The sequence below is a fragment of the Orbicella franksi genome, chromosome 5 (genome assembly GCF_964199315.1).
Source record: "Orbicella franksi chromosome 5, jaOrbFran1.1, whole genome shotgun sequence".
NCBI classification, from domain to species: domain Eukaryota; kingdom Metazoa; phylum Cnidaria; class Anthozoa; order Scleractinia; family Merulinidae; genus Orbicella; species Orbicella franksi.
The window spans coordinates 12,053,201-12,154,620 of record NC_138149.1 but is presented as its reverse complement, the minus strand read 5'-3'; the positions used below and the strand labels follow the sequence as shown (position 1 = coordinate 12,154,620).

Sequence of the window (101,420 nt, the reverse complement as noted above, 5' to 3'; positions counted from 1 at the left end):
TAATCTTATGTGACAGAGGTAACGCAGTTCAAATCGAATATATCTAATTGAGTCTATGAAATAAAAATTCCATCATGGCGTAAGTACTTTAGTAAACTGCGAGTCGATTTTTCAGTTTTAGTCTGTTCATTTTAAGTCTCTTTACTTCCTGGAAACCGCGAAGCGGAAGATGAATTATCTACCAATGTTTGCAATGGGAAGAAAAACACCTGTCTCATCTTCTGTGTCTGAGGTAATACAGTTCAAATCGAATATATCTAATAGAGTCTTTGAAATAAAAATTCTATCATGGCGTAAGTACTTTAGTAACTGCGAGTCGATTTTTCAGTTTTAGTCTGTTTACTTTAAGTCTCCCTAATTTTTGTAAAGTGCAAAGCGGAAGCTGAATTATCTACCAATGTTTGCAACGGGAAGAAAAACACCTGTCTCATCTTCTGTGTCAGATGTAACACAGTTCGAATGAAATATATCTAATTGAGTCTATAAAATAAAATTCCATCATGGCGTAATAAGCCCTTTAGTAATTGCCAGTCGATTTTTCAGTTTTAGTCTGTTCATTTTAAGCCTCCTTAACTTTTAAACCGCAATGCGGAAGCTGAATTATCTACCAATGTTTGCAATAGGAAGAAAAACACTTGTCGAATCTTCTGTGTCAGAGGTAATTCAGTTCAAACGGAATATGTCTAATTGAGTCTATAAAATAAAAATTCCATCATCGGAGTAAGTACTTTAGTAACTGCCAGTCGATTGTCTCCATATTTTTTGGAAACCGCAAAGCGGAAGCTGAATTATCTACCAATGTTTGCAATGGGAAGATAAACACCTGTTTAATCATCTGTGTCAGAGGGAACACAGTTCAAATTGAATACATCTAATTGAGTCTATAAAATAAAAATCAATTCCCATCGTGGCGTTAATAGTTTAGTAATTGCTAGTTGGTTTTTATGTAATAATCACGTGGCATATGATTTCTCAGATGGTCCTTCGTAGCATTTAGTCAATACTGAGTCAAGTGTGTTTAGACTCAACAAAATGTAATGTAATGCAGTGTAACGCAACGCAACGCAACGTAACGCAACGTAACGTAACGTAATGTAATCATTATTGTATTGTAATGTAATGATCATGAATTCATCAGAAAGTGATTTAAGTAAAGCGGATTAGGTCTCAATATTACGCTGCCATCACCAATTGAAAGGATGGAAGCAGGATGCCCGAGCGGTTAGGGTGCTGGATTTCAAGACGGTCACCCCGGCTCGCTCTAGCCACTAGCCGGTGTTGTTCTTAGGTAGTCCCCGGTTCAGCTTTTCGGTCATTCTTGCAAATAGCCAATTGCCTTACCTCTGGCCAGTTGGGATTCTTATCATATTATGCTTATTTGAATTATTTGTTTCTGTACTTGCTCGGCCCCACTAGCCGCTGTTGGGGTCTCAAATGTAACAAATCAGTGTCCCTAAATGTAATAAAGGACGTCCTAAATGTAATTAAATTTGGCCTTAAATGCAATACAATTTGGCCCCAAATGTAATAAGGTCACCGACTACCATATTGGCGCTTAGGCGGTCTAAAAGTTGTACGTGACATCTTATTTGCTGCAATTACGTACAGCGACTACCAGAGCAGAGGCACAAGCTCAGTGGCTGCGGAACGAAATAAGAAATAAGGAGCCGGAGGGGAATAGAACACAGGATTTAAAAACATATGCTCGAGACGTTACAGCCAAACCGACTTTATAAACATCTCGCTCGTCAAAACACTGCCGTACCGAGTAGGTGACGCTTTCTCCACTATATGTATATTTTAAACTAAAAGCATTAGTTATAGTGACCAAAATTTCCACGAAGTGCTAGTAATTCACGTTTCCTTGAGTGTGAGCTAAATAGATTTTTTTGTTATTTGAGTAAACAAAGAAGCGGGCGCTAATTTGTCGGCGGCGTTGATTTTGCCACAACGCACATAAAGTTAAGTGAACCCAGGACTGAAACATCAAAATACTCTGCCACTGAAGGCAGAGTTTCACCCATTCTAGGTGTTACTTTACCATTAAATTCAAAATTTTGGCTTCTCATTTTAGCGAGGAAAATTCCCCGTGTTTTCCACTTAGACCCCGCGTTTTCCACTCAGACACCGTGTTTTGTACTCAGACTCCGTGTTTTCCACCAGATCCCGTGTTTTCCACCAGACCGCGTGCTTCCCACCAGACCTCGTGTTTTCCATCAGACCCCGTGTTTTCCAACAGACCCCGTGTTCCCCACATCCCGTGTTTTCCTCACTCCGGGACCCCGCACCCCAAGACCCCGCACCCCGGGAGCCCGGTCCCGCGTTTTCTACCTACCCTGTCTTGTTTGACTGTCAACATCATTCTATTTAAATACCAGTAAGCACATGTCCTCATAGAGGCCTTTTATTATCTTAGCTATGCGTAGCCAAAAACATTTCAAAATTGATTTCATTTGTGAGCTAAAATAGCCGTTTTGAAGAAAATTTGGCTGTTATTTTTCGTTTACCATGGGAAATCAGGTCTAATTTTGATTCCAGAGGTTTACTCAGGCTAGCAATCCATAACACTGCTCTTTTCAAAGCTAATGATGCTGCAATTATTAGGGGTGACGAATGTCGCCGAGACGCCGAGACCAAGACCAAAACATGCAAGCTTTCGACACCGAAATAAATGCACTGTGAATGAGATCGCAAAGGCTGTCGAGATTTCGAGATCCGATGAAGTTTGATGCCACAAATACTCAAAATTGCTCGAGAGTATTTGTTTAACAAATTTTCCCGAACTTGAAACTTGGAACCTTGAACTCGGAACGCGGAACGCGAATGTGGATCGTGGGGAACTATTTACAATAAAATTACAACTTACAATTACTATATTCGCTGAGATAAAATCAGAATTAAAATATAGAATATTCCTGAGAGCTGCTAGTCTTAATATTAAAAATTTGAGCAAATACCTTACCAACGCTGAATGTTCTGACTTGAGTTACATGGCTACATCACGGGCATGGCGGGCCTCGCATGATTTTCCTGCCCAAACTCCGCCATACTAACGCGTATTCTTTGTAGTCTCAGTAAACAGTATTCTGTCCATTGCGCTATAGTACATCTATTCATTCTTACAGGAACATTTTGATTACGGGTTATTTTGGTCTCGAAAATCGGACGTAAAATTTAGCCCTGTCTATACCAGATATAAAGACAATCATTAAACATTAATTTCTATTGTATTTCCTTTATGAATTACCAATGAGTTTTTGAAGTAATTTTAAAAAATGTCTAACGACTCGCAAACATCGGTGACAGATCAAATAATAATGAACCTCCTTTCTTAACAGAAAATAATAATTAACAAAAACTATACTCCACAAACCACTTGAAATTCTATCAAAATGAAGGAAAAGAGTTATAAAGCGCGCATGCTCGTTGCCAGGTCAAGATCGAGCCCAACTTAATTCCCAGTCATCTGTGTTGACATCTCATTTACAATCTTAGAATTCATCAGTTCCATTTGACTTAAGTACTGATCACTGTTCCTGCCAGTAAAGCATTGTTAAGATAGATCGAGGCTATTCGTCACCATGCATTTTGAGGTTTGTGTATGAAGTATATGAAAATAATTGGTTTGTGTACACTCTAACGACGAGGAACAAGCCAGTAAGATTCAGGGCCCGCAAAAGTTCAGAGCAATTTTGCTGCAGCTATGCACAGGCTATCCAATACATCTTCATTTCTTTGGAACAGGCTACGCAATGCAACTTGGCGCCATTTACTTGGAAGACAGTCCTGTGTCGGTCTAAAATTAATTCAGTATCTATTTCAATGCAATTTTGTCGTACTTTTGTGGAGAATTCTCACGGCTCAATTTTCTCCCACGGTTTGCTACAGGTTTAAAATATCTTTACACCAGCGAAGAAACTGAGTTTTTGAAGGAGTTATAGCTGGTTACTTGGATGCTGTTAGAGAGTAGAGGTTCTTCTGGATTGGTGGCTGAGTAGTAGAGATCAGAAAAAGAATCGGCACTGTGATTTCTTTCCCACGGATGCTCTGTTTCGTCAGGAGCCACGGAAATCTCTGACGCACTGAAAAAAGAAAACAAAATACAAGAACCATCGCATTGTTTATCCATGAATGACTACAAGCCTCCTTTAGAGCGAGTTCCAAATGAATTTCGTAAAACCAAAGCAGCTCACTTTGGAAAAGACTGGGATCGAGAGTACCGTGTGGGGGACTGTGGGACTGTTTCTTTGCAATAGCGTCCCCCCAAACAATCCCACAATCGCTTGCGTGGCCCACTCGGTCCCAGTCTTTTCCAAAGTGAGCAAATATTCTGACTAATCATGATGGATGCAAACAAGTAACGCTATAAACGAATCATAAGTTGGAGAAATTACACGTAATGGGCGCCGAGGGCGGCAAAGTGCGTAGCAGCAAGTGGTTTTGGTTTGGTTTTTCGTACTCACTGGTTGAAAAAGAGGCCAATCACATAGCGAAATAATGCAAAACAAACTAAGATGACAATTACATTCGACGCTCAGTCGAAACCAGCATAAACAACAACAACAACAATAACAGTCTCCTATGAAATCTCAGCAGTGATAATGTGCAATCGTTGTGAAAACCAAAAGGCATATTTACATATGTCAGTATTGCGCGTTCTCTGGTGCTACTTGCTATAACTGCACTTTAGTCGCGCTCAATTCGCGGTTTTCCGCCGCGTGTGTAATCTAGGGGCGATATATTATCGCGATATCGCAGAGGTGTCGAATGTGTTTGAAACTTAATGCGAATTTCAATGCCGGACTTCTTGACTCTCTTAGCCAAATCGCGCTGAAATTGTAGCTGGATTTCATTAATTCTATAATAAAGTAAGTGAATAGTAACTCCTTGATGTTCGAGATTCTATGAACTATTGTAATCGATGAATACTTGGGACAACAAAACAGAAGGTGAATTTCGTGTACGAAGAAATTGCACTGAGGTCAGACAAACGAACCATCAAAATTAGATCGTATGTTATCCGCAAAACTGCCACCTCATTTAACCGCTGAAACAAACGGTTTTTCAATATACGGATACCGTTTCTTTTCTCAGTAACCACGGAAATTTGTTTGGTTTTAACCTCCATACTTTCTTTTCTCAGAAACCACCGAAATCTGTTTAGTTTTAAGCACCATCACGAAATGAAAAGTAGTCCGGAATCTTACGCATTGCGCGAGTCTGCTAGTCCCACAGTTTCACTTTCCATTTCATCGCCCGCTTCAGACTTTACGTTCAAACATCACGTGCTTTCATACGAACTCAAACATACGGATTTGTACTGTTTGGCAATCTAATCTTTTCCATGACGACCTCCTGCTTTTAACAAACGTACGAAATGAGCTAAATTAGATTATGCACACAGAGAGGTCACGCATTACATTTTGACACGGTGAGGTTCTTTTTAAAATCACAGCGGGTGGACAACACTTACCCTGTGTTGTAAATATAAATGGCGGGAACCATGATGGCCAGCCCACCGATGCTGAACCAAGTGCCAATGTGACCTTCCGGCTGCCACTTGAACGGTACTTCCTTGAACAAAGTCCAGAAAAGGAATCCAAGCGGCGTTTCGAGTGACTGCCAAAAAAAAAGTAATTTACTGATCGATGTTACTGTGTTGCGCGCGAGGCACCATTACCAAGTCACAATTTTTTAGTTTGCATCTGTTTTAACTTTTTTTTCGTTGTGGATGGTTTGGTAAGGGGGGGGGGAATAGGGGGGGTCAAAACCTCCCACTTCCTGTATCCTGTTCTCCCGCCTTCTGAACCTTTCTCTCCCAAATTCCTCATTTTTCCGAGTTGCTTCCGCTCCCGATAAATCATTTCTTTCCAGCCTCCACCCCCTTTCAGAACCCCCGCTTCTCGCCCTCCCGTCTCCCCTCTCCCGCTTCCCTCAGTTATTCGGGCACAATCCAATTTTACGATGACAGTATTCAATCTCAGAAATTTGATTTTCCAAACGCCTGAACGTGTTGAAAACGTTTACAAGATTAAGAAATACATCGGGAGAGTTCGCAGTAAACTGCTGCAGATCAGTAGAATATGAAAAGCTCTCCTCGGAAAAGACTGGGATCGACAGTGCCGCCTTAGGGATTGTGGGACTGTTTGGGAGGACGCCGGTATTGTGAAGAAACAATCGTGTCCCCCCAAACAATTCCACAATCGCTTGCGCGGCCACTCGGACCTAGTCTTTTCCAAAATGAGCTGCTTAAAACCTGTCGGCCCTACTGGGTAACCACGCTCACCATTACAATAGCCAGCAATGTTGCTCCTTCTGAGTGCCTCAAGAGATTTGCAGCACCGACGTGCGACATAACATGTGTGACAATATAAATGCCTCCCGCGATACCTGGGGTAGCACTACAGCCTGCCCCACCGAAGAAACATTGAAACCCTGTCCTCCATCTGCAAACAAAAGAGAAAATTGTAGGTTTTTTCCCTTATAGGTCGACCTGTTATTCGTGGTTACTCCTGTGGCTCTCTTGATGAAACCAAATTCGTTTTCATACACTCCCACCAACGCAGCGCTCAACCCATTTTCTTCAGAAACTAACCCTTGGGCATCAGGTCACGTGTTTTGTAGCCGGCGAGCAGGCGGTCTCGCTTGTTCAGGTGAGCTTGCAAGCAAAGTTCGTAGCTTTCGACTTCGCCGCTCGCAAAAGAGTCAGCCAACAAGACCACCTGCTCTGAGGGTACATGTTATGGTATGTAGTTTTTTAGAATTGAAATACACATACTTTGTTCCAAAATTGTTTATCTTAGTGTCTCCGTACCACGGAAGGAGATCCACCCAGAAGAACAGAGCGACAGAGAGAAGCTCGTAGGTTGATGTCCAAAATAAAAAGTACACCAGATTGATTTGCTCATTTGATGTGTCATCTTCGATCTTTACACCACGCTCCTCATACACTCTCATGGTAGCTTCTGGAACCTAAATTTACAGAAACAAAAAACGAAATTAGAATTTTGTGACGAGACACATTACTATAAAACATGGCTAGTGAGGGTACCATGTCAAAAATCTTTCCCAGAGCCGGCGATCTGAACGGTACCAGTTGCGGACCAAAAGGATGAGGGGCTCAAGTTCAATCAAACAAAAATGTGGAGTTTCAGGGAGAGGGAATCTTCATTGCATGATGATTTTTGAAGTTTTTGAAAAAAAAAAAAAAAAAAACACCGCTTTTACCCTCGTGAAAAGCCTAAGCAGGAATGGGCGTCTACTCGTGCCCAATTGTAATTGGCTATTCGTGTTTGGCAGAAGACAGTAGGGAGTTTACGAAACCACGACGGCAACGGGAACGTCACTGAATTAAAGGTTTAATGAGCAGTACAATGGCTGTACACGTACGTTATAAGGGATCTTAAGCAAACCACGACGACGACGACGCAACGAGAACGTCACCAGACAAAAGGTTTAATGAGCAGAACAATACATGTGCACGCGCGTTATAAATCTTTGTACATTTCTACGCCGTATTCTGCAAAACAGCAACGTGAAATGACCAAGTTTTGGGTATTTTGAAAAACGTGAGCCACGACGGCTAATTTTTCGTATTTTCTTCTAGAATTGTTCGCTGGCGTTACATCTTTAGTTTGAGTAGGGTCTTAGACTGCTCGGCTTGCAGAACAGTTCTAGATAATTGCAAAATTCAAAGGTAAAATTTAAGTCCATTTTTTTCCAGCCGTCGTCCTTTGCGTTGCCGTCGTCATTGCTTAAGCCCCCTAACAACGTGAAATGACCAAATTTTGCGTTGTCTGGAGAACGTGAACCGCGACGGCTAATTTTTTAAATTTTTATTTCAAATTTATCGCTGTGTTCCGGAGTTAGTTTTGCGATAGTTTTGACAGTGGTAAACAAAGTAAATGGCTTTAGAGTATCGCGAGATTCGTAGGTAAAATGTAAATTCATATTTCTAATCGACGTTGCCCTCGGCGTCGCCGTCGTGGTTTCGTAAACTCCCTAGTGTCATATAAGTGCCTTCCTAAGAGTCATACTTTGAAGAATCTTGGACTAGAGGTGGTTGTATGGGCTCCAGCCGTCTTTTTGACTTATTCCACTCATCCGCCTCCTAACTCTTACCTATGTCAGCTATTAACATAACCCAGTGACAGATATCAGGTAACTCGCGACCTGATTGGTTAGTGGTTACACAAGGAGCTTTAAGTGATAGTGGCCCCTGGAAATGTTAATATGCTAGCTTAAGGGTCAACTACCCCTTTGATAGTTCCGACACACGCAGGAACACTCTATCTTTTTACTGCTTAGCGCACTTAGAAAATTACAATGTGTTAATGAATAGCCCTTTTCACGGTTAACTTTGTTCATTTGCATTACAATAAAATCTAGCCTGTGTGTGAGACAATTTCGGGCTATCTTGATTGTAGTTTTAACCCGAAATTGCCTCGCATCCGCGTTGGATGACATTGTAATGCAAATGAGAAAAATTAATCGTGAAAAGGGCTAATAGAAAAACAAGGGATGAAAACTATCCATCTGGGTATTTTCGGAGGATAGTCTCTCCGCGTATGACGTCACGCGATCAAATTAAACCAATTATGCTCAGAGAAAATTTAGGGGGGAAGTGACAGACTTCGTCTCGGGGAATATGCACCAACATTTACTTCGCCTTGGGCGAGTAACTGTTGAATAGTGTCTCTCCGCAGATGACGTCACGTGATCAATTTGAACCAATCAGACTTGGAGAACATTAACTGGTGAACTATAACAGACGATAGAAACCTTTGACGTGCAGACTAGTTGGTTTAAAGGGGAGCAACCAAAGAACACTACGTACGCTTCCAAGCATGAATATGATCGGCCACACCACCCTGGAGAAAGAGTCAATCTCAATAGTGGTTTCGTCGCTGATTTTGGAATCAATTTCGGGAAACACTGTTGGAATGATGCAGATGAAAAGACCGATGATCACAGCGAAACTACATAGTAGCTTGAGAAGGGTGGGCTTCCTGCGCAAAATGATCAGTCTGTGATGCAATAAAGAACATTCAGAGATTGGTCAGTATGTCATTAATTGATCCCCCTTGTTTGCAATTGAGAATTAGCTACATAAATCCCTTCATTCATAACCACTTCTCGTAAGCGGAGGGACAGTGGTTCACAGTCCCAGTGGTGCCCGGTTACGGGTGGTTTGTTAACGGCCCCAAAATGTACCGTGTTCATTCAGTTGTCACAATATTAGGGCACCTTTTGTTGTAAGAGCGAGTCTTTACCAAGATAGGGCCCAGTGCGTGTAAGACTTGTACTTCTTCGTGTATTTTTCGTGCGATCATGTCACGCGACTGGTAGCGCGTTCCAACTGTTCAGATTGTGGGGAGCGCCGAAAATCGTCGTGAGAATAAAACATATTGTGAGCGAGCGGCATAAAAACGAGAAGCTAGGGAGAGATTGCACTCGCAAGATCTTTCATCAGTCGCGACGATTTTCGCCGCTCCCCACAATCTAAACGCCTGGAACAGGCGACGTGATCGGTGGAATTCTGTCAATTCTCTCAGGGAGACTTGACGGGGTCACCACTATCGGCTTTCGTCTTACGGGTGAAGTTATGACAGACGCGTAAGAAAAGCCGCATGACCCTTTGTACCAGTCTCGTGAGTTATCTATTTTCGCAGCACATTTAGCCGGAATTACGGCCAATTATTTTTCCTCTGCGACTTGTCAGGTTTAAACTCTCATATATCAAGATTCCTGCTGTTGGTGCCTCGGCACAGCTACCCGAATTTCAAGGGAACAAGATCTCTCCACACACTACCGATACAGATTTGATTTTGTCTGGGCTCGCAAGAGTCACGCTAAAGAAGGAAGACACTCCGTCGCGCACGTGAAAAAATTACCACGACACTTGATGATGGTCCGCCAAAAATCTCGTTTTAAAATTGCCATCAGCAAAGTGCTGAGCCATCTTTTGATTTCCTTGCTCGAAAGCCACTCTGGGTTCAATTCAACTTTCCTTTCCATTAAAATCGAGCTTCGCTGAAAAGGGGAGCACCCTTCACCAGAATGTGCGCTCCCCAGACTTCGAAACGTAACACCAAAAGCTACATCGCTTTGGTTTCAATCAGTTTCGTGACTTTAACCAGACATTAAATTGTAGCGCTCTTTAAGCTGCATCCTACAAGATCAGTCAAGATCAAGTTTTCTTTCCCCCAGTTTTTCAGCAAGCGAATTTGCCGTATAAAATTCGAGCAAATTTTCTCATGTACGCGAGCAAATAAAAATTGTCGCAGAAAAGTTGTCTCAGAAAATATTGCGAACAATTTGTTCTTGTGGATCCGGCTTACTTACAAACTAGAGCCTGTATGTCTTTAGCCTGTCGACAGACTCCTCTTTGGAGTATGGGGTTCAAAACGAACGCGGGAAGAGAATAAATGAGGGTGAGTTTTCCCCTTTTATAGAGGGTCTCTACGGGCCCCGCTCGGCTCGCCAAAGTATTTCGTCTTGACGCTCTCTTCGCTTGTCCAGTACCTTACAAAGTAGCCTGCTTACAGGCTGACGTAGTCTGCAAGTAGGCCCCACGGCTGTCCGCGGAGAGCTTGCTAGCACGCTGTAGCACGAGTGTAAGGCACTGTACAGGGGGTGGAAGGGGGGGGGGTGGGGTGGGGGAGGAGAAGATAGGGAAACGGATGCGCGAGACTCCTGCCATGCAGGCTGGCAAATTCACCTACCTGAATAAGACTGTCAGGGGAATTAGAAAATTCCCAAGAATTGCTTGTAGATATGGAGGAGTTCTGGTCCCTTTTGCGGCGAAAACTACCAGTACTCCATTAATGGCATCACTGAGTCCAACAAGGAAAAACAGCCGATGAGGAAAGTTTCTTTCCGTCTCGCCAATATCTTTGGGCGAAAAGACTCGAATGAACAGTGTTCCCAACCCAAATATGAAGACAAAGACTAGAGACGAAAACGACAAAACGAAGTAATTGTCGAGCGAGGATTCTGTGCAGTCAGTTGCATTTGCGTGGTCCAACCACATTGGCAAAGTCACTTTGTGCCCAACTTCGCCGACTAACACGATAACTGCAAAGCACAAATTTGCCACAAAAAAGGGAACTTCGCACAATCCTACATTCAGTCGTTTCGGTTTTCCTTGTAGTGACATCGTTTTCTGCGACGAAACATCAGCAGACAGGTTACGTACCGTTTCGTCCGGTAAAGGTGACTCGATGGAAGCAGTTTTAGTCATTTCTGACGGCTGAAAACCGACCCGTAACAATTCAAGTCTTTTGTTTCAGTTGGGACACGAGATTTTTCTTGTTCCGATCTTTAAAAAATCATAAAAGCTGCCCGAGGGGATTGCCTTTAACATCAAATGTTTATCACATGTTGCATCGGAGCGTTCTTGCCCGCGTCCTTTGGGCACCCTGCACACACGTGCTAACCATGTCTAAAATGGAAACAACAACAAAGTAATGCATCAGTCAATTGAAACCCCGGCACCCGAACCCCGGGACATAGCGGGGGTTTAACGCGGCCAAAGCCGCGATTACTTTTAACGACGCGTTGGCCCCGGGGGCCGGTAGATCTAACAAAAAAAAAATGTCTGTAAGGGAAGTGGTCGAAACTATTATACCTATGCCGGAGGCGTGGGGCGGCGATTTAACAGCACGTGCGATCACCGGAAGCGGGGACAACAGCCGGGATTTAACAGCTGGGACTAAACCGAATTCTCGTCTTCAAAGATGATGTCGGTGAAGAGAGAGGTTCGAACGTTTTTAATTCATTGATATCGGTTTCTTTTTTAGCCATACTCGAGTGAAATCCAGCTGTGTATAGTGCACCCGAGGAAAAGGACGCTTTTTGAAGCAATTTAATACGTTTGTACGGATTGAATCAAAGTTAAATCGTTAATTTTGATCAAACTTGAATCGTTAAAGTATTCCAGAATACTGTAGTTAAGGTTAGAATATTTAAAGTTAGAATATTTTTGACGGAGATACCTATTTTAACGGCAAGTTGCCTGCCCAATTGCTGTAGGTAACTAATATGGTTGAGTTGATACGGATTGAATTATTGTTGACAGAGTATTTTGAATAAATGAACAATAGCCTCCATTTGGCGCGAAAATATGCTCGGATATTTGTCCGACATTATCTGTTCCGAGAAGCGAACAGTTTTCCGAGAGCGTAGCTCGAGGAAAACTGCGATCTTTGAGGAACAGACAATGTTCAAGGACAAATATCCGAACATATTTTCAAAGTCAAATGGAGGCTATTGTGTTTATTATCCTTCAAATATTTCTCGCAACACGCGCAGTTTTGAAAATTGGGGACTATTCGGTCACGTGACGCGTTTGGACTAATCGCGCGCGAGCGAAAATATTTGATGGATTATAAGAACAGGTTCTGGCATTTTCGTCCTGTTAATTTGAGATTTATTTCAAATTAATGCACTTTCAATCGACCTTTAATATTCACGAGCCCTTTGAGATATCGACTATCCACCGTCCTATCAGATATAATGGGTCGACGTTAGCAACGATTTGGTGTCAAGGAGAATGGATGCACAGAACATGTCCAAGGCGAGAGTTACACTCGAGTCACTGAGGGCACTGAAGCATCACATTACTGTAATATGTTATGTGCTGATCCAACTGCATTTTATAGTTTAAAAATACACCCATGCATTTATGTAATACCAAAATCCATGGAACTCTTACCTAGTTTTAGCGATTTTCAATTTGCTAACGCCCAACACAACGTCTATTAAAAGGCCACTTTTCGCAGCAAATGACGATTGCAGAAGAAAGCAATATAGTGCGGTCGAACCTGGAGTTTTTAGTGATAGAAACGAGAACCTTTGACTTGCCAATTTGAGTTGTTTCTTTATTTGGTTCCGGTGTTCGGATGCCCCTGCTGTACGGAACTTTTAACAGACTTCTTGGCCCTGGGGTAAATGTTAAATTCCCCGCTATGTCCCGGGGCTCGGGGGATCGGGGTTTCAATTGTCAGTTATTTTAAAAATAAAGTATTTTTAGCAACTGCACAGACATTTTATTTGATTTTTATCTTACTACCACTATCAGTGATTTTTAACTTACAAGGAATTTGGCCGGGGTTTCTGTTTCAACGGCTTCTCTCTATATTTTGGAACAGAAACCTCACGAAACCGCCTCAAATTGACCTAGAAACCACACAAGACACAAAAGGAACTAGAAAAGAATTTAGGTGAGAAATTTTTATGGACAAATCATTCCTAATTTTGCCTTCAAATTCAATACTTTTTCCTCCATGCAAACCCTTATAATTTTCTCTAATAAATTACGTGCGCGCGCCAGTGTTTACGTTACAGACTGTCAACACACATATGTATGTTTGACTAGCATATGACACGTCAAGTTCGTAAAATGCATGTTTTTGAAATGTTTATCACCGCGACCGAAGGCCAGGAATTTATACATATCCTAGAGCTTGAGTTACCTGTGAAGCGATCGTGATTTGTATTGTTCACTGAAAAAACCATTGGGAGTGTGCAATAAAGTTTCATTCATTCAAAACAACAACAAAAGGGCGGTCACTCAAAATGTCATGCATATAGATGGTCGATTACGGGAGGTGAGTCAGACAACAGGTGTCTACACTTTGAGTAAAATTAGCTACCAGAAATTTACTCGAGTCATCGATAACTTCGCGGAAATCGAAGATCAATAGCTTTGGATATGCTGACGCTACTAATCGAACCAAATCGAACTCAATCGAACCAAGAGAGGATAAAAGGACCTTTTATTCTCTCTTGATCGAACTTATTTGAACCCCAATCACGCGATTAGGTTCGACTGAGTTCGGTAATCGAACTCAATCGAACTCTGACAACAAATTTTGAGCCATCGAAAGCAATCGAACATTCAATTAAGTTCAATTAATTGGATTGAGTGCGATTAGGTTCGATCGCGTTCGATTTGAGGCTGGATGTCACGCAAAACAATGGTCGACGTCGGATTCATGGTGGTATTAAGGTTACTCGATTGGGTTCGATTATTTGATGTAGAGATTTCCCGTTTTAGAGATTCCCAATTTTAAAGATTCTCCGTTTCGGAGATTCCCTATGTTAGAGATTCTCCAGTACCCAATCCCCGTCCCTTCCTTCATTCTCCGTTGTTATTTTACAGATAGCCATTCGTGGTTCATATGTGGCTTCGATGTTCGTCACCGAGGAATCTCAACCACGACGGACAAAAATCATCCCAGTACGTTCAATTTCATCAACGTTGGGTTGTTTATAGAATAACATTGTATGACAAAAAATAGTTCCGTTTGGTACGCAGCAACATTCGCCCTAAAGTTCTTACGATTGGAGACACATGATAATAAACACATCAAATCACGTGCTCAAGAAGACCGCGTTACTTTCTCTTCTGTCGATGCAATCAGGGCGTGCCCAATCGCTGAAAAATCGATAATCCATATTAATCGATAGCAATATTAATTGCTATTTTTAATCGATTAAAATCGATTTATTAAAATATTCGGAAATCGAGAAGATTAAGGTGAGTGTGACTATAAACTTTCATCGATTATTATCGATTTCTATCGATTTTTGTCGTTTTCAAGATTTTCATCGCTTTATAGGACCAATCGGTAATAATCGATTAATTATTATGGATTGAGAATGCCGGGATCCAATGGAAGAGAATCCACTGATATCACAACTCGGTCAGGTTTTTTGGTCATTAATAAACAACTTCCCGTACTGTCAACTTGTCCGTGTGTATAGATTACTAACTTGTGGAACTGCAAACCGAGGAACCGCGGAACCGCGGAACATGCGGAAACTGAGGAACCAAGAGAAATCACTGTTTTTATTACAACTACTCGATTCAACTACTACTATTAAATTTGAATAATCACCAGTACGTCGAGGTCAAAACTAAACGCAAGCTAGCGTAACAAATAGAAATGTTTAGTACATTCTATTAGGCGCAACCATTCGAAGCATGATTTATGCCGGGTTAACGTCGGCGCCAGCCGATCCGAATGGAAGAGAAGCCACAAATGCATATAAAATACATAGTTACGTGCTTTAATTGATATCGCCGGTTAAAAAGTGAGGCAGCCAGCGGTAAATCATGATTAAATACAAATTTCTAGTATATGAAAATTTTACAATACGTACAGTTAAAATAAAATCACAAACGATTAATATACTACAAATATCACTACTCGGTCAGGGTTTTCAAGGGGTATCAAAGGACAAATGAAAAAGCGAAATCAAGGACAAAAAATTCATAGGGAAACAACTTACCGTACTGCTTCTAAAGCATAAAGCAAAGTTCCAATTCAATGAATCTAGTCTGGAAGCGTTGTCAACATTCAATTCGACGATTTAAAACGCGGACTAAGCACGACCCGGCTCATGTAACTAAGCGTGTGTGACTAGGCGCATGCAAAAGACTGACGTCATGCATGTCCGCACCAACAACGGAAATTGCCACTACTGCGAAGTCGCTAATGCATGCTAAGGGTAACTGTAACTCTGAAGAATTTATGTCTCTGTTAGTGGACTGGTATTTTGAGTTAGCATCCGAGAGCATCCGGTTTTTTCGGCTGGAGTTACCGGATGTTCTCGCAAGCTTGTGTAGTGAGCAATTGCAAGTGTGATCTGTCACGCAATCCAACAGCCAAAGAACGTCCGAAGAAGCAAGAGGCGCAGGCGAGTGTTTCTCACTACTTGGGCACAGGGAGCAGAGGAGTCCTATTTGACCGTATTACCAGTTAAATTCATCGTGCAATTGCAGCGCGAATCGATCTTGTTGATGCGAATTCCCCGGGACGTGATCACACTACATACATGCGATAGGGTTACACTGCTGTTGACATCCTATTCGCCGCTCGCGGATAGGATTTGAATGGCAGCGTGACAACAGAGTAACGCGATCGCACGTATGTAAGTTTTATCACGTCGGGGATCATGTACCTTCCCACGTAGTCGTTTGACAGCGTGGGAGACTAGGGATCACCCATGGTGATTCGAATCAACAAGATCAACTTGAGCGCGCCGAAGTCTTCATATTTTCAAATTGCAGAGACCCTGTTGTAGTTTACATAAAAAACTAAATGATTACATATATTCTAAGCATTCCCTCAAGATTGCCCAGAAAATTTACAGTCATTTTCTGAAATTTAGTCCCGAGATTTCCGAAGTTTATCGAAGAGATACAAAGATGTTTACACGCTTTACCAACAATTGTTCAGTACATTCATCGCTGGAAACAACGGTTGCTATTGTTGACAATTTCTTGTAGCAGTAGTAGAAGTATGTATTAAACCCTGTAATTTGTATATCAATAAAAATAGTATTACAATGCAGCAGCACTAACAGATAGATACTCAAGCAACAACTCCTTTAAAATAAACTTCCACTTTGATACATTTGCATTTGCTTGCTAGATCACTCGTTTGCAATAAGAAGCAGATCATTTAGTGTACAAAAATTATCTCAAGGCAGAATGTACAAAAACAGTCGTCTTTCTACATCCTATTCTCTTCTTACAAAAATACTTAGCAGAGACCTAAGGAAGAAAACACAATACTTGCAATAAATTACTGCAAGTTAAATAACCAATCCTTGGTGCAGAAGGCGACAAACGTATAAAACCACCAGAGATTCTTTAATCTTTATTGTAGTTTATTAGTAGATTCTGAAGAGTGGATCTCTGTGGCTTGGAAGAACCAATACGATGAGGCTTGAATACAATTGAATGTTCGCAATACTGACGCTGATCGCAACTGAAATCAAAGCCTAAAATTCTAGTCCTAAACGAGCTATTCATGAGCTGTAATAAAGGAAAACACGCTGTTCATGAGCTGTCATATACAGGTAACCGCAATCGCTAAACCACAGAGAAACATGCATAGAAAAATAATCACGCATATTTCGATAATCACGCATTGTTCAAAGTCACGCATTCTTCGTAAATCGCGGGCTGTTCCTGTTCATGTTCATAGATCACGCAGCGAAACTAAAACTGTTCATAACAATCCGTCTTCAATTTTGTAGTTAGCACAATGTTTTTAAAGTGCCAATATAACTTTGTACCTTCTCTTCTGTCATTTCTAAGAACTTCAGTTTCCTTTCGGAAGTCCAACCAAGAGTTCTCCATTAGCTGCAGCTGCCAGGAAAAAAAGCAAGAAATTAAATTACGTAAAACGATCAATAACAAAAATGCTTCTGAAATTAAAAGGAGTGATCATGCCCATTATGCAAAACAGAAAATTATCTGTGCACACATCATTTTTGTATAGGAGTCCCTGGCAAGAATGTTTCAACAAAATACTACAACAATAAAATAACATTAAATAATATTTTCTGCTTTTCCAGACTGGTTTTTGGCCTTTTCGAAGGCATAGTTGTATTAGTTGAGACAGTTTCTTTGATTGTTACTGCCTGCAAATTAAAATTAAGTCACTCAAAGTTTAAGGACTTATTTCTACAAATGTCCAACCTGCCATTTAAGTGGTTTGTAGTTGCAAAATTGGGGCATGACTGTCACTTACTTTTAAAGAGGGTAAATATAGATGTCGGTGGTGATATGCAAAAGGCAGGTGGGCAGTCTATCTGCTGGTATAGTCAATCTGCTGTTACTCTATGTAACTCAAAGTATTTGTTCAGCTGTGGTTCAATTTTATCCCCTTTTTTTTCCCTCCCTTTTTTGGAGGTAGGGCAGTGTATGATAATGTATCATAATTAGCTTAAAACAAAGGGAGGAAAAAATTAGACCAAGGGTAAAATTAAACTACAACATATTCACTGAAAATCCTTGAATCCTATTGGCCTTATAATGATGACCCAGTTGTGGCTAATTAACTACGCCCTCAGAAGGACTGGAGTCTGTTGCTCAAGATAATTAGCCCACATGAAAAATGGGCTGTTGTGGCTGTACATTCAACAGCAATGAAAAAGACTATGACTGAGCTAGGCAATAATAAATGGGCTTAGTCAAAGAGGGCTAGTATACTCTGCCATCAATTAATTTAAATTGAATGTAGTTTTCTCTTTTTAAAATTAATACTAGAGTACCGGTATGTTATAAAGAGAACTCACAATGGTCACTGTAATCATCCACTGGTCAATATTATTTCTTTTGTTAAGCTTGGAGGACTTGTATTTCAAATGCTGAAAAGAAGAACATGGGAAATTTACAAAGAAAAGAAATAATAAAAAAAAAAGCTAATGCTGAAAATCAATAAGGAAAACATGCATCATGTGTATATTAACTCACACCATATTTACAGTACATGTTACCCTACAAGTCTTAACCAAGGTAAGATACCCAGACAGTTTGGCTACAGGCTTGCCACTAGACCAGACTGCATGAGCTTGATTACTTTTAATGCAACCTTATTTTAGTCTAAACACCTCCACTATCTTTGTTACTTTTTATAAATACCCACACTTCAATTCATCACTAATAAACCATAGTATATCCCAGAATCCCAATTGCCTTATTCTAAGTCTAAACTCTAAAAACCTACACTAAATCATCAACTTTATCATGTTAATGTAAAACTTTCTCTATAATATTTTACATTGTCTTGTTTCCTTTTGTTCTTATATGCAATTAACATTTTGCACACACTATATACTATTCAACTCTGTTCTTTGTAATTTAAACTGAAGATGACAGAAGATTCTGTTGAAACATGTACATGTATTTAAAACACGTTGTGTTGTTTCTTAAAATTACATCTAAACTCTCTAATTATCTTCATATCCTAGATCTGTTTACTTTTTTTTTTTTTTTTTTACCAGCCTGTCCCTACATTAAGTGAATCAAGACAAAGCACAGTTGTTATGTGGATGGGTGGCTAGTCACAAGATTCTTGAGCATACAAATAATCAATCATGTAAAATTTTCATGAGTGACAGTTTCTCATATCTCTAAATATGAAAATGTGAAGAGTATTCAGACAAAAGAGAAATCTTTATTAAGCTACCTTGAAATAGTTCTAAGAAGTGTTGATCTGCCTTCATCATGAAATGTTATAATTACAGATTAGGGTATTCATGGTGTCTGCACCTGGCATCACAAAAAAATAAAGATTGAGACAAATAAACAAGGACATGCACAAGTATATTGTCAGTATTAATCTGTTCTCTTAGACAAGAAAAGGACTTGCAATCCACTTTCAAGAAACAAAGCTTGGATAAGTACATTTATTTTATAGTAGATCTATCCCTCAGATCTATCCTTCAGTGTACTCAAATAGGATCAACTGGTCTAGAGGGGACAGCCTGAAGAAAGGTCAGGTTTTGCAGGTTAATTAATAAGATGATTTCTGCGGGACATGCGGCGAGTAATTATGGCAGAAATTAAGTTACTCAAAAAACCTCATGGTAATATTTTGAATACAGTTAAGAAGATTTTATTGAGACTTAAGCTCTCAAGCTGATCCCATGAGAGAAAATTGAACTTTACGTTATCCGTATTTCAATTAAAACAGACGTGTCGTGTTAGTTAAAAACACAAAAACACACGCTTTAAGCATTCTTACAAGGTTTGACATTAGGTAAACTTTCTGGAGAATGCTTGAGAATTCAATCGCAGGGTCACTTACAGAAACGAACTAAAGTGAGTTGTTTTAAATAGTATTCCCAAAATTAGCGTGCTATGAGTAGATATTTAGTAAATCATTTTTGCACTTATTGCTCGAACTTTGGGCAGAATCTGTCTTAATATCCCCTGTCCACCAAGACTATGAACCATGTTTAAAAGTGAGTGTTGACATATAAAATGGTTTAAGATAATAACATTTATTTAACATTCAGACTCTTCATAGACATTGCTTTCAATTACAATAAATTATGTTCACTTGAGCACATGAGTGACTAAAGGCCAACATAGAACTTACAATGTGTGTGCATCCTGTGCACATATTAAAGGATTCACAATTTTTCTGTCACTGACTTTCATTTTGCTTAAAACTTTCTTTACTAAACTCATTTAGTTGAAAGGGGCTCCCTAGAAGAGATGTATTAAACTATGTGGCTATCCAGAGATATTGCGAGCAAATGCAATGATAGAAGTCACTCAGGAAGGTGAAATGTACGTACCATCTTCCTTCAGAAAAGAGCAGTTATTACAAATGAAACACATAAAACACCTTGAAATTGAATTTACAAGCTAAGATCTACAGGGAGAAAAACATCATTTACATTGTCTAGTGCCCAATTCTAGACTTGAATATTTCAATTGACATCCTCTTAAGGTGGCCGAACACAGTTTTTAAGAGCCTCTGCCTAATTCACCATTACTTTAAAGCTATTTATGCTTTGGCGCCCGTTTTTTGCAAGAGTCAAGGTTAACCACAGAAGGGTTTATTCTCACATTTTGGCTAAGGTGAGTGCTGTTGCCATGGCAACGGGGCTGGTTAAAAACAAGGCTTAAAAAATGGTTTTTGTTTATTAAAAAAAAAATTCAGTCGTTAGATTTTTTTCATCATTTGCCCACTATGAATTGACATTAAATCCCTTCTGTGAACACTGTTCTAATAAAATTTTGACATAGGCGACTTTCGTAATTCGCCATAAATCGTTTTCACTGCATGTTCTGTATTATTAAAAATTCCCTATGTCAAAATTCAGATTTTTTGCAATAGATCATTCGCGTGGTTTCTGAATTATTTTTTTGCCAAATTTCTTGAAATTCTATCGACTGGATCGTTAGAAATCGGCAAGTTTCTGCAAAAGCAATTGGTCTCAATTTTTCGAGCAACTGCGCATGTGCTGCATTTAACTGGGTTCTTTCGGTAACAAAGAAAAAGCTGAGAATTGCTGGGTTCTTTGCGTCGTTACCTTTTCTAACATAGCTTTGTAATATAAGACTAAAGGCATCAATACACTGCGTTCAATAATGGAGAAAAATAGCGCATATAGTGTGGGTGGTGAGTAAATAAAATGATCGCTCTATTGAAGGCATGTTTGTTTTTCAATCCTTGTGTGCACGCTGAATTGCATCAGCAAAAGCGCGCACGAAAACTGTGTTCGGCCACCTTAAGTGGTCACTGACTGTCAGAACACAACACAAATGGATTTAAACTCTTTGAGTAAATAAGCCAGCAAGAAAATCCAGCAATCTGGATTACACGTTCAAGAAACTCTGAGACTGCTCAAATTAGACACACTTAAAAGGACCAAAAATAAACAAAATATATACATCACGTATATTCTTCCACTTATGTTGGTATTGCAAACGTGTTGTAAACAGTTTGCATTGTGGTATCTTATTGTAACTATTGTTAATGTACGTTGTGTATGTAATGCAATGTAATAAAAAAAAAACTCTGAGACCACTTGACAAATAAAGAAATACAAATTTTCAACAAGATTTCAAATTAAACTTACTGTGAGTTTCTTGTGTCTGGAATACTTCTGTCTCCACCAAGAGCATCACTGGAAGCCTGATTAAATTGATTTCTGTTATACCTGTCCTCTCCTCCTTCCAATGCCACACCTTTCAGCTCGTATCAGCTTCTTCATTAAAATTATAGTGGGCTCCTCACTTCTTCTTCTTCATGGATATACTAATAAGACATTAATGAATTAATTGAATACCATTGTACTAGCCCTTGGCAATTGGAGTCATGTGAGCAGACCTTTAAAAATACCTTTCGATTATCAGGTACTGGTATAAATAACTAAAACAATTTAGAATCTGAACAGTTCAAGAAAATATCCATGTGAGATCCACGTACAGGGAGAGAGATTCTCAAATGCCACAATTTTGAGGAGAAAAGTAACTGCAATTTACATTGGATTTCCACAGGTATGGAGCAGATACATTATATTCATTGAATACTCCACCTTTCGGGAAAAAAAAAAAAAAAAACTGCAACAGAAGCAGAAGGAGCATGATCTAGTTTGAAGTGCCTGATGCTAAAGAGAGAGTCTTGATGAGGTTATTGTGAAAAATAAGGTCACGGAAAAGTTAACTGTAAAGGCAGGCAGCCCTGTTGGTAGTAATACAGAAGGGCTCAGGTGTCATGGGAGGTGTATAAAAGGATTGCTAACATGAAATTTTCAGAGGTGAAACAACACATTGTAAAATTCATGAGACTAAAAAATAATCATATCATACTCAAGTATTTAATTCTCCTTAATTGCAGTACATGTATAAAGTATGTATCAGGACTGGGTGGGAGAATATATATGTTGTAGGTCAAAATGAAATTCAGGTTAAGATGATTTTGACCTGGTTTGACTCTCAATTATCTTTGTCTTCAGACAGTATAATTAGGGTTAAGAGACAAAGGAATTTCATGTTAACCTGGATTTCATTTTGACCTACAACATGTGGATGCTACATTCAGCCCTTTAAAAAGGGTTATTTTAATATTGTGAGGGTATGGCCCTACTATACTGTAAAAGCAGTCGTGTTCTGGCCAAAAAGCCTCCTCGTACATTTTCTCTAAGCACAACATGCAAACACAATTTGCCTTTTGGAAATCAAATGACTTCAAAATTTGGTCGACCTCTTCTTTAAATTAAATTGCACATAATTTAGAACCTTAAGATAAATATTAGTGTAATGGTATTGAGAAGTACAAAATTCCTACTTGGCCACAAGGCTGTGTGGTACTTCGTAAAACAATACAGGGCATGTTATAATTAAAAATGGAAGAATTCATAATTGAAGTAACAAACAAACATGTTACTGAAAATTTTTACTGGTACCCAAAATAAACTTGTCAGAACCCCACCTAGCTGGACTGAGGATGAAGCCAAATATAAAGTTCTAGAATAAAGCTAGTTTATATAAACAAACTAACCTACTATTTAGAATCAATTATTTTCAGTTTTTGTTACTGTAAGTAGAAGATGAACACATTCTAGTGAAAGGTACACGTAAACTGAATAAACAAGACGAAGGACTTTTCAGAAAGTCTAAGTGAAAGGCAAATTTCACCAAACATTAACTCATAACAGATTTAAAGTTATTTACTTTTTTGTCAACAGAGATGTAATATTTCAGAGCTGCATGGTATTCAATCACTGATAATATCATGTGTAAAGATCTTAGGAAATTAAGTTTAGTTATATCTGAGCCTATACACCTCAAATTTCCTTCTGAATGATTAATAATGTTTGTGTACTAACATCAATCTGCTGTAGGTAAAAAGATGGCGACTGGTACATTTACCCATAATTCTTAGCACACCGTAACTTAGACAATGCTCATAAAAATGCAAAGAAACATTTTATAACCTTCAAACCTAGAATACACAATGTGGCTAGCAAGAGGAAAAATACCGCAAAAATGTAGCTTTTTTTGTACTTTACGGGCTGTATTAGGCTCGCATGGTATTGTGGTAAAATGTACAGCCACCATCTTTTTACCTATGGAGGATTGTTTCACCATTTCTTTTCAAAAATGTTATATTGAATTAAGACTTAATTTACCAGCAAGTAGCCTTTTCAGATGCGTAATAAGAGCTTTGCCAGATTGAACTGGTGAAAACTTCTAATTCCTTATTAATAAATTTTAGCACACTAGCCGCATGTCAACAAAATGCTGCCAAAATTGATATTTTATGATAACTGCAGAAATTCTCACGCGTTCATTGACTAATTTTCATTGCCAATAAGCAGACAGACATGATTTTATAATGTGATCCGTCAATGAGCAAGAGCGAACAATTTGACAATTTGGTATTGTAAAAACAATTTGACGTCAGTTTTTCATGTGTCTGTCTTGTTATTGACAATGAATTTTGTCATATCATAGTCAAAGTAGTCGGCAGATCCGTTCAGCTCTCACTTTGTAGATCCACAGCTACTTTGACAATGTTATGACGAAATTCATGATTAATGACAGAACAGACGCATGAAAACTGAAGTAAATTTGTTAATTACACGTCGTAAATTTTTTTACTGATATTAAACTAATCTTAAGTTTTAAAAGCAATGTAAATTTTAAGCTTATGTTTCCGCACGAGGATATCTATGGAAAATCTCCTTTGGTCAAATTTATCTGCGTGCATACATTCACCCTTTGGTTTGAGAAGTTGTAAAAAGAGATGAAAGTTGAAAAGCATAACAAACATTCAAAAATTCATAAGGATCCTTACATGCATCCAAAAAGAACTCGACAAACACAAAGTATGGAAACCTTTGACGCAGATAACAGCACTTTTTAAAGTCTCAGTGGTATTCCATCGTTAAGTTCAATCAACTGTACATTCATTTCTTTACCAGATTTGTTTTATTATCGCGAGACCGGTCGATCTAGACAAATTCGAAATTTAGTCAAATTATTTAAATCTTCAGCTTATGTAATAATTATATCCTAACTCCGTGCAGACGAATTAAAATAAGCCACTGACATACCTTAGGTGGATCGCCTCTTAGAAATCCGAAATCTGATGTGAAGTACACTATTCCTAAGATCCATGTCACTTTCACTGAAATTACAAAAACTCTCTTTTTTCTGAAAATCGTGATGCTGGATACAAATGAAGATTGCTTTGCAGCATCTCGAGCTTGCTTGGTAACCATACATTAGAACCGCATAGAGTCCAGCGGAAGAGCCCGAAGGAAACACACGCGGCGCGGGGCGTGCCGACATGTTCCCCGATTTCAACTCTTCCCCAGAGGCGCGACTCATTGCTATTTCTGGCGAATGGGCTTGCAAAGAGGACATATTTTATCGGCGCGAGATACAACGCGGCCTGGGTTTAAAGCCGGTACATCAAAATTTCATACCACTAGAGGCTGTATCTATGTTTCTTCAAAGATTGGTAAATTGGGCAATAGTAGTTCCCAGGGATGTATATTTTGACATACTGTATTTGACAATTGTCCCGGGAAATCGCGCCGAATATCGCCTGATACTACGCTGAGGCCGCTGGTTTGTTGGTTATCCTGGGCCAATATCGGCAAATATAGCTCACGTTGGGTTGTTATTGCCCAATATGGGTCACAATGGGCCAATACTGGCCCAGCTTAAGCCCTAATCGACCAATATGCGTGATAAATCATATGGGCCAAACTGATTGAGGAACCAATGGCATCATGGTTAGATCGCGATAGGGACTGACCACTAGCGCACCAGCCGAATGTTAAATTCGTGTTGACCGGAGCTGAATGTTGCGGTTTTGTAAATGTTTGTCAAAGCGTTTGGAAGTATCTACGAAAGTCTGTAATGACCCGTTGAAACTGCAATAAGCGTAAAAAACTCTCTTGGCCTTTAATAAACAACTCCACAAATCAAAACGGCGTGGTACAAAGAGTGTGCATACGAGCGGCGTAGATGCAAATAGCGTGGATACAAACAGCGTGGATACAAACAGCGTGGATACAAACAGCGTGGGTTGAAACTAAAACAGTAAAAGAGCAAAAGTTACAAGTTGCGACTAAGCTAAATTCGAATAAAGAAATAACAAAACTGCAAAACGAGGACTGTGAATTACACTTACATTGTTTCGGCCAGAGAAAACTGTTGTGAAACGGACTGCGAATGACGCGAAGAGACTAGCACGAAAGCTAAATAGAACTGCGCTAAGCGCGGACCAAAATGAACTGCCCCAAAACTGTACTGCAAAGCTATGATATGGAAAATACGCTAGAACATGCGGAAAATAAAACTATAGAAAGTTAGAAAGGCGCTAATGAAGATGAAACAGCAAAGAAACGCTAACGAGGGCGCGAAAACTGACAAAAAGGAATAAACACCTAAATTGACGCAAAAAAAAGACCAAACAAAAGGACGAAAAGAAGTATAAACTAATTTGCGTACGCAAAGGAAAAACAAATTACGCAAGAACGAATAATAGAAAAAATGTTACACTTGGATCTTACACCCGTTTTAAAGACAGAGCTCAAAAGGAGATAAGATAATATTTCACACCATAGTCGAAAGTGATGGCAAATGAAATTGACACAGATCTTTTTGGCCTTCTTTGTCAATTGGCAACTTTCTCGGAATGGCATAGTCCAAACTTCGGAACGCTGGACTTTCGAGTTACAGAGGATGCCCTTCGCAAGATATTTCCCTGGGAATCGAGTTTTACCAATATACAAAGCGGAAGTTTGGCGGAGAAATTGTATTTACCAAGTTTAAAAGCGGCTGACGAAACCGGAAGTAGTTGGCTGAACTACGAAGCCGATCTTGATGTCATGTTTATACCGCAGAAAGTCGTGATTTGGGATTCAAAAGTTGAAGAAACCGAAGAATCCGGCAAAGATGTTATCTCAAGTGAAATTATCGCCTACATTGAGGATACGGAAACCCCAGGCTACATAAAACTTCGGGTGAATAACTCTTGCAAATCAAAACTACCTGACGAGATACTGGAAAGCGGCGAGGGAAGAGATGTTGTTTACATTTCAAGCTCCAAGTTTAGTGGGTTATTTGGAAAGCACTTAAGCAAGACACAAGAGGCCGGACCGTCGCAGTTCATAGCCTCAGAACACATTCAACATAAGAGTTCATTTGGCATCATGAAATCTGTTGATCTAGTCTTCGCCTTTCGCTGCCCGCAATGGCCGTCCGCTGCAAGGGAATGGGTGAATCGAAAGCGACACTGGCCAACTCCAGAAACCATTCACGGAATAATTCAACAGGGTTGCGCTGCAGTTGCGAAGGGATTTGCAGGTAACATTCAACATTTAAATTGTAATTTTCTTTTAATTATAAGCAGCCTACGCTGTTATTGTTTCGTCTTCTGGTGAATGGTATGCCTCCATTCCAGAGATGGGGAATGGCGTAAGGAAAACGGGACATCGAGTGAAATGCGCGCCTAGGAGAGGTTGAGGAGTACCTCTAGAAACGGGCAATCCCCTTATCCATGTCAAACTAAAGCTGTAAGTACACGATGATTTAAAGAGGGAGGGAGGTAATAATTAACCCAAGGACTCTCGCCCTTTGGGCCCGTTGGTAGAAAAGGCATTCTAACAGTCATACACCTCACCTTATGAAAGCCAGCGGAACAATTGTTTTTTTTAATTCTCATTGATTTCTTTGTTCATGGGTGCAAAACCTTGTTGTTATTACAGAAAGTGCAAGCTCACACCTCGAATGGAGGCTGTCGTTTTCCTTATCTGAAATATTGCTAGCTCGCAGTCTCACCCCAGTGCAAAGACAGTGCTACCTGCTAGTCAAAAGCCTCATCAAAGACCTCAAATGCAATGTCATACCTTCCTACTACATCAAATGCAGCTTCTTTTGGTTATTGGAGGACGCAGAAACTAGTGTCTGGAGAAGCTCAAATCTTGGAAACTGCGTCCTTATGGCATTGAACAAGCTTGCTAAATGCTTGCGTGGCCACTTGCTCCCCAACTACTTCTTGAGACAAGGGAATCTCCTGCAAACGGTTCCCAAGGATTCTTGCGAGGCTATGTCTAACGAACTGATGAAGGTTATTTCAAGTCCTGTCCTAAGCTTTACCAATTCATCAAAAATCATGGAACGCCCGGAGTTAGTGATGAGTGTAGGACCCAGAGAGAAGGGGTGCAACAAGCTGATCGCACTCCTCAGAGAACACGATGGCTCTCCAGAAAAGGAAGGCGAATTGAAAGACTTGCTGAAATTTCACTTTTATAACCTGGGCTTGTCGTTGTTGAATGGTGAGCCAGAAACGGCGCAGAAAGGTTTGGACTACATCCAGTGCGTTGTGGCCATTTTGAAAACTGTTGGAAAGTGTACAAACGCGCTAGAATTACTCTGCAATTATCTTGTCAGTTGTTCTGCACGCGGCGATGACAGACATGCCGCAGCTCGCTTGGTTTCTATGAGAATTCTTGGCTTTTTAGATGACGAAATTCTCTCAGCTCTGCACGATGCCACAGGCAGCAACGAACTGGGTGCTCACCTTTGTCACAATGCTGGGTGCCGGTACCACGTTCAAGCATACGGGGATTCAGATGACGGGTTGACTGTAAATAAAGAGCACCTATCGCATGCAGAGACAATTCTGAAGAAGTCTGTAGATCTTCACCCAGACAAAGCTAGCCATCATGTCGAGTTAAGCATGTTTTTGTACAGAAACGACCGTTTCGACGAGGCCATTTCGTTCGCTAAACGAGGGGTACAAGAGAGCGCGTCTTCAGAGATGCTCGAGTGTTTGGAATATGACACGAGCGAAGAGATCACCTTGGACGGAAACCTTGGTCATCATGTGCAACAGAATGGGTTTGTACGAGCGCCAGCTTTGGTGTTTGCATATTATGTGCAAGTGGCTTGTTTAGAGGAGTTAAACAGGAAAGAAGAAGCTCTGCAGTTAATGGCCTCTTACAAATCAACCTGTTCTGATTCTCGCAAACCCGTTTGCGAAGATGACTCGATGGTGCTGTTTCATTTTTCTTGCTTGCTTCTCAAGATGCCAGAAACATAACAACAAGGATATACTGAATAGGCCATTTGCAACAGTTCGTCACGTGACCTCCTTTTCGTAAACAATGATTCAGCCGGTTTTAACAAATAATTTTCCCAGAAATGAAAATAGCGGCTTAAAATAATATGTTGCCATGCAGATTTTCAGACTCGTATCGTTTACGCAGAATTAGTTACGGAGGCCAGTAATTAGAAGGATTTGTATGGAAGGACGACGCTTTGCCACCCGGTCACGCTCCAGTGATCTTTCATCCAAATCCTTATAGTTTTCCAAGTTTTCAAACTGCCGTAAAATTCTTTCCTTGCACTTTGCAAGTCCGAAACTTACCATCCTTGTTAATTTATCCTCACATATTCTACTTCCAATAAGTATAAGAATCCGACTTCTTTTTGTTATTACTGAATTGCGCTTAATTATGGAATATTTCACTGGAGGGCAAACACTTCTCGCTTGTAAACGAAAGTACTGAATTCTCGAGTTTTCAAATGGTCATAACATCTAGATCTCGACCTCTAGTGGTATTCGTCAGATCAATCAATTTATTACAGTGTAATAAAGCAATCAGCAAGCCAGTCAGCCCAGTCCAACAATCAATCAATCAATAAATCAATCAATCAATCAACCATCACTAAATTTGCAAATAATCAATATAAATCAGTCAATCAATTTATCAGCTAGCCAATAAATATGTTCAGTTCATTTCTTTAAGACATTTATTATTTTATAAGAATCAGCAATAAAAACAAACAATATTTTGACTGGTCCATGGTCATTTCCAAGTTCAAGTTCGCAGATAAAAAAGACAATAACACAATATTTAATAGATGTACTTTTGCATTGCCACTTTTCTTGACAGACCAGGTTTTGCAACTGCATGGAAAAGAGTAATAAAAAATTCCTCAGTCAAACTGCATTAATACCACTCCTTGAAAACTTACAAGCATATAAATTATATTTGCAAATCAGACAGAGTCTCTCAAGAATTATCAAACTATCACTGTTTATTTAATTAACAAATTTAAATGCTTGCTTTCTTTCTGGAGTCTTTTATTGTTTGCTGACAAACTAACAATATTTCTGTTGAATTTAGAATGTTGCAATTTCAAATTACATTCATCTGATGTTACAGCAGTAAAAACACAAATAATGTAACGTTGGTCCACACGAGGAATGCTTAAAAAATTTCGGCATGTCAATTATTGCGAAGACGGAGCTAAAAGAGCTCAACATGCTCTAGCTGGCTTTTCAAATTTCCGGTGAATATCGTTCAGTTTCTTTCATCAAGTTCGGAAATGCTTATTTCACTGTCTTTTGTCATAATGTTGTTCTGAAGTTAGGTTTCGAGCCGATAGCTTATTCTCTCTCTCCTCCTTTTTAAAGAATACTCCAGTTTTCCAGGGCTTAAAAATGTATGAATTTGGAATGTCACCCAGCAGTGCTCCATAATACGACATGGCGACGACTTTGGGGTGAACAGATTCTGTTGTGTGAAGGTCAACTTTAGTGAAATTGTTGTGGTAATTTAACGCATCTCCTTCATTTCTCTCTTTTCCTTTATCATTTATGCTGCCACTATCTCTGCTCATTTCATCGCCATCTCCTGAGACATTTTCTCCACTTTCTATACTTTGGTGCTCTGATTCAGAGTCTTCGCTGTAAACTTCCTCAGGGTTCAACCCAAGCTTTATCAGCAGATACGCTTTGATGGCGTAAACACCTTCAGCAATCACAGATTGTGGAGGCTCTTCCAGCAGATTATCAGATAAGTTCAGTCCTGTCAAGGTTTTCAACAATCCTATTTCCGCAGGTAAAAATGTGAGCTGATTTCTCCCTAGCAACAGTGTCTTTAAATTCTTGTGCTCTCCAATGTTTTTAGGGATTTCACAAAGTCTGTTGTTCCTGAGATCGAACCATTCTAAACTGGCTACACAAACAAAGAAATCTTCAGGTAGAGATGAAATCCTGTTGCCTTCAAGATAGAGGTATTTCAGACTGGAGAGTTTGAGTTGATGCAATCCACTTGGAATCTGTTCAATGCTTTTCCTGTTTAAATCCAAAACATCTAATGTTTTCTTTGCTGCAGTCTCAAAGGCTTTTCTGGTTATGTTGCAGTCGTTTGAAAAGTCGCCCATAGTGTCTGATCGTGGAGATTTGTTTCATCTAACTATAGGAAAGCATATAATTTCATAGCAACAGTTTCTAACAACAAACAATGAGCTTCATTGAACTTAAGTTAAACCTTTGCTGTATCAATTATTTATTACTGTTTGAGATGAATATTTTATTTGGCAATGCTGCAGTATGGTTGCACACTAATTTATAATTCTAAAATAAAAGACTAAAAGATACAGTGTATAATAAAATGGAAAAAAAATTCTTCTATGTTGGAAATATCAATTCTGTCAAATAAATATTTCTAAACACCAAAAAATATAATTTATCTATAGCTAAGGCTTGAAATCAATACTTAGACAATATTACCTGTAATTACTGCCTTCCCAACATACAAAAATCTACATTTCTCAATGACAGTAAATGAAACACTTAAATGGATCAAGGATGGACAAGTAATACTGAAGAAACCTTTCAAGAATCTACCCATATCACGTACTGCAATTGCAAAAATACAACAAGGTCATTTAATTGATAATGAAAAAATTTGTTATTATTGTGGGGCAAAAATTGGCTGATTATTTTTAACAGTGTTTGTAATAATTTATTCTGAAAATAACACAAATCACTCAAGCATTCACACATGATTGACATCCTTCACAATGACATCTAATTTGAGATGTAATCGATATTTTACAGAATACTGATCTGTGGACTCTACATTCAAAACCATACAAATGTATGAAATTATAAACAGCGGATTAGAGCAAACAAGCCAGTCGAACTGTATGCTGTATTCAATAGACTACCACATAAGAAATAAAGTAATGATTATGAAACAAGCTATTCTTTTTAAAATGATGGTATTATGCCATGTAATAAGTAATGGTAATAGGACTGAGTGGAGTACAATTCAGGGAGTAATCAGGCAATCAAGTGATTTCAAATTGGCTGAGTGCGTAGCGTGAGGCTGATTTGAAATTACGAGCACGATTACCCCTGAATTACCAATTAATAGTGTCAATAACAAAATGCAAGAAACTCAGGAATTAAAGATTTAAATGCAAGAGCACATACGATTCTTCTATCTGAATAAAAGTCATTGGACCAGTTAATTTCATCCATGTTTGATTTGCATCTGGACCTTTCAGCCTGTTCACTTGTGAAATGTTCCTTGGTTTTGATTGGCTAACATAGGCTAGGTAATTATTATTAGCTAACTGGCATGAAGTGCTTAATTTTTATTGGCTGCTTAACGCGTTTTTTTAAGGATAGCAGTGCTTTTTTCCAAACTTCAGTTGTAAAACACAGATAATTCGTTGCATCGTATAAATGTCCCAACGACTTTTTGTTCACGATTGCGTGTAGTTGTCCATGTCAAAACCGCCTGGTTTTAGATTCTTTCATTCGATCAGGTTGAGGCCAAAACTATCCTAAAACAATTCATATTTAGATTGATTTTAAATTTGTCTTTGCCAGGTGGACCTGCTGGGGGCAACATTTTAGTGGAAACGACCAACGCACGAGGGGAAAGCCAGGATTATAGGTATGGCGTAAATGAGTCGCCTCTTATGTTTTCGGTTATGTTTAGCGTGTGTTGCGCATAAGGTTTATTTAAACATTTCAAATGCTCAACTTAACGACCCATGCTTTGTGTCTACATATTTTTTTTTAAAATCTGGAAGACTGAGAGCCAATGACACATTTTGGGAATTCTATTAATGCAGTCATTACATTGTATTCGGTATTGAATCAGTGAGATATATACAATAAGTGTTGCAAATTTTACTGATTTCTTATTCTTGTAACACATCTAGTTTATCATGCCATTGTAATAAATGGTTATTCTCTGGAACAGCCCCTTTGGCTTTTCCTCTTTTTCACCCATTTTCTACCGAAGCGTTTTAAGTTTCCCGTTTCTGCAGTGCTAGTTCACTCCACGCATTTGTTAATTTTTCATTCTTTTTCTCAGCCCATTTGTTCCTCAACATCCGCATGAAAAAATTCTACAAAAGAATTCTACAAAACCACATGGCCTACAGGCCCTGTTTCTGTTGGTCGCTCGGACCATCCAAAACGAGCCAGGCTGTAATCACTATAATTTTTTTTCCCCAAACAATTGACAATGTACACGGAAAACAAAAGGATGTAGGCGTGAAATAAATGTTCCTTGCGCGTTGAGGCAAAATGTCGGACCTCTGAGTCGAAATGTTCTTCCAACTCTATATTAATATCAACACTCTTCACATTGCTTACACTTCTCCTCCACTGACCTCACTCTCTTCGTACATTACTTTGACGGCTTTTTCATCGCCAACACCCACTGCTACACTAAAACCTCTAGTTCTATGCCTACACGCTGTGGCTTTCAAGGCGAATGACAATTCTAATTGTATTCGCATAGGTGATTACGTGATCAGTTGAGGTATCGTTATCTAACTGTGGGAAATGAAAAAATTAGCATTGGGCATTTCCTATTTCATAGTAAATTTCGTCTTCTTGATTATTATTTCCACGTTTAATTCCCGCATTGTAATATGCAGAGGACGTTACTGCGTCCTGTAGTGACTGATAATTTTGAGTTGCGTGTGGCAGCTCTTCCAAAGGTATAGGTTTGAGTTCCATATATGAAAGTTCTTCTGGTACATACTGGTCACGTGTTGAGTCATGCTGCTTGACTTCATCAGAGGTGTCCCTCCGTGGCGTCTTTTCTCTGTTGTTATTCACAGCTCGTCTAAGGCGCCATGTCAGCAGGCTAACTGCAATAAGCAGCACCAAAACAAGGCAGGACAAAGCGATGACAATAATACGGTAGATATTGGAAAAACCTGTTAGACGTTTAGAAAAAGGAGAGAGAAAAACATAAAGAGTTTTGTCATGAGTTTCGCAGGTTGGCCACAGATCACGAATGTTCTGGGGAAAAGCTTTTTCCTCTTGAAGAAAAGAGAGGGAAAATTGAAATTATTTAACACGGCTGATTAAACCCCATTGAAGGGTGGAAAAAAAAATTGGGGTCACTTGATAAAAGGAAAATGTATTGAAAACTTATCAGCCTTATGACGGCTGTCATGGGAGGTTATTAGAAGCCGCTACTTTGTCTGGCATTGTGTGTCACGTGCTGCATCCACCATACATCAACAACCAGTGGCCAGCCAAGGATATCCAGGTATTTGTACCATGGCATTACAATGCAAACAAACAAATAAACAAACAGACAATCAAGCAAAATGCACTCACTGTCCTCTCCCTTGGTAGTTGCTTTAGTTGCTGACTTTCGGTATTCAGTTAAGGTTATTTCGTAGGTTGTACTACCAAAGCTGTTTGAAGCGTTGCACACGTACACCCCATAATCCTGCACACTGTCAGGAGTGACGAAAATCATGTTGTTGTTTACGACCTTGATGTCGTCATTAATTGGATCCTGTCCATTCTTTGTCCACGAGTAGGTAACTGGAGAATCACTGGTTGCGTAGCAACAAAGACAACACAGCGTGTATTTTTCACATATTACGGAAGTTGGTGAAACGTGGTTCAGTATTCTAGGTGGCACTATATGTAGATTACAAAAAAGGAAATCATACTTGGTTCAATTACCTTATACCCACAACTACGACACCATATCTGGGCTTCGCTAAATTTATATATTGCAAAGTGAAAAAAACAATGATTAAATGAATAGATTGGCTCGTATTTAGTAGTCATGCAGCTGCTACATAATCCTGCGCTACAGACGCATTCTTTGCACTTCTCAGTTTTACACTTCTATCACACAGGACATATTTTACACGTCGGGCTCAGATTCTTAGTGATTTGAGGTTACTCACGCCACACTCTTTTCCGCAGCTCAATCAAAGATTGTCAGTTCTAAGCACTTAATTGATATTTACTAATAAGAAAAATATTGTAAAAAAAGACTTTTCTATAGGCCACTCTATTCAAGTTAATAAATAGATACTGAGACAAAATAATTCACTCACCAGATGTGACTGATGGTATCACTGTAGTCACGTTAATCCTAGGAGGTCCTAACAAAAAAACGATACAAAGTGCATCGTAGAAAGAAGAAAAAAATGAGCACTTTATCACATTTATCAGTTCCTTAGTATTGCATTGTGCATCCCTACTGAGCACGATTTTCGCGTCATTAGCGCGCGCACATAGGCGCGTGCGCGTACAAAACATAAGACGTTTCCCTCAAACTAAGCTCGATAGCAAAATAAATACTCGTTTTCTCTTAAACGAGCACGGTGACCCCCACTTTTCATTTCATAACTTCAATGAGAACAATATCCTCAATAACTGAGAAAAAATGAGTACAAATCTATGGCCACTTTTTTGGCAAATGAAATAAATACTACAGAGGGAGACATAACGGGCCCAACAGCGCATGCCCAAAATATGTTTGCCTTAAAGGATAGAAATGCAGGGTATTTAAAGACATTTTTTCTGGGACGTAGGTGAATAAACAATCAAAGAAAGTCAAACTTTGTGTGATATAACACGCTGCATTGCAAAATAATCGAGCTTATTTGTTGCGTACGGAGATTACCAAAAGTCACCTAAATAACCGTATTTGTCAGCATTGTGGCGTGAAAGCAAGCACGGTGACCCCCTCTTTTTACTACGTTTTTAATATCTCCTTGTCCTGTGACAACAACAGTTTCATGGGAAATTTATAGCGGGTTCTTTTACTAGGGAATCACCTTAAGCAAAACGCTCAGTATAGGTTGTCATAGTCGAGTGACTGTACTCTCCTTCAAAGCAAATGCTCTGGATCCCCATGTGATTGCTTCAAACCGACATACGTTCCTTTGAAGATATGATTGATCATCGCAGTTGTACAAAAAAAAAAAATCAGGCCTGAACAGGATTCGAACCCATGACCTCTGCGATACCGGTGCAGTGCTCTGCCAACTGAGCTATCAAGCCAACTGGGAATTGGTCACATTGTGAGTTCGTAATACTCCCGTCGATGGCGAGGAGAAGAAGGACAGGAAAGATTTACCATTACTCCAAGCAAATTGGCTTTCCTTTCTTGAAATAAACCAACCAGAGTCCTGCTTTCGTTCCCTGTAAACTTACCTTGAAATCATTCTGACCTAAAATACATTTTACTTTCGAGCATCTACGAGGTACCACTGTGCTAAAGTTCAAGATGCTGCACTGTGAATGATATATAGTTTCAAAATACCTTTGGGTTTTTCGCAGATATAGCCAGACTTCTTTTTGCAGTATTCGTCATTCCAATGTGTCCTTTTCAACTCAACGCAGTCCTCGCCACCCTGATCATTTGGTTCCATTGGATGCCAGTTACTATACACTGAGGCATTGTAGGGTGTACCATCACTCCAAACAAATTGGCTTTCATTGCGTCGATCATTGAGCCCAATCCAGTAATGCTGACTCCAAACTTTTGAAGATTTGTTAGAAACGAAGCTCATTTCTGATTGGTTTGCTATACTAACAAGGTCTCCACCAGAATCAAGGCAATTTCTGCGAGCATTTTCCCAGTTGAGGCCTCGCATTGACGAGGACTGGATAACAAACATGTAACAAGAGTTACCATATCCATCCCAGCCACTTGGACAATCTAAGGCTTGAGATACAAATTTCAAAACACAACTCAGTTTACTTTAAGTCAAAAGAGATGGATATCAGTACATGTATGGAGGAAAGCACTTCCCAGCGTTCCTGTATCAACATTCAAAGTTATCACCAAAGGAAGAGCTAGGGAACCATTGCCTTACATGTTATTGGTTTACACTGGTGCAGAGAAAAGTAATTTTCAGGCTTGGCCTAGTCTTCACAGAACGATAACTGGCCGAAATCGCGTTAGGCTGGCCTGAGGAGCTGGCAAACAACAGAGAATACAACACAGCAATAGGGTAAGTAGATTTTACTCACAAAATATAAGAATAATTGACTTTTCAAGCAAAGCCGTTCCATTCTCATACAAACCTTTATAAATTCAAACCGCTGTAACACAACACCTCCATATACTGCAAGGCCAGAGTCACGTTTCGGTCGTTATGTATTAGTATATACAATATGTCACGTTAGGCTGAACGTTCGCATAAAAGTGAAAAAAAAAAAAAGGATAACATTGAGAGCTTGGGTTGCCTGTGGCCAAGTCAAAAATGACAGACAATTGACAAATCAAATTTAAAATTTCCGCGGAAGATGAATAAACAGCTACTGGAAGTTTCAGCCCCTTAGAGTATATCGTCTTTTCAAAAATTTGAAAAAAACCTCATACGGGGGGGGGGGGGGTAGCATCCAACCCCCACCCCCTTGTGCGTCCGAGGGTTAAAGTAGCCAATGAAATTGTACGTTTGAGTTGAATTGCACTATTTTTTGCTCAAGATTGCATATTTTTTCTGTTTTGCGTATGAGATGTAAAAGCATTTCAGGGTCTGCTTCTTTTACAAACTGTAGATAGAGCAATAGCCTACGAGTAGTCCCTCTTCCGCTTACTCCGTCGCTCGTGCGTGACGCGAAAGAAAACCGCGAGAAAAAAAAAATGACCGTGCGGAATCCTGGAGGCGAGGAGCACGCGAAAGGAGGGACTACCGCCTAAGCCCAAGAGTTTGAATTATGCGTTGCTCTCACAACGCAAAAATATGATTGGTTTATGTTAGGAGCGTTGACAACGCGTTGTCAACATTCGATCTACGTGTGACGTCTTGCAGGAATGTTTTTGAACCAGAGCAAATCGAAGCGGTACCAGAGCAAATCGAGGCGTTGGAATCGCGCTTCGCAAGCCGTGATGTTCTTGTGAATCTGCCAACAGGCTTTGGAAAGATTTAAATTTTACAGTGTTTTGTTTGGCAAAGGTTTCCGCCTCCAACCCAACTGTGAGGGTGTTAGTGATTTCGCCGCTCAACAGCATCGTCCAAGTCAGCGAATACAAATCAGGTATAAATTCACAGAGCTTGGTCTTTCTGCCGTCCATTTGAAAGATTGAACCGGACTTTCACTTGAAACCGGACATTCACCTGAAATTTTCCGCTGCTATCGACAAACATTTCACTGCAGTTGCATGATCCGTTATGTCGAATACGTAATGTAAATTCTCGTTTGAAACTCTGCATTTGAAATTTTACCAATAACTTTTAGATTTACACTTTCAGACGCAGCGAAAATCGTTACAAGATGCCTCATTCGCTGTCTTCTTTTTAAAACTTCTTTGGCAGTTTCGCTGAACGAACACTGAACGAAGATATACTTCTCACGGCATATGTTTTTGCCTGGCCACTTGAAGAGTAGAGTCGATATCTCCCGCGGTTATTGACAACAGGCGATAAGAAGAGGACGTCAAGATGAGAAATCCTACACTGAAAAATCACTCGGCCGTGAAAGGGCAAACTCTTGGGCTTGGGTGATAGTCCCTCCTTTCGCGCGCTCCTCGTCCCCAGGATTTCGCACGGCCATTTTTTTCTCGCAGTTTTCTTTCGCGTCACGCGTGACGGACTAAGCGAAAGAGGGACTACTCGTAGTCAAGTAGAGCAACAAAATTTGCTACTGACCAAAGTCCATTAATTACAATAGGCAAATAAAAGTGTGATTCAAAATGGACATAATAATGTAGCATTATGAAATCACGCTGTCCTACAAGAAACGCCGATTTTCAAAAAGACTTGGAATTTGGCATTTAACAATAATTATGAGTTAGGGGGAACAGAAAAACCTTGTTTCCTTACTTTTCCAAAAAAGGAAGGCCCTCTCAAAAGTATCATCAATTCTTAAAATAAGCCTTTGACTAATTTCTAGATTTGTTAAAAATAATTTTTTTTCATACATAATAATTATTTGAGATTTGTATTAAGCATCCTCTTTGGCTAAACAAACAGCAAAGAGATTGATATTGTGTCTGTTTCAGTTGCAATTATACATTGTTATTATAATCTACACTACACTAATTCACATCTTAAGGATGTTATAAAGTTCATGTAGCAATGGAAATGTTATCAATGATCTATGCGCATTGGTACAAAAATTACAATGAAAAAGAGTAATGAAGTGAAAACAACAATAATTAAATGAATAGATTGGCTTGTATTTAGTTGTCGTGCAGATACCCACTTTATCTTCTTGCATCAGATAGGTTAAATAGTTCTGCGCTACAGACGCATTCGTTAAAACGTTTTGAAGTTTTCCACTTCTATCTCACAGCACATTTTCAACAATCGGGCTCAGATTTTTAGTGACTCGCAATTAATCATGCCATACCCTTGATCGCAGCTCAGTCAAAGATTAACAGTTCTAAGCACTTAATTAATATTTACCAATAAGAAAAATATTGAATATCTGTAGGCCACTCTATTCAAGTTAATAAATATATAATGAAGAAAAGTACACAAAATAATAGGCTCACCAGATGTGACTGATGGGGTCACTGGGGTCACGTGTCTAGGAGGTCCTAACAAAAAAAGTAAAATGTACATTTCTCAGCACTTAATTGATATTTACCAATAAGAAAAATGTTGTATATCTATAGGCCACTCTATTTAAGTTAATAAATAGATACTGAAGAAAAGTACAAAAAATAATTGACTCACCAGATGTGACTGCTGGGGTCACAGGAGTCAAGTGTATTGGAGGTTCTAACAAAAAATAGTAAAATGCACATTGTGAAAAGAAGAAAAAATTTAGCACTGTTACATTTCTAAGTTGTCATGTAGCTCTTCCACCAGTTCCCCCCCCCCCCCCTCCTCCTATAGTAACTCCCACATTATTTAGCTACAGAGTCTTAAGCAAAACCTTCAGTATAGGTTTTCATACTCAAGTGATTGTACTCTCCTTAAAGCGAATGCTTTGGCCGTTAAGTCACGCAAGACTTCCGGTCCCCATGTGGTGGCTTCAGAGCGACATATGTTCCTTTCTTGAAATAAACCAGCCACAGTCCTGCTTTCATTTCCTTGTAAACTAACTTTGAAATCATTCTAACCTAAAATACATTTTAACCTACAGCATCTACAGGGAACCACTGTACTCAAGTCCACGATGCCGCACTGTGAATGATAGAATTACCTTTGAGTTTTTCGCAAATATAGCCAAACTCCGCTTTGCAGCCATTATCATTCCAACGTGCTCTATACAACTCAACGCAGTCTTCACCAGAGCGATCATTTGGTTCTCCTTGATGCCAGTTACTATACACTGAGGCATTGTAGGGTGTGCCATCACTCCAAACAAATTGGCTTTCATTGCGTCGATCATTGAGCCCAATCCAGTAATGCTGATTCCGAACATTTAAAGATTTGTTAGAAACGAAGCTCATTTCTGATTGGTCTTTTATGCTAACAAGGTCTCCACCAGAACTAAGGCAATCTCTACGAGCACTTTCCCAGTTGAGGCCTCGCATTGACGAGAACTGGTGAACAAACTTGTAACAAGAGTTGCCATATCCATCCCAGCCACCGGGACAATTATCTAAGGCTTGGGATACAAATTTCAAAACACAACTCAGTTTACTTTATGTCAAAAGAGATGGATATAAGTACATGTATGGAGAACAGCAGCTTACATCGTTCCTCTAAAACTTTCAAATTTGTCACCAAAAGAAGAGCAAGGGAACTAATGCCTTAAATGTTATTGGTTGCACTGGTGCAAAGAAAAGTAATTTTCAGGCTTGGCCTAGTCTTCAGGCAACCTATAATGTACGTGTACTCACAATGTGTTAAGGTTATTTTTTTTCGAAATTAGCTGTTGTGATGAAATATTGGATCTTTTGTGAAATTTTAATGCAAGTGATTAGTGAAGTACTTGAAAAGGTTGATTGAACACCGATCCATTCTAAGACTACTGTGGTAACGTCTGCCAATCGGGCAAAATAAAGCATTTTATCTCTTCCCGAAATAAATAAAAATGACAGTACCATACGCATACTAAACAACGATTGAGCGTGGAATTGGTCGTACTGAATGCTGAATGACTACGTGATACTCCGTGTAACTAACCAGAATGACTGGATCCAGGGCTACTTTTCCTCCCCTCTTTGAACCATGGCTCGATTTTTGCTTCCGTTCAAAAACTTGCGTAAGTAACATGGTTGAAAGCATACACAACTACCCACTTTGCCCCTTTTTTGTCGTTTTAAGACAAAGGCAGGAAAAAGTGCTTTTTTCCTGTGACACAAATAAATTTGCAGTCGTTGTTGTTGTCGGCATCAGCTTTGTTAACTTTATTCAAGCCATGAATTGTTTCTTGATTCGAACAGCAATAGAAGCAATCAATATGTGGCCAACCATGTCAGCTCGTCAATGATACAATATCCTTTGGTATAAATAAGTGACACCTATTTATTATTAGAAAGCTCAAATAATGTGCAATATCAAATATGGGTAACCTCAAAGTCTATATCGAATCTGCGTAACCTCAAAGTCTATATCCAGAATAAATGTTTCACTAGTGTGTTTTTGTGGCTACTTTTTACCTGTTTGGCTATTCGTTACCTGTAAATATCTAAATTAGAAAGTAGAAGTCATGTTACATTTGTAAACTGGTGTTACTGCCTCTAGAAAAAGCAATTAGGTAGGCTATTCTCTGATATATTAATGCAGCTATCAAAATTCAACCACTCAATCACTCAACTACTCTATAGGAAGTAAAATTCGTTACTGTCTTCTCATTGAGATAGAAGTTGGCAAGTAACGTAAGATCTATCTGACGTTATCATAACCAAAGTGATGAAAACACACTATAACAAATATGTTTCGAGCATGATTGGGCTATATACCTCAAATCAAATCAGAAAAGTATTTATATACGCCACTACATTGTGATGCTTTAACCAACTTGAAAAAGTATGTACTTCAGCTGGCTTTGGCAAGAAAATCAAACTCACCTAACACCAAATGAAGAAATACAGCGAAGACAGCGACCCGTCTACAAAGCACGAGATCGAATTTTATCGCCATGAAAGTGTGTTTCTGTTACCATCACAAAACGCCTGACGGATTAAACCGCAGAACAGTGCTTAATACTGTAACAATGACGTGGGCAAAATAAAGGCCCATCCGAAACAAAATGCCGATATCCGAAAAGGCTTGGAATCCGGTATTTAACAATACTTATGAGTTAGGAGAAAAAGGAAACCTTTTTTCTCTACTTCTCCAAAAAAGGAAGGTCTGTCAAATTTTCATTTTCAAGCCAACATGGAAACAATTCTTAACCGTTGCCGAATTTATGAGCTGTACAAAGGTGTCAAAGGACGCGAGGATTGCCAATGTCCCAAAAGAAACCCTTGACCAATTTCTGGGTTGGATGAAAATAATTCATTTTCCAGAAATGTTAATAATTTGAGGTTTGCTAAACATCGCACGTGGCTAAACAAATAGCAATGATTTATATTGTGTCTGTTTCATTTGCAATTATAGTATGTTGTTATAGTCTACACTACACTGATTCCCATCTTGAGGATGGTATAAAGTTCATGTAGTAATGAAAAAGTTTGCAGTTACTGCTTCTTATCGTTGTAAGCCAAAGGCAGGGAAAAAGTTTTCGTTGCTGCTGTTGTTGTTATCAGCTTGTTTTCTACTTTAGAATAATCCATTTCCTGTTAAGTTCATTCAAGCCATTAATTGTTTCTTCAATCAGGTAATCTTGAATCGGCAGATGTTATGCTGGACCAGTTGGGTCGGTTTTTTTTATCTAGGAAGGCTTGATTTGATCTGTATCATATAAAAGTAATCTTTTGCATTTTAAAAACTTTATTGAAACCAGTGTAACTGTGTAGTAAGCAAAATTATGAGAGAGATGCTTATAAGGGCTTTCACCCACAACAAGGTGTTTCTTGTCTCACATGACGTCAAAGTCCCTGATTTTAAAGAGCAAATGAAGTGTCGATGACGTCATTGATTGAGAGTCTTAGTTACAGATGGCAATAACAAGCTAATATTATGACAAATGTGTTCGTCAGGGACAATAAATGTTGTTTGGATCTTGCTAAAATATGTTTCTGTAGGACCTAGAAAGTCCCTTGATCAAGAGATTCCGGTTATAGTGGCTTGTACAGAAAAAAAAAAAAAAAAACTAATAGTGTATATTACTTTCCTCGTGAAGACACTTGCTGTCGATTAAATGATTTTTGCCTTGATTCACTCACAGTCGACAGTTTTTGTTTTGCCATGCATATGGGAAAATATTCCTCGAGAACGAGTAGTGATCATCCATCAAATTTGTTAGCCTTTTGGAGATCAATTCCGCACACAGACTACAGAGATTTTCGGAAGAATATTGAGCATAAAGGAATATGAAGTTTTTGCTCTGCTTACCGCTAACAGAATGCATTTCTCTAGGTGTGATTGCTGTTTAAAGAACAGATTTGCTATGGCACCGCCATGTGGGGAAGAGCATGTTCTGTACATCACGAAGTACAATACCAAATCGAGCTTCTGGGAAGATATAGCACCCCTTCCTTTAGAAATAATCCATGTTAGATGGAATTTGTATTGTAGCTCACGACAATTTTATGTATTTTCTTGGTGTTGTAGCCAGGCCCGGAGCTGACATTGCACTAAGAGATGCTGACAGATACAACTTCCCCCAAACCAAGTGAGACAAAATAGCTGAGCTACAAGGAGAAGCGAGAAAGTGAGCTTGAGGAGCCGCTGCACACCGACAAATTACCATCGCTGATGGAGTCAATCTACAGAGCCACCTTTACTCTATTATATGTAAACCATGCGAAGTGTACAAGTAAACGACTGATGAATGGCATTTTATAGCAAGCTTGAGGATACCACGGCACGGTCCTCCTATAATGATGCGTCGTAATGGCAAGAGTTCTCTGAAGCAGTGAACACCGTCAAGCAGCATAAAAACCTGCAGAATGTTATGATCTTGTCACTAGTAAATGGATCGGACAAACTCAAATGCCCGTGAATTTACGCTGAACGCTGCCAAGGCGTTCTACTCTACTAAATTATTGTACACTGCGAATTTTTAAGCCAAGCAAGTTGCTAAAAGATGCCTTGTGCCGTGACGAAGATGACAAACGATAATGTCTCATATGTAGACAACGTACACACCTTAGACCCAGACAGTTAGTGATTCTAACAGTGCAAATTATATTTACTGTTTATTATAAACGTTTCTATAAAATAGCAACAAGATAACATGGTTTGTGTTGCGTTCAATTGTTCCTGTTTTTCTACGTTTGTTTCCCGTTGTTGTTGTTTTTTTCTTTTTGGTATTTTTGTTTTGTCTCTACGGCGGTTGCAGGAAGTCCCTGTTTACCACAAGAATTTTCTGTTCATTTGTTTCTACTTGTTCTATTTTCTTGTTTATTCTCAGTGTAATCTTTTAATTCTAAATTTATCATGGGGACATCCAAAATAGGCTATAATCCTACATGCCCTGTACAAGAGTTACCCCCACTAAATATAGGTCTTATTAGCCTAAAATACTCCTCTGAAGGTTTTCAACAGATCACTCTCGCTATATATCGGAACTCTCAAGGGAATCTAGAGAAGACCAATCTTGTGACACGTCCAGTTTTCCTTGAGTGAACATTGTTTAATATTAGGTTAAATATTTCGAAGGAAAACTGTCTCCTCGCTTTGATAAAATGATTCATTTAACTCAAAAGTGAACAACGCGCGACAAAGTTTCTAAACTTTTCATATCATCACTTTGCTTAAATCTAACTAGAATGTCTACACTATCTCGTGGATCGAATAATTTAATAAAACAATTCTTCTGCCCTTCGTTGTTGGATACGGGACGATTATAAAACCTCTTATCCAACGTGAGCTCATGGAATAATTGTTAAGTAAAGTTCGCCTTCTCCACCATTGTCAGTTCCACTGTTAGATACCAAATTGTCATATTTGGCAGACGTACCATTGCTGTGTATTGATTGGTAATGTGAAATAGCCGGTGGCATCACTTCCAAAGGTTCCAAATATTCATCTCCTTGTGACACACGCTGGTCACGTGGTGTGTCATGGTGCTCAACTTCATACGAAGTGCCCCCCTCTTGTGTCTTTTCTCTCTTGTTTATCAAAGCTCGTGTAAGGCGCCATGTCAGCAGGCCAACTGCAATAAGTAGCACCAAAACAATGCAGGAGAGAGCGATGACAATAATACGGTAGATACTGGATAGACCTGTTACATTAAGAAAGGCAAAGTAAGACATATCAAACTTTATGTTTAATCTTTGATAGACAGAGTATTATCGCTTTCAATCGAAAATGAATGATTCGGAAAAGTAAGTCCAGTATTGGCTTTAATAGGCCCTATGGTCGTCTTGATCAAAAGGATGATGATACCAGGCCAAAAAACAAGATACACTGTCAGCAAGGTAAAGAAAAATATGAGCAACTATGAGTATAAATGTCTTTATAGAGCGGTTTTTATCGTAAAACCAAAACCGAACCAATTACTTTCCAATTAAGCTACTCAAAACCAAAACCAAAGTAATTGCCTGATTACTTTCGACACTCAATTGAAAACCGCACCAGAGCGTGGAATTTGATTTGGTTTTGCATTACTACGCCAGAAGACTGTGCTTGTGCTGTACTTTTGCCAATTTGTAATCCAGTTAGGAGTGAAAATCAAAACCGATCGTTATTAGTTTGCACACGATTTCCCGCACTATGCGTCAGTTTCCTTTATTTACTTCGAGCTTTGATTGGTTCTGTGGGTAATTGTCTTCGTTTTTAAGACTGGATCGAATGATTACTTCAGTTTGGCTTTACGACATCCAGTTGTAAACCGCTTCATTTTATTGGTGATCTGATACCTCTTTTCAAGGATTAACTAGTCGTTAATATTTGCAGACATTACTAACCAGTAGTTATTAATGGGATTTGCCGGTCCACCCTGAGCATGGGAGTTACTGGACAATAATCTGCCCGCTAACAACCACGTTTATATTCACCATGCATACACCAACAACAATTGGGCAAGGTTACCCATGCCGGTATACGGATGGCATTAAAATACAAACAAGCAAACAACCATATATACGAAATCGACCGACCAGCCAATTAACAACAACAACAAAAAACATGATTAAAAATAAAGAAATGAATAAATGCACTCACCGTCATCTTCTTGTGACATGTCGTCTTCAGTCAAGGTAGTTTCGTAAGATGTACTACCGTAGCTGTTTAAAGCTTTGCACACGTACACCCCATAATCCTTTGCACTGCGAGGAGTGATGACAATGTTGTCGTTTATGATCTTGATTTCCCCATTCTTTGGCTTCTTGCCATTCTTTGTCCAGGAGTATTTAACTGGAGAATCACTGGTTGCGTAGCAACAAAGAGAACACACCGTGTACCTTTTACAAGTCACTGAGGTCGGACAAACATCTTTCATTATTCTGGGTGGCACTGGGTGGCAAAGAAAAAAATTACTTGTAGTATATGGTTGTACTTTTTTAGGGGTGTGTGTAGGAGGGGGGGTCTTTGGATTGGGTCTAAAGTTTATTTTTCAGTACTACAATACTACAATATAGAATGCTACAATACAGAACTTTGTAAACGTTCTACATGAATAGAAACGCAGCCATTTTGGATAACAAATTAAACGTATTGCAAAAATTAAAACCTTTTAACAAGTGGTAAACCAATGTAATCACTTACTACCCACAACTACAACACCACAGAAGAGAGAAATTCCTTGAAGAGGGCATATAATGAAGTTATCAACTTTCCTCTTGATATGTATTAACCATCTAACGTACACGCAAACCCGCACCCCAACGGTAATAAATGGGAGACCAGAGGAAGGTTGGCCTGCTTCCCAAACCCTTTTCCCTGTAGGGTGAACTACAGCTGCCTAAAGATTTAGCAATTTAAAATAGGAAAACGACTGAAAGCGAGAAAAAAAATTATCGACAAATATACACTTGTTATCTTTATCTAATCCGGTGCTTACTAGAACGAATTAGTTAATACTTTTACAATGCCTCGTTTAACTGTTTATTTCTATTAAGATCTAGATGGCCACAACTATTTTAACAAAAAAATACAAGAACAGGAAGTAGGATATAGAACATTAATCTTTACCATTATCCATTGTTCTCATAACCTTTACAGAACTCTTTGGACCATCACCAGCAAAAGAGAAAGCCAACAGTTGAAGTTCATATTCTGTATTCTTATCAAGTCCAGCGGCATAATAAGTGCGAATGTCTGACCTGTTAATAGTTAACGTCGTTGGCAAACCAACAACGTCTTTCTTTTTGCAGAACGGTTTAAATCCTTTGATAATTCCACGTTCGGAGTCAACTGGAGATAAAACGCCACGATGCTTTAATAGTGGTGGAGTTGGTTGCAATAACTGTAAACACGATGGGCGCTTGTGAAGGAACTGATATGTTTAAAATTATGTAACATCTTAGACAAACCTATGTAATTTCAAGTACTTATCGACTATAATGCCCTTCAGATATCAGTTTTTCAGTTTTCGTTTTTCCTGCATTCAGTTTTCATTTTTGCATAATTCAAAATCGTAAATATCTCTAAAACGAAAAAAGATATTCCAAAAAGGAAAACGCCATTCTTCTTTACTTTGAAAAGCCTTTCAAATAAATATATGTTATCTGCCGGCTGGGAGGTCCGTATAGGGAAAAACTGTGACCGAGGTCTTGAAAATGCTGCCCTCTGCCTGCGGCCTCGGGCAGCATTTTCAAGCCCGAGATCACAGTTTTTCACTATACGGACCGACCCCAAGCCGGACAATAACATGTTTATCTTTTTTTCTAATATTGCGGTAAATTGGCTTACAAGTGGGTTTGTTTACGCAGCTTTGTCACTGAATCGGCCTACGCGCCGTCTACAGACTCTACAAATCATTCGTAAAAAACTCTAACGAGCGAACGAGCGAGTAACTCAGATACTAGACAAAGAAAGATGTATTAAAGAACAGATTTATACCGAACTTCTTTATGTTAGTTGCATTTAGTTGACCATTTAAGTTCTCTAAAAGTGTTTTTCCGGTGTGAAATCTCGTGCAAAGTTTGAAGTTGTGCTACAAAAACAATTTCTGTCAGTCCTTGCGAATCAGTCGAAATCCGACTTTTCTACCGTAAATTGAGTGGTAGATACCGAGGAAATTCGTGAAGTGTATTCCACAGAAATTCTCTCAAATACGGCAACGATCGGAGAGGTAAACTCGACTGAAATTGACTCATTTTTTACTTAAAATTGTACAGCGAGAGACACAGGATTACGCGCCATTACAGCGCCGAGCTACAAACAGCCAAACTCTCACAACTTCAAAAAAACTCAATTGAATTTACTTACAGTGACTTTCCTTAGCATTTAAGAGCTTCTGCCTGAGAGAGCGGGGCAGACTTGAAAATGAAGGTTGACCGATTTCGCTTAAAATTGGTACACAAAGTCGTTATGTGGACTTATGTAATATGCCAAAGGTTCAGCTTCAACGACCATTTTTTAGCCGAGTTTTGGATATCAGCCCCTCAGGGCTCCCCAGAGGATGATTTTCAGTGTAACTTTGGCCACTTTTCAATCTCTCTTTTAGCAACGTACAATTAATTTCAGACAAACCCAAAACCATATTTGTAATGCGCTATCCTTAGGCACTTATGGGTGAAAACATTAGGTCACGGGATTTTTTTGATAGCCTGTGGCTGTTATCACAACTTGGTCCTATTTGAAGCATATGGGTAGCAACCGGAAATGGCCTGTTTTTCAGATCGCATAATTTCCATGACCATGTTTTACACGGTAAAGTCTTAGTATCCCTGCAAAGTTCAGCTCTTAGTTAAGTAATATCAAGAAAAAAATAGTAAGGTTGAGGCTTTTTTACTAGGAAACACTTTAAGAGAAATTACCTACTACGCACTTCCTGTCAAGGTCTAATTTCCTTATTAGGAGAGATTTTTAGACACCAGCCGTACAATTAACAACCAATCAATTATCCCAAAGTAATTATTTAAAGGAAATATATATTTCCAAACCATAAACTAGAAATCAATTTTCCTACTGACGGATTTGAAACTAAATTTGTACCCTGTACCCAGGTGACTGGAAGGTGAGGGGGAAACTTTATACGTTGATAACAAGAAAAGCAATCAAAATACAATGAAACAAGCTGTTTACTGAGTGTATTAGTTAGGTGGGAAAAGCTGAGCAAAAAACACACACACCAAAAGCGCTATTTATGGGACTCTGCCTTGTTTCCATGGCAACCTTGCTTTGTCAGGCATAATTACCCTAAGTTTGAGTTTTCTAATCTAATTCTCTGTTTTTTATTGCCGTTTTCAAGTTTCTTGGGACAAACATAGGTTTTTGCACGTTTTCATTCCTTTAGTACCCTTTCTCTTCTCTTTTAAGTTTGTTATGATTGGCAAAAATGATATTAGAGATTAGCAGATTCAATACGACAGATGTTTTGGAATTTATGACATTCTGACGTCACGTGCCTTCATAGCTGACTATTCACTATTATTAGAATTTTAAGCCGTGAGTTTTCTTCTCCTTCCCCCTGCCAGAAGATCATAAATACCTTGTGTGGCTAGTGGTACTGAAATTTCCGACTTAATTGCAACACACCCAGAGGTGCTCTCCTTCAAGCTTCAATCTTTGCTCCTCTTTGGTATCGATTCTAAATACGAATACCATCGTACGATAGAGACTGTCGGTAAGTAAGCCTCATAATACAATAGAGGGCCCGGAGATTACATTTTTTTTGCATGACATGCGAAGCGTCTCCTCTGTTATTTAATATTAAGCATATGAAACTACTTAATTCATCTCCAAGACCTTTCGACTCTTCAAGTGAAACAACATCCAACGTTAGCAAAATGTAGAAAATGTTAGCAATTGAATTGTGTGTGGGTAGACAATTTAAGTTAGAGACATTTTGTTCAAATGTGTATGCAGATGATGATGGAACAACCATCCTTGAACCAGTGGAACGAATTAAAGACATTAAAGCGTGTAAAAAAAAACTCTTTGAACGTGCAAAATAAATTTATGTCTGATGTACATGCATGCAGTCCCTCTACCCTAGGATACTTATGGGATGCAATAGGTATTACAATGCCGAACTCCTCAAATATGCTATCCGAAATGTTAGCAATAACTTTTTTCAGTTTCTTCAATTTCTGCTTTCTCCTGGATGGAAAAAAGGGTGTTGACATGGCGCACTTTGGTCACGCAAACAGGTGAATTTTCCACGGTGACGTGGGCAAATCACAATCTTCTTTAATTCATACTTTAACCTCCATTCAGGGAAGTTGTCAACTCTGTGAGACACGGCCAGTTTATTACCACCAGTGCCCATTTTAATTTGACCAGTAGGTGGGTAACATCTCGATCTAACGTCGCTAAAGGGAGAGTCACAGCAGGCTCTGATGTCTTGTTATCTCATGCCCCGCAAATGTCATCTTCTTTCCAAAAGGACACCGTATACACGCTTTTAGTTTTGCACAGGAATAAAAAGGGTAATAGCCAGACTTTTACTCTCCTGCCTTTCAAGCACACTCAAATGAAACAAATTCACTTACAGACTGAATAGATTTAATAAGTTTAATTAATTGATCGCAGATAGTTTCTTTACTTGTAAATAAACAATCCAGCCAGCAAGATATCCACGTGCTGGCCATATATTCATTTCCCGGTTGCATTTTATCAATTTAGGACAGACTAAGTAAACATGTAATGTAATAACGCATTCGGATCCTATACAAAAGCAACTGCCTAGCGCACAGCATGGTCGCGGCCTAATGGTTAAGGGGCTGGACTCCAGGTCGACCGTTCCTGGTTACTAGGGTGTTGCCATGTCGTCTTGGAAAAGGCAATTTTCTTTCACAGTGCTTCTCTCCACCTAGATGTATAAATGAGAGCCAGTGATTGTCATCCTGTCCAGGGAAGAAGAGCAATAACCAATTTAAGCTCCAGCAGGTATGAGGCACTGGGCCTTGTCACGACTTACCATATCACCCACAGCAAGCATACTGGTCGTCCTGGGGATTATCACTTCTTATTATGGAAATTGGATTTAAGGGCCAGCAATTCTACAGCTAAGGGTGCCATAAGCAGTAGTCTTTGAAGGAAAATCCACTCCTCCCCTGTCCTATCTTTGGATGTATGCAGTACACTGATTTAGTCTGGATCTGTGCTAACTGAAAATGCAACAAATGGAACATCCCGATAGAGAAATGGAAAGTGTGCCAATGAGTAATTTTCTGGCAATTTGGTCAGACATTCAGCAACTTGGCGAGGAAAACTGACATTATCCGTAATTTTCAAGACTTCTTCCACAAAATTTATAACCGTTGCTGGACCAAAATCTGATCGGTCCAAAGACAAAATCACATGAAAATTTCTGATTAACGGTAACTCTTTTTGGTTACAATTAACTTCAGAGTCTCTAATTCATGACTTAGAATAAAAAAAGGTATTAATCGAAATTAAATGGCTGATTTTTACAGACACGCTTTGTTGAAATTTTAACCGGAAGTGGCCTGGTTAGTCATCTTCTCGTAAGTTTTTTCTTAGTAAAAAGGCCTCAACCTTAGTATTTTTTTCTTGATATTACTAAACTAAGGGCTGAACTTTGCAAGGATACTAAGATTTCAGGATGTAAAACACGGGCACGGAAAATATGCGGTCTTAAAAACAGGCCATTTCCGATTGCTACCCATATGCTTCAAATAGGACCAAGTTGTGATAACAGCCACAGGCTAACGAAAAATTCCCGCGAGCTAATGTTTTTACCCATAGAAGCCTAAGAATAGGGCATTGCAAACATGGTTTTGTTTTTGTCTGAAATTAATTTTACATTGCTAATTTGGCACTTGAAACGCTCAGTATAGGTTGTCATACTCGAGTGACTGCACTCTCCTTAAAGCAAATGCTCTTGATCCCCATGTGGTTGCTTCAAACCAACATACGTTCCTTTGAAGATATGATTGATCATCACAGTTATACACACAACTTAAGCAGTTTTGAAATTAAAGCCTGAAAAAAATTCAGGCCTGAACGGGATTCGAACCCATGATCTCTGCGATACCGGTGCAGTGCTCTACCAACTGAGCTATCAAGCCAACTGGGAGCTGGTCACACTGTGAGTCCGTAACATACTGGCCAGTAGATGGCGAGGAGAAGAAGGACAGGAAGGGTGTACTATCACTCCAAACAAATTGGCTTTCTTTTCTTCAAATAATCTTGTAATAATCCTTTTAATCTTGTAAATAATTTAATAACTATGTAAATTCTTACTTTGTAATCATTATTGATCCTAAAAAGCCCCACTGGGGAGGTTTAATAAAGTATTCATTTGTTCATTTATTCTTTTATTCAAATAAACCAACCACACTCCTGCTTTCATTTCCTTGTAAACTTACCTTGAAATCATTCTGACCTAAACTACATTTTAACCTACATCATCTACAAGGTACCACTGTACTCAAGTCCACGATGCCACACTGTGAATGATATATAGTTTCAAAATACCTGGGTTTTTCGCAGATATAGCCATACTCCCTTTTGCAGTTTTCGTCATTCCAATGTGTCCTATACAACTCAACGCAGTCCTCGCCATCCTGATCATTTGGTTCCATTGGATACCAGTTACTATACACTGAGGCATTATAGGGTGTACCATCACTCCAAACAAATTGGCTTTCATTGCGTCGATCATTTAGAGCCCAATCCAGTAATGCTGACTCGAGAATTTTGAAGATTTAGTATATAATAAACGAAGCTCATTTCTGATTGGTTTGCTATACTAACAAGGTCTCCACCGTAACCAAGGCAATCTCTGCGAGCATTTTCCCAGTTGAGACCTTGCATTGACGAAGGCTGGATAACAAACTTGTAACAAGAACTGCCATATCCATCCCAGCCACTTGGGCAATCTGAGGCTTGGGATACAAATTTGAAAACAAAACTCAATTTAATTTTTGGGATATCAGTACATGTATGGAGGACAGCACCTTCCAACGTTCCTGTATCAACATTCAAATTTATCAGCAAAGGAAGAGCTGGACATAACAATGTAGCAATTGAACTTCGTGTGACTGTCATGCAATTTTAGTCTGAAATCATACCCGTGATTTCAAATCGAGCCGTCTCGTTCGAATATGAAATCACACCGTCCTACGAGAAACGCCGATTTCCAAAAAGACTTGGAATCCGGAATTTAACAATAATTATGGGTTAGGGGGAACAGGAAAACCTTGTTTCCTTACTTTTCCAAAAAAGGAAGATCCTGTCAAAGTATCATTTTCAAGTCGTTATGAAAACAATTCTTAAAATAAGCCTTTGACTAATTTCTAGATTTATTAAGAATATATATTTTTTTTCATACACAATAATTATTTGAGATTTGATATTTGATTTGATTGATATTACGTCTGTTTCAGTTGCAATTATAGAATGTTATTATAATCTACACCACACTAATTCACATCTTGAAAATGTTATAAAGTTCACGTAGCTATGGGAATTTTATCAATGAGCTATACACATTGGTACAAAAACTGCAATGAAAAAGAGTAATGAAGTGAAAACAACAATAATTAAATGAATAGATTGGCTTGTATTTAGTTGTCAGGCAGATACACCACTTTTTCTTCTAGCATCAGAAAGGTTAAATAATTCTGCGCTACAGACGCATTCTTCGAAAAGTTTTGAAGTTTTACACTTTTATCACACAGCAAATTTTCAACAATCGGGCTCAGATTTTTAGTGACTCCCAGTTAATCATGCCATACCCTTGATCGCAACTCAGTCAAAGATTAACAGTTCTAAGCACTTAATTGATATTTACTAATAAGAAAAATATTGTATATCTATGGGCCACTCTATTCAAGTCAATAAATATATACTGAAGAAAAGTACACAAAATAATTGACTCACCAGTTGTGACCGGTGGGGTCACAGGAATCACGTGTTTAGGAGGTCCTAACAAAAAAGTAAAATGTACATTGTGGAAAGAAAAGAAAATTTAGCACTATTACATTTCTAAGTTGTCATGTAGGTCTTCCATCAGTTCCCCCCCCCCCTTCCTCCGACAGTAACTCCCACATTATCCAGCTACAGACTGTTAACCAAACCTTCAGTATAGGTTTTCATACTCATGTGATGGTACTCTCCTTAAAGCAAATGCTTTGGCTGTTAAGTCACGCAAAACTCCCGATCCCCATGTGGTGGCTTCAAAGCGACATATGTTCCTTTCTTGAAATATACCAACCACAGTCCTGCTTTCATTTCCATGTAAACTAACTTTGAAATCATTCTGACCTAAAATACATTTTAACCTACAGCATCTACAAGGAACCACTGTACTCAAGTCCACGATGCCACACTGTGATTGATACATAGAATTACCCTTGGGTTTTTCGCAGATATAGCAGCCATTGTCTTTGCAACCATTGTCATTCCAACGTGTTCTATACAACTCAACGATCATTTGGTTCTCCTGGATGCCAGTTACTATACACTGAGGCATTATAGGGTGTACCATCACTCCAAACAAATTGGCTTTCATTGGGTCGATCATTGAGCCCAATCCAGTAATGCTGATTCCAAACCTTTGAAAAATTGTTATAAACAAAGCTCATTTCTAATTGGTCTGCTATAGTAACAAGGTCTCCACAAGAACCAAGGCAATCTCTGCGAGCACTTTCCCAGTTGAGGCCTCGCATTGACGAGGACTGGATGATAAACTTGTAACAGGAACTGCCCTATCCATCCCAGCCACTGGGACAGTTATCTAAGGCCTGGGATACAAATTTAAAAACACAACTCAGTTTACTTTAAGTCAAAAGAGATGGATATAAGTACATGTATGGAGAACAGCACCTCACATCGTTCTCCTAGCAATTTTCAAATTTTTCACCAAAAGAGGAGCTAGGAAACTGAGGTCTTGGATGTTATTGGTTGCACTGGTGCAAAGAAAAGTAATTTTGGCCTAGTCTTCAGGCAACCTATAATGTACATGTACTTACAATGTGTCAAGGTGGCTTACTACAGTTTTGATGGATTATAACAGCCCAACTTCTAACTCTATTGAAAAATGTTCCAAGATGTTTTTCCTTTGTCAACTTACTGTTTACTTAAGTTTTTTACCACTCTATGTGAAACTTGAACAATTGAACGTCAACAAATGACCAAAATGAACGACCGAGTACCTAAGGGGAGACTGGGCGCTAGTAGGTTAAATCACGTTTTTCTCAAAATCTACCCGTATGACCCCACCTCAAAATTTTAGGAATAAGAAATTGGCTTTGATTTAACATTCATGCAAAGTAAAATAAGACAGATTTTTCGCAAACTAAGAAAATGTGAAATCAAAACTAGCTCAAAATCTGTAAGACAGATTTTTAAGACTACTGTGGTAACGTCTGGCAATTGGGCAAAATAAAGCATTTTATCTCTTCCCGAAATGAATAAACATGACAGTATCAGAGGTTCGATAAGAACTTTGGTTATACTAAACAACGATTGAGCGTGGAATTGGTCGCACTGAATGCTGAATGACTCCGTGATACCCCCGTGTAACTAGCCAGAATGACTGATTCCAGGGCTACTTTTACTCCCCTCGTTGAACCATGGCTCGATTTTTGCTTCCGTTCAAAAACTCGAGTAAGTAACATGCTTGAAAGCATACACAATTACCCACACTGCACTTTGCCCGTTTTATGTCGTTTTGAGACTAGAGAAAGGCAGGAAAAAAGTACTCTTTTTCCTTTGACACAGATAAGTATGAAGTTGTTGTTATTATTGTTGTTGTTGCCATCAGCTTGTTTTGTTTAGTTCATTCAAGCCATGAACTGTTTCTTGATTAGCTTTGATTCGAGGAGCAATAGAAGCAATCAATATGTGGCCAACCAGGTCAGCTCATCAATGATGCAATATCCATTTGTGCAAAAACAAGGCTATGGAGCGTTTTCACGTGACGTCATCAAATTCTTAAATCCAAAACTAAAGAGCCGCCAAAGTTTTATCCTCATCAGGCATAAGAGGTACTAAAGTTATATCTGTTTACAACTTTCCAGCTCAATAGCTCCCTTCGTTTGGAAACCAGCGCATTTTGAATTTCGAAGTTATAGCGGTGCGTGACACAAAGCTGCGATCGCGTTTGTCGAAAAATATGTATTTATCTCGTGAGACGTTGTCGTATTTGCAAAAGTGCTCATTTAAATGTTTACTCTTTCAGTGCAGATAATCATTGTCCTAGATAACCAAAGTAATCCAGATGTTAACACTATTTTCCGGCCGCCATATTGGTGTACCACAGAGGAACACCAACATGGCGGCTCCATTCTAGGCTCTGTAATTTTGCGCGGAACATTTCGACGAATATCTCAACTTTGGGACAACGCACACACCTTAAACTTGGAGAACTGTCTTCTTTATTTATCTTCTGTAATATCACAATTTCTTGACCTTATCCACCGAATGGTTTTTGATTTTATTTTTTTATTGCGTGACAATGAAAACGCTCTATAAATAAGCGACGCCTATTTATTATTCGAAAGTTTAAATAATGTGCAATATCATACATGGGTAACCTCAAAGTCTATATCCAGAATAAATGCTTCACTAGCGTGTTTTTGTGGCTACTTTTTACCTGTTTGGCTATTATTTACCTGTAAATATCTGAATCAGAAAGTAGAAGTCATCTTACATTTGTAAACTGGTGTTACTGCCTGAGTCGTGCGTCTAGATAAAGCCATTAGATAGGCTATTCTCTGATATATCAATACAACTATCAAAATTGAATCATCCAATCACTCAACCACTCTATAGGAAGCAAAACTTTGTTACTGTCTTCTCTTTGAGATAGAAGTAACGTAAGATCGATCTGACGTTTTCATAACTAATGTGGTGAAAACACACTATTACTGACAGATATGTTTCAAGCATGATTGGGCTATACATATACCTCAAATTAAATCAGAAGAGTAGTTATATATGCCGCTGCATTGTGATGCTTCAACCAAAAAATATGTACTTCAGCTGGCATTGCCAAGGAAATCAAACTCACCTAACACCAAATGAAGAAATACAGCGAAGACCGCGACCCGTCTACAAAACGCGATATCGAATTTTAACGCCATGAACGTGTGTTTTTGTTACCATCAGAAAACGCCTCACGGATTAAACCGCAGAACAGTGCTAAATACTGCAACAATGACGTGGGCAGAATAGAGGCCCGCCGAACCAAAATGCCGATATCCGAAAATGTTTGGAATCCGACATTTAGCAACACTTATGAGTTAGGAGAAAAAGGAAACCTTTTTTCTCTACTCTTCCAAAAAAAGAAGGTCTGCCAAAATTATCATTTTTAAGATTTTTAACATTTATTTTGCTGACAGTTACATTTTTGCCAAAGATCTGTTGAAACAAAAACATCCGGCTCTTCAACTCCCATTAGGACAGCTTTGCAAGACAAACCGATCCTCTTCGTCCTCGCACCTTTTCAACGAAGACTTCAAAGCCCACGAAGCACTGGAAGATGCTGTAGCACTGCAAAACATTATCTTTAAATCCCCCTCTTCAGTTAAGCAAAGAAAACATAATAAATTGTTCAGCAGCGATTAGTGACATACTTATATCGGCCCCACGAACTGCTTCAGATATTCAACCCCACGGAAAACATTGGAATAACACAGTCGATGGCCCAGAACATTGCGGGAAGTGGACTATCCTGTTCCAATCTCAGGGTCTTGTACTTAAAGTCGGGCTCACAGGGATTGTTGGCAATCCTGAGTATGCCTTCTAGTCAGTGGAATTCTTGCTTCCATCTTAAATCATTTCCACGAAACAATGCCTCGCGAAGAATGACCACCTCGGCTGTATAAATAGGTACGTTGTAGCTTTGTTTTAGCCAACGATGTAAGTTTAACCAGGATAACTATCTAATGTACCTGTAAGGAAATTCACGCTGATGTCATCGTTTACAATTTACCTTATCAGCATACAACTCTATACGGTTCTGTCGCAGAAAAACTGCGTGGTGAAGTAATGTTTGTCATAGTAATGTTGTCAACACTGAAATACTTATTAATAAGAAGAACTCGAGAGAGATGTTGAAATATTTATGGGTTTCCTTCCCCCCCCCCCCCCCCCAACCCCCTCCTCCTCCCTTACCCCTAAATATCAAACCTGTACGGAACAGGGATAGATGAAACAAATTTAAACACCACTGAGTCTTAGAAAACTCATAACGGCTGTGAAAATGTTTACTTTTTTTGCAACGGACGCTCTTTGGAAACAGGAAATGTGATTCTTTTCTTTTTCGAGATATTTGTAACTGAATATTTTGGTTTTTTTAACTATTATTATTTTGAAAGAATGAGAGAACCCGGAAACTAGCGTGTGCTGCGTGAATGCACGCTTTTGCTCTGAAACCGCAGCCAAAACAAAAGGCTTACGGGCTGCCACATCCTGTCTCACAGACTAGTTGTCCATAACAAAAACGCCTGGTTTTAGATTCTTTCATTCAATAACGTCGAAGCCAAAACTATCGTACAACAATTGATATTTAGATTAATTTTAAATTTTTCTCTACCTGGTGGACCTGCTGGCGGCGATATTTTAGCGGGAACGACGAGCGCACGGGATCAAGTGGAGCATGGGGGAAAGCCGGGAGTACATGAAGTCGCCTCTTATGTCTCCAATTACGCTTAGCGCGTGTTGCCTAGAAGGTTTATTTATACATTTCAAATGCTCAACAGTTACTTAACGACACGTGCTTTGTGTGCACATATTTTTTTAATATGCTTGACACATTTTAGGAATTATTTAATGCAGTAAATACATCGTATTCAGTATTGAATCAGTGAGATATATACAATACGTGTTGGCAATTTTACAGATTTCTCATTCTTCTTACACATTTAGTTTATCATGCCATTGTAATAAATGCTTATAAATTGCTTATTCTCTGGAACTGAACGGTCCGTTTGGCTTTTCTTTTTCTTCACCCATTTTCTACCGAAGCGTTTTAAGTTTCCCTTTTCTGTGGTGCTAGTTTATTCCACTCATTTGTTAATTTTTCATTCTTTTTCCCAGCCCATTTCTTTCTATCCGCATAAAAAAAAAAAAAATTCAAAAATTCTACAGGCCTTATTTTCGTTGGTCGCTCGGACCATTAAAAACGAGCTAGGGTGAAATCACTATTAATTTTTTTTTTTCCAAAAAGTGACGATGTACAAAGAAAAAAAAAGAAAAAGGGTTGGAAGGCGAGATATAAATGTTCCTCGCGCGTTGAGACAAAATGTTCCATCTCTGAGTCGAAATGTTCTTCCAGCTCCATATTAATATGAAATGATGTTTGCTGTTTGAATTATCTCCGAAAAATCTTCAACACTCTTTACATTGCTTACACTTCTCTTCCACTCACCTCAATCTCTCCGCACTTTACTTGGACGGCTTCCCCCTCGCCAGCACCCACTTTTACACTAAAACCTGCAGTTTTATACCGCTAGGGTCTAAAAGTACTCACGAGTGAGCACGAGTGAGCACGAGTGAGAACGAGTGACCACGAGTGAGAACGAGTGACCACGAGTGAGAACGAGTGACCACGAGTGAGAACGAGTGACCACGAGTGAGAACGAGTGACCACGAGTGAGAACGAGTGACCACGAGTGATCATGGCCGCGAGTGACTACCAGTGACCACGAATGACCACGAGTGACCACGACTGAGATTACATCAAAAAATGTCAGTGGTGTTATTATGGCATCATTAAGAAGTCTTTGCGAGGTCATTTCTTCAAATAATGACCTTACCACCAAACGGAGGCTATTAAACTGGTGTAGAAATCAAAGATTAGAGCATTGGCCGTGCCTCACAATTTTTTTTTTCCTTTTCAAATATTGGCTGCTTTTTTATTTGTGAAAGTGAAGAAAAATTCGTCCGATTTTACTAAATCAAGCGACACTCAAAACTGAGCGTGGGCCTTGCATGCTTTGTTTGATCGAATTACAGGTAAACCATTCTGGCCAGAAAATACGGCCTTTTGGCAACCTACAAAACTAGGTGGAAAATCTCATACAGACTGGACTAGATTGCGTTACACCACGTGAACACAACTAGGGTAACTAGAACACGTCCGATAATTTTTAGCGACGACTCAGTGTAAAGGAGGTGTCTCCTCTATGTCTTCCCCTATGTCTCCTTTAGGTCCTCCCCTGTGTCCTCCCCCGGAGATGTTTAAAATCGTGGTATTTGGACTATAGATTTCAGATTGACCATGATTTGTTTTTACCAATAGGCCGCGATAAGTGGTCAGAATGGTTTATTCGTTCCAAGATTAGCATTCTTGGAATTGTGAAAGCAAGACGTAAATTCGCGCAATTTAAACAAATACAAACGCGAGGTAAAAATTTTTGGCGACGCGCTGTGAGGCAGGTCGGCTGGCCGAAACTTTATTTTCTCAAGAAATATTTATTACAAGTTTTGGCGTCCTGAAATTGAGCGTTCAGTTTCGGAATCAAATCTTAAAGAAATGCTTTTCCTAGATACAAAGTTTATAGTTTGTCAAGTTTAATTCATTTATTAGTAGTTCAGCCTCACGTGCAGATCGTTATGTGTTATTCGATCAAACAAAACAGGCAAAGTCCAGGCGTGAAGTTTTGAGCCCCACTTCGTTTAATAAAATCGCTCTGATTTTCTTACCTTTCACAATTGAAAAAAGATCACATATGAAGCATGAAAGAACAGAGGATCAACAGCCAATATTTGTAGAGGAAAAAAACAATCGAAGTGTGAACGCACAGCAGTGGCGGATCTAGGGGAGGGGGACGGGTGTAAAAAAGAATCGCAGAAGGACGAAAAGCCGGCAGGGCAAGCAAAAAAAAAAAAAAAAAAGGAAAAAGAAAAAAGAAAACCAGGGCCCCCCATAGCTCAAGGTCTGGATACCGCTCCCCCCTTAGCTCAAGGTCTGGATCCGCCACTGCACAGGCAGTGCTTCCAACTTTGATTACCACTCTAGTAAATAGCCTCCGTTTGATGGTAACTGGTAAGGTCATTATTTGATGAAATGACCTCACAATGACTTCTTAATGACGTCATGATAACATCACTGACATTCTTTGAAGTAATCTCACCCGTGGTCACTCGTGGTCATTCGTGGTCACTCGTGATCACTCGTGGTCACTCGTGGTTACTCGTGGTCACTCATAGTCACTCGTGGTCACTCGTAGGTACAGTAACTTTTAGACGCCATCGTTTTATGCCTACACGCTGTGGCCTTCTCGGAGTACGACAATTTTTAATTGTATTTGCATAGATGATTACGTGATCAGTTGCGTTATCGTGATCTATAAGTGGGAAAAATTAACATTGGGCATTTCCTATTTCATAGTAAATTTCGTCTTCTTGATTACTATTTCCACGGTTAAATCCTGCATTGTAATATGCAGAGGATGTGGCTGTGCCCTTTACTGACTGATAATTTTGAGTTGCGCGTGGCAGCTCTTCCAAAGGTCCAGGTTTGAATTCCATACATGTATATGACAGTTCTTCTGGTACATGCTGGTCACGTGTTGAGTCATGCCACTCAACCTCATCAGAGGTGTGCCTCTGTGGCGTCTTTTCTCTCTTGTTATTCACAGCTCGTCGAAGGCGCCATCTCAACAGGCTAACTGCAATAAGCAGCACCAAAACAAGGCAGGACAGAGCGATAACAATGACACGGTAGATACTGGAAAAGCCTGCAAGACGTTCAAAAAAAAGCAAAGAAAAAAGACATTGTCACGAGTTTAACAGGGTTGCTACAGGTCAGAAAATGTTCTGGAAAGAAAAAGTCAGGGAATATTGAAATAATTTAACACGGCTTCAGGATTCAATACATTTGATGGCTTGAAGAAACATGTAGGGTCACTATGATTTCAGCCTATGCAGTAAGCGTTCCCTTACGAACGGAACGAAATTGGCCGCACGAGAAAAGCTCTTTCGCGCGGCCCGTTGTTATTTTGTTAAATTACTTCTCCGAGGATCGTTAAATCAACGTACAAGTTACTAAGCGATATTCCACCCGCTAGCAATCACGTTTTGCTTCCAACACACAGCAAAAGCAAGTGTCCAAGGTTACTCAGGTATTTGTGCGATGGCAAAAATGCAAAATGCGAAATGCAAACAACCAAATAATCAAATAAACAAACAAGAAGAATACACCCACTGTCATCTCCCTCTGTAATTGCTTTTTTCGATGACTTTTGGTCTTCAATTAAGGTTATTTCATAAGATGCACTACCAAAGCTGTTTGAGGCGTTGCACACGTACACCCCATAATCCTGTGCGCTGCGAGGAGTGACAACAATGTTGTTGTAAATAGCCTTGATGTCGTCATTAATTAGATCCTGTCCATTCTTTGTCCAAGAGTAACTAAGTGGAGAATCACTGGTTGCGTAGCAACAAAGACAACACAGCGTGTGCTTTTCACATACCACGGAAGTTGGTGAAACGTCTTTCATTATTCTGGGTGGCACTATGCATAGATTACAAAAAAAACGAAATTACATATGGCTCAATTACGTTATGCCCATTACTACCACATCATCTCCATAGGGTTGTCGTTGTGATAAGCCATATTGAAACTATTTTCTGTTTTAGAGATAGCCTACAGCTTACTCTACACGATGTGACTTTTTTGAAAATCGTAAAGTTAAGTATTTAACTTGATAATGGACGTAATCAAAGGCTCCTGTGAGCCAGTTCATGGATGAATTGGATGAATGTAGGAAAGTTAGTTGAATAAAGAGAGGAGAGGAATTGATCATTGTGGAGTTCTTCTTGGTACAGCAGTGAAAAACAGGATAATAAACACCCTTTGATGCATGGGTTCTGATGTCCAGTGGTTGCTTATTGACACCCTTTAGGTAAAGGTCAAGTCTGCATACAGGCCAAGTGGCCCACCAGGCCGGAGCTTATCCCGGTTTCTGTAACATGAAGCGACTAGGAGTATTTCTACTCCTCCCTGGATGGGATGCTAGTCCATTGCAGGGTTACCCCTAGCATTAAGTTCCTCGGTACCCTTTATACACGGGGATAGAGAGAGGCACTGTGAGAGTAGTGTCTTGCCCAAGAACACAACACAATGTCCACGGCCAGGGCTCGAACCTGGACCGCTTGATCTGGAGACGAGCGTACTAATCATGAGGCTATCACGCCTCCTACCCTTTAGGTGGCTGAATTTACTCTCTGGTAAAATTATTTTATAAACCATAATTAATTATTTATTACATAATTCAAAATAGATTTCAACAGAGTGCAACAACAAAAATCAAGATGAACACTGCTTTTATTAGAAACATTTTCTTTTCTATTAAGTCCACTAAAATACTGACTACCATAATGTAGCATATAAAAGCTAAGAGAAGACATTCTAGCAAGCAGTGTCCTATAGACACAGATTATACAATTTTTGCTGAGTTATGAATAACAATCTTTACAGCAGCAGGACACACATGTAGCAAACGTACAGCATGATAACAACCATTTTAAAAACTGAATGGAAATTCAACAGGTTTAAGCTGGAACAGTTAGGACAGCTTACACTTCAAATAAACAATGCAAGATTTGTATTTTATTAATAGAGACAGATTAACACTTTCAACTTTTGCGTTCCTTTATGATGGGGTCTATAGCTAGCAGGGAAATATTCATACAGGGAAATATTCAAACAGCTTTCATAGAAATATAAATAGGCAAGTATGATCACTGTAGTCAGACTCCAGGGTACCTGCTGATTGTACACATTGGGGTTCGGTGGTATAAACATGATCTATCTGTGTACGGCAGTCAGTAATAAACTGGTTAACTGAGTGTATCCTTTGTCTGTTGTAAGATATTTTTTAGAGCCTTTTGTTCTGAATTTGCCTGCATTGGATCAATATTGAAATCCCCAAGCGGTACAGTCGGAATTGTAGATTCTATTAATACTGAGTCGTGAAGACGAGTAAGAGCATCAATTAACTGTGAAATTGTAACTTAGTTTTCAAGAGATAGATACCAATTAATGACATGAATATTTGGAATTGGTTGGCTCAACACCATAACAGTGATTTCCAAATTATTAATAGGATTTATATCTGTATGGAATTTTAGTACAATTCAAATCATTCTTAATGTACAAAGCAGTTCCATAGCAAGTTCCTATGTTAGACTGATTAAAGTCATTTCTGTAAAGAGTAAATTCACTAAGCTGATATGCATCATCTCTATCTAACAAAAAAAGTTTTTATTTAACAAAAATGTTGACATCAGCTTCTTGAATGATGTAATCACTTCGCACATCATCTATGTGGAGGTGGAGAGATCTAACATTCTGAAACAAGATTGTTTTTGTTTGGGGTAAATTGCCAGTCCGCGACTGCTAAAGGCACAAGGCTTACAAGTGTTCTTAGTCTGCTCATCTCACTTTTAACTTTTTCACTAACCTTTATTTTGTTTTCATTCAAATTAAGGATATGCAGTGCAGAGCCGTTTCGTACACGGCCTAAGCCAACATAATGCATGTGCTCTCTTGTGGATGCTGGGAAATCAACAACTGCCTCGTTTAATGTGTCGCCTTGACAGCGGTGAATAGTCTTGGCAGCAACGGGTCTAAGTGGAAATTAGCACTGGAGAATTTGGACTTTACTTTTTTTATTGACTCGTAATTGTCATGTTACTTCCAATACTGGTGTCCAATTTGGATGCGTCGAAAACGAAGACCCAAAACGAAGACCGAAGACCTAAGACCTTGTGGTCTAAGACGAAGACCCACCGGTCTAAAACGAAGATCCACTGGTCTAGAACGAAGACCCACTGGTCTAAAACGAAGACCCACCGGTCTAAAACGAAGCCCCATCGGTCTAAAACGAAGACCCACCGGTCCAAAACCTTTTTTTCTTCAGGGAAAGACTATACACTAGGCTAAATTGCTCTCATTTTGTAGCGCATCAATTAAAATGTCACCTGAGCGCGCCACAAACTTGATAGGTACTTTATCTCAATCGGTACCACGTGTCAAATTGTGTAACGCAATTAAATTCCAACAGTATAAAAATATACGTTTTAGTGACGATTTTATTTCGTCACCAATATTTGTAATTAATTATATATTAGCCTAGTGTAAAAACGAACAACAGTTACAGAACTGTTGCGGTTTAGATATATGTCAAAAGTGTCATACACCAAATTTGAAAATTTCATGTTAGTCTCATCATACAAACAAAAAAGCTTATTACTTTGACTTTTTACGAAACAGGCTCTTCATTTTGTATCAGATTACGTTTACACTCCAAGCAGTTTCAAAATGTTGGGGTGCAGAAGTCTATTGAGAAGAGCTACTTCTTTGAAGAAAAGTTTCTTCTCGTCTTGGTCAAGGACATGCAACATTTTTTTGACAACCACTGTTTTGACATTTTCCTCAGCTCCATATTCTGTGGTGTACACATCGCCAAAAGCACCTTGACCGAGCCGCTTTTTAACTTGCAGAGCGTTGCAATCAAAGACTTTTACGTCCGCGATACTTTCCGCAGAAGATTGTTGCTTTTTTAAGAATTGGGGAAGCTTGGAATGCCGAAAAAACGACATTCTCAACGCAGGGATGCATGTGAAAGTGATCACGTAATTTTCCCGGGAAAATCAAATTCTTGTAGCACGTGATGAATAAATTTGCGAGTCACGCACAGTGGACCTTTGCGCCTTTATATGATAAGGACAGTAAAGCAAAGTAATGAAGTCACCTCATCATAATTTGCTCATACGCATTTGAAAAATAGAATATTGGTGACGACAAATTATACTAAAATCGTCACTAAAGCGTATATCTCTATACTGTTGGAATTTCATTGCGTTACACAATTTGACACGTTGTACCGACTGACTAGTGTATAGTCTTTCTTGAAGACAAAAAGGTTTTAGACCAGTGAGTCTTCGTTTTAGACCGGTGGGTCTTCGTTTTAGATTGGTGGGTCTTCGTTTTAAACCACAGGATCTTCGTTTCAGACCACAGGATCTTCGTTTCAGACCACAGGGTCTTCGTTTTAGACCACAGGGTCTTAGGTCTTCGGTCTTCGTTTTTGGGTCTTCGTTTTCGACACATCCGTCAAATTTCTATTTATAGTTGCCTTGTGCAAATGTGCATTTTCTCTACGCTGGTTTCTGCCTATGTCAGGATGTGGAAATGAGACCCAAATAATACTTGGTCTAGTGGAATTTTCAACTCAGTAGTCTATGTGTTCTACGACACACTCTGCACCATTGGTGGGTCTGTCAGTCACATCAATATTAGTTGTCAGTCATATTTTGCTGCAGTTGCACTGCGCGAAAAGCCAAATATTCGGGCCCGAATTCGCTCGAATACGGATCGGCGCACGCCACGTATGCCGTAATGTTCTGACGTATTCGATTACGGCTGACTCGAAATACACCTGGAATATTCTATAGGAATCCGGCCTGTTTTTCCGTATTCAAATTTAATACTCGTGAATGACTCGAAGTGTTCGATAAATCATACGGGCCACGTTTTGGTAGATTAATGTTGCATTAGATGTTCTTCGAAGATATAGCGATCATTTATGACTCGAACATTTTCGAATACTCTCAGTTGTTCGAGAGTTTGCGACTGGAACACGCGATGCACGACGCCACTTCTGACGTGAACGTCTTCGAATACTAATGAATACGTCGAGTATGCTCTAATTTTCGAGAATCGCACGCTATGAATACGAGTTATGTCACATTTTTCACAGCCAAGGATGTATTGCGTCGTCAAGAACGGGTTTTATACAGGTTATATACGCTACCGCGTAGTTCAGTCAGACAACACGCTAGTGTTCCGAAGCGTGCGACTGGAACACGAGACTCACGCGAAGTATGAAACGTGTTCATGTTTGAATACTGAGGCCTACGTGAGGTTTTAAGGTGTTCTGAACGACACACTTCAAGTGTTCTGTGGTGTTCGATTGGAACACGAGACTCACGCGAAGTATGAAACGTGTTCATTTTTGAATACTGAAGCATACGTGGAGTATTAAGGTATTCTAAACGACACACTTTAAGTGTTCTGTGGTGTTCGACTGGGACACGAGACTCACGCGAAGTATGAGACGTGTTCATGTTTGAATACTGAGGCATACGTGAGGTTTTAAGATATTCTAAACGACACACTTCAAGTGTTCTGTGGTGTTCGACTGGGACACGAGACTCATGCAAAGTATGAAACGTGTTCATGTTTGAATACTGAGGCGTACGTGAGGTTTTAAGGTATTCTCAAAGACACACTTCAAGTGTTCTGTGGTGTTCGACTGGAACACGACACTCATGTAAAGTATGAAACGTATTCGTGATTGAATACTCACGCCAACGTGAAGTACTGAGGACCCATACCAAAGCTTGTATGTCCCCCAAACTGTGTTCAAACTGCCGAGTGTAACACACTTTTAAATTCCTTTGGATTCCTAACAAAACCCACCAAAAAGAAAGAAAATTACCAGGACGATATGCATGTTATCCCAACAAAAAGTAAACAGCTGCCGCTATGACATCTTCATTTCATTTCAAATAATACTTTATTTATACTGAAATAATAAAACTTATATTGTTACTTGTTCGTGTATGTTTATTTTCATCAAACTATGGAAGAATTTACATTGCCAAGACCCTATGTTATGAAAAAGTATAAGGAACTATCTGAGAAGCAAAACCTAAAAAAAACACTATAACATTTTGTATGCATTTACTTTATATCTAGATGCTGCTTTGTTATGAAAAGGCATAACCATATGAGAAGCAAAGTCTTTAAAAAACACTATAATATTTTTTTTTGCAAACTTTATAACTAGATACTGCTGTGTTATGAAAAGGCATAATGAAGCATTTGAGAAACAAAGTCTAAAAAACCACTTCTATAACATTTTGCATGCAACTTTCTCACTAGATGCTGCTATATTATGAAAAAGCAGAAGGAACCATCTGAGAAGCAGTCTAAAAAAACACTTACATTTTGTATGCAAACTTTAGAACTAGATGCTGCTATGTTACGAAAGAGAATTAAGGATGAATTAATGAATTGCTGCTTTGCATATTTAGAGCGCTTTTCAGTTGAGTGTCGAAAGTAATTAGACAATTACTTTGGTTTTGGTTTTGGTTTTGGTTTTACTACAGTTCAAGATTAACTGGTCTAATTGGTAAGTAATTGGTTTTGGTTTTGGTTTTACGACACTCAATTGAAAACCACTCTAACATCATTATTATTTGGTTCAACAATAATTGGAACCCTCTTAACATTACCATATACCTTTAGAGGTGTCTCACACAAAAGGGATGTAGTGCATCCGATTTAATCTGTAGACACTGTATGTAAACCCCATATCAAATTTAATACTTATAGAGCTGGCTATCGAACTATACCAAGGACTTTCAAATAAAATGAATTGCCAAATTTTTCTAGACATTTTAGTGCTGGTGTCCAAATCATTATTATCATTATTATTATTATCATTACTATTATTATTATTATTATTATTATTATTATTATTATTATCACATTTTGAAAGCTACATGTACAAGTCAAAGAGAACTTTGTTTCTTGTTAATTTAATTTGTTTCTCAGTTTCTGGAAACTCAACACTAAAAAAATTGCCTGCGTGTTGCCATATTCAATCACAGTAAAAAGTTACAGAACATCTCCAAAACAGGATTTTAAAGAATGGTGGAGTGATCATTCAAAAATCACTCTCAGAGAAAAAACATTTCAAAATAAAAATTAACAGACATGGATGATAAACTAGCTACTGTCCAAAATTTGAGGCAGACTCACTTTGACTTAGCTTTCAAAAAGTGATTTGGATGCTTGCATAGAGAAACCCTGAAAAATTCGACAATTCATTTTATTTCAAAATTCTTGGTATACATGTACGTGTAGATTGATAACTAGCTTTATTGGCTTTAATTAGACATGCTAAATGGCATTGGTGCAAGACACTCTGAAAGATATATATAGGGTAACCTCAAGACAAAGAGCTGAAAATTCAAACCAAGACCTGAGATGAACACTAAGTGTTGACAGGATTGATGACCAAAAGGTTTTACAGTCACATTTGGAAAGCTACACTGTAAGCACCTGGGTTTCTAGTGCATGCAAAAACATACTTAAGATGCCATTGAGAGAAGAGAGAGTTGTGTTGCACATTAATCAAGTTTACAGTGCAAACAAAGTATGAAAGCCGGATGTGAGGGCCAGAGTTTGTGGGCTTAAAAACATTAAAAATGATTCAAGCAACAATGTTCAACGTTACAGATATGTTTCCTTTTGCACTGACAAAGGTAGGCAAGCTGTAGAAGCCTTTCATTTTTTGCTAGATATGGTGCAAACTTTTTATGCATTAATTAATCCAATCAAAATTTAAGTATCAAATTCAATATTGTTCTGAATTTTCAGCTCTTAACCTGAAATGAGTGGCTAATAGTCACTCTGAACAAACAGAATGAACTGATTAGATAACTTCATGTAGACATGCAAACAAATTCCCCCTTAGGCTAATAACCTAAATGAGTAATAAAACTCAATTTTCAATAGTTATTTTTGGAAGGAATATGGTTAGTACAGTGGAACCTCGATTTAACGAGCCTCTATATAACGAGGTCCTCAGTATAATGAATGATTTTCATGGCCCCAGTAATAGTAGACTATACGGAAAAGAACCTTGATACAAAACCCTGTTATAGTGAACATACTTTGCCAATTCCTTGGCACTTCATCATATCAACGTTTCAATGTAGTTTGACATTACTATAGCAAATTGTCTTAAAATTTGTAGTGGTCATCAATGAAACAGGGTTTACATGTACCTTAATATAATGTATATATAAAATAACAGATGACGAACTGATCAAATGTAGATTTGACTTGACAACTTGTTACCATTTAGTTTCGTACTACACAACCTGTGTGCAGTACTCATCAGATAAAATTGCCAAATGGGAATTTAGATCATTACACTGATTTGAAATACACAAGCGACCATTGGAAATGTGATAGCTACAGTAAGTGAATGCTTTTTCAAAACAAAGGAAAGTTGGAAATTAGGAATAAACTCTGTTATTACTGAAATACAAGACAAAATTTAAAATTTAAAATTTAACATTTAACATTTTTCAAGAGGAATTTGTTTGCATGTCTACATGAAGTTATCTAATCAGTTCATTCTGTTTGTTCAAAGAGGCTAACTCAGGTTTACAAATAATAAAGTACTTCTCCCAGAGGCGTAGGTTACATCGATTTGAAGCAGGGTTATATGGGGCAGCCTCCAAGTGACTTTGACAATAAATCAAAGTTCAAAGTCACTTGAAAGAATTTAAAGCAAGCTGCCCCATATAACCCCACTTCAAATCGATGCAACCTATGCCTCTGGGAGAAGTACCTTTGTAAACCTGAGTTAGCCTCTCTGAATAAATGGAATGAACTGATAACTTCATGTAGACATGCAAACAAATTCATCCTGAAAAATGCTCAATTTTAACTTTTAAAGCTTCTGTTGTTACACAATAGTAACAGTGTTTATCTATAATTTCCAATTTTCCTTTTTTTTTCGTAAAAGCGTTCACTTATTGTAGCTATCATAGTTCCAATGGTTGCATGTGTATTTCAAATCAGTGTAATGATGTAAATTCGCATTTGGCAATTTTATCTCATGAGTGCAGCACACCAGTTGTGTACTACGAAACTAAATAGTAATAAGATGTCAAGTCAGATCTACAGTTGCTCAGTTCGTCATCTGTTATAATAACGCTCTAGTTTACTACTGAGCACTCTGAAAACAGATCTGCATATCACCTTGTTTGTATAGAAAATATATAGAGACTGACTAGTGAAATGCCAAAATTTACTTGCCAATATAATTTTTCAAAAGCTCTTACAAAAATAAACCTTGAAAAGTCTCCATGGCCCCCCAAATAGTCATAAATACATACATGTATCTTGTAAGCCAGGGTTCTTCCTCACAGGTTTTCCTTTTTTTTCTTCAAATAAGGAGGCCAGGGATTATACATACATGTAAGGCATTACCAATTTTACTTCATCCTATGATTAAAATACAATACGCATAAAAGGTTAGTTAAGTTTATGTGTAAATCCACACTGGGAAACCTCACATCAAGCTTGCAGTATTAAGGAAAATATCATAATAATCAGTAAATTTTACACAGTAGTTTGATTTAATGGTTTAATTCACCATCATTCCCATTGCTGTCCCTCTTGAAATCAAGGTTACATTAACTTCCAATGTATAACTTCTGCTTGATAAAGAAACATTTACAACCAGAGGCAATTCCACACATCTTAAGCAAACATTACAACTGAACTTTACCCTGGAAACTTAAGGTTAACTTACTCGTACGTACAAGACAACCCGGGAAGACAACAATGGCTTACGTTTTACCTGTTGTTGTTGACTCGTACCTCCGTATGTATCGATGTTTTCACCAGCTGTATGCCACCAAAAACTGCTTGAAATCGTGCACAGAGAAGAAACGAAGGTAAACTGAATTTTTTCCGCCAAAGTAGAGTTTTTAAACAGTGAAAAAGGACCAAGAAGATCGATGCAAGCTTCAACATTTCACACCTTTCAAAAATGACGCCAAAAAATGGCGCGAGAACCGAGAGAACCTGGTATCTAATGAGGAAAACCGCTGATCCGTGCTTGTTGAAAGTCAGAGACGCAGAATGCAGATGTGGGTGATGTAGGTCGTTTCTCTCATTTCGTTACAAGCCGTTTCGAAACACACTTAAAGTCAATTTCGTTTCAAAAGTAACCTCGAGGAAAAATCTGATTAAAGTGTTTTCGTCTTCGTAATACGTTTAGTGATTTCTTGTTCAAGCGTAATGCAATGTTGATATGATGGCAGGGAGTCGACTGAGGAAGCTATTGGGCCGTTATTTTGGAGTTTCGTTGCCCTGCGGGCTTCGGAGTTAAACTCATCCCACAGAGAAAAGATATTTGTCTGAAGGTCTCGGGACTTTCTCCACTAAATACACCAAAACTTCTCCGAAACGAACTTGATTCCTCTTACTAAACAAACTTTGCGCAGCTTTACGTGTCTCTAGTCAGTTTAACTTTGCGGAACTTTACGTATCCCGTAGTGTCCTATTTGTGGTTTCGTGCTGTGTTAACCACTTCAGACGAGACGGGTCACACAAAGAGAAATCGCTTTGTAGTGATTTATATCCCGAAAACGTCGGTCAAAACCGAATGAGGGGAATTCGAAGTTACAACAAAGTGTGTAAATTTCTTGACTCAAGCAAAACACATGCGCTGCGCCGACAACATGAACCAAAAAAGTACAGTTGTTCTGGTCAACGAACGAATACACGATCGTGCTCCTGCCGTATGCCCATATTCGATAAGAATTTTCCAGGTCCACGTCACGGTTGTACGCGCCATGAATACTCTAGAATTCTATAGCTTTGGCGTCAAGATCACGTATTCGACGATAAACGTATACACGCGCAGATCGCACATACTTTGAATTCATAGTCTAAATTTTCCTTCCAGGCCGGAATGCTATGCAACCGAACTGTTACCTTCTTTTATAAAGTTCTTTTTACGAAGGGTTCGCCATCATACTCTAGGAGTACGACAGATGTGTGGTATACTTTAACGAAAATCCTCGAACGATTATGAACGGAGCGCATTCCACCATATTCGACACGAATATTCCAGGTGTACGTCACGTGTTGTGTGCGGCTTGAATACTCTAGGATTCTATTGCGTCACAATCACATATTCGAGTCTAGAATACTCTACAATATTTTGGCTTTCACGCAGTGTTGCTACTGACACTAGCGAGTATAAACCCATTGTCTTTGATGGATCATCTGGGATTTTGTTTTTCATTTGCTTCTTGAGATCATCAGAAATGTCCCTGACTATTATGTCCACAGCCTTAATCCTGGCTTTATCAGCTTTAGAGAGGGTATACAGAGCATTGTTGTGAGCATCTACGGGATGCATTTGTAGTAAATAAATGTGCCATGTTCATAGGGTAATTATCTTGTTCAGGCCTTGCATTCAGAAGTCTTTCTTTCAAAATGGTTATATCATCTTAAGAGTGCTTTCCCTCTCTCAAAGGATTGAGTAGCTGAGCAAATTCTTTGTAATCTTTTTGTCTCATTATTTATGTCAATTCAAAGAGGGTGAAGTACTCTGTCCAAACGTTAGTTGTAAATTCATTATAGCCAGATTGAGAATTTTCAAAGATCCACTTACCAAAAACTGGCTTAAGCTGGAAAAGATCTCCAACAGTTACCAAGCTTATTCCACCAAATGGTTCATTAGTTCCCATAATTTGTTGTAACCTTAAGTTCAAAAAGTTGAACATGACAATTTCAACCATAGAAATCTCATCACTGAAATTCACCCAAGGTCTGTTTAGTTTTGCTCTAATGGTATTCAGTCTGTCACTGTCCAGTGCATAATACTCAAACCTCTATTGGCAGGTATCTCAAAAGCAGCATGTAGTGTATTGCCTTTAATATTGAATGCTGCTTTACCAGTAGAGGCAGTCTTGACACCTTTCACATCATCTGGATTTTCCCCAGCAATACTATTTAGAAATCTGATCAGAGCTTCAAACAATGCCTTTGTAACAGTACTTTTGCCAACTCCAGCACGGCAGGTATATTTTACAGGTTGCAGGTTGCAGGTTGCGGGTTGCAGGTTGAAATTTAATTATAACTGGAAAACCGCTGGCACTTAAAAGAAACTTACAGGTGGTAGACTTCCTGTGACTGTTACATGACACCGTTTACAATCGCTCCGTGAGGCGGCTTCCACTGAGTCCCAAACCGGCCGAAGCGATGGGAGGAGAGTATACTCCTATTAGTTTAAGCCTGCAATGAATTATTGTTTTTGAAGAAACATCTGAAATATCATCTGAAATATCTGCTGAATTTGGTTTCTTCCCCGTGAGTACCAAAATGAAAGCACACTGAGCTTGTGCTAGTATATTCCGTCGGTTAAAATCTTAAGACTTACATTATTTCATTTCTTTATTTGCTTGCTTCATTTGTGATGGCAATCTTCTGTTATTGAGGGAAGGCCCGAGCCAAATCTGGAATCGATGAAAACATCTGTGGAGTGGCCATCCAGATGGCTTTGAAGAGATTTCACTGGTCTCATGTGATCATCGTGTCGATCAATAAGTACTTATAGCGGATCGATCGTGTTTTTACTATGTGAAAGACGCGAACTACTTTATGTAAGAACCTCTGACGAGTATATAGGTTATTAATTATTTTTAGTGCCAGCGGTTTTCCAGTTATAATTAAATTTCAACCTGCAACCTGCAACCTGCAACATATACCTGCCATCTCCAGCACTTCCACTAAGAACAATCTTAGAGGGTCATCTTTTGTTTTAATTGAATGTAAGACATGATGAAAAAACTGTCTTTGTTTTTCATTCAAAGAGCGGTCAACCCTGTACCAGTGCTACTTTCCGAACGAAATAATCCCCCCAGTATAAGAGACATAGTAAAAAATACGACACAACAAGGAGGCTTACCTTAGCTTCCAGATGATACACGATTCATTCCCCTCCGGTTACATTTTAAAAGACTTCACAACGATTCGTCTTCGGTCGCGACATCGTCGTTTTTTAGCATCGTAGCTTGTAAGATTTCGCAGGAAGCATCGTAGCTTTCAGGATTTCAATGTCCATTGCCGAAGCTGGTGTTCCTTAGCTTGATGATTTTCCATTTTACCACTCCACGAAGGTCTCCTCGTTAAAATTGAACGAAAAACCATCCTCGCGCCGCGATATGCTATGCTGCCGCACAAGAATGGTATAGTACTTCCTTCGAGTCTTTCCATGTCCATTTGTCGCAGCTACTGTTGCTTAGCTTAACAACTTTTCATTTTACAACTCCACAGATCGAACCAAAAACCATCTTCATGCCGCGTTAACCGCCATGTATAAACTCCATGTTATCGGACAAAATTTCGCCTTTCTAGTCGCCCCTAAAACCTGCTAGACCTACAGGGCGAAGTGTCTAGGACAAAAACCATACTTAGCAGGGGAGGGATAGGAGAAAACTATTCAAAACTATTGTCATCAAGATTATCAGTCAACCGCTCATCAAACTGCTCATTTTCTTGCAAAATTATATCAGTCAGGGAAGTGCCTTGGGAAGGAGGTAAAAAAAATGACTCTATACCAACGACCTGAACGTTGCTATAGCTAACTAAAGTAAAAAATAAATAACTCTGGAGCTAGGCATGTGTATGTACTTCCGGGACATAAAAGATAAATAAAATGTAAAATAAGAAGGAACTGATCGAAAACAACAAAAAATGATCACAATAATACACCTTATTATACATTGAATTTACTATCTATTTTCTGTTGAATTTTCGAAATCCACGCCTGTGATGTCATCTAGCTGCAGATTATGTAATAATCATGTCAAGGACACCCAAGGTCACGGGTAATCATGTCGTGTATGACAGCGGTCCATGTTTTTCTAAGGATGATCATGCCAAGTTCGTGCGCTTTGTGTTGCTTGCCATCAGTGAGGAAGCAAGAACTTGACTTCCTTTTTTCTTTTCGTTCAATGTATAATAAAACAATTATTAGATTCAGTTTTTGTTATATCTAGAATAACCAGGGTCTTGGTAAGGGTAATCAGCCTCAACCTTCAGCTTCGGCTGATAACCTCCTACCTCGACCTTGATCATTCTGGATATCACAAAAACCTCATCCAGTAATTGTTTATAATACTGTGTTCACTAAATTGATCAAGCATTTTTACACTGCTTTGTCTCGTAACGAACATGAATGCTAGACATCTATAAGATAAAATAAAAGAAAGTAGACCACCATTTGTTTTACTAAATTAAATACAGCTGAACAGTAGGATGCGAAACATGTATTTTTACCATATGTTGTAGTTCTCTGAACTTTATAAGCACTCTTTGGTCCGTCACCAGCAGAAGAGAAAGCCAACACTTGAAATTCATATTCTGTGTTCTCGTCAAGTCCAGTGGCATAATGGAAGCGAATTTCTGACCCTTTCATTGTGACTTCGGTTGGCAGTCCAACAATGTCTTTCTTTTTGTAAAACAGTTTAAATCCTTTGATTATTCCACGTCTGGAGTCGGCTGGAGATAATTGCCACAATGCTTTAATAGTGGTAGAGTTTGTTGCAATCACAGTTAACGCCGTGGGTGCTTGTGAAGGAACTGAAATGATTTAGTTAAATAATTAATGTGTTAAGAACCTAAAGCACATTTCTTTTGCCATTTCTTAATTGGGTATACCAGCAAATGCTCCACGAATATATGTTTTCGCAGTTCTAATGGGCCTGTTGTAAAACCGGGTACAAAATTTAAACCCCTCAATGCAAGACTTGCACTTAGACGTCCACTACAGAGAGAAGTCAAGCTTGACTTGCTCAGTTCTAGATCTCTTTGGAAGATTTTCTAACACATGACCGGGACTTTGTTGAAAATATAAATATATCGCAGTCTTGGGCATGAATAAATATAGGATAAAGCTGGATTTTAATTTAGATCTTCTGTTAAATTGGCTCTGGCGCATACTACGGAGAAACTCTTCTTCAACTGTTTCCAGATCGAGTTACGAGACTTTTTTTAAGGACGGTAAAAGCAAAAGAAAACAAACAAACAAAACAAAATGCATTTTTACGTGTGTTTTATACAACACCAGCACAGCACAGGAAAGCACAATCAATCCAAGAAAGGAAAGCAATGGAACAAGCGAAAACAAAGAACAACACAAATAAAGAAAAATAATGCAAAGCAATAAAAAACATATTTAGATAGAAAAAAAAAAGAACAAAATCGCAAACAAATTAAATACAAATAAAAACAAAACAAAACAAAACGAAATGAAATGAAAAAAAATAGGACCAAAACAAAAGTATACGAGCTACTGCAGATAACGCCTGGTTTTAAACAGTTTGATATCAGCCCCTGTTTGCAGTTTATCTTAGAACAATAGTGAGAGCTTCTGGTAAAATACCTGCAGGACCTGCAGGTTTAAGTACTCCAAAAACCTCCACTCTTAGAGCCTTGCGAGTCGAGAAAAGCGTTGGCTGGAACCTGATAAATCTCGCGCTCTTGATTTCCTTAAGGTTGTGTTTCACTATGTCGTTTCTCCCAGAATTACCATTGAAGACCTAGAAACCAAAGCAGTGACAGCATCATCACTTCCTAATGCTGAATTACCTACATCGTAACCAGTTAGTCTTTAATGTCATAGATTCTTTATTGTTCTCGTTCAATAGGAAGACGTTCTTAATATAAAATACTGTTAGAAAAGTCTTGGGCTCTACATGTACACCATGCTGGAAAACAATTCTGACAAACGTTTCTGCTCTTGTTTCTATAGCCTGGGTTTGTAACCCAGTTCTCATGTAACTTGTACTTTGGGATGCCTAAGGTCCCTAGATGTTTCGAAATAATCAGAACACATCAAGTTCTGACACTTCAATCAAACAAACCTCATCCATGTTGTTTTCTTGGTAGGTAACCCAGTTCTGATTGCCCAGTGATCAGCAGTTGACTTTCCTTGAGTAGCTACAGCACAGATAAGGAACTCGTATTGCAGGTCAACTTCTAAATAATCGTTATCATTGTTGTCGTTGCTGGGTGACCAAGCACCTGGTCCATTAAATCGACCGTTCGCAGGTGTATCACTACCTCTTGTTGACGAGGCTGAAAAACTGCTGTCCGGTATAGTGTAACTGCTTGCCACTCCGATGGACTGGATTTGACATGCTGAAACGTAATCAAGTGGCATGCACCACTAATTCCTATTGGCTCTTGAACATTTATCGTTATGTTTACTGTATGTTTTCTGTGCTCAGTAGCATTTGTATCAAATGCATCGTCGTACATTGGGTAATTTTAAGGGGAAAAAGTTGCTCTTTCCTTAGGTTACATTTTCTTGGCACCACGCAAACTACATGTAACCACACTGCGCCGGAGAATTTTGAAAACGGCGTTTTACATTCTGAAAACGCATGATGTTTTCCGTCCAAGTCACATCGGGGAAATTTGAAAAGGCAACAATCACTCGGCCAGGGGAATGACGTGATTGTCGTGACTTCAATGTTTTCGAGAAGCTCCCTTTTCAAAATGTTTTTGCTCACTACAAAAATGCGGCCTATGTGAATTTCCGCCGGTTTGAAGAGCGTTTTCGAAAAGTACCGTTTTCGTGACGGATTAGTGTGGATGGTAGGCCAAACCGCAAAAATGAAACATCGTTTGAACATTTCTCTGGGATAGTGTTGGTGGCAGGGCCTAAGAAAATGGTTTCTTCTCTCTCAGTTTATTCCCAGTCTAAAATGTTTGATGCAAGAACTTTCAAAAATTTTAGACATATGTCTTCCTTTCAATAACATTAATGACCAATTCCGTCCATGATACGTGCCTGCAGGGAATCATGGTAGCTACATTCATGAAAACAAATATCCAGTCCAAAATGATGAATACAACTACCATGATTCCCTGCAGGCTCTTCTCAAAGAGAGAATCTTCCTGCTCCATATATATATATATATATATATATATATATATATATATATATATATATACTTCTTGAACTTGAACAGAATAAATTTATAGAGCGCTCGACTCTGAGAGGAGCAGTGTAGATAATAAACAATGGTAGCAAGACTTCAATTCATCGTTTTATTGCGACAACGCTGTTTCGTATGGTCAAAGGATGACCACACTCATCAGGCAATATCAACGATTCGTTGATATATATATATTGGTGATTTCAAAGTCGTATGCTGTATGTACCTCCTCAAAAACTCTTGTCAGACCGCCTAAAATTCTCAAAACGCATTAATGATCCAGCAAGTATAAAACCAAGAAACCATGACCGTGATGAGGGTTGGATACCTGATCGTAATTTGCATATATGTTTGCGATTTTATTTCTCAGTTTTTCTTTTTGTTTTAGTTTCCATTTACAAGATATATCCGAACACTCAAGACAGTTTCTGGTCCCATTTAAGTTTTAGCTTCTATAAAGAAGGTAGACTTCATTATTAAGTATCACGCCTTTTATACCTCGTCTTGCTGAATACACCTCGACTTCACAGAGTGTGAGCATTTCATTGCTTCTTAGACTTCTGATGGTCACGTATCGTCCGTACAAAAAGGGACGATAGTAAAAGGATTTACCCTCGCCTTGAGGAACAGCATGGGTCCCACCACACCTTGGATTAGCCACGCCTCCATCACTAGACATTGAACCTTTTTAGAGAAAAAAAGACAGAAATCCACATACGTTAATAATAACTGAAGATAAGAATGACATCTTTTGACCTTTAAATGCAAAAAAATAAATAAAACTGCACGCGATGCATTTTAAAAATTTCAGTTGTTTTTATGCTGTTTTTATAGCCGTATTACCAACAGCATTACGTATCCAAGGGTTTTCGCGCGAATTTGAAACAGTTCAAGCTTAACGTGGCTTTGAAATTCATTTTTGGCTCAAAATGTGGCGTTTCCCATCCTAAGTGACTGGTAACTTGAGTACATAATATATCACGCACCTGAGACTACGAGAAGATGATTGTTTACGAATCTTCTATAATGTGGTCGGAAATTCTTGGCTTGTTCTAGTTAATTCCTTAAGCTTTAGATTTTACTCTAAGGTGGTGTGACAATGAAAACCAGCAATGCACTGTAGATGGTTTGAGTTTACACGCCTCTGTATTTCTGAATGGTTACCTAACCGCTCATGTCAAGCAACCATCGAATCTAGTGTACTCTGACCTACCCACTCTAATCTAGAAATTCTCCAGTTGATCTCCACAACAGTCACCTCTGTTAACTATGTACAATTCAGACACTGGCTCTTCTCGTCCCAGGTCTACTCTCCACCAAGGCTGATAAGCTCTTTCTGTGCTTGCACATGAAGATTCAACATTAAGATTTGTGTTACTGTTACCATGGACTGCTCTGCTACTGACGAAACCAAGGTTAGTACTTATCTGGTCCGTTTGCTTGCCAAATGCAAGATTTTCTGGAAAATAAAAGCAGTGATGGCCATTTAAGTCACAAAGTAGTTCTTCAGTTGTATTGTGGATTGCCGCAGCTGGTACAAAATATGCTTTAAAAATCAGTCATGGCGAATTTTGATGACTTTGGTGTTATTGTATTTCCCGTTTGGTTCAGACCAAAAAAAAGGAGACTTAAGTGCTGTATCAGTTCTTCACTCGATAGAAACTGCGATGACTACTTTGAGCATTCTTGAAAAGAAAATTTTCATGCCTGTGAAATACCTGATGTCTTATGTTACTCTGTACTGCGGATTAGTTTTAAGACTTGGTTACATTAAACGCAATGCATGTAATGCAGTGTATAGGATATAATGCAATTTATTGTGTTAAAAAACAGTCCTTAGAAAATACGCGCGCTGATTGGTTTAAAATCGTGTTTCTGTTAAACAATTAGATTATGAGCTCGAGATTTCTATCCCTTGACAGTTGACGAGGGCGCACCACGAGTCAACTATCACGCATAGAAATCGAGAGCGAATAATCTAATTATTTTAGCATAAATCTACTAGACGTTCAAAGTTTTGTCTAAATCTTCGTCACAAACACTTCGAAAACGCCAAGAAGCGGCCGTAATTTCGTTAACAAGGGCACACTGCTATGCTACTCACTATCTACCACAGAATAGATAGTGAGTAGCGCAGCCAATCAGAGAATGGCATTCGTGATAGAACGCTAGTAGATTTATACTAAAACTCGATAGAAACACGGAGAACATGTTTTCTATTTCGTTTAGAAAACACCGCGAGGAAAAAAAGGAAAATAACTTGTTGACTTTGATTATCAAAATGTAAATTCTCTTTGTTCGCGCCACCATTACGTCAACAGCTCGTGCTGGTTCTGTGTTTCTATTGAGTTTTAGTATAAATCTACTAGCGTTCTATCACGAATGCTGTTCGCTGATTGGCTAGGCTACTCACCATGCATTCTGTGATAGATAGTGAGTAGCGTAGCAGCGTGCCCTTGTTCACAAAATGACGTCCGCTTCTGGGCGTTTTCGAAGAGTCTGTGAAGAGGATTTAGATAAAGTTTTGAACGACCAGTAGATTTATACTAAAACAATTAGATTATTCGCTCTCGATTTCTATGCGTGATAGTTGACTCGGGAGGCGTCCTCGTAAACTATCACGTGATAGAAATCCCGAGCTCATAATCTAATTGCTCAATAGAAACACTCGTGAAAGTTTGGCAGAACTCGAAAGAGCTGTGGAAGGCTCGTGTTCCCACAGCATTTCTCGTTCCGACAAACTTCCACAGGCCTCGATAGAAACACGTACATGTTTTATATTTCTTAATTGTAGTGCAGTCGAAGGCAATGCAAGTTGACGCAAGGCAATGCAAGGTGTTTTGTAGGGTAAGGTAGGGTATACTGGGGTAAATTTCAGTACTTTACACTCAACTTGTAAGAAAGAAAACTGCACTACCAACATTTCTACGGTTCCAGCTATGGAGAGTTTATTCTAAATCAGCCAATGTCAAGCGACGTGTTGTTTTATCTTTGCATAATGGTTGTTGCATAAGGTTGATATTGGACCCGCTGGTGATTCGAAATGATCAGGATGTAGATTGAGGTGTGTCAGTTTATTTCGGAAACAAGAAGAACTTCTAAATATAAATAGGTGAAGTTGTCTAAAAGTTCTGTCTTGCCATTTCAATTAGATGTTGGTATCAAATCATCTGAAAGTTATGTTCAATTACCTCTTGAGTAGATCTCCACTTCACAAAGGGTTAGCCACTCTTGCTTCGCGACCGTGGTCATGATGCCAACATATCTGCCAGTCGTCAGTGGATTCGTGAAACAGAGAGCTGACGCTTTGAATTGAACAAAACTGTAGAGCCCCATACATTGAGGATTACGTGTCACATCTGCGTTGTCACCCGCCATTTTCAAACCAAATTACATTGCAATAGCTCCTAAACCGTTTCACGAGAACTAAACATATTATGCAGTCACTGGATTAACCAATTAAGCCATCACTAAGTCAGTTTAAGATCTCATGGCGTAAAAAGAGATGTTCCTATTATGGTAGACTGTTCCTGAGTATTAAGAACGATCGATATATCAGCATTTATAAATGTCAGTTTCCTTGCTGAAGGACTGATCCTTCTACTGTCAGTTACATTGAAGGGGGCGCACACTTTAGTGGTCTTACAAAAGTAAACTGTTTACTTTAGCTGAAAATAATACGTACCCAATGTTATCTTATAGTCCTTGCTCCTAAGCGTTACATTAGGGTCCGACGAAAACCTGTTGACGATGGATACCTCGGACACGGCCGAGCCATTTGGGCCCAGGTCTACTCGCCACCAACTTGGGTTACTTGCTTGGGTGTGCGAACAGTGTCCATGATCAAAATTAGCATCGGGATTCCCGTCCACTGCTTTCTCTCCTACACCCGATGAGTGAACATTACCATATGTGGAGGACTGAGCCGAGGGCTTGTCAAGAGCAAGGTTTTCTGTTTAAGTGCAAATGAAACCTAGTGAGCTTGAAGAAGAAAAGAATGAAAGAAACGGTGGACCTTTGAATGTGCTTCGGAATACGATGATGGTATTTTTGTAGTCATGACTAGTTTCTCAGCAATCAAACGAAACGGTCAACGAGGGGTACGGGGGGTGAGGGGCTCATTCAGGAAACGGCAGTGAATTAATCTTAGAGCTCAAAGATTGTTCACCAGTTACTGGCCATTTGTGTCATATCACCATTCTAACATCGCTCGCTAAATTGTGCAGTGGTGGTATAGATCTGTCAAAGTGTAATAGCTGGAAAGTGCTAGAAACTGTTGCCAGCCACCTTAAGCAAGTTTAGACTGACTCAGTTGAAATTTTCCATTCTGAATAGCGTGTGCAGCATTTTTAAGAGCACAGTCTTTACCTGGCTCTTGTTTCACTCCAAAGACTTCTGTTCTCATACATATACTGTTACGGTGCGTTTTGGCAAGAATCGCAAATACTTTGCTACGCCTCCATCAACGACAACGTGCTTGACCTCAGAGTTTCTGTCATAATTTCCCTGGAATACCTGCAACATAACAAACAAAAGCTTACTATTTTGTCAATATTTACTTTTTCATGGGCAACAACAAAATAAAACCTGGCTAGCAAACCCCCGCAATCAAACTCTGAAGACGTAAGCGGGCATCATAATCCATGGATGCAAACTAATACGTTTAGTTTCCCATCACAAGAAAAAAATGTTTCCATTGACAATTATAAAACAAGTGACTCATGCTTTTAGCTGTGCATTATGGAGTTATGATCTTCTTGGGAAGATTGAACAACAGACACGCAGTTACATTCGGCTACGCCTCGAGCGACATCTTACTCTTCTTTCCAAACTTCCCGCACACATCATAACTCGATTATTTTTTTAAATTTATTTGGCACAAAAATGGGACTCCATTGTTGAGAACAGGGCTACTGTATGGCCTAGAAAGCTGGAAAACAGTTCAACAACTATTGAAAGCGGCGAGACACGTAGGGGCCAAACCACCCCCCTAGCTAATGTTTCATGAAGGCTATATTTGCTTGGTTTATATATTTCTGAACCAAGTTTGGCAGATGAGCTTTCTTTGTTCTCCAGTTTATTTTAATTTGGAAGTTGTGACAAAATGTCAGATTATGACGTCATAATTGATGACGTCACCAAAACGTGCTATAATTTTTTTGTGAAATCTTATGTTAAGATTATGTCATTGGAAAGGCCCTGACTTGAGGAGTAAAATGCCGGAAACCGTTTTTTGCTATGACCATTATTTTTTGAGATATGGTAAGTTAAATATTTTTTTGTTGTAGCCCCCGGAATTTGCTTAACCATACTGTCCTTCTTAGGTCAATCTCTCTGGTTTATTTTTTTCAGTTTTATTCTAGGAATGCTAATAATCTAGAAAAATAGAAAGCTTGATGTTGTCAAAAATCGTATTGTTTTAGAAATTTGATTCTCGGCTTTGTTACGATGGTATTAACAGTAAAAAAACGGGTGACGTCACAGGTTATGACGTAACAAAACTAGTTTTAACGCAATAACACCAGAGGGATAATTTTTTTAGTCCGATTTTCTTCTTTATTTTTGCTTTAGTCATCTGGCACATCACATGTGCAACATAGCTGCATTTGCTGGAACAAAAATACAGCTCCAATTTGGGGATTTTTCTCAAGGGGGGAAACCCATATTTTGCAGAGTTATTTTTCATATTTAAAAATGCCGTATTTCATTTAATTTTTGTGATATGGACAAAATTTTTTCAGGTTTCAACTCCCTTTGATGTGCTCTTTCGAACACATTGTAAGAAATATGCATATTAAAAACTTCAAAAGTGGCAAAAAAAACATGACGTCATCACTGTGACGTCACAACTTAGAATTTTATCGACATTTTTCACCTAAATATAATTGGCAATAGGTCTCCTGCTCATCTGCCAAGTTTGGTGTAGAAAGAGTCAATACTTTTTAAGTAATGCGAAATAATGTGAAATACCCAAGAACCGAAGAAACATTTGGGGGGGGGGGTGGTTTGGCCCCTACGTGAGTTTTGCACCTCCTAACTTGGGAGTAAAAACAAAACAACAACAACAACAACAACAACAACAACCAAAACTTGTAGGCAAGAGAACGTCTTGGTGGATTAAGCCCGAAAAAAAAAAGTGGACGTAAATTGGACATGCGTCAAGAAAGTACTGTGATCTACCAAAGAGGTTATTATTTTTTTTCTGTACTCTGTGGGACTAAAAGAGAGCGGGGAAGGCCCAGAGTAACTAGGAGAAAAATCATGTCTTTTTAGAAAAGTCCTATACCTTATGTCTATTTATCAGATTGTCAGAGAGAATATGATTTGATCACCTAGATCGTCAATGTATTGCACTGTATCTCTAAAACCTCGTCTCATTGCAATGTTTACGGCAACCACGTTTACCCAGATACAAACATTCTCCACTGAGTTTACCTGCACTTCACAAGCTCCAGCATTGTAATCTGTCCAAACTAATCCATCTTTAGATGATTGTAATGTGTATGTTTCCACCCAGTCATCTTCTTGTGAATATCCCTGGGTTGATACAGCACAGATGATATGAAGTGTCTGCAAGTCAATCTGTAGATATGGTCTAGGATCGCTTGCTCCTGCACACCAGGAGGATCCTCCTGTGTAGTTCACTCGAGCATTTTTAGCTGGCGTGCGAGCGCTTTGAACGGACGAAGCAGTTATCTTGTTGTCTGGAATTGATCCACCTCCAATTCCAAGATCCAATTCGGTACAGCTTCCTGACGTGAGGGAAAAGGGCAGTGATTATAGAATCAACTTCAACACGGATTCATTAAATGTGCTCTTGGTCTTAAACTGTAAACGGCTGAATGATTATTAGAAAAAGTTTTTTTTTTATTTTTTTTATTTTTATAACAATGTTGTTTTCTCCGGTCGAGGCTGAATACACTTATTTTTCTGCGATTTCAAGCTAAAAATATTCCTGGGAATATTCTTAGATTATAGCATATGACATATCTTTTTTGGAATGTATTTGGTGCCTTGATAGTGTTGAAGTAATTTTGGAGCCAGCCTGCAGGCATTATAGCCTGATACTGTTACATAACTTCTTTCGGAAATGTTATTAGTATCGAACATACGGCTAGTGCTGTTTGGGCAGTTTTGCCGTTTAGAGAGAAAAAAGAATTTTATGCGGTGTAGGCAAAAACATATCATGTATTGCATTTACAAATTTTTTAACACAGAAAAGTTATCTTCTTTTCAAAATCTTAGCGTCGAGTTTATTCTTAAAATATTGTTAAAATCTTGCAAATTTCAGCATCGATACTCTTACAAAACATACCCTCATAAAAAAAAAAAGAGTGTATGAATGCTCTTACTGGCATCGAATTATTCCTTCATGTCTACAGAAAAAGCGTTTAAGTTGCAGATTGATTGTCATCTATTCTCTCATTATCGCTTTTAGGTTTACTGAGTTTCCTGCTCTGCAAAAATACTAAAGTTGCATAAATCGTCGGCATTGATAATTCTGGTCTCAAACTTAAGATGATCATGGAACAATAGTAACAATACTACAATTAAGGTGTGACCAACTATGTCAGCACTGTAATCATACAATACCTTTTCACTGTTAAGGGAAGGCTATAAATAAGCGACACCTATTTATTATTCAAAAGCTCAGATAATCCGCAATATCATATGTGGGCAGCCTTAAAGTCAATATCCAGAATAAATATTCAGCTTGCATGTCAGCACATCTACTCAGATGCATGGTGACGTAACTGTATCTATCTTTTTTTTTTTTTAGTTCTAAATATCTGAATTTAAATAAGAATGAAAGTAGTAGTCAAACGGAGAAACAACAACAACATGATATTAGGTGTAAATTCTGGGAAAAACGTATACTCGGAAAAAATCCGAGTCCCGCGTAGGATTTGAACCCACAACCCTAGTTGTCTTAATGTGACAGCACGATACTGTTAGTATAGTGTGGGAGTCATTACGTGGCTGTGTAGCCGCGCGATGCGGTTCCAGTCGATACCCACAATTTGACCTTTACTCACCATATAGTCTACAGTAGCTCAGTGGTTAGAGCATCCGACTAGATCACGGAGGGTCGTGGGTTCAAATCCCACCCGGGACCCGGATATTTTCCGAGTATACGTTTCTCCCAGAATTTACACTTAATATAAAGTACATGTAGTAGTCATGCTATATTTGAAAACAGGTGTTGACAGCTCTAGAAAGAGTATTTCGATTGGCGGCTTTTCGCTTATATTTCTCATTCTCAACTAATCAAATTTGAATTGCGGAATCAATCGACTATACTATAGGAAGTAAAAACTCATTTCGCCTTATTGAGATAGAAGGTGTCAAGCAATTCGAGACCGATCTTACTATAAAATGTTTTATCAACAGGTGCTGCCATTACTCCGGAGAAAACGACGTATAGCAGACGTGTGTTACACCGCAAATCAAATAAGAAAAATATTTATATACTTACACAGCTCCCCTGTATGTATTGGGATGTGTTAACGAAAACGTATGTACTGCATCTTGCATTGCAAAGGGAATCGGAGGAAATCATATTCCCCTAAGACGTTATAGCTGGGATACAGTTGGCAGTGAGCTGTAGTGAGCGCTAGTTTTCTCGTTACTGTGCTCTAAAACGGACTGGAACATTGGCGCAGGAAAACAAGGTTAAACTCAAGCTTATGTGTTTATTTAAACTGATGATGTTTTCATGTTTAATTCCTGGAATCAAACTGTGCCAACAATCAAATTGTGCGTCTGTCCGCTACTAGATCATAGGCGAGAACCAATCAATACGCGAGAATAGCTTGGTTTATTATAAAAAATAAAATGAACAATGATATGATAGGGCAGATTGCCATTGCTATAGCTTTGCCTGGATTTAAAGATCTTGGACGTTTGGTGACCACTATTTTCCTTTTGATGAATCATTTTTTCTACCGATTTTCTACGTTTAACGATAAAATGAAGAAAATTTATCGACTGGAAGTTTGAAATTTTCCAAAATGCATCATCGAATTCCGTTCTTTTTATCTCTTCGTTTATATCTAGGACGGTTTCAAATGCCTCTTGAAGGGTTAAGTTTTGTGAAAACGTTGGTAACATTCGGAATTATTTACGCAACAGGCCCATTTCTACAAAACATGACTATGATCCTTTTCCTCCGTTGACTCTCCTTCGATATTTTTAACTATAAACCCCTGTAGACCATGCTGAATTACGTGCGCCAATTTTCCAAAATCAGGGTAGTTTTCCACACGCTTTATCTCTGAGACGAAGTTGGTGACCCCAATTCTTTTTTTTTTCTTTTTTTTCTTTTTTTTTTTTGTAACTCAAAGTAAGTAACTCAAAATTTCAAAAAGAACTATCGACTGGAAAATTTCGAGCGAACGTCCTTAATTTCTACAATCTTGGAAAAATTGGTTACGCTTATTGGGTACAGTCAAATTTTAACTGAAATTGCACGCCGAACAATAGCCCTTTTCACGATTAACTTTGCTCATTTGCATTACAATAAAATCTAGCATGTATGTGAGGCAATTTCGGGCTATTTTGTAGTTTCAGTCCGAAATTGCCTCGCATCCACGTTGGATTACATTGTAATGCAAATGAGAAAAATTAACCGTGACAAGGGTTATTACGTGCTCACAACTGATCGTTTTTTGGATTTTCTATTCCAAGAAAAACAAATCCTCTTTTTCGTCTACGGCTAACTTATTGCAATCAGAAGTTCAGTTCCGCTTTTAGGCTTGGCTAAACCTATGTATTAGAAAGTGAAAAAAGAAAAAACAATAATTGAATTAATAGATTGGCTTGCATTTAGCAGTCGTGCAGACGCTCAAGTTTTTCTTCTTGGGACAGAAAAGCTACATAATTCTGCGCTAGAATAAGAGGATAAGACTCATAATTTACAGATTTTACAAAATCTTCTAAGAATGTTTGTAGATCTACCACTTTCAAAGATTTTACACGTTTAGCCTTATCATGTAAAATGTATTTAACAAACAGCTGTTTGGCAAGATACAAAATATGTCCGACAAGCATTCGCTTAAGCTATCACGAATATCTGATACTAGTTTTCCCAGGATAGTAGCGCATCATAAAATCTCTGTAGATTGACCTACTCGGAGCACCATAAGATCTCTGTAAATTAACATACTCGGAGCACCATAAAATCTCTGTAAACTGACATACTTGGGGTACCATAAAATCTCTGCAAAATTAAGCCAGCTTGGAAAAGACGGAAGTCTCTACAGACGCATTCTTTTCAAATTTTTAAGTGTTTTGCTTTTATCACACATCACATAGTCTATACATCAGGCTCAGATCTTAGTGATTCGCAGTCAGTCATCAGGCCATACCTTTTTTTGAAGTTCAATCAGAGATTAAAAGTTCTGAGCACTTTATTGATATTTATCGATGAGAAAAATATTGCAAAACGAGAAACCTGTCTACATGCCAGTCCATGCAAGTTAATAATAAATATACACCGAAGAAAGGTACGCAAAATGATTGACTCACCAGATGTGACTGGTTGTACTACAGTAGACAGGTTAAGCATAGGAGGCTCTAACAAAAAAAATACGATGTACATTGTAGAAAAGAGAAAACATTTAGCACTTAATCACATTTATAAGTTATCATAAAGCTCTTCCACCAGTGCCCCCCTCCCCCCCCCCCCTCTCCTCTCCCTACAGTAACACCCACATTATCCAGCTACAGACACTTAAGCAAAACGCTCAGTATAGGTTTTCATACTCTAGTGACTCTACTCTCTTAAAAGCAAATGCTTTGGCCGACGTTTTAAGTCACGCAGAGCTCCCATCCCCATGTGGCTGCTTCAAACCGACATAGGTTCTTTTCTTGAAATAAACCGACAGCACTCACACTTTCGTTTCCTGTAAACTAACCTTGAAATCATTTTGACCTTAAATGCGTTTTAACCTACAGCATCTACAAGGTACCTCTCTAGTCAAGTCCACGATGCCACTCTGGGAATGATATATACCTTCAAATTACCTTTGGGTCTTTCGCAGATATAGCCATACTCCGTTTTGCAGTTTAAGTCATTCCAACTTGTCCCATACATCTCGACGCAGTCCTCGCCACCCTGATTATTTGGTTCCTTTGGATACTAGTTACTGTACACTGAGGCATTATAGGGTGTACCATCACTCCAAACAAATTGGCTTTCATTGCGTTGATCATTGAGCCCAATCCAGTAATGCTGAATCCAAACTTTTGAAGATTTATTGTAAAGAAGTTCATTTCTGATTGGCTTGCTATACTAACAAGGTCTCCACCATAACCAAGGCACTCTCTGCGAGCATTTTCCCAGTTGAGACCTCGCATTGAAAAGGTCATGTAACAAACATGTAACAAGAGTTGCCATATCCATCCCAGCCACGTGGACAATCTAAGGCTTGAGATAGAAATTTCAATGGTCTTGAAATACATTCAAATGGTCATACATACAAATGGTCTTGAGATACATTTACCGGCTGCCAGCCACGGTGTTGTTGAACTGTCACCTTACAAGCCAACCAGGATTTACCAGAAGCCAAATCTCTTTAAACATGTAGCTGACAAGAATTCGGCACTCAAATTTCCAGGAGTTGCAAAAAATTTCTGCGTAATAATAGTACACCTATATGCGTGAAAATTTTACCCTCTTAACAGTATCGCAGAGGTCAACGGGTTTGAATTCCGTTCAGGCCTGATTTTTTTTCAGGCTTTAATTTCCCAAGTGCTAAAGTTGTGTGCATAACTGCGATGATCAATCATGTCTTTATATCTTTCTCCGCAGTTCAAATATATGATCTCTCATATATTCACTTTTAAAAAGTGGTGTTATTTAAGTTCAATATTATAATTATGTAACTTGCCAGGTGTTCTGCAGTTACTGATCCAAGTTCTCAGTTGTTTCAGTCTTATTCAAGAACTGGGGAGTGATGTGAACAAGACCATCACAAGCAAATCACTATCTTTTAGTTTCAAAATAAATACTCTACGCAGATCTACGCTAGGTTCAAAGAAGGTTAGGGATAATTCTCAAGAACATGAAAACGAAGGCTCCCTAAGAATCGAGCCGAAGAAATCTCAAACCGATCCATTTTATAAACATTCTAACAAATTTTGGGTCCTTTGGTAAATTAAACACTTTCCGAAATTCATTGGGAGAACCACCAAAACATCCTCAATTCCAGTAACCTCTGTTCTGCCATTAGATAATTATATATGATATTTGCAGGGCTAATACAAAAGAAAAACGTCGAATGTTGTTTGATATTAAATGTTGTGTACAGTTCATGATTATACCTCACCAACTTTAAGGTACGTTGCACCAGCTAAATTATTTTGCACAACAAATATCATTATAGAGAGCTTGAGATACTGTAAGAGCACAAAAAAGGTCCAATTAACTTTTCCCTTGCCTGAGCATGTAAATATAAGTTAAATTTTCTATTGCTGTTTGTCTTGGAGGAACTAAGCTCGTACAACCATTATCCTAACTTCTTATTATTTTTTCAGAAATTCTCTTCGGATTACATAATTCTGTCAACTCTGCCTCAAGGTAACGCGGATGATGAAATAATTTACCAAATTAAAGCCTATGTTCAAGTAATCGGTAAATTCTTACTTCATCGATCCAGTCAATTTTTGCAGTTTAATTAAGCTCACTTGAGGGACTTGATGGAATGTCAATTCACTGTTATGATGAAATAATTGTACATTTGTGAAACTCCGATGTAAGTGATTAGTGAAGTGTTTGACTAAGGTGATTAACTCATTCCTGATTGATCTTCCAATGACTTTCGGGAAATGTTTAATTTACCAAAGGACCCAAAAGTTGTTGGAATGTTTATAAAATGGATCGGTTATATATTTCCTCAATCGATTCTTGGGGAGCCTACGTGTTCATGTTCTTGAAAATTATCCCTAACCTTTCATTGCAAGGATCACTGATCCATTCTATTGAATTTTAAAACTTTGTTGCATCCATTTTGAAATCACCAGTGATCCTTGCAATCTGATTGGTTCTCAGCAGTGAGATTTATTCACGTATCACATCTTTTTCCCAGGCAATGAGGATGAAACACTTAAACTAAACAAGCAATCAGATTTCAGGACCTACTTGAGGTAGCCAATGAAATTGTTTGAGAGCCAGCGCAATTTATTCTTGAGTTGCACTATTTTTTGCTCTAAATTGCATCTTTTTCTGATTTGCATATGAGATGTAAAACTACTTACCCTTTTTAACAAACTGTATGTAGAGCAATAAAATATTGCTACTGACCAAAGGCCAGTATTTACAATATATCGGGGATTAAAGGTTTGATATCAAAATTAACATGATAATGTATCAATTAAACTTCGTGTAATGCAATTTTGGTCTGCAATCGTACCCGTTATTCTAAATGGAACTCTCGTTCGACTATGAAATCACGCCGTCTTACGAGAAACACCGGTATTCAAAAAGGTTTAGGGGAATTAGGGAATAAGGGGAAGGAAAACGTTGTTTCCTTACTTTTCCAAAAAAGGAAGGTCCAGTCAAAAGTACCATTATCAAGTCGTTATGAAAACAATTATTCCAATAAACCGTTGGCTTATTTCTAGATTTGTTAGAAATATATATTTTTTCATAAATAATAATTATTTTAGATTTGTGTTAAGCATCCTCTTTGGTTAAACAAAAAGCAAGATTGATATTGCGTCTATTTTAGTTTCAATTCTAGGATGTTATAAAGTTCATGCAGTAATGGAAATGTTATCAATTCTCTGTGCACACTGATACAAAAACTACAGTGAAAAAGAGTAAGGACGTGAAAAAAAAAAAAAAGAAACAATAATTAAATGAATAGATTGGCTCGTATTTAGCAGTCGTGCGGATACCCCACTTTTTCTTCTGGTATCGAAAAAGCTACATAACACACAGACGCGTTCTTTACAAAATTGTGAAGTGTTACACTTCTATCACACAGCACATTTTCGCAAAACATCGGGCTCACATTTTTAGTGACTCGCAGTTAATCATGCCATACCCTTTTTTGAAGTTCAATCATAGATTAATAGTTCTAAGTACTTGATTGATATTTTCTAATAAGAAAAATATAGTATAAAAAAAGACTTATCTATAAAGGCCACTCTATTGAAGTTAATGAACCATATATCCTGAAGAAAAGTACACAAAATAATTAACTCACCAGATATGACTGAAGGGGTAACAGGAGTCACGTTAAGCATAGGAGGTCCTAACAAAAAAAAAATTAATGTACATTGTGAAAAGAAGAAAAAAAATTATTTCTTTATCACATTTATAAGTTGTCATGTAGCTCTTCCATCAGTCCCCCTCCCCCCCCTCCGCCATCGGTAACTCCCACATTATCCAGCTACAGACCCTTAAGCAAAACGCTCAGTATAGGTTTTCATACCCGAGTGATTTTATTTCCTTAAAGCAAATTCTTTGGCCCTTAAGTCACGAAAAGTTCCCAATCTCCATGTGGCTGCTTCATACCGACATACGTTCCTTTCTTGAATAAACCATGCAAACACAGTCCTGCTTTCATTTCCTTTGAAACTTACCTTGAAATCAATCTGACCCGAAATACATTTTAACCTACAGTATCTACAAGGTACCTCTGTACTCAAGGCCAAGATGCCATACTGTGATTGATATGTAGTTTCAAATTACCTTTGGGTTTTTCGCAGATATAGCCATACTCCGTTTCACAGTTTAAATCATTCCAGCGTGGTTTATACAACACAACGCAGTCTTCACCAGCGCGATTAGTTGGTTCCCCTGAAAACCAGTTTTTATACACTGAGGCATTATAAGGTGTACCATCATTCCAAACAAATAAGCTTTCATTGCGTCGATCATTGAGCCCAATCCAGTAATACTGATTCCAAACTTTTGAAGATTTACCGTAAACGAAGCTCATTTCTGAGTAGTTTGCTATACTAACAAGGTCTCCACCAAAACCGTCAGTCTCTGCGAGCATTTTCCCAATTGAGACCTCGCATTGACGAGGACTGGATAACAAACATGTAACAAGAGTTGCCATATCCATACCAGCCACTTGGACAATCTAAGGCTTGGAATACAAATTTCAAAACACAACTCAGTTAACTTTAAGTCAAAAGAGATGGGTATCAGTACATGAATGGAGAACAGCACCTCCCGTCTTTCAACTAATAACGCTCAAATTTATCACCAAACGAAGAGCTAGGGAACAAATGCTTTATATGCTCTTGGGTTGCACTAGAAGAAATAAAGTAATTTTCAGGCTCGCCCCAGTCTTCAGGCAACTTATAATGTATATGTACTCTCTGTGTGTTAAGGTCTTCTGTGTAATGGTTATGATGTACTACCTAATAGGTTTTTGTTGTTGTTGTTTTTTCGAAAGGGTATCCGGCGAGCAGGTTCACCGTTGAGTCACGCGCGCGAGGGGCGAAGGGCAAAGCGATCCGGCGGGAAGGAGTCTGTTGAAGAGGGAAAAGTTACCCTGCCTTGATCTCTGAAATTTTTTCATTTCTGCTTCGCCTGAGTGAAGTTAAATACCATTGGTCGAAAAGCGGAAAATGCGAGAAAACTGTCAATCCATTATGTTTGATGAGGAGCGCATCACTGATGTTTTAATAATTCTGGTTAAATTTCAAACCAAAGAGGGAGCAGGAAATACAGCTGAAAGTATGCTAATCAATCAAGACGTATTTGTTGTGTTGCCGACTGCATATGGCAAGAATTAAATATAACAAACGTAAGTGATTGCAAGAGGCAACAAAACAACACGAAGGCGTTTGTCCGATTACCAGCATCATCAAAGAACAAAATACCAAAGCAAGATCACCTGGAATGAAGTGTATGTCCTCGCCAGTCATAAGCTCTGACGGTTTTTCTTCGGCAAAAGTTGATCAAAAATGGATATCAGGCCTCCATGTTGTTATGAAAAAATATTTGCAATTTTCCCGAGAAATCTGAGCTGCCAAAGTTCGTACTTCCAGTGAAAATTAGTTGGCTTATTTTTTCTGCGGTTTCCGGGGTGTAAATGAAAAATTTGCAGAGATTAGAGCAGGCTCACTTTCTCGTCTCGCTCCAACGTGAGCCTGCTCGCAGGCTACCGAAAGGGAGAAGAGGTAAAAAGAATACCTGATGAATTCACCAGATTCCACCCACCCCTAATTTAAACAAAGGTGTGGTCGAGCTATCAGCTAATGAGCCAACCAGGATTCACCAGAAGTCTAATACCTTTACAGTTGACGGGAATTCGACACGCATATTTCCATGTGGGGCAAAAAATGTAAATTGATGCATATTTTTTTTGCAAAATTGCCAATTTGTGGACGGGTAGAGAGTTGTTGGATATTGAACGCTTTGTACAGGTTATGTTTGTACCTCACAAATTTAAGTAATTTTCAGGCTTGCCCTAGTCTCTAGGTAATCTATAATGCACATGTACTCATTTACTCACATTGTATTAAGGTCCTTCTGAGTAATGGTTATGATGTACTGTCTAGCAGGTGTGTGTTTTTTTGTTATCGAGCTACCAACCACTCTAATTTAAATAAAGGTGTGGCTTCACCAGAAGTCAAATCCCTTTTTAGTCGATGGGAAATTTCCATGAGGGACAAAAAAGGCAAATTAATGCATATTCTTTTTGCAAAATCGCCAATTTGTGGCTTGGTCGAATGTCGTTGGATATTGAATGGATTGTACAGGTTATAATTATACCTCACAAATTTTAAAGCTCGGTGCACTAACTGAAAAATTTTGCTCAACAAGTATCATTATAGAGGGCTAGAGATATTTCAAGGGAAGAACAGAGGTCCAATTCTGACTTCATCAATCCAGTCAATTTTTGCAGTTTAATTAAGCTCACTTGAAGGACTTGATGGAAAATTAATTCACTGTTGTGATGAAATATTGGATCTTTTGTAAATTTTAAATTCAAGTGATTACAGTGAAGTGCTTGAAAAAGCTGATTAAACACTGATCCGTTCTATTGAGTTTTAAAACTTTATTACGTTTATTTTGAAATCACCAGTGATCCTTGCGATCTGATTGGCTCTAAATCGCATGCATCTTTTTCCCAGTCAATGAGGATGAAATACTCAAACTAAACAACCAGTCGGATTTCAAGGCTTGTTTAAAATAGCCAATCGGATTGCTTGAAAGCCAGCTCAATTTATTGAACTATTTTTTTTTTCTTTTTTTTTTTTTTTTTTTTTTTTTGCTCTAAACTGCATCTTTTACCGTTTAGCATATAAGATGTAAAAGCATTTCCGGCTTTTGCTTCTTTAACAAACTGTAGGTGGAACAATAAAATATCACTACTGAACAACTTGCTGTAATTACTATGAGCGATTAAAGGTGTGATTTCAAACTGGACGTTATAAAGTGGCAATTGAACTTCGTGTCATACAGTTTTGGTCTGAAATCATACTCGTAATTTCAAATCGAACTCTCGTTTCTTTTTTATTAAATCAAGCATATGATTTCAGACCAAATTAAACATAACATAACATAAGTTTATTATTTCTATAGCGTAGAATACATGGGTATATGATCTAATGCGCTTAAATTGCACTCTACTGAGTTTTTAAATAACCATTAAAAAACTGTACAATTTGACGGATAGTTTAGGCCCGTCCTAAGAAAAGCGCCTTCTGAACTCAAAACAAAAATGAAAACGAAAGCGAAAGAAAACCAAAATCAAAGATGCTGCTCTAGTCACAGTACCAACCATGCAAACTCAGCTGGCCAAGAAGTTCTCGCTTAATTGACTGCATATGATATTCCCTGGTAAACCCGTAGATTTTGCCCAAAAGAGAACACGAAAGCCTTCCTGACCATCAACGCGCGCCTTTTACTGAACGAACTCTCTTAAAACAAGGAAGACTACTGTGGTAACATCTGCCAATTGGGCAAAATAAAGCACTTTATGTCTTCCCGAAATGAATAAAAATGATCGTACCAGAGGTTTGATAAGAATTTCCGTATACTAAACAACGACTGAGCATGAGATTGATCGAACGGAATGCTGAATACCCGTATAACTAACTAGAATGACTGAATCCAGGGCTACTTTTGTACCCCTGGATGAACCATGGCTAGATTTTTGCTTCCGTTCAAAAACTCAAGCAAGTATTATGCTTGAAAGGATGCACAACTACGTAACTACGCTTTTTTGGAGGACATGCTATGTCCGACCTAGGTAACCGACAAGCGAGGTGTTCCTCAGGCCGGAGGCTGGATGGCTGGTTGGCAGGCTGATCAAGCTATGCAAAATGTTCTACTGAGGGGAGTGGGGTGAGTAGTTGTGTTGAAAACGTCATCCAGGCTACTTTTAGAACAAAAAAAATACATACTGATATAACGAGAAAAGAAAATCATGATCCATGAAGGGCTGAGAAAGATATATCTTGAGCGTTTAGGGTCCGAAAATAAATAAAATTCATGCTCAACTTGAATCGCCCACACATTCCTCGTTAGCCCCTGAAAGTTCAAAGGTCGTCCCCTAACAATATGACGTAACTGTTTACGAGCAAGGTCTTGTTATGTAGCTGTTTACCATCAAGTCCTTTGTGTGTGGCGTGGCTGTTTACCAGCAAGTTCTTTGCGTGATGTGTGGCTGTTTACCAGCAAGTTTATATTTTATCCTTGTAATTTTAGCGGAGCCCCGGTGGCCTGAAGGGCCGCCAAGCGGAGCCCCATACTCATATGGGAAAGACAAGGAAACCCATGAATGGATTTTCTCATGGTTTTCATAGCTAGCGGTATTGCTCGTGGGCGCGTACGCACGACGACGACGACGACGGCGGCGGCGGCGGCGGCGGAGTTGCCCAACATGGCGGCCATACTCCAGCTAATAGGTTGACAGAAACATGCACCCTCGGTTTGTAGCGGAAGAATGCCATTTTTCTTGGCGGGATTTTTAAAGAAAAGAAAACTCATTTCTATTTGTTATGTCGACAAACGATAGCGGAGGTTCATCTAATATTTTTAAGATAGGGTTGCCCTGAAGCAAAAAAACAGAAGAATTAACAGGCAAAGAAGTAGCGAAGGAGATCGCGAAAAAGAGCGGGCCAGTACTGGGGAAGGAGGCGAAATAGTACTGAACAATCCCGTGAAATATAGCGAGTCAAGGGCTAGAGAAAGGAGGTGAAATAATACCGAACAATGCCGTGAACGAAAGCTAACGAGGGCTATAAAAAGGAGGCGAAAGTACCCGACAAATTGACTCTGAAGACTGCAGAACTTTTCAATCATGTTTCAAAATTCGCGCGATGTGATGCTGTGCAGCCGCGCAAGTAAAGTCACATGATTTGGTCAGGTGATGAACGAGAGAAATCAAACGTGCCTGAGTGTTAAGAGAAATTACAAAACGGTAAACACAGCGGGAAAAAGTGGTTGATTCGTTGATCTACCGGAAAGATCAGTTCAGTTCAGTCTTCACAACTTTTGCTGCAAGTTTCTGCCTGCCAAGAAGATTTACACTGACCGAACTGAATTGCCAACTTGCGGTAAGTGACTTTTGTTGTTGCGTTTGCTATGAAAATTAAGAAGTTGCGTCGGCGATATAAGCTTATTTTCAATTGGAATCCTTTTTAAAGTGCTTCAACCAAAAAGATGTACTTCAGCTGGCATTGCCAAGAAAATCAAACTCACCTAACACCAAATGAAGAAATGCAGCAAAGACAGCAATCCGTCTACAGAACGCGAGATCGAATTTTATCGCCATGAGCGCGTGTTTCTATTACAATCAGTAAACGCCTGATGGATAAACTGCAGAGCAGTGCTAAATATTGTAACAATGACGTGGCCAAAATAGAGGCCCGCCCGAAACAAAATGCCGATATCCGTAAAGGCTTGGAATCCAGCATTTAACAATATTCGGGTCCGCAAATGATCCCGGACCGCTAATGTTACCCAAATTGGACCGCAAATGATCCAGGACCGGAAATGATCCCCATATTGGACCGCAAATGATCCCGATCAAAAAATAAGGAATGGCATGGATGGTGGAATAGTGTGGATAGAGAATTAGCGTACGTGAATACTAAATAATTATAATGGCTTACAACTTGCTTTTTTTCATACTTTCGACTAAATTTTGTTGCTAACTGTGATGCTATGAATTGCACCCCTCAATCATCAAAACACGACTTGGCTTGCATTTCTTTGCAATTCTCAGTAAAACTATGACCAGATTCAATGCAACATACGCTACATTGGAGACATGTCGTATTTAGTTATCTTGTACAACGTACATCGCAATTTATTAGCTTTCTCCATTGCATGGTTTTCGATCTAATTTTTTGTTATTGCGTGACAGTGAAAACGAACTATACCCTTCGAACAACAAAACAGCAACTAAGGAATATGTTTTTGTAAAATGATAAAACATATTTTTTACTTTGTATTTTTTTAATACATGTTGTCACCTTCCTCTGATATAAATCCATGCCATTCCTTATTTTTGACCGGGATCATTTGCGGTCCAATATGGGGATCATTTACGATCCGGGATCATTTGCGGTCCTGGGATCATTTGCGGACCCGTACAATTGCATACTTATGATTAAGGAGAAAAAGGAAACCCTTTTTTTCTCTACTTTCCAAAAACGGAAGGTCCGTCAAAATTTTCATTTTCAGGTCAGTGCGAAATCAATTGTTAGCCAAATTTATGAGCTGTACAAAGGTATCAAATAGCGAATTTTTCATTGACAATTTTAGAAACCAGGTTAAGCCTTTTCGCTCAACCGTTGCTCCACTGATTGTGACGTGTTAAGATCCTAATGACCTTTGTTTTTCTTCACCGTGCATTGTGAGAAATTTGTAGTCAATCACAAATAAATCATTTGTTAGCGCCCAAGATGTTGTCGCCATGTTAATGAAGAATTGGTGAATTCATGCTTTTAGCTGTGCGCATATCGAATTATGGATGCACTTGGGAAGTTTGGAGAGCACTCAAGATATTAGAGTTGCTCTTACACTTCTTTTGTGCTCTCCAAACTTCCCGAGTGCATCCATAACTCGATATACGCACGTTAAGCATGAACCAATTCTTTATTACATTTGTAAACTGGTGTTATTGCCTTTAGATCAAGCAATTAGATAGGCTATTCTCTGATACATCACTGACAACTATCAAAGTTGAATCAATGAATCACACAACCACTCTTTAGGAAGTAAAATTCGTTACTTCCTTCTCATTGAGATAAAAGTTGTCAAGTAACGTAAGATCGATCTGACGTTATCATAACTAATGTGATGAGAAAACACACTATAACAGATATGTTTCGAGCATGATTGGGCTATATGCCTCAGATCGAATCAGAAAAGTATTTATATACGCGGCTGCATTGCGATGCTTCAACCAAAAAGATGTACCTCAGCTGGCATTGTCAAGAAATCAAACTCACCTAACACCAAATGAAGAAATGCAGCAAAGACAGCAATCCGTCTACAGAACGCGAGATCGCGTTTTATCGCCATGAGCGTGTGTTTCTGTTACAATTAGAAAACGCCTGACGGATAAACTGCAGAACAGTGTTAAATACTGTAACAATGACGTGGGCAAAATAGAGGCCCGACCGAAACAAAATGCCGATATCCGTAAAGGCTTGGAATCCGGCATTTAACAATACTGATCAGTTAGGAGAAAAAGGAAACCTTTTTTTTCTCTAATTTTCTAAAAAAGGAAGGTCTGTCAAAATTTTCATTTTTAAGTCAACGTGAAAGCAATTGTTAAGGGAATTTATGAGCTGTACAAAGGTATCAAAGGACGCGAGGGCTGCCGCTGTCCCAAAATAAACCTTTGACCAACTATCGGTTTGTTCAAAAGAATTTATTTTCTAGAAAAAGTGATAATTGAGATTTGTTAAGCATTAGACTTGACTAAACAAATAGCAATGAATTATATTGTGTCTGTTTCATTTGCAGTTATAGTATGTTCTTATAGTCTACACTATGCTAATTATCAACTTGTGGATGGTATAAAGTTCATGCTGTAATAGAATTGCTTACTATTTCTTATCGTTGTAAGCCAAAGGAAGAGAAAAAAAATAAATGTTTTTGTTGTTGCTGCTGTTGTTGTTATCAGCTGCTTTTGTACTTTAGAATAATCCATTTCTTGTTAAGTTCATTCAAGCCATAACTTGTTTCCTCAATCAGGTAATCTTGAATCGGCAGATGTCATGCTGGACCATTTGGGTCGGTCTGTTTAGCTAGGAAGGCTCGATTTGATCTGTAGCATATAAAAGCAATCATTTGCATTTGAAAACTTTATTGAAACAAGTGTGACTGTGTAGTAGGCAAAATCATGAGAGAGATGCTTATAAGATGCTTTCACCCACAACAAAATGGAAATGAAGTGTCGATGACGTCATTGTTTGCGAGTCTTAGTTACAGATGGCAATAACAACCTGATATTTACTTGGCTTCACACTAGAAGCTAAGTTAATTTTAAGTAAGCACTTGACTCAAGTATACTTGAAAATCTCAAGTCACACTTTAGAAAACTTGGCTTCACACCTGATGACAAAGTATTTTACTTGAAGTATTTTCAGCATTTTTTGCAGTAAAATCAGTCATAAATATCACAAGTGCGATTGTCCGGCAGTAAAATCGTAAAGAAATGCAAATAGTTGCTTTGTTGCTTAAGAGTGCCTGCCTGTAAAAATCAGACAAATTCTTAATTTCGCGGCAAGGGTCGAAAATTCGATTTCGCTCATATTTTCATGGTAGATAGGCTAGGGCATGACAAAAAGTACTGGATAGTTTTTTTGGCAAAATATCCTTTTATTTCAAAGAAATATGCAAATCACCAAATTCCGTTAAAATCGTCATTGACGCATCATTTTATTACACAAGTTTGAGAGCCTCGCATGCAAAACCACATCATTCTTCCGTCTTTAAAACACTCAATATTTTTGTGTAATGTTTAAATGTGTACTGGGTTGATTTTAGGGAATGTTGCGTTGTCTTTTTGGGTGCAAACTAATTAAATTTCGAAGACATGTATTTCATTCACTTAAAAGTACTTTGTGAATATAAATAATTTTCACCATGTGCGAAACCTGCAAGTGGATCAAGCTTCTGGTGGTTGAATCGCAGAAGGATGGTCTACAGATTCCTGTAAAAATTTCTTTGGGCAAATGATTGTGAGCGACGCGAGAGCTTTTCAAAGTACGTCAAAAATGCAAATATTTGGCCATCCGTCGTCAAATTTCAATTTACGGGTTAGACGTATATTTAAGCATGCGCCACATGACTTGACCTATGTTAAGTTGAAATAGACACAGAGCTGATAATTTCGAAATGTTTTTACCTCATTTGCTGTAAAAGGCAGGTCCAAAGCCGATTTGACGTGTTTCTCTCACCATT

General features: G+C 38.7%; 7 protein-coding genes and 3 pseudogenes across 13 annotated transcripts; 1 reads left to right on the top strand and 9 right to left on the bottom strand.

Annotated features, from left to right (window-relative positions):
* Nucleotides 1–1,580: 1,580 nt before the first annotated feature.
* Nucleotides 1,581–25,196, bottom strand: LOC145486291 (crt homolog 1-like). 3 transcript variants are annotated; one of them, XM_081464930.1, is made up of 9 exons: nt 24,379–25,196; nt 21,397–21,575; nt 15,298–18,168; nt 10,725–11,443; nt 8,837–9,026; nt 6,779–6,972; nt 6,287–6,446; nt 5,474–5,619; nt 1,581–4,082 (listed from the first exon to the last, which is right to left on the bottom strand). In XM_081464930.1, exons 4-9 carry the CDS (start codon nt 11,240–11,242, stop codon nt 3,902–3,904), a joined length of 1,389 nt encoding a protein of 462 aa, XP_081321056.1. In that variant the 5' UTR covers nt 11,243–11,443; nt 15,298–18,168; nt 21,397–21,575; nt 24,379–25,196; the 3' UTR covers nt 1,581–3,901. The 3 variants fall into 3 exon arrangements, with proteins under 3 accessions (XP_081321056.1, XP_081321057.1, XP_081321054.1); XM_081464931.1 differs by having other exon boundaries at nt 17,092–18,168; XM_081464928.1 differs by having other exon boundaries at nt 10,725–18,168.
* A 658-nt stretch (nt 25,197–25,854) lies between these two features.
* LOC145486276 (uncharacterized) lies at nt 25,855–28,396 on the top strand. Its single transcript, XM_081464916.1, has 2 exons — nt 25,855–26,644; nt 27,046–28,396. Exons 1-2 carry the CDS (start codon nt 25,912–25,914, stop codon nt 28,380–28,382), a joined length of 2,070 nt encoding a protein of 689 aa, XP_081321042.1. The 5' UTR covers nt 25,855–25,911; the 3' UTR covers nt 28,383–28,396.
* Nucleotides 28,397–29,683: 1,287 nt separating this feature from the next.
* On the bottom strand, nt 29,684–30,532 carry LOC145486307 (uncharacterized). Its single transcript, XM_081464947.1, has one exon. It carries the CDS (start codon nt 30,512–30,514, stop codon nt 29,684–29,686), a length of 831 nt encoding a protein of 276 aa, XP_081321073.1. The 5' UTR covers nt 30,515–30,532.
* Nucleotides 30,533–32,949: 2,417 nt separating this feature from the next.
* On the bottom strand, nt 32,950–36,172 carry LOC145486299 (uncharacterized). Its single transcript, XM_081464936.1, has 4 exons — nt 35,686–36,172; nt 34,472–34,519; nt 33,732–34,043; nt 32,950–33,322 (listed from the first exon to the last, which is right to left on the bottom strand). Exons 1-4 carry the CDS (start codon nt 36,041–36,043, stop codon nt 32,952–32,954), a joined length of 1,089 nt encoding a protein of 362 aa, XP_081321062.1. The 5' UTR covers nt 36,044–36,172; the 3' UTR covers nt 32,950–32,951.
* A 2,730-nt stretch (nt 36,173–38,902) lies between these two features.
* Nucleotides 38,903–44,045, bottom strand: LOC145486316 (perlucin-like protein). Its single transcript, XM_081464954.1, has 3 exons — nt 41,341–44,045; nt 39,525–39,932; nt 38,903–39,097 (listed from the first exon to the last, which is right to left on the bottom strand). Exons 1-3 carry the CDS (start codon nt 41,411–41,413, stop codon nt 38,949–38,951), a joined length of 630 nt encoding a protein of 209 aa, XP_081321080.1. The 5' UTR covers nt 41,414–44,045; the 3' UTR covers nt 38,903–38,948.
* A 9-nt stretch (nt 44,046–44,054) lies between these two features.
* Nucleotides 44,055–52,118, bottom strand: LOC145486306 (uncharacterized). Of its 2 annotated transcripts, none has more exons than XM_081464945.1 (3): nt 51,932–52,118; nt 45,545–45,835; nt 44,055–44,603 (listed from the first exon to the last, which is right to left on the bottom strand). In XM_081464945.1, the coding sequence occupies exons 1-3, from the start codon at nt 52,116–52,118 to the stop codon at nt 44,251–44,253; spliced, it is 831 nt and encodes a 276-aa protein (XP_081321071.1). In that variant the 3' UTR covers nt 44,055–44,250. The 2 variants fall into 2 exon arrangements, with proteins under 2 accessions (XP_081321071.1, XP_081321072.1); XM_081464946.1 differs by lacking the exon at nt 51,932–52,118 and adding an exon at nt 46,514–47,552.
* Nucleotides 52,115–57,650, bottom strand: LOC145486319 (macrophage mannose receptor 1-like; annotated as a pseudogene). The gene is made up of 5 exons (XR_014049264.1): nt 57,593–57,650; nt 56,472–57,536; nt 53,810–54,201; nt 53,339–53,383; nt 52,115–52,341 (listed from the first exon to the last, which is right to left on the bottom strand). The product of XR_014049264.1 is annotated as a macrophage mannose receptor 1-like (transcript).
* Nucleotides 57,651–60,718: 3,068 nt separating this feature from the next.
* On the bottom strand, nt 60,719–62,032 carry LOC145486315 (uncharacterized). The gene is made up of 2 exons (XM_081464953.1): nt 61,614–62,032; nt 60,719–61,146 (listed from the first exon to the last, which is right to left on the bottom strand). Exons 1-2 carry the CDS (start codon nt 61,906–61,908, stop codon nt 60,770–60,772), a joined length of 672 nt encoding a protein of 223 aa, XP_081321079.1. The 5' UTR covers nt 61,909–62,032; the 3' UTR covers nt 60,719–60,769.
* A 13,186-nt stretch (nt 62,033–75,218) lies between these two features.
* LOC145486337 (uncharacterized) lies at nt 75,219–89,387 on the bottom strand (annotated as a pseudogene). The gene is made up of 11 exons (XR_014049267.1): nt 89,051–89,387; nt 88,553–88,600; nt 84,461–84,777; nt 82,394–82,540; nt 81,708–81,977; nt 81,217–81,393; nt 79,239–79,484; nt 78,524–78,709; nt 76,946–77,222; nt 76,474–76,621; nt 75,219–75,662 (listed from the first exon to the last, which is right to left on the bottom strand). The product of XR_014049267.1 is annotated as an uncharacterized LOC145486337 (transcript).
* A 2,741-nt stretch (nt 89,388–92,128) lies between these two features.
* Nucleotides 92,129–98,286, bottom strand: LOC145487756 (perlucin-like protein; annotated as a pseudogene). Its single transcript, XR_014049448.1, has 3 exons — nt 97,701–98,286; nt 92,724–93,126; nt 92,129–92,283 (listed from the first exon to the last, which is right to left on the bottom strand). The product of XR_014049448.1 is annotated as a perlucin-like protein (transcript).
* Nucleotides 98,287–101,420: the final 3,134 nt, after the last annotated feature.

Coding starts and splice junctions, on each gene's coding strand:
- LOC145486291 (XM_081464928.1), bottom strand. CDS start 11,242: ATGACTAAAACTGCTTCCATCGAGTCACCTTTACCGGACGAAACGGTA. Junction 6,973..8,836: donor TCATATTCATGCTTGGAAGC/GTACGTAGTGTT, acceptor CTGTAAATTTAG/GTTCCAGAAGCTACCATGAG. Junction 5,620..6,286: donor CATTGCTGGCTATTGTAATG/GTGAGCGTGGTT, acceptor TTTTTTTGGCAG/TCACTCGAAACGCCGCTTGG.
- LOC145486316 (XM_081464954.1), bottom strand. CDS start 41,413: ATGGCGATAAAATTCGATCTCGTGCTTTGTAGACGGGTCGCTGTCTTC. Junction 39,933..41,340: donor ATTTCTTCATTTGGTGTTAG/GTGAGTTTGATT, acceptor TTGTATCCCAAG/CCTTAGATAATTGTCCCGGT. Junction 39,098..39,524: donor TATTTGCGAAAAACTCAAAG/GTAATTCTATCA, acceptor ATTTTTTGTTAG/AACCTCCAATACACTTGACT.
- LOC145486299 (XM_081464936.1), bottom strand. CDS start 36,043: ATGTTTGTTATCCAGTCCTCGTCAATGCGAGGCCTCAACTGGGAAAAT. Junction 34,520..35,685: donor TATCTGCGAAAAACCCAAAG/GTATTTTGAAAC, acceptor TTTTTTTGTTAG/GACCTCCTAGGATTAACGTG. Junction 33,323..33,731: donor AACTACCAAGGGAGAGGACA/GTGAGTGCATTT, acceptor AACGTCTAACAG/GTTTTTCCAATATCTACCGT.
- LOC145486315 (XM_081464953.1), bottom strand. CDS start 61,908: ATGAAAGACGTTTCACCAACTTCCGTGGTATGTGAAAAGCACACGCTG. Junction 61,147..61,613: donor AATTACAGAGGGAGATGACA/GTGGGTGTATTC, acceptor AACGTCTTGCAG/GCTTTTCCAGTATCTACCGT.
- LOC145486306 (XM_081464945.1), bottom strand. CDS start 52,118: ATGATCGACGCAATGAAAGCCAATTTGTTTGGAGTGATGGTACACCCT. Junction 45,836..51,931: donor TATATCTGCGAAAAACCCAG/GTATTTTGAAAC, acceptor TTTGCCACCCAG/TGCCACCCAGAATAATGAAA. Junction 44,604..45,544: donor CATGTCACAAGAAGATGACG/GTGAGTGCATTT, acceptor TTAATGTAACAG/GTCTATCCAGTATCTACCGT.
- LOC145486276 (XM_081464916.1), top strand. CDS start 25,912: ATGGCAAATGAAATTGACACAGATCTTTTTGGCCTTCTTTGTCAATTG. Junction 26,645..27,045: donor AGTTGCGAAGGGATTTGCAG/GTAACATTCAAC, acceptor TTGTTATTACAG/AAAGTGCAAGCTCACACCTC.
- LOC145486307 (XM_081464947.1), bottom strand. CDS start 30,514: ATGGGCGACTTTTCAAACGACTGCAACATAACCAGAAAAGCCTTTGAG.